Source organism: Coffea arabica, chromosome 6e (assembly GCF_036785885.1).
Source record: "Coffea arabica cultivar ET-39 chromosome 6e, Coffea Arabica ET-39 HiFi, whole genome shotgun sequence".
Classification (NCBI taxonomy): domain Eukaryota; kingdom Viridiplantae; phylum Streptophyta; class Magnoliopsida; order Gentianales; family Rubiaceae; genus Coffea; species Coffea arabica.
Window position 1 is genome coordinate 62,895,439 of NC_092321.1, and position 141,080 is coordinate 63,036,518.

The 141,080-nt window shown below is 35.9% G+C and overlaps 16 protein-coding genes and 1 non-coding gene across 22 annotated transcripts; 6 read left to right on the plus strand and 11 right to left on the minus strand.

Moving 5' to 3' along the window:
• Window positions 1–380: 380 nt before the first annotated feature.
• On the minus strand, window positions 381–6,681 carry LOC113696037 (DEAD-box ATP-dependent RNA helicase 37). 3 transcript variants are annotated; one of them, XM_027215345.2, is made up of 7 exons: window positions 6,441–6,541; window positions 5,024–5,891; window positions 4,854–4,937; window positions 3,784–4,026; window positions 3,071–3,238; window positions 2,636–2,749; window positions 381–760 (listed from the first exon to the last, which is right to left on the minus strand). In XM_027215345.2, the coding sequence occupies exons 2-7, from the start codon at window positions 5,771–5,773 to the stop codon at window positions 620–622; spliced, it is 1,500 nt and encodes a 499-aa protein (XP_027071146.1). In that variant the 5' UTR covers window positions 5,774–5,891; window positions 6,441–6,541; the 3' UTR covers window positions 381–619. The 3 variants fall into 3 exon arrangements, with proteins under 3 accessions (XP_027071146.1, XP_027071141.1, XP_027071142.1); XM_027215340.2 differs by lacking the exon at window positions 381–760 and adding an exon at window positions 909–1,805 and having other exon boundaries at window positions 6,534–6,681; XM_027215341.2 differs by lacking the exon at window positions 381–760 and adding an exon at window positions 909–1,805.
• A 1,586-nt stretch (window positions 6,682–8,267) lies between these two features.
• LOC113694884 (structural maintenance of chromosomes protein 2-1-like) lies at window positions 8,268–18,198 on the minus strand. Its single transcript, XM_072055988.1, has 21 exons — window positions 17,701–18,198; window positions 16,530–17,210; window positions 16,258–16,401; window positions 15,876–16,166; window positions 15,592–15,777; window positions 15,324–15,488; window positions 15,184–15,243; window positions 14,757–14,819; window positions 14,564–14,655; window positions 14,230–14,326; window positions 13,439–13,555; window positions 13,083–13,301; window positions 12,371–12,511; window positions 12,126–12,293; window positions 11,860–12,044; window positions 11,668–11,761; window positions 11,507–11,595; window positions 11,045–11,270; window positions 10,080–10,154; window positions 9,703–9,835; window positions 8,268–8,582 (listed from the first exon to the last, which is right to left on the minus strand). Exons 1-20 carry the CDS (start codon window positions 18,016–18,018, stop codon window positions 9,716–9,718), a joined length of 3,531 nt encoding a protein of 1,176 aa, XP_071912089.1. The 5' UTR covers window positions 18,019–18,198; the 3' UTR covers window positions 8,268–8,582; window positions 9,703–9,715.
• A 13,555-nt stretch (window positions 18,199–31,753) lies between these two features.
• LOC113694772 (lipid phosphate phosphatase delta) lies at window positions 31,754–36,845 on the plus strand. The gene is made up of 8 exons (XM_027213634.2): window positions 31,754–32,293; window positions 32,449–32,544; window positions 32,739–32,813; window positions 32,921–33,051; window positions 33,645–33,748; window positions 33,825–33,953; window positions 35,244–35,359; window positions 36,248–36,845. The coding sequence occupies exons 1-8, from the start codon at window positions 32,132–32,134 to the stop codon at window positions 36,656–36,658; spliced, it is 1,224 nt and encodes a 407-aa protein (XP_027069435.1). The 5' UTR covers window positions 31,754–32,131; the 3' UTR covers window positions 36,659–36,845.
• Window positions 36,846–39,238: 2,393 nt separating this feature from the next.
• LOC113696955 (fatty acyl-CoA reductase 2, chloroplastic-like) lies at window positions 39,239–42,001 on the minus strand. Its single transcript, XM_072056360.1, has 9 exons — window positions 41,593–42,001; window positions 41,354–41,457; window positions 41,025–41,224; window positions 40,840–40,940; window positions 40,540–40,750; window positions 40,290–40,451; window positions 40,115–40,196; window positions 39,625–40,022; window positions 39,239–39,540 (listed from the first exon to the last, which is right to left on the minus strand). The coding sequence occupies exons 1-9, from the start codon at window positions 41,999–42,001 to the stop codon at window positions 39,375–39,377; spliced, it is 1,833 nt and encodes a 610-aa protein (XP_071912461.1). The 3' UTR covers window positions 39,239–39,374.
• A 2,473-nt stretch (window positions 42,002–44,474) lies between these two features.
• Window positions 44,475–44,546, plus strand: TRNAG-UCC (transfer RNA glycine (anticodon UCC)). The gene has a single exon. It is a non-coding gene; the product is annotated as a tRNA-Gly (tRNA).
• A 150-nt stretch (window positions 44,547–44,696) lies between these two features.
• On the minus strand, window positions 44,697–48,941 carry LOC113695547 (histone-lysine N-methyltransferase ATXR4-like). 2 transcript variants are annotated; one of them, XM_027214680.2, is made up of 7 exons: window positions 48,414–48,941; window positions 47,693–47,748; window positions 47,138–47,264; window positions 46,720–46,789; window positions 46,401–46,580; window positions 45,458–45,529; window positions 44,697–45,091 (listed from the first exon to the last, which is right to left on the minus strand). In XM_027214680.2, the coding sequence occupies exons 1-7, from the start codon at window positions 48,828–48,830 to the stop codon at window positions 44,973–44,975; spliced, it is 1,041 nt and encodes a 346-aa protein (XP_027070481.1). In that variant the 5' UTR covers window positions 48,831–48,941; the 3' UTR covers window positions 44,697–44,972. The 2 variants fall into 2 exon arrangements, with proteins under 2 accessions (XP_027070481.1, XP_027070482.1); XM_027214681.2 differs by lacking the exons at window positions 47,138–47,264; window positions 47,693–47,748.
• A 1,733-nt stretch (window positions 48,942–50,674) lies between these two features.
• On the plus strand, window positions 50,675–51,897 carry LOC113694753 (putative germin-like protein 2-1). The gene is made up of 2 exons (XM_027213616.2): window positions 50,675–50,924; window positions 51,215–51,897. Exons 1-2 carry the CDS (start codon window positions 50,807–50,809, stop codon window positions 51,748–51,750), a joined length of 654 nt encoding a protein of 217 aa, XP_027069417.1. The 5' UTR covers window positions 50,675–50,806; the 3' UTR covers window positions 51,751–51,897.
• A 118-nt stretch (window positions 51,898–52,015) lies between these two features.
• Window positions 52,016–54,909, minus strand: LOC113697548 (uncharacterized). Its single transcript, XM_027217216.2, has 3 exons — window positions 54,447–54,909; window positions 53,356–53,718; window positions 52,016–52,752 (listed from the first exon to the last, which is right to left on the minus strand). Exons 1-3 carry the CDS (start codon window positions 54,654–54,656, stop codon window positions 52,225–52,227), a joined length of 1,101 nt encoding a protein of 366 aa, XP_027073017.1. The 5' UTR covers window positions 54,657–54,909; the 3' UTR covers window positions 52,016–52,224.
• Window positions 54,910–67,514: 12,605 nt separating this feature from the next.
• LOC113697312 (photosystem II 5 kDa protein, chloroplastic-like) lies at window positions 67,515–68,127 on the plus strand. The gene has a single exon (XM_027216890.2). It carries the CDS (start codon window positions 67,643–67,645, stop codon window positions 67,967–67,969), a length of 327 nt encoding a protein of 108 aa, XP_027072691.1. The 5' UTR covers window positions 67,515–67,642; the 3' UTR covers window positions 67,970–68,127.
• A 15,636-nt stretch (window positions 68,128–83,763) lies between these two features.
• On the plus strand, window positions 83,764–85,396 carry LOC113697124 (F-box/kelch-repeat protein At2g44130-like). Its single transcript, XM_027216592.2, has one exon. It carries the CDS (start codon window positions 84,025–84,027, stop codon window positions 85,054–85,056), a length of 1,032 nt encoding a protein of 343 aa, XP_027072393.1. The 5' UTR covers window positions 83,764–84,024; the 3' UTR covers window positions 85,057–85,396.
• A 6,426-nt stretch (window positions 85,397–91,822) lies between these two features.
• On the minus strand, window positions 91,823–94,965 carry LOC113696979 (serine/arginine-rich SC35-like splicing factor SCL30A). Of its 3 annotated transcripts, none has more exons than XM_027216364.2 (6): window positions 94,823–94,965; window positions 93,909–94,065; window positions 93,138–93,215; window positions 92,499–92,663; window positions 92,234–92,356; window positions 91,823–92,145 (listed from the first exon to the last, which is right to left on the minus strand). In XM_027216364.2, exons 2-6 carry the CDS (start codon window positions 94,055–94,057, stop codon window positions 92,025–92,027), a joined length of 636 nt encoding a protein of 211 aa, XP_027072165.1. In that variant the 5' UTR covers window positions 94,058–94,065; window positions 94,823–94,965; the 3' UTR covers window positions 91,823–92,024. The 3 variants fall into 3 exon arrangements, with proteins under 3 accessions (XP_027072165.1, XP_027072166.1, XP_027072167.1); XM_027216365.2 differs by lacking the exon at window positions 94,823–94,965 and adding an exon at window positions 94,658–94,792; XM_027216366.2 differs by lacking the exon at window positions 94,823–94,965 and adding an exon at window positions 94,494–94,637.
• Window positions 94,966–99,764: 4,799 nt separating this feature from the next.
• Window positions 99,765–100,502, minus strand: LOC113696956 (rust resistance kinase Lr10-like). Its single transcript, XM_027216334.1, has one exon. The coding sequence runs from the start codon at window positions 100,500–100,502 to the stop codon at window positions 99,765–99,767; it is 738 nt and encodes a 245-aa protein (XP_027072135.1).
• Window positions 100,503–104,748: 4,246 nt separating this feature from the next.
• LOC113696957 (rust resistance kinase Lr10-like) lies at window positions 104,749–109,228 on the minus strand. Its single transcript, XM_072056361.1, has 4 exons — window positions 109,162–109,228; window positions 106,255–106,287; window positions 105,577–105,928; window positions 104,749–105,475 (listed from the first exon to the last, which is right to left on the minus strand). Exons 1-4 carry the CDS (start codon window positions 109,226–109,228, stop codon window positions 104,749–104,751), a joined length of 1,179 nt encoding a protein of 392 aa, XP_071912462.1.
• A 3,593-nt stretch (window positions 109,229–112,821) lies between these two features.
• Window positions 112,822–113,367, plus strand: LOC140009999 (uncharacterized). Its single transcript, XM_072056362.1, has one exon. It carries the CDS (start codon window positions 112,822–112,824, stop codon window positions 113,365–113,367), a length of 546 nt encoding a protein of 181 aa, XP_071912463.1.
• Window positions 113,368–122,779: 9,412 nt separating this feature from the next.
• Window positions 122,780–123,569, minus strand: LOC113697383 (uncharacterized). Its single transcript, XM_072056363.1, has 4 exons — window positions 123,559–123,569; window positions 123,366–123,450; window positions 123,177–123,281; window positions 122,780–123,091 (listed from the first exon to the last, which is right to left on the minus strand). Exons 1-4 carry the CDS (start codon window positions 123,567–123,569, stop codon window positions 122,780–122,782), a joined length of 513 nt encoding a protein of 170 aa, XP_071912464.1.
• Window positions 123,570–125,987: 2,418 nt separating this feature from the next.
• On the minus strand, window positions 125,988–128,243 carry LOC113696958 (uncharacterized). The gene has a single exon (XM_027216335.1). It carries the CDS (start codon window positions 128,241–128,243, stop codon window positions 125,988–125,990), a length of 2,256 nt encoding a protein of 751 aa, XP_027072136.1.
• Window positions 128,244–130,857: 2,614 nt separating this feature from the next.
• LOC113697382 (LEAF RUST 10 DISEASE-RESISTANCE LOCUS RECEPTOR-LIKE PROTEIN KINASE-like 2.3) lies at window positions 130,858–134,815 on the minus strand. The gene is made up of 4 exons (XM_027216977.2): window positions 133,942–134,815; window positions 132,404–132,439; window positions 132,257–132,286; window positions 130,858–132,156 (listed from the first exon to the last, which is right to left on the minus strand). Exons 1-4 carry the CDS (start codon window positions 134,756–134,758, stop codon window positions 131,003–131,005), a joined length of 2,037 nt encoding a protein of 678 aa, XP_027072778.1. The 5' UTR covers window positions 134,759–134,815; the 3' UTR covers window positions 130,858–131,002.
• Window positions 134,816–141,080: the final 6,265 nt, after the last annotated feature.

The following is a 141,080-nucleotide window of genomic DNA, read 5'->3' on the forward strand; positions in this document are numbered from 1 at the left end:
AGAACTTTTATCCAAGGTTCTACCATGGTTCTGGTTCCAGTTCTGGTCCGGTTTCAAACGGTCCGGTTCTCAGTTCCAAGTGAAACCATGGCCATGCCTACTTACCACCCGTGCCGCAAGAAATCTTGGCTGATAACAGGACTGGAACCATGAGAAGTTTTCCTTTTCACCAAACTGTGGATCACAATGCAGTTGCAAAAGATTGATTTTTTTTTTTTCAGACCACGTTGGAATGTAGCAGTGATTCTGAAGAAACAAGAGAATGAGGCTTCTTTAACTTAGATTCTGAGTATTTCAATTGAACATTAACATAATTATGGGTTACCAATCATTTCGACATCCTGCAAAAACCATAATTTGTCACCAGATGCAATGCTTGGTTACTTCAAACAATAACACGAGTACCAACAAAAAATTAAAATCATTAGTCAGGCCTCCACATATGTATGACAGTTGAGGATCTCGGCTCCACATATACATATATGTATCATAAACCTAAGGTCCAAACCCTCAATCCATAACACACTTACTTTGTGAATCAACTACCGCGCTTAGAAACTCCCCTCGAACCAGAAAAAAGCCTGTGGTGCTTGCAAACTCTTTACCGCTTTCCAGTTCTCTATTCGGCAGCGACCATTCGACGCCCCTTTTTTGCGACCTGGGCTGCAAACCAGCTCAATGAGCCTACAAACCAAGCATATCCATATGCACCGAGCTTTGAGTTAGGCTTTGACCAAGCTGGATTGATTCGTTTGCAGCCCTGCTTGCGACTTAAACATGAAAGAATCACAACTTTTCCATCACCAATTTATTGGAGACAACCAACAAACACGACGATAAGCCATACCACATTTTAAAAAAGGACAAGTTCAAAAAAAATTTCCCCACATGCAGCGAGGAAAGACACATTTGAGAGAAACAGATACTGGAATTTTGGTAAACCCTCCAAACTTTTACAGGGAAAAGTGTATAAGCTACTATAACAGCTTTGGGACATGCCTGCAGCAAATTGGCATGATGATAATTTAAATTCTAGAACCATCTATCCCACATCTCGACAACCTCTCCCACATCCAGAGACCGAAAGAACAAAGCCACATAGGGAAGACAAAAAAGGCTTACATGACATGATCCTAATCATCAGCAGTCTCACTAACCTAACATAATTCTCTCTACTGATATCCATGGAGGACCACACAAGCTTTTTCAGAATAGAAACTCAAAATAAACTAAACCACATTTTTTGCATTGCAGGGCATTACAAATGGCAAATTTTGATAAAACATATGTACGGTTAGAACACATTTACACATTCCAAAACACTAATCCCAAGCACTTGTAGCTCCAGCACCGTATCCCCCACCATAATTTCCATAATTGCCATAACCACCTCCACCATAATAATCCGATCCCCCACCACTTCGATTATAAGAGGAATCCCTTCTATAGTCACGCCCACCAAACCGAGCACCGCTAGACCGCCGACCTTTACCTCCACCATATGAGGCCCGACTAGCATAGCGAGTCAACCAATCAGGTACCTCTTGGTTAGCCTCTTGCATCAGTTCAGCTAAAGACTTTGCCAACGACATATTGCTCTCATTAAAGAAAGCTGTAGCTAATCCAGTCTTACCAGCACGCCCAGTTCTCCCTATACGATGTACATAATCATCAATATCATTTGGAAGGTCAAAGTTAACTACATGAGCAACATGGGGTATATCAAGACCACGGGCTGCCACATCTGTTGCTACTAAAATTGGAGTATTCCCACTCTTAAATGATCTCAGTGCTAGCTCTCTTTCCTGAAAAAGCACCATCTTCTTATTAAATCATGCCTGATAACATTTGGAGCCCAGACAAAATAAGTCTCCATGAACTAGAAAATGACATAGCTGCTGTTTCAATTCGAAACTGATACATTGATAAATTGATAATGTTTGTTGTCAGAAGATTCCAAGGAACTAAACCATGTGGGATAGCAATTTGATAAAGCATGATAATAACTACCAAAACAAGGTGTTAAAGTTGTCATAAAATTACAAAGCACAATATCATTGGGCCATTTTTTCATCCAAAAAAAAAAAAAACACACACACCCTTGCTTCATTCTACAAAAATTGAATTTTCTTCTCTTTTATTGGTGAACTAAAACTCAAAGCTTTTGCATCGTAGAACAGCGCATGGCAAAACTACAGCACTAAGAAAGCAATTGTCATGTTGATAAGAAGATACTCAGCGAACCTAGTCAAGAACTCGAAATTTGTTTATTTCAATGGCAGAGACTGTTGAGATTCATGAGAATGAAGAAACATAGTATAATTGGAAAGCAGCAAACGAAGATATTATGAGGTAAAAGATACAGTCCCTCCATCCAAGTCTCATTGCCCTATTTGACCAAGAACTGTAATAATATAGTACATTTAATGCATCTATACCTCCAAGTAATGTCAGAGTACTCCATCTATAACTGTGATTTATGGGACAGCATTTTCACACTACCCTTAGTCTACAATGACAAAAGATAACATTTCCATATCATGAAAAAGGGTACCAGAAAAACAGAAAACGAGTGCAAGGAGTATAAATAAGTTCAACAAAAAGATTTTAATTCTGGGAACACTCTCTTGTTTACCTGTTGTGTTCTGTCACCATGGATAGTAGTTGCAGGAAAATGGTTCATGCACAACCAATGTTCCAGAGCATCAGCTCCTTTCTTTGTTTCCACAAATACTAATGTCAGGGCTTGCTACAAAATCCAAATTATGCCAAATTAAATCAAAGCCATAGAATAAATCATAACTGGTTGGCAAAATTCTAGACTGTAATGACAATTTAATAACAGCAGGAGACCCAACAGGCTGCTTGATAGCATTATTCAGCACGAGACAAAAATTCACTATTTCATTTAGTATTGCATACGGTAGCAACTTACTGAACAAGGAAGAAAGGAGGAAAATGATACCAAAAGCAGCCAACAGACAAAAAAACAATTCAGCTACATATGGAAAATACAATGGACAACCAACTAAATCTCAAATAAAAGAATATAAACAGTGCCACAAAGTACCTTGCCGTGAACACCATTTGCCCTCTGTGCATGAAGAAGATCCATAAGGTGGCTTCTCTTGTCACTCTCAGGCACAAATTCAACTCTTTGAACGATCAAATCTGTACTTGAGCCAACCCTTCCAACAGCCAGAAATATGTAGTTTGAAAGAAAATCAGATGCCAATCTCTGCACATGGGTGAGAAACCAAAAATAAGAAAAAAAATAAACTAAAAAGAAACTGTTGACCAAAATACCAAATTCAAAGGAATTGAACTCCAACAGAAAGAGGGAATTTCTATTTAAGAGACTGCATGCGAATTACTAAGCAACCCCTACAGGCCAAGAACATTACTGCTTTTGTTGGTTAGTAAACTAACACCAATGCACATAAACACCAAAAAATCTTACACCAATGAGGTACAAGCAATAAAGCTGTAAAAATTACAGATGACTCAAGTGGCTTTCCACATGAGACATAAGAAACCATTGAAAATTAGTAAAAACACCAATTCAGTGAATGAAATAGGTCTCACAGAAAATTTGATGGCCCACATGTAGCATTCCATACAACTGATCTCCCAGACAATTGATGAAATTAACAAGAAATATATGCAGTGTACAACTCATACAGCCACCTTAACCGGCACAAAATAACTTTCAAAATCAAAGAAACCGGAACAAACTTAATTAGACACATTGAGCTATGAGCAAAAGGTAACTAGCAAGAGAACCTGGATCTCTTTCGGAAAGGTAGCACTAAACAGCATTGTCTGTCTTTCACCTCTTGGAGGCATGTCCATTTGCTCCACTATCTTTCTGATTTGAGGCTCAAATCCCATATCCAGCATCCGATCTGCCTCGTCAAGAGCCAGAAACCTAATCATCTGCAATGAAACTTTTGCCCTCTCAAGCAAATCAACTAATCTTCCTGGAGTTGCCACAAGAATATCGACTCCTCTCTCAAGCTCACGCAGCTGCAAAACATAATAAACTATCAGCCCCCAGAAACACACAACTACCACAATAAAAGTAACAGGTTACACAATTGGCACTTCACAAATTGTTGAGCAATTTTAAGACTACCAACTTTAGCACATCCGCAAAATCAAGAATATCATGTGCCTGAATCTCCCTCATATCAATCACAAGATCAGAAATTTGACACCATAAATACAAACTCACTTCTATTATGTTCCTCATCTAGTTTCGTTAACAATAAGCTTAATTTAGATTCTGATCTAACGTTAAAAATCTTGAAGTGTGTTCTCATTTGCCTTTTTTGACCTTCTAATCTACCCTGTTCAAAGCTAATGATATTTGTTTCCAAAAGTTTCTACCCTTCTGTTTCTAAGAAATGGCATTGCCTATCAAAAACCCTTCAATTGTACGGAAATATAGCTCTATAAAGGCAAAAGGAAAACGAGGATTTGGCCCACGTAGATTTAATGGACAAAAACACTAGACAAAGAATAAAACAATTGGGAAACATGGCTGTAATCCTGAAACGAAAATTGAGTTACATGTGGCAAAAGACAAGTGACCCAAGATGAACATTTATTGATGACAAAAGTCTCTGACAATATTGAGGTTACATACAAGCTTATTGTGCCTCATAGAACAACAAAGCTTAATCCCAGTCTCACATATCTATAGGAAAATAATTTAATACCTACATAATTTTATACTGAATTTTATGAGTAATGCACATAAATCAACCAAAAGAAAGTGAAAAGATGCATAAAAAATTCCACAAGATGAGTACTGGTTAAATCCAAATGAGCTGTAGTAACTAATTAACTACCTGCTGATTTATTGGTGCTCCTCCATAAGCCACTACCACCTTAACACCAGTTTGATACGAAAACTTCCTAGCTTCCTCGTGTATCTGCACATTTGATAACAAAAAAGAAAATTATGCATTGCAAGATGAACAGAAAAGAGACACATCAAACAAAGATATACAGAATCCACCTGCACTGAGAGCTCTCTTGTAGGTGACAGAATGAGAGCAAGCGGAAATACTGTCCGTGTTCCACGTGGCCTTGGAGGGAAACCTCCCCTCATGATTCCACTAATTATAGGGAAGCAGAAGGCAGCTGTCTTACCAGAACCTGTTTGAGCACAAGCCATTAGATCTCGTCCTGCTAGAGAGATGGGAATGGCATGGCGCTGAACAGGAGTTGGTTTTACATACTTGCACCTCCTGATATTCAAATTGAGTGCATCCCCTAAATCTATTTCGGCAAATGTATTCACAGGAGGAGCCACGTTATCCCCGCTTGTCTCCACCGGAATGTCCTCGTAGGCATCAAAGTTAATACCAGTATTCTCCTGCTCACTGAATGTGCTCTCCGCAAGACCATCAGCATCATCGTTGCCAAAAGGATTCACCTCCCTCTCCCTACTCCAACCTCCACCTCTGCTCCCCCAACCGCCAGCCCCACGACCCCCACCACCATACCCTTGTCTTCCATAGTCAGACCTAGGGACACCATACCGCGGCCCACCAGAGGCTCCACCGTACCCAAACCTATCACTAGCTGATGGTGGGCCAGTCTGAGACGGTGCAGGAGGCTCAGCGGTCGGCTGTTTGTTCCTGAGGTGTGGCGGGACATAGGCTGACTTGGAAGTAGCGGAAGCTCCACTCGCACCACTTGTCCCAGCATTTTCCACAGAACCAGAGTTGGCATTCTCAACAGCATCTGCCCAAGAACTCCTCATTTTCCCAGAATCCTAATATCTAGCAACAAACCTCACTAACCCACAATTCCAAAAACCGAGCACGAATTGCTAATGCATCCAAAGAGCTATAGACCTAGAATTTCAACTCTTCAAAAACCTGTTATGAAGCAATAACCAATTAAAAAAATCGGGGGGAAAAAAGACCAATTTTTTGAAACAAAGAATGTAATCAGGCAAATAAAGCAATCATCTACCGCAGAAGAAAATTTATATACACCAAAAAAAATGAATCGAGACAAGAAAATTAAAGTTAAAAATGCTAAAAACAAGCTGAAAAAAATCCGCCGCCGTTTAAGGTTCAGCTACTTCTAAACAAAAATGCATTCTTTAAAGCTGAAGTACGGTAAAATGGACCTGAGAAGCAGAGATCAGAAGATGCGTAGCGAAGATGAAAGCAAAAAAATTCTGCTATCATTTGTTGGAAGGTGAGAAAACTTGAAAACCCTAAAATTAGGGGTCGAAGAAATTTTACGAAATCGGACAGAGAAAGCGGAATTAAAGGATTTGAAAAAGCTTGGACTAGAATACACCCAATACGACCACCAAATCAATCAATCCATATGATATTATTTCAAAAAAAAAAAGAGTTGGCAGTTCCTAGTACTAAAATTAGCAACCAAAGAAAACCAAAAATACTCCTACTTACTTTGCCGTAAACAAGAAGAAGAGAGGAAAGAGGAGAAGAGGAGGAAAGGAAAGAAGGAAGGAGAGGAGAAACTTGTTAGTAGTACTAACTTACCTTCGTGGTTTCAAGGAAAAGAAAAATCTCTCTGCTTTTTCAGTCTACACTTTTTATTTTTGGGATCGCAAGTAAACTACTATGTTTTGTCGTGTGTATGCGGAATATATTATGAAAAGGGATGTCTCTTCAGCAGCGTAAGTGGCCGTCTCTTTGATTCGTGTGGTATTTGACAATTAAAAATAAAATATTTGAATAAGTAATTAGCAATGAATTTTTTTAAATAAAAATAAGTTATAAGCTATTCACTTATTATTATTTAATATGAAATACTTTTAAATGTATTATCTGTTTTAGTAATTAGCGATTTAGTAACTTCAATTTAGTAATTTGATAAATTCAGATTTCACAATTTTCGTAATTCCGAATACACCATGAGTCTTTGCTCTCCCTAGATTTCTACTCTCTTCTTTCCAATTTGTGTGTGTGTGTGTGTGTTTTTTTTTCTTTTTACTGCTTTGTGATAAATAAACTTGCCAAGAAATTAGTAGTGCGTTTGGATAGGAGATTATTTAGGATAATTTTTGCAACAAAAATTTTTATAGTGAAATGTTTTTTTAATGTGACATAAGTAAAGATATATTTATGATGCAAGCAGATAAATTTGTGTAAATAATTTACTATCTAAACACGCTAACTAGTATGTTTGGATAGGAGATTATTTTGATTAAAAAAAATTATTTAAATCAATAACGTAGTTTCTTTTTTTTGGTGATACCATACATATAAAATAGAAAGAAAAAAAAAGTGATTAGAAAAAGTGTTTAAAATTTTGGAGATGATTATGAGTCGAAGACACTACTACAGTCCATGGCTTTCGTTAAAAGTGTTGAGACATGTTTGATTCATAAAGAATCTTGGCCTTAAATAAGAGTCATGACATGGATGGTTGTTAAAAATTGTGAAAGGATGTTTTCCAATTAACTAATAAACAGAACTTTTATAGAATTATATTAGTAGTATTCAGTTAAAGGTTAAATGAGGCAACGAAAATCTTTTTTTTTTTTTTTTGATAATGACAACGAAAATCTTTGACTTTTAATTTATCTACCCTTTTTTTAAAGTTTTTACCATTGGCATAGAAACCTTCCCTCTTGAGGTCAACGAGGCCTGTTTGGCATCAAATCTTTACCCTTTTATTAAGTTTTTACCATTGGCATAGAAACCTTCCCTCTTGAGGTCAACGACGCCTGTTTGCCATCAAATCTTTTTAGTCTTTTGAGCAGCCACTAACTATGCACATCTGAACTCGGATTTCACAAGTAACCACCAGCCTTTGAGCTGATGGTCACCACCAATTAACCCTTGCCTCCCACTAATTTGTCACAATTAAATGTGATCTTACTTAAAAAATTCAGGCGGGTGTGTAGTGAACCCGTCTGATCCGGTGATAATTTAATCCCCTCCAAGTTACCGCAAGATCTTTTCAAGTCCTCCCCTTCCCCAGAGTATAGAAAGCTATCGTATTGACAAACAAAAAAAGAATTCGGACTTCACTGGCTAGAATAATACCTGAGCCTTTCCTCTTTGTCCTCAAAACCATAGCATACAGAACTTAAAAAGGGTGAATTTTCAGTAGTCCCAATCACAATATGATGTGCTATCAAATGATTACCACCAAAGACTAAACTTCAACTTTAGGGAAAAAAAAATGTCAACCACCAAATCCTAGTTCTAGAGATTACAATTGAAACAGAATTAGTTGGCTACAATCAATTGGTCACAACTGATGAATTGTGCAAGATTGTGCAATTCCTGCAATTGATTGGCTCAGAATACCATATACTAAAAACAAGCACTAATAGGAAACTGGCGCAGGTTTTGCCTGGATTAAATCATCAGTAGAGGAAAAGCAAGATTGATTTGGTACAACACTACTACCTATTTACATGTACATTCAAGCTGCCGAGTCATTACACTCATTACCAGCCAATCTAATATGTACAATTACTAGAGGAAACACCAGCATCATCATTCGACAATCACAACTCCAGCACCATTCAAGACTATAGAATTTCACTCCAATTGTCTAGATTAGCTTCGAAGGCACTGTAAAGGCAACCAAAAGAAAAAAAAACTAAACATTAAGAATTTGAATTCAACAAATCTACTTCCGAATAGACTGCACAGAAACATGATGATTGTATACAAAGATAGTTAAAGGATATTTCGTTCCAGAGTTTAGATCATCGCATTCCTTTTTTTTTTTTTCCGAAACGTTAGTTTACTTGCATTGAACTATAAAGAGAATTTACAATTCGAGCAAAGGCCCGAGCATCTGTACAACACGTGTTCAATGACACGGAGGAACAAGAAATTCCTCATCCATCAAAATGCCTAAAGCATATGAGCTAACATTAGCACAAACATCCTTATCATCATAACTAACTAAGCAAAAAGAGCACATTCGAAACAATGACTTTAAACTTAAAATATCTTCAAGGATTGTTGTCATTCTGCAATCTGGGGATTTACCAATATACTGATCATCGCATTCATACCACATAAAACTGACCTTTACTTTTTGTAATTTGATCACTGTAAAGTACTTTTTGTGAATCTGATTAGTGATTCTTTACAGGATCAAATAAATCTCTATAGTCCTTGTGAACATTGGACCCAACCCCCAAAAAAAAGAAGAAATTCCAGATGTCCGTGATACCTCAACCTGACCAATTAGTGGAATAATCTAGTTGTGCAAGTGTCATAGCTTCTGCACAGAATGTGTAAATGTACAGCGTAGACTTCAAAAGATCAATTGTCAGAAGGGATATCGTTAGAGGTCACTTAGCATGTTCATTCAATATTTAAGTATGCACAATTGTTTGCAAATACCAACTTAGATCCTTCACTGAAGTACCTGAATGTCTCCAGCGGAGAAGATATTAAAATATTTTGACAAGAAAGAACTCCTTTGCTATCAAATTAATATCTTTTGGAATATCACCCACTCATCTTTTCCTATGCCATTTGTATTACAAAAAACAAGCAAAACTAGAAACTTGGAGAGATACGATCATGCTAAGGTGGATGAGGTTACATGTAGATAGACAAATATAGGAGATAATACCAATTTAATGTCTGGATTATGCATAAGACACCACAGGTAGACCAATAAAGCATAAAAGAATTTCATTCTGAGATATTATCAGTTAAAGAAAAAGCCCACCAGTTAATCAATATCACTTTCTTGGATTGGATGTCACAGTTCTTTGCACAGTTGACACGCCATCCACAAACTTTGTCCGGAAGAGAACATTGGCATTGTTGAACATGCCTTCCTTCAGAGAAACAACTATAAACTGCAAAACAACATGAAAGAAAAGTAACTAGTACCATGATGAATTAGTAAGAAGTGACAATATCAAAAGTAATTCTTTCAGCTTCCATCCAATAACAATTAAACGCCCATTGGATAATTCATCTGACTTGTCTTCCAGAATTTCAATAATGAAGACAGTCGCTTTTTGCTTCATTGTGTCCAGATAATCAATGTGAAACACTTCTCAAGAATCTAAACTTCCAATTACTAAAAAGATAATGAACCTGGGAATGGGGAAAGTGAGTTTTGATCATCCTTCCTATGTTCTGCGTGTGACTTAGATCAAGAGCAGCATCAACCTGCCAGGCAAGCCAGACAAATTTTACATCTTGTTTAACAAGCACTTACAAAACTAAAGCTGAGCTATATTTCACACAATCTTATTGAGAATAGTCCAAACAATGTCACCGCAGTTTAGGTGGCAAACTGATTATCCTGCATAAAGGAGGTAAACAAAAAAAAAAATCAAAAGACAACTAAATAGAACAAGATCAGAGATCCACCTCCAATGAACCTCCAAGTTGGAGACGACAGTAAGCCAGAAAAAGCAAAACTCCATGCAAATTGATCTTACAGTCTCCCAATAACTCCTCAATGAAAAGAGTTTGTGGAATCTATCTAACAGCCCACCCCAATTTTTATGCACAACCAATAAGAGATATGGAAGAGAAGACTGTGAACAACACAAGCATTTTAAAAAACTAATCAAAGCACAGAGTTCCTGCTGTCTGGTCTATAATACCTAAATGTATAAATATGCTATTTCCTACTGACCGATGCCAAAATACAACTGGAGAGGTAGAAGGAGCACCTACCTGTGCACGTGGATCACACTCTCTTCATGATGTTGTTCAAATAACAAGATAATGACTTCGGAGTACACTATGGATTAACTGATGTCTAATGTTCAAGTTTCTAGCGTTCAGATACTTTAATAAGTGGTACAGGGTAGCATTTGAAAGGAGTGATTGGCTTGCCAGAGTGTACAATAAGATGCTCTTGCTTTTATTCTTTATTTTTGCACAATTTATGGAATTGATAATTCCAGAGAAGAATTCAACATAACATCTGTCATAGTACAGTCTTCAAGTAATATATATGCAGTGAATTATAGCCTTCAACATAGAAATATTTCCATATATGATAGTACAAAATACCAAACTTAGGACCAAAGGAATATTTGCTTTACCTCATCCAAAATATAAAGTGGTGCAGGTTTGAAAAGAAGCAGGGCCAAAATAAGTGAAAGTGCGAGTAGAGATCTTTGTCCTCCACTGAGCTCTGACAAAGACTGTTTCCAGACACTTCCAAATGCAACTCGAACTTCCAAACCCTCCAAGAAACTGCCACCTTCAGGAGGTTCCAGTTTTGCCATTGTGCCCGGCAACAAAGTCGAAAATATAGATCCAAAATCACTAAACAAATTTGTCAAAAAGGTTGAGTTAATCACAAATCTTGCTCAATGAAAGGGCTTATGTAACATGCATTAACAGAGATTATGGAAAAATGAAGATCACTGAGGTTGCATTACCAACAGGGAAATTTGTAAATAATACAATAATATAATTAGTTGATTGAATGATATAACACAAAGGTAACACCAATTCTGTACCCCTTCCATTTTGGTAGTTCACCTCAAAGTTCAATTTACCTGTTAACTTTAGCCCAAGTGACTCCGAGTGTTTCTTTTTTCTTCTCATCAAGCTCTTCTATCACCATCTTAATCTTTGATTTATCATTCTGCAAACGAGTTCATTTCAAGTTAAAACTGTGACCATGTTGAAATATTCTGAACAGATCAAGATCACTGACCTCAATAATGTTCTTTTTAGATATCAAATCATTGTATTCGTCTTCAGCCTTCTCAAACATGGCCATAACTTTTTTATTGACCCTTTTCTCAAGGCTGCGTCAAAAGAAGAAGATAAGTGAGGTGATGTTGTCACTACTGTTAGATTCATAAACCACAAAATCTGACTGTTCAAAGACAAAATTTGAGTAAACCCTGATAATTCATCTTGAAGCTTTTGGAAATTGTCCCTCTCCTTCAGAGGATCCCGAGCCGCAAAGTCGTAATCAGTCCCACTCCTCCCAAAGAGTTGTTTCTCAGATGTGATCCATGCATTCTTCTCAATCAATTTTTCAACCTTCAAAGAACAATTCTTTTGTTCGACTTCCATGCGTTTCACCTAAACCCCAAAGAAAAGAGACCGAGCCATTAATATACAATCAGCAGAATAAGAACACAAGCTATTGAATCAAAAAATTACATCATTTTCCATCCTCTTCTTCTCAAGATTGGTGTCAGTAATTTTGCGCTTAAGTTTCTCTTGTTCCTTGAGAATGCCTGTGATTTGTGAATCACATTCCTTCATCTTCATGCGAGCTAAATTAAGCTCCAAATCAGCCTGACTATGATCTTTGTGCAAGGAAGCGACCTGTAGGATGGAGATATGATTAATTCAATACAGCAGCAAAGATACAGAAGGTAAAATTTCTAATATGCAGAATTTACCTTGTTCTTTTGAGCTTCCACTTCTAGGATGAGATTGTCTATCAGCTGCTTAAATGAAGCTAATTGACTCTCCAGCGATGATTGTTCCTTTTTAACTTCTTCCATTTCCATTACAAGCCTCTCCCTCTCATTCTCATGTCCCTAGTAATATTGGCATTAGTGTTACATGAAATGTAAAACACACAAATAACCTCTGTGTTTCTACATGCATTAGTGAATCAAATAATTGTTATACAAGCATTTTCAATTGTCTCTGGAGAATGTTATAAGGCACAAACATACATCACTTTTTTAGGTGTTAGACTCGTGTTTCTTGCACACTATGTCAGCAACTGCTTTGCTTGTTACACAAATTTCATTATGTAACAGCAGATACATTACATGACACTCATCATCCCCGTAAAAATATTAGGTTATATTTTTGAACTTCAATGATTCATCCAATGAATTTCTATCTTCTTTTTTTTTAATTTACTCATGGGAGAGGGTTGCTTCTAATAGACCAAGCAAACCGTCAAGTCAAAACAGATAAGGAGGAAGAACTCTAAGCCATTTTGTTTTGCATGCTGTCGATTGAAAATAGTAGCAATAAGGATTAAGAACTCTGATCCATTTTGTTCTGCGCATTGAAAAAACTATAGAAGCAACAGCCATCAAGAAAAGCAAACCCCTTTTAATAGTGAATCAAAAGTCGATTAACTTCAAAGACTACCTTAAGTGCATTTGAGGCTGATTGTATCTGAACTTTTATTGCCTTAATCCTTTTCTCTAAATCTTTGAGTTTTTTCTCCCTGCTACCAGCATGATCATGAATTGACTTTTCAAGAGATGAAACTTCAGCAACACAGATTCCAAAATATTGTTCCTTTTCTTTAACAGAAGATTTAGCTTCTCCAAGATCTTGCTCGATCTTCTTCACTAGTTCAGCAAGCTACATTACCAATTAATGTTGTTAGAAAGAGAAATGTTAAGAGACAATTACCTAAAAAGAAAGAGCATCATGATCAATTACTCAGAATTATAAAATAGTAAAGCAACATAAGTGAAATTGATCCGCTCCATACCAACCTTATGATGCTCGTTCTGCTCGGCCCTGCTCTGAAATAGTGAAAGATCATACGACTTGAGTTCCAACTGTGTCTTAAGGTCCTTGAACTTTCTTTGAAGAGGAAGGAGCTCATTAATCTGAATTGAACAATAAAACAGTATTATAAGAGAAGAATGACTAATAGGATCCTCTTCCATCCCCGATACTTTCACAAAAGAATAACTTATTGCCCGAACTAAAGAAGATTTAAATAATAGAAATGATTGACCATGAGGCTATTGCTGTGGTCATGCATAATGGCATCACATCTCTTGCAAGAAATAAATAACTTAGATCATCTAGCAGGGGAGGGAAAGCGTATTTTCCTGGCAGCAATAACTGAATTGGTGGCTGATGCTTTAAGGTGCATGGCCAATTAGGATTATATGAAGTTGCGAATAAGATAAGATATTGCTTAAGGGAAATAACAGAAAGTGAGAAATCACATTTAGAAGAAAAACAAATCACAAGAGCCTATAATATGTTATAATATGTTAGCCAATCATCTCCTCCCCCCCCCACCCTCTCCAAAAAAAAGAAAAGAACAAACAAGAAAGAAGAGAGAAAGAGAGAGCACGCATGAAGACAGCTAACTATCTTTATTTCAAGAGCTTTTGAAACAGTGGGCTGACTCCTAAACCTTCACTAATCTAGTACCTGAAATAGCAGAGTTAACTCATCAAATGGATTTTCTTCTTACATCCTTTGCATGTCTCTTTAAGGCCACAAGCATTCATGTGAGAGACAGACAGAAAGAGAGAGAGATGTGAACCTTGGTTTCAATTTCTGATAGGCGCTTCTGATGTAAAGCGAGCTTTGATTCAGCTTCTGCCAAAGTATGAAGCTGCCTTAACAGATCACCACCACCCCTGCAATTGTAAGTTAGGATCTCAAGATACATTCTCATCACAAACACACATCTCTATGTGTGCATATGAGTGGAGATCAGTGAGTGTGTGTGTGTGCGTGTGCACATGGTTTTTAGTCTAAAGGAGTTGATGTATCCAGGTATGCATCAAGATGACAAAATATGAGCCCTCAAGAACTTTTGATGCAATTGAATATGGATAAGTATTTGAAAACATAACAAGCCAACTATATCTTACTTTCGACTACCACCAGTCAAAAGACCACTAGGCTGAAAGATATCTCCTTCAAGAGTCACACTTGGTGTTCCAACCTCCCTGCTAAAAGCCACCTGAGAACCATTGAGTAGAGTTAATTAGGTTGAGAAAGTGAGAAACAGCAGAATCTCACGGTCAAAATATTAAAATTGTCCTGTTATGAGACCAAACTTACCTCTCGTGCAGAGTCAGTGGTTTTGCAGACAAAGATTGAACCAAACACGTATTCCATTGCACTCTGCAAGGCATCAAGTCCACTAAAGGTATTTCTAACAGACAGAGGAAAGATCCAACTTTGACAAAAGAAAGAGAAAAAGAAAAGCAGAACAAAGATAAAAGATGTGCATGTCTGTGAGCCAAATTAAAAGGTATTATCACTTTGTATATTCTCCCAAGTAAGAAATCTATTATAAGGCCTATACTAACCAAAATAAAAGTTAGTTTATTACAAATTTCTGATACGAAGGGAGAATGAATACTACAAAGGTCCAAGTATGAGGTAAAAAACAGCAACAGAACTAAAAAAAATGCAAATACAAGAAAGCTGAATAAAAAAAGAAAAAAGAAAGACTATTAAGTAAAATTAGAAGGTAGGAGCATACTTTGAGTTCTTCGTCATATCCAACCAAAGAAAGTGCTACTTCAGCATTCCCCTCGCCCACCTGTCACTGAGAACAATGATCTTCTGGCAAAGCAACAAGTGAGGAGATAAGCATATGTAGGAATTGATGACAATACTAACCAGTCTAACAGCAGCATTTCGAACTCCTGTGGGGATAGGATTACTCTGAATTTTATTCAGAGGAATGATCGTCACTCTCCTTCGGAGGCCACCACTTTGAAGGAGTTGCTTTCCAGTATTTTCAGTGTCTACTACAATATTAAACAACTTTCCACCAGCAGCAACCTGCATAAAATAATAATAGAGCTCGGCATAGGGCTTGGACAGCTCGGTCCTCCCATTATATGAAGGCACTGAGCTATAACATCTTTTCACATGAATTACCAACCTCTAGAGCAGTCATTGCAGAGCTGTCTTTCACTTTAATAAGTTTTGCAACCACACCTTTCACTCTTGCTCTATCAAAGTTCTTTACAGGATCATTGTATGTAAAGTCTACATTAGCCAATTGGGAAGAAAGAATTCGAATTTCATCCTTCAAATTCTGCACCGTCTCTAACTCGATGGCACGATCCTGGCAAAATTACACATAAGAAAAAAAAAACCTTATTGCATGAACCTTTTTGAAGGAGATGTCTATCTCAAGCTCACAGCAGAAAAAATCAAGGATACCTTTTGTAATATTTCCATTTGACCATCCTTGTATGGGAGAGCTTCTAATAACTTTTTAACATTTTCAACATCCTTTATCCGATTATTAAGCTCATTTTCAACAGCCTGAGCTTCTTCCTGCTTTGACACTAACTGCTCAGTTTTCTCTGTCAGCTCTTTCTCACAGTGACATATTTTTGTGTGCAACTGTTTCAGTTCCGTCTCTGCCTTGCCAACTGCAACTTTGGCATCGGCAAGTTGATCTTCAAGACATTTTTCCTCATTTCCACTGCTTTTACCAGCTAATATGCCCTAAATGATGATTTCAGAGTCAATTAAACAAATCAACTTCGACGCCAAAGATTCCATTCACATGTTCTACCAACATTCTCAGAACAATTACCTGGTACTCCTTGTCGTGTTCATCCAAGCTCTTAGAAAGCTCTTCAAATTTGTGCTTAAGATCAGCTGCTCCATCTTCGGCATGTTTTACAGCAGCAGCCCTCTCTTCAACAGATTGCTTCAATTCCTCAAGATTTCTCTCAACCTGATATTATCATGTGATGAATTTTATTAACTTCAAAGGAAAAATGACAAATTCCCAAACTAAAAACTTAGAAGAATGCATATGATGAAGCAAATGATCAAAGAATGGAATTGCAACTCCAAATGCACCTTTCCAGCATTCTCTTTCTCAGTCACGAGACTTTCCTCTTGATTTTTCAACACAGTAGTTTCCTTGACTAGTTCTCGAGACAGAGCATCAACTTTATCCGAAAGAAGTTTCACCTCCCCACCCATACTAGCTTCCTTTGCAGCAGTAAGTTCTGATGCTTGCTTCTCCATCTGCTGTACTTCTCCATGCATCAATTCTGTATTGTTATCAATCTCCACTATCTTAGCCTTTAGTTCTTCCACCATCTGAACCGCATTATCCCTTACATTTTCTGCTTGAACATATTCATATGCTATACAAAACCTCCTAAGTCGATCAAGTTCTGCACTTCCATTAGCCCACTGCATATACTGCATCCTCTCTTTCCTCAATTTCTCCAAAGCTGGAAGTATTTCCTGATCGAGAAGCTTGTCAATCTCATCCACCTTGCTCTGTTTTTTCTCAAGGGTTTTCAAGGCAGCCTCTTTCTTTGTTTCATACATTCTAGTCCCCGCAGCCTCCTCAAGCATGGACAATATTTCAGGAGGTTTCATATTCAGAACCTTCGTTATACGGCCTTGCATAATCAGAAAATGTGGGTTGTTGACATTCAGCTGCACTGAATGAAAAAGATTTTGCACTCGACTAGGCTGAGCAAGGTGTCCATTAATCAAATACTTGTTCCTTCCACCAACAACAATCTGAAAATACATCAAAAATCCCTCAAACTACTGAGTACTAGCTAACTAAAGTGCTTGCTGAAAAGCATATATGCAAAGTCTCAAACTCCAAAGGTTTAATTTTTTTTTTCAATTTGGTTATTTAACTAACCATTTTTGAAAGGTGAAAGCTTGAAAAGTGGGCTTTTACCTTAATTAAAGGGTCGGAAGCTACTCCAGACTGAATGACTCAATTGTTGGATCTTATGAAGCTGATAAAAGGATGTTTAGTTTATAGCTTATAACGTTTACGGTATCCCTTGATTCATACTCGCAATGGATAAACAAAAATTATACTTAGCTACTTGATTCATTAGGTGCTCATGTGAAATTATGCAGCTTTCAAACTGAAACGAGAGGTCTGATTCTCACCATCCGCATCACTAAACCATTTCTAAATTGCTTTATAAAAAAGAACAAGGGAAGAGGTTCCAGATTTCGAGTTATCATCAGTAGAAATTTAGAAGCATACCTGGCGAGTGACAGTGATTTCAGGGCAATCCTCGTAACCCAAAGGGCTGCGACTCCTGTCCGAATTATCAAACACAATTGAAACAGTGGCTTTAGTAATGCCAGCTTGGCCTTGCTTGTAGACTAGCTCCTGCAAATTGGAAGCCCTAACTTGCTGCAAATTGGTAATCCCCAGAACGAAGCAAATTGAGTCCAGAATGTTGGACTTGCCCGACCCATTTAGCCCGGTTATCGCATTGAAGAACGGGTCGAATCCCGACACAACCGTCCTCGTCGCGTAGGATTTGAACCCTTCCAAGCAGATTTCTTTGACGTACATTGCCACAAATTGAAACCCTAAGCAAGAATTTGAGGGCTATTTTAAGAGTGAAATTTGCTCTAATCTTGGAAGGAAATGTATGTTTGCGGGATTCAAAGATTGAAACCCTACTAGAGATTTGGGGGAGTGTGAAGTAGAGCAACGGACAAAATCAAAATGAATGGAGAGATTTGTGAAGTAGAAAGTGGAAGAAGCAAAGACGCGGGAAAGTATTTCACGGACAATTTCAAATGGGTACCATTTCTTTTTCTTTTCCTTTTTTTTAATTTTAATTCTAAAACGAATTAAAGGAAAATCGTTCAAAACGTCCCTCACATTTTGCACAATAATTTTTTTCATCCTTCGCTTTTAAAAGTATAATTTTACGTCCCTTACAAATTCACATTGGTCAAATTTGGTCCCTACTTAGGTTTCCGACTAATTTTTTGCCGGAATTCACCACATGCCTTGCACGTGATCATATTTTAAAGGCAAATTTATCAAATCAAATTTTATATAATTCGATTCATAATCCCTCACATTTCATAAAAAAAAAATTTTCCTTCCTTACATTTCACAAAATGAATTTTTTCATCCTTCACATTTTTCAAAATGAATTTTTTCATCTTTTATTGATCATGTGTGTGAATAATTTTTTCTAAATTCATGTATATATTTATTTGATTTCACCTGAACAGTACGAATAGCATGTGAAATCAAATAGAGATATATTACACACTATTCGTATTGTTCAAGTGAAATCAAATAGATATATACGTGGGTTTAAAAAAATTGTTAGTTTTTCATTTATATTCATTTTCTTTTACTCGAATATTGAAAATAAAGAAGACATTTAATACTAAATATTATCGAGTGTTTATATCGAATTAAATTTGGATAGAAAAAGTAAACAAAAGAAAAGTATGACAAAAAGAAATAAGTGATTGGCACTTTCAAATTTTAACACAATCACAAGGCAAGTAATTCAACTATTGGTCTTAAAAGTGTCGAGTAGAAATTTCAGATTTAAACTGAAATTTGTTAGCACAATTATATAATTCGAGTTAGGATCCATTAATTAGATGACCTTATTATACAACTCAATAAATAAATTATTACCAAAAGAGAAATGTCACAAATATTGAATAGGTTCAAATGGTAAAATAATATAAATATATACATGGGTTTCAAACAAAATTATTAGTTTTAAACACCTATATATATCTATTGAATAGCATGTGTATAACTACGATTAGCATATTTAGATGAAATCCAATAGAGATAAATTACATGTTATTCATACTGTTCATGTAAAATCAAATAGACATATACGTGGGTTTATAGAAAAAAAGATATTTGTACACATGATCAATGAGGGATGAAAAAATTCATTTTGAAAAATATGAGTAATGAAAAATTTCGTTTTTTCAAATGTGAGGAACGAAACAACTCATTTTGTAAAATGTTAGGGACGAAAAAATTCATTTTGTGAAATGTGAGGAATTATGAATCAGATTATGTAAAAATTTGATTTGACAATTTTGCCCTTAAAAAATTATCACATGCAAGTCATGTGATGGATTCCGGCCAAAAACTAGTCGGAAATCTAGGTAGGGATCAAATTTGGTCAATGTGAATTTGTAAGGGACGTAAAATTACACTTTTAAAAATAGAGGACGAAAAAAGTCATCTTGTAAAATATAAGAGACGTTTTCAACGATTTTTTCAAAATTAAAATCATTAAATTGGAGTTGAATTGGTTGACTTTTGAACCAAAATCTTCTCCAATTCACGTATTGGGGTTGAGTTTAAAAATATAGTCGCACGCACAACCAATGGCAATTTAGAGAAAAATACTTTCAAAGAACAAAAAGAGTTTTGATGACTGCTACTGCTAAAAAAGAGTAATACGAACCTTAAGGAATAATGCCATGCGTCAAACTGAACTTGATTGTAGAAATAACTATGGTAAACAAAAAGGGATAATATCAGAAACCACCCTTGAGGTTTCTTTTAATAGCACTTAGCACCCTTAAAATTTTTAAAATATCACTTACGTCCCTTGATAATTACAAAATAATTATGTTAACCCTCATTTCATACATAACACACATATTAACTAAATGGAGCTCAAAAAATTAAATAAAAAGAAACAAAAGTCACTTTTTTCTCTTCCAATTTTTGTGATTTTCTATCTTATCTATTTTTTGGATGACTATGCGATTTTTTGTAAATTATCGTAAAGTGAATTTTGTTTATCTTTTTTTTTGAGTGATTGTATTAGAGTATGGTATCATTTCTTTGGTTATTTTGATTTGAGTTTTATAATGATTTAGTACAACTTAAAGGATTTGTCATGGGTTGAGAAGAGGTTGGAAAAAAATAAAATTCATAAAAAATTGATTTTTGATCATATAAAGTTGAATTGGTGCTAATGTATTTCTTAACAAGTATCTTTTTTGTTTTTCAAATTTATATTTTTAGAGTTATGGCTTTGTGATGGTGGTTTTTAATAGAGTAAACTAGGGATGTAATCGAGCCAAGTCAAGCTCGAGTATTGCTATACTCGAGCTCAACTCGACTCATATATACCTACTCGAGCTCAACCGAGTACAAAAAATCGATACTCGAAACTTGACTCGAGAAACTCGCTTTAAGCTCGAGACTCGACTCGATAAGGCTTGACCTTTAGTCAAGCCTTATCAAGTCGAGCCTAATCAAATTTTTTGACACGCTTTCGTCTTTTCTTCCCTTTTTTAGACATTTTTTCTTTTTAGGTCTTTTTACAATTATGTTATTACTTTTTTGCCATTATTAAATTTTATTATAAAGAACAGTTTATTGTAAATTCCGTAAAACTTATACCCATAATAGTCATTTTATAATTATAATACATATATATTATTTAAATTATAAATATATTATTTAAATACCCCCGGCTTGACAAGTAGCTCGACAAGCCTCGAGCCTCAAAATATTGGCTCGAAACTCGACTCGAATGACAATCGAGTAGCTCGAACTCGGTCAACCCGAGTTCAAGCCAAGTCGTTGACCGAGCTACTCGATTATGACTCGGCTCGCGTACATCCCTAGAGTAAACAAAGTGGTTTAGAAGTATTTTTGTTTAACAAAAGGAGCAAAAGGGTAGTTTAGGGTTTTTAAAGATTTTGTCATACACAAAGCAAAAGCATGGGAGATAAGTGATATTTTTAAAAGTTTAGAGGTACTAAGTGATATCAAAAGAAATCTCAGGGGAGTTTTCGGATATTATCCCAATAAAAAATGTTGGATTGCAATTGGCATTTAAATTAGGAATAATGCCATGCTATCATTTTTTTTTTTTTTGTCAATAGTCATTTATCTACCCTACACCTATTTCTAATCTATTATAAGGGGAGGGCCCAGTGGAAAATGAACCATCATTAGATCAGACGAGTGCACTACATACCCGTATGGATTTAAACCATCCAAGTGGCAAGCTACATATCGTGGCAAGTAATGAGAGGTAAGATTTGAACATTTAACCTTTCACCCTGCCAAACCTTACCGACTTTGGTGGTGGCTAAAGTCTAAAACTACTATTGGTTCGTTTAAATGCTATCATGGGTTCAAGCTAAAGTGGCACTAGTAAGTCCTTTATTGAGTGGCTAGACAATGAATAGTTTAGACATTTCATAAGATATCAAATATTTTTTAATTAGTATGAAAAGTACCAACAACTTGTTACTCTAAAGTCCAAAACTTACACCCTTGTTTTGAGTTTTCAATTTTTCAATTTTTTCATCATGTGATATTGTGAAAGGTAAAATGTGTGTCAACCTTAAGTTGAGGCACTCGTACGTACGTATGTGTACGTGTGTATCTATATATAGGCAACAAGATTTAAAGATTTTGAAATAATACATAATTACAAAATAGTTTTTTGTTAAATATATAAGCATAATTCTAAACTATTTTTACATATTAATCATACTTATACACTTTTTTCAACTATATCCTGTCATCTCCGTTATTAATACCACCATTTCTCCTTCTACCATAACCATTGTTGCTGTTTGATAACAATTTTTGACTCACAAAAGCAGAAATAATTAACATAAGATTTTTGCCCTACATCTTTCAATCTAAAAATTGACAAAAGATTTTTAAGAAAACAAATAAATGAGAAACATTAGACTTCTCTGACATTGGACCACCTGGTTATAAAGCTTTTTTCCTCACTTTAGATAAGATACATCCTACTTGCCCTACAGAAATCCTAAAACAGCATCCACTGACATAGCTAGCTAAACAATTTTCCTCAGGCACATATTATGTTCTTTGAGATCATGAGAACACTAAAATGTAGTTGAACTGGAAAATTTTAAATGATTTTTGGGAGAAAAGCAATAAAAGTAGAAGAAATTGGAGACCTACAATGATAATCTCTGCCAAGATATAGAGACCAGCAGCACAATTGGCCTGCACGGGGTACTCATGAAGAACTATAAGAAATTGGAGAAAAGCAATAAAAGTAGAAGAAATTGGAGACCTACAATGACAATCTCTATCAAGATAAAGAAAAACAATAAAAGTAGAAGAAATTGGAGACCTACCATGATAGTCTCTGCCAAGATATAGAGACCAGCAGCACAATTGGCCTGCACGGGGTGCTCATGAAAAACTATAAAAAAATTGGAGAAAAGCAATAAAATGTCAGGCCCTTGGCAATGTGATAGTAGAAGGATTGTGACCAGCAGGCGTGGGAAGGTTTGAATGTAGAAGAAGAGAAATGGGAGGGAAAGAGGGAAAGAGAGAGAATTTGGGAGAAATAAATGTGATTAATCTTTTCCGTCCCCAAATCTATTACATCGCCTGGATTTATACACCTCCAATGATCAGATAGAATCTTATTGGCAAGAATGTCCGTGCAACTAACTATTCTTTCAGCAAAAATCAGTTATAACTAACTTTTAACAAATTTGGCTCCATATGAGAAATTACACTAATGCCCTCCAAACTTCCGATCCAATTGCAATTAAGTCCCTGTGCCTGACATAAAAGTAGAAGAAATTGGAGACCTACAATGACAATCTCTGCCAAGATATAGAGACCAGCAGCACAATTGGCCTGCACGGGGGTGCTCATGAAGAACTATAAGCTCCAACGTTGCAGAACCAACATAAATCAATATAGAATCAAGCATGACAATAAAATCCTTAGCAGTAGCAAAAAACCTCAGAAAACGCATCACACAAAGTATGCAGCATGATAAAAAGGTAACAGTCCACTCATATTCACAAGCAACAACAATGCGACCATATAGCCAGGTACCTTGCCTAACATGCTAACCTCTTTTGACACAACCAACCAGTGAAATGTATAAACTGGTCACTCCACATGGCAATCAAAACCAGGAACATTACAAATGACACAAAGACTGCTAGCACAAGCAACATGATCAGTGGATCAAGGCGAAATACCACTAGAAATGGCCAAATGCAAACTGAGTGGTATCTATGTAAGTTGGATCTGTGTTTGTGGAATTGGTTATTAGAATGATTGAAAAATTGGATTTTGATCAACTCATTATAGATGGTAAGAGCTTTAAAGTAATTTATCAGATAATTCTTAGAATCACATCAGATTGTTTTTGCTTTGAGTTTTCATTTTTTGCTAGTTTATTCATTGTGCAATTATTTATTATACTGACAATAAGATTTGATTTTGATAAGACTATTTGATGATTCTAATAACTTAAAAGCAAATGATAAATGTAGACAGTAGAATCATTTATACTTTCTGGTTTGGGGTTTCATTTCAACGATTTTGAAATGAAAGACAATGTCGTCTTGAACGATTTTCCCTATGCCATGGTTGGAGGAATTTTTTGCCCTCTTCAACTGGAATCAAAGGGTAAAGTTAATTTAATTGCAATAAAAGACAATGTCGTCTTTGCTCCTCTCTCTTCTATGTTTCTCGTTGTGTCGTCCTAAGTTCTTATCCTCTTTTATTCCATCCCTATCTCAAAAAAAGCTAATTAGAGAATAAAAATGAGATGTTTTTCACTAAATTTATCATCAAATTCCTTGATAATGCCTCAATTAGGACTTGGTCTCAACTATTTCTATATTTCTGCTTCTTTTAGGTTATTTTGTAATAAAACCTTGTTTGGTTTTTTTTTTTTTTTTTTTTGTAACGTCTTCTTTTTATGTTATTTCTAAAGTTATACTTCTATTCCAACGTCTTGAAAAGCCACAAAAAATTGTAACAAAAGAACCGCGATAGTTATTTTTTGTAATCCACTTTTTCTCGAGTTAAAATAACTAAAATAGAGTAGCCATAATCAATTAAGAACACCCCCAATAACTTTTAATTCAAAGAATATGGACAAAAAATTTAATTTTTTTTTTAAAAAGAAAGAAAAACAAAAAGTGCAAACCCTCACTAGCTTTAAAATCGTGACTAGTGGTACATCATATAAGAAACACTACTATTGTCTGCTCATCTTTTTTTGTTAATTGTCACAATCTACTCTACTCTTACTCATACTCTAATATATTCTAAGCTGAGGTCCAACTGGGCCAATAAGCAATCGGCAGAAACTAAACAACTATTTGATCATACAAGTGGATTTGGGGAAGACACCTAATGACAAAGCGATGGAAGGCGAGATCTGAATCATTAACCTTCTAATCCCACCAAGATTTTAAATCATTGGTTGTTATATGCTAATCACCTGACCGCGATTTGTATTGTATTGCTGTCGGTTGTAAATTGACTTCAATCGTCCTTGGAATAAAAGTAGGTAGCTGTCATTTGCATGCTACATCATCAAGATGGTATTTGTTCTGGTTGTGATCGATCAAATGACGCCATAAACTGTAAAATGATACTTGAATGAAAGCATCTACTTGACATGATCAATTGAAGATCATATCAAATTAGATGTGCAATACATTGGAGTTAGTCGAATTATGTCGGGCTGATTTTTCTCATAGTTGATCAGACAACAGCTGATGGTTGTTTGTCAAAACACCACGCAACTTCCAGGAATAACCTTGAACAGGAAACACGTCTTTCAATTGTTTCCTGAATAGATAATCACCTTTCATTTCAGGTCAATACCCATCTGCAGAACAACCTAGCGGTGACTACAGCTAGATGAAAACCACGTGCAGAAGAAGTCAAGAGAACATTCATGCAGGGGAAGCAAAATTTTGTGAGCAAATGGGCAAATTCGTATGGTCAGACAAAAGCTCCTACAGTATTGTTTTTCCCTTTCTCTTGGAGGAAAGAATTCTGTCTTCATATAAATTAGTTATATTTTGGGATGCTTTTAAAAAAAATTTCTTAGAGTGGTGGTAGGTGATCAAGGTTTTTTTTTTTTTTTTTAAATTAAAAGATACCTCGCTAAAATTTTAAATTCTAAAAATACGGTAATATACATCCTAAAAAACATTCTCGAAAACTCTCTCAAAAACACCGTGGTAGCGGGTGGAAGAAGAAAATGTTTTAAGATTTGGTAATTTTTTGTTTTTTTTTTATTTTTGTAAGCCATATTCTAAATTGTGTGTGTTTTTGAGTTATTGCAGTAGATTCTAAAAACAAAAATAGTTTTGAAAAACAAAGTACTAATTCATACAGACCCTCTATTTTGCAGTCATTGTGATATATAGAAGGTTTGTGAGCAAATGGGCAAATTCTTATGGTTCTGGGCTCTGAAGGAAAAAAAAGTAAGAAAATAAATGTTTATTTATAAAGTAAATCTTATATACGCTGACAGTATATAGCCTTACCACGATTAGATGCATGGTACATGAGCAAAATTTGCGATTTAAATTTAAATTCAGATGAGTTGCCATAAATGCAATGGTAATGATGTATACATTGTCAATAAATATTAAAAAAAATTAATCCTTGTTTATACTTGTGCAAAAATAATACTTCAGAATTAAGTTAAAACCTATTTAATGTGCAAATGGGTAACTCTTCAGGTATTAATCAAATAATGAGTTTCAACTAACTTTTATTAAGCTCTATAGTTTATAGTATGTTTATTATTATCCTTTTTTTCTAAGAAAAAGATGCAGTTCTCTAGTTAGTGTGTATATTGCAGCTAAAGATATTTATTATATCCAACAAACTAATTATTTGGATTGGTATTATTTGTAAAAGATTGTTTATTTGCATCACAAACATGTTTTTAAATTGACATTTTTTTCAATTATTTTTTATCTCACATACCTTATATTATAAACAGTATTATAATAATTATTTCAAATAATCTCCTATCTAAACACACACTGCTGAAGATCCCTTCAAGTCAATCGACGTTTCCTATAAAATAAAACTTAAATTATACAAAAACTAAATGCTCAGCAACTCCTAAACATTTGTACCAAACTCTTAAATTTAAATATTGAATGTATTAAATATTAAAAGAAAATTGGTCATTTCATTCAAACTTGTTTATCAGACTCTGATATTATGAATTATTTTCTTGAACATTTTGAAAGAAAAATGAATTATAGTGGAAATACTTGTTGATTTTGAGCATTCTCATGTACCAAACTTAGGGTAAGAATCGCATATATGCATATGCAATTAAGCTCCTTTTGAAGTTTTGTGCCTGTGGAAATTGGAAAATCAGCCAACTCCTCTTGTTTTCGTGATTCTATTTTTTGTCTCTTTGATGGAATCCCATGGTCAACTTTGTACAGCTCCTTTTTTTTTTTTAAACCAATATTCTAATGCTTTTGCAACTTGAAAAGGATTAAGGAGATCCCGAACCAAATCACACACAATTAATAACTGATCGATAGACTAAACAACCCCTTGCTTGAATCGTTTACCCCTAATTATGGATTAATTATCATCAAATGTCCAATCATCAGGCACTTGCCCAAATGAAGTGGAAACTATGGGATCGGCAGTTTACGAGCTTTTCACAGGTAACCAGAAAATGAAAAACACAAATCCGTTTATTTTTCTTCAAAGGGCATAGCAATCCCTTTTTTTTTCATAACGTAAAGATAATTCATCATAAATATATTTTATCACTAACATAAAGTAAGACAATTACTCCACATATATTCTGTTGTTATTAATCCAATATTAGGTAACATTTATAATTGGAAAACTTAATTCAAGAAGCTAGAAGCTTAATTAGTTATTCCCCAAAGCTATATATAATAGTATAAATCATATTAAACTCTGCCACATCTCTACCTGGAGAGGTGACCTATTCACCGGGTCACCGGTTTAACCACAAGTTGCATAATAGTTGTATTATATAATATAATAATATATTTTAAATTATAAAAATATCGACATTTTTTAAATTGATGCTTCAATTGATGGTAAGTGTGTAAACGAGTCTAATTAAGGCGAACACCCCTAGTATTTAAACTTGTTTGATTATTTTAACGAGTCCAAAATTTTGTTCAATAGTGGCTTGTTTATTTTGTCGAATTAAGTTTGAACAAGTTTTTTTTTTTTTTTTTAATCAAATTTGAATGTTATCGAATATAAAACATTGGGGTTAATTCCACTTTGTCCCCCTAAACTTTGGACGATTACCCACTTCAGTCTCTAAACTTCAAAATGGGACATTTAAGTCCCTAAACTTATACATACCTCCCAATTAAGGAAAATTGTTGACAGAATCCTGAATGCCGTTGGTGGTCGAAGTGTCCCATTTTATAAATTTAGGGATTTAAGTGTCTCATTTTATAAGTTTAGGGATTTAAGTGTTCCAATTTATAGGTTTTAGGGACTTAAGTGTCCCATTTTGAAGTTTAGGGAGTGAAGTGAGTAATCATCCAAAGTTTGGGGGGACAAAGTGGAATTAATCCTAAAATATTGTTCAACCTTGATTTGACTAGTTGACTAACTAAAATCGAGTCATAATTGACAGTTTAATTGATGACTGTTTATCGATTTATTGATTGAACTGTCGAGTCGTTTGACTGATCAACAGATTTATTGTTTAACCGATCTAATCAATGACTCAATCCAATCCTGTGATCAATTCATGAGTTGATGAATTTGACCACGGAGTCGGGCCGGATTCCATAACCACGGCTTAAATAAGAAACTAAGCGTGCATTTAGGTATAATCGTTGAATTCACCGATCTGATGATCTGACTACAATACTAGGCGAAGTGCCACTTACCTGCCTGAGGTGGCTGCTCATGAAGATGATTCTTGTTGCAATTCTTTTGGTTTCTCAGTTTGAGTCCTCTATTATAGGCCTTGACCCCTGAGCAGCGACAACCTTTTATCATTTTTTATTTTCTAAAGCTAAACATTTTCGCTTTCATTCTTCTTTGGGCATCTTTGGTTTCAATTTTTTATTTCCCTTGCTTTTTTAAAGGTACAATATAATGACATGATACTGTACTAATAAAGAATAGTGTTCAAATTTTCAAAGTTGATCGTCACAAATTAAACCCTGCATGTGAAAACCATTAACTTAGGCCCTATTTGGTACTTGAGTTTTTTGCCAAGTTTATCTGCTACAAGTTTTTTAAAACTTTAGCTACAGTAAACTCAAAAAACTTTTTAAAGTTTTTAAACTATACACTTCAAAATATTCAAAAATTTATATACTTCAAAATTTTTTAAAAAATTTATACAGTGAGTTACAATAAAGTTTTAGACAAACATTCAAAAAACTCGCTTGCCAAACGGGGCCTTAGTTGGCTGATAAACTGCAAGGCATGACAAAAACCTCTCCTCACTTTTATTAAATCATTCAAGCTTTTGTTAGTTTTCATTATTTTATACTAATACAACTTGTGCAGTCGCCAAAAAAGGCATTTATGGGAACAACTTTTCATATCTTTCCTCAAAATACTTTTTTCTGATTTGAATTGATTTTGTTACCAAACACTCAATCTCAAGGGATGTCAGTGTAATTTTACAAATCTCAAAAAATGTCCATGAAATAGATAAAAAAACTCAAGAGAGGTTTCTAAAATGATCCCTTTGCTTTAAAGTTAATTCCGACATATTTCAAAGTAAAGTTTTATTTAAATCTAATAAAAGACAACTCGTTTTTTTCCTCTCTATCTTCCTAAGTTCTCATCCTCTCTCATGTTTTTTCATGCAAACAAATGTGATAAGAAGTTGAAGCAGAAATTTTTTTTCCTTCTTCAAAAGTCACAAACTAATAAATAATATTAATTAATTAGGAAGAAATCAACATGCACCGAGCAGCCAGTGCTAAATCATGTGCCATAGCTACCTGATTCCCGTACAAGCAAGCAGCTGTAGATGTGGTTGGAGTTATTTGGTAAGCCAACGTCTTTGTGGTTGGAGTTGGCGTACATCCCGTACAAGCAGCTGTAGATGTAGAAATTGAGGCACTACTGTTGTGTTTGATAAAATCAGAGTTTGGAATCTAAAATTTGAATTCATTAAATTATTAAATTATTAAGTATTAAATCTAATATATTTAGATGTATATCATATTAAGTGAAATAGCTTATCACTTAATTTTGGGAGCAAATTTTGCCTAATAAATTTAGTACCACTTAATTAATTTAGATGTTCAATTTTTAGTTGTTAAACGGTTTGAATATATTAAAATTTAAATTCATTAAATTTAAGTGCTGAACTGAGTTATCAAAAATGTTATTAATGTTCAAGAACAGCAGAGAAACCACATCCAAAGTTAGTACCAATCACCTTCGTTTGTTTGGACTTCGAGCTAATATCAGAAACCTCTCCTGTGGTTTCTCTTGATATCACCTAATACTCCTAAAGATTTTAAAAATATCGCTTACCTCTCTTACTTTTGTTATTTGTGTAACAAAAATTTCAAAAATTCTAAACTACCCTTTTGCTTATTTTGTTGAATAAAAATACTCATAAACCATTTTGTTTACTCAAAAAAAAAAATCATCACCTGAAAAATAATTTCTAATAGTACCACCACACCACGAGGTTATAATCCATAAAAATATAAATGTGAAAAATAAAAAAGATATTTGTAAAGAAATAAATTAGCACTAATTGAATCCTATTACATCATCAAGAAGAAATATGGAGCATTTGTTTCACTTGCTGATGGATCAAATGACGCCATAAACTATGTAAGATACTAAGTTGAAAGAAAGCATCCAATTGATAATGACGCCAAATTAGATCTGCATTACATTGGACTTAGTCAATTATGTAGGGCTGGTTTTTCTCAGAATTTATAAGACAACAACAATTCTCAACTTCCAGAAATGGCCGTAAGTCGCGGATACGAAAACACGCCTTTGAAATGAATCGTTTCCTGAATCGATAATCACCTTTCCATTATTTCAGGGTCAATATCCATCTGCCGGAGGACCTAATAGTGACCACCGCTGGACGAAAACCAGGCGCAAAAATTAGAATAAGTTGAGAATATTCGTGAGCGGATCGAACGTGTTTGGATTGGAAATTATTTGAAATAATTTTTTATAAAAAAATATTTTAATATTTTTTAATACAATGTATATGAGATTAAAAAAATAGATAAAACATACGTTTATGATACAATTAAATAAAATTATTTTTCTTTTTTTCTTGGAGAAAATAATTCTATTTCCAGTCTTCAATTTTCATATGTAGAAGTTTTGTGAGCAAATGGGCAGTTCTTCCGGTTATGGGTTCTGAAGACAAAAAGGAAGCAAATAATAGTGCAGACTTGAGTTAAAAACTGTTTAATGTGCCAATGGGTATCTCTTCGGGTAATTAATCAAATAATAAGAGCAAAACTGCATAATAGCTGTATTATATAATATAATAATATATTTTAAATTATAAAAATAATGACATTTTTTAAGTTGATGCTTCGACCGACGGTTAGTGTATAAATGTGTTTAATCAAGGCGAATACCCTAGTATTTAAACTTGTTTGATTATTTTAACGAGTTCGAAATTTTATTCAATACTGGCTTGTTTATTCTGTCGAATTGAGTTTGAACAAATTTTTTTCTATCGAATATAAAACAATGTTCAAACTTAATTTGACTAGTTGACGAACTAAAATTGAACGAATGTTCACCAACCAAACTTGATTTGAATATTGAGTAGTTTGGTTAATGCTTTAGTGCTAATTGACAGTTTAATTGATAACTATTTATCGATTCATTGATTGAACTGTCGAGTCGTTAACTGATCAACAAATTTATTGTTTAATCAATCTAATCAGTGATCCAATCCAACCCTATGGCCGGTTCACGAGTCGATCGATTTGACGGCGGAGTCAGGCCGGACTTCATAACTATGGCATAAATAAGAAACTAGGAGCTCCTAATACCACAAAAAACAAAAAACAAAAAAACAAGAAACAAACAAGACGTACAGGTGTATCACATGCAATGTTAATGATCCAGGCCCCGCTGCGTCCTACCCTCACTAACCATCTAACGTAAAATAGAGGTGGAAGTAAAAACAATTCGTAAACGAAAAATATCACCCTGAATTTTCTTTTGTTGCATTAATGCAAAATGTTATAAAAAAAATGACCCTAATATTCAACTGCCTTCTGTATTTTGGATTTGGATTTGGATTTGGATTTTTGGAACTAGAATGCATGTTTTAGAAATCAAGTTCTCAAGAAGATTCATTATTGTTTTTATTTTGTACCCTCAGAGCAACTGATAAACACGTAAACTAGAGTAGAGGAGCCCATAATCAAATTCAAACAAAAATGGATAAAGAGTAATTTGGATTTCGAAGTTAAGAAAAGGAATAAAGAAAAGACAAGAGGCATGGAAGGTTCCGTTCTTTCATGTGTAAGCCTGTAAGGTCCTCTGCCTGACTTTTCTCCGCCAGCCAAATCCGACAGGGATTCATCAGAAATTCAGGACAAATAAATTAATGACTTTCTTACGGTCAATTGCCACAAATTAGTGTATGCAATATAAGGTGCCAAAAAAATTTTTTTTTTTTAAAAATTTGCGAAGGCATATATCTTCTATTCTTCGGTGAGTCCGAGTTGAGGTCCAAGTCCAAACCAAACCACATAGTTGTGGGTCTTTCCAATCTCCACCTCTCTTTCTGTCTTCTTTCTCTGAGAAAAAAGAGAGAGATCAAAGAGAGCGAGGGACTCTAGGGACAAAGAAGGGGGCTTTGCCTTTTTGGGGAGGAAGAAGAACTGAACCAATTAACATGGAAAGCATAAGTGGATGGCAAGTTCGTTTGTTAGGTGGAATTGCTTCATGGGTCGTTTTTTCTTCAATGCTAAACGTGACCGGCAAAATTAGATCTTTGACTCAACCTTGGGTTTCTCATCAAGTCATCTCCGGCACTCCCATTAGTCTCAAGATCCAGGTTTGCTTACCTCTGCAACCACCTCTCTCCGCCGGCCCCCCACCCCAAAAAAAAAAAGGCAAAAAAATCCGTTTTTTATGCATTATTGTTGTCTGGAAATATGCATTTTTGTTTAAAATTTTATGGGTTCTGATTATTTTGATTCTTTTTGGCAGAAATATCAGCATGGATTTTTGGATGGTTTGTTTACTGCGCTATCTTGTGTTGTTTCTGTGCCTTTCTACACTGCTTTTCTTCCCTTGCTTTTCTGGGTAAGCAGGTTTTTGATTTTATCTCTTTTCCTATGAAATTATACTGATTTTTATGCTTTTTGAGTACAAAGATCAGATTTTGTTTCCCTGTTGATTATAGCTTGGTTTTGTTAGTAGTTTGTATGGTAAGCGATATAGATGCATTCTCGAAATTTCGTTGGAATGAATGAGTTATGTTCATTGTCCTGTTGTAGAGTGGGCATTGCAAATTGGCTAGGCAGATGACTCTTTTGATGGCCTTCTGTGATTATATAGGGAATTGTATAAAGGTAATTGCTTTATATGTTGAATCATTCGTGCCATTCTGTTTTCTTCTGCAGCTTTTAGTCTTGATTCTGATTTGGCTGTGTATGTTTGTGATGGTTATGAATAACAGGATGTCGTTGCAGCTCCTAGGCCCAGTTCACCACCTGTAAGGAGAGTAACTGCCACAGAGGATGAGAAAGAAAATGCTATGGAATATGGATTGCCTTCTTCACATACTCTTAACACTGTCTGCTTGTCTGGGTATGAAGATTTCTGCATATCGTTTGCCACATTAGAGGATTATATTGTCTATATCGGTCATGAAACTGGCTAAAGAAGCTAAGTTGATTCTTTAAAAGAAGTACTGGCACTTTGTCTTGCTTCCTATCCTTGTGACAATTCCATGGAATTGATTAAACAACTACCTGAGTGCCATAACTACATCAACATTGTTATTGACTATACAGAACTGTTAAGTTTTCTAGTTGAAAAATGCTATGAATCTCTCTCTCTCTCTCTCTCAAGCAAGTCAAACCAGTAGGGCATGGTCTGTCAGTTAAGTCAAAAGGACACTCACTTGAAATCTATCCTAATAGTTTTACTAGTTACCAGAAGTTACGCATATCTTAATTAGCAATCTGCAGCTATAATGTTTACATAAGTCATATCTCACCAGTTGTTTCATATGTTATCCATGTAATCTGTTAAATAATTGATAATGGACAATGTAGTGCGGCTCGTATTAGTATTAGGATGTCTAGTGAGATGGTTAGCTTCATGTTTAATATTATGCTGCATTATTTAGTTTGTTGTTTTTATCTTTTTAATAGCTTTTTTTTTTTTTGATAAATCAGGTATCTTTTGCACTATGTCTTATCCTATGCTGAAATTAGTGATATCTGCACACAATTAGTTGGATTAGCCACCATCTGCTTGGTTGTTGGTCTCATTGGTCTGGGTAAGCTTCAATAGTTTCAGAAGTTATGTAATTGATATTAATTCTTACTTTATGTAACCTAAGGACACTGTTGTAGGAAGGATTTACCTTGGCATGCACAGCTTGATCGATGTCATTGGTGGTCTAATAATTGGCATGGGAGTCCTGGCAATATGGTTATCCATTCATGAATATATAGATGCTTTTGTAGTTTCAGAACAGAATGGTCAGTTACTCATCCCTTTTACTGATTTCAGAATTTTAAGGAAATATCTAAATATCTGTTTGGAAATCTCTGTCATTGTGAGTATTGTTAGCAAAACAATTTAAAGAATAACTAAAAAGGGTAAGCATTCCTGTACCTGGAGTTCATGTGTTTGATTTAAATTGATTAAATTGCTCCTGACTATGAATTATGGGGTTAGCAGAAGCAAAGTCGGATAATGGCTTTGCAAAGTTAGCAGTAAATTGAGACAGTGACATGAGACAAAAATGTAAAATAAATTGGTAATGGCCTAAGAATGGTGAACCTGATTGGGAACAATGAGAGCTTCTGAAAAAGGCTGGGCCTTGGCCTGATAAGCCAATCCCTTGCTTGAGATACTACCAGAGTAATGAGGTTAAGAATGATCTGCATTTATAAATTGGAAGTAAAAATAGCCTTAGCTATCCAGAATGATAAAGAAACTGCAACTGGATCTCAAAAAAAAAATGAAATTGTTATAGCATCTTGGATCAGACAGAAGTAGTTAAAGCATCATGGACATGCTAGCAAGTATAATTAAATTTTGGCCTTCCACAACAACAGAAGTCCTTGTTAAGCTTCTTTGATTTGATATTATAGATTAGAGGAAGAGGCTTATATTAGCTTTTAAACTGGCACAAAAGTTTAATCTGTATTCCTTTCTGTCTATTCCTTTTACTATGTTGAGGATCTTTTATTTAGATCATTTCTGGTTTGATGCCGATTTCTTGCAAAATGGGTTGGTTTGGATGGATCTAGACTTTGCATTGCACAGTACGTTGATACTGTTTGTGGTGCCAAGAAACCGTGTATTTTTAACTTATATTTGCAATTTTTTTGGTGAACTTTCTCTTAAATCTTCCAAAAATTTGTATGATTTCCAATTAGCCAAGATTACAACTAGTAGGCTGAAATTTTTTATAATTCATTAAATTGAAAAAGCAGTTGAAGAATAGAGAACTAATATTCATTCCTTGAACATCTCAGTAGCACTATGAGATAATGAAAGACATAGAAGAGGATGCCAAAATCTATTCTTTTTGGTGTCCATGGGCTTGAAATTAGGTATTGCGAGATTTGGGTTATCATCAAATTCTTCAATGTAGGATGTGGGAAATGATAAAAATGATATGACACACAAATAAAAGAAGGTGCATATTCAATCTGTGTTCAATGTTATTCACTGGTACTTGAAGGGCTCTGATTTTGATTCTTCAGTCTTACCTTTTATTGAATTCTTTTAGCTTGTGATAGTTTTGAATTTTGTTTCAGTTTCAACCTTCTGGACTGTCCTTAGCTTGTTGTTGCTGTTTGCTTACCCAACACCAGAGTTTGCAACTCCAAGTTTTGAGTATCACACAGCCTTCAATGGTGTTGCACTCGGAATAGTAAGGACTGCATATCTCATCAACTATTTGCTGCTTGTGAAATGTGAATCTGAAACTTTATTCTCTATTATGGTGTTAAACTTTGTCTTGCCAAAATAGGGAATCCAAGATTGTTTCCAAAATGTTTTTATGAAATTCCAGAAGAAACATAAACACTGACGATGAAAAAGGCAAATGCTGAGAAACTTGATGTGCTATTTTTTGTACTTTTTGGGTCGAGGGTAATTCCCAGTAAAATATATTGCTTCACGGGCATATCTCATGCAAGACTTTAATTCTTGTTTTTTGCCCTGAACGCTTATTTTTTTTATTGAGAATTTCGAGAGTTTCTGCCTCATCCAAATTTTATGTCAGAGATGCTTTTTCCCTTACACTATCCAATTTATGCTTTTGTCGTCCCCTCCCTTTACGCAGACATACACAAATGATAAAAAAAAAAGAAAAAAAGAAAGTCCTTGTGCAGTTGGAGATTGCTTATGAGATGTTAGTACCAATTAAAACTTGTACAGAGAAATTTTAGAGTTCCCCCCCGAAATGTTGGTTATGAGATTTGATGATCATTTAATCTATTACAGTTGGACTTTTTACTGGATACCTCCTGCAATAGGTCCCACAGTTTCCTGAGCCACCTCACTATCTGGGAGTGTAATACTTAAAAAGGAATGTAAAAGGGCTATTAACTGATCTATATGGTGGCCCAGATATAAAGTTTTTGTTCTTTTGAAATGCTTTTTTTTTAAAAAAATTATTTTCCATTATTGATTTTTTGCATTTTGTTTCCTAATATATGGTTTTTTCTTGAAATTTTTTCCAGTATTGGTTTTTCCATTATTAACTGATCCATTACTGTCTTGAGTTTTTAAAATTTAATATGATGCTACCATCCAGGTAATCGGGATCCAGCAGACTTATCATCATTTTCACCACGAAGATGTTCCACGCCTCTTTACATCTGATTTAGCTATTCTAGCATTTCTGGGTAGAGCTTTGGTTGGAATTCCCACTATACTGCTTGTAAAGTTTTGCAGTAAGGCTCTTGCCAAGTGGATTCTTCCCATAGTGGCTAATATCTTGGGCATCCCAGTTAAATCGACAAGCTACATCCCAACACTAAGTGTTTCTGCCATGAGTAAAAAGTCAGATGGGACAAGACAAGCAGGTTATCTACAGAAATTGTTCTTTTTCTCCCACCAGGAGACATTTGATGTTGACACTGGTATAAGGCTTCTTCAATATACTGGCCTTGCATGGTCTGTGGTGGATCTTGTTCCATATGTTTTCTTCCGTCTTGGCTTGTGACCACCATTCTTGTAGAATAGAAAGCCCCCTCATCTGTTTCCTCATTTTCTTGAGGCCCTTTTTGGGTATGATCAGGAATGTGTTTTTGTGTTTATATCATAGCCATCTGATATATTCATTGAACACTTTGTACAGTTTATGAATCCGTAATATGGAAAGGAGTACCTGCAGTTTTGCTACTGTTAAAGACTGAGGTTTTGTTTGATAAAAAACGTTAAAGCATTTATTTTGGAGTCAGTGGCTTCTTTGTAATGCTAACAATTAAAGGACTGATTCAGGCCAAGATTGTTAATTCATTAGTATTTACTTCGAAGTTGTGCGAATTGCATAAAGATTTTGAGCATTCTTGCTTGGTACAATTGCTTCCATTTCCATGTTGGATTCAGCCTTCTTTTTATTGGTATAACATTGGATAATTCAGCATTTTTAACCTTTAAGAATGCTGGAGAATCTTTAGCAGAGAATGGTGAAATGAAAACTTGTCAGCTTTCAGCATTTTAACCATACTCAGATCGCTTTTGACTTCGGGGAGTTAAAGCTGGCTTCTTGTAATCATGGTTACCTTCAGTTTCCGCTTTTCATCATCTTCAAGAAAGTTTGAGCACCTATTCTTTTCAGCTTTGATTGGGATTCGTCATTGGTCCTCTGCAAATTCACTGTTTGCCAGTTGATTCGGAGACGGGGCACCATGAAGGAGCAACTAGTACATCTTCAAGCTATAGTAGCGATTTCCAAAGAGAGCCATGGCAGAGCTCTGCCGAGCCTGCAGGGTCAACGATGAAACAACTGATCGCCTGAATCTCACTCCTCTTTTCATGTATTCCTCCTCGCCGGTTTTAATTGAATTCCTTCAACGGTCAATTCACTGGTAAATCCTGCTGCTATTAATCAACAAGTTAAATTGACCTTCATACAAATGCCCGCATTTCAGTAACAACTAACATGGAAATTGCTGTTATTTGATTATGTTCAGATGTCCAAAATAATGTTATATTTTTGGTTGCTGCAGATGTTTGTTGAAATGCCTGAAAGTAGATTCTAATAGGAGGCTGTTCCTATTTTCTGATCATATAATTTGGAATTTAGACCTGTTAAGCATGAAGGAAACAAGAAAACGTTTAAAAATGCTACATTGGGTGTAAAAGTTGGAGCTCTTCATTGACTAAGTCCAGTGTCCATCACCATCAACTGGGATGAGGATGAGTGAAGGTGAGAAGATTGTATTCGGATCTCACCCATTGTCAGGTTTTCAGAAGATGTAAAGGCTCAGCACAGAAGTTTGTTTAACGAGAGATTTTGCTCTTTCATGTTTTTTAAGATGCAAAACTAAAACAGATATTGTTCATTTATGTGAGAAAGGGGAAGTGTAGAAGGAAACACATGCGCAGATTTTTTTTAAGCAAAACTATTTGTGTAGAGGAGCAGCAAAATATGTTGAGGGTGTAAAAGAATCTACTAGGGCCGCGGGGTGGGGGGGGGTTTCGTTTTGATTTTCCTACCTTTTTGGTGTACAAAATGGTTAGTCCTTTTGTCTCCACTAGCCAAAGAAAAGACAGCTTTTGGATAGATTGTAGCCATGAGTAGTAGTTTTAGTGTTCTTATTTGCCTTAGGTCTAAAGAAATGGTTGTTGGCATTAGAGAGAATTTAGTTCTTTCCAATTACAATTCTGTGGCACATTTCTGTTAAGATTTTATCTCACATACATTGAAATGTTGCATAAGAAGGTGATGCAGGTTTTTGATGGTTGCAGTAACACGGGCTGACAATCATGGTTTATGAGGGGACCTGTTAGTTCAGAGTTGCAGATGTTAGTCTGGAAGCCCATATAGTTGCTGAAAGGAAGGTACTCTCTCGTGGCTCAATTAATACGCAGTAGAGCCTTCTTTAATTAGCAAATATTGGAGTTTATGCATTCCTCTTGCCTCCTAGCCCACTCAAATGTTTATGGAACTTCTGAAACATTTTCTTTTTTCCCTTCTCGCAATTGGAAGATTTAATATGGTTCTGCATCTTGCTTGCTTTCATTGGAATACGGTTTAATGTGCTACAACTGCAGAAATCATTGCATCCCAGCTTTCTGCATCACTTGAAAGCTGAGTCATGCCATCTTTTGTTGAACTTCAATGGCATATTTGTTTGTCCTTTAAGCACCTTCTCAACACGAATATGAGCGTTCTTATGTGTGCACTTTCACCAGTTAGATGTGTTTTTAGCTGTCCGTGATGATATTGGCAGCAATGCTATCTATGCCTGCATGGAAGCCTGTTGAAATTGGGAGTATTACATCGCCACCACGAGCCTCTGAATCTGGTTGTTCGTATTGTGTTGCATTTTCCCGAGTCTTGGGTAGAAAGGCCATTTTATTGTTTATCTGAAAACCATGCTCATTTGGGTCCTCCCATTGCAGATTATTTTTACCGACATGTAAGATCCTTGGAAGCACCTAACTGTGCTGACACTTGCCCCTGTATGTTTCTCAGGTATGCCTTTCTTTTGGGTCATAAACTTGGAATGTTAATCAATAAAATTTGAATTCAGCATCAGGTTTTCTAAATTCATTGCATTTTGAACAAAACCAATCACTAGAAAGCAGACTAACCTTTTTATTTCATTGCCTCCTTGAAGGAAAGTTACAACAGAGTAAAGGAAAAAGGAGAACGTCAATTACATATAGACTATAACTATCAAACCCATATGGATAGGAGCTGGAACAACTTAGCTGCGTCCCAGTCTACCCTTCATGACATGCCTTCTTAAACCTGGAATATGGATATTTGAGATGTAATCTTTCCAGTCTATGTTCTCCACATCAAATCCAAACTTCCTTCTTTCTTCTTTAGACATATACCCCATCAACAAGTGCGTGTTACTGTTGTCAAACCTGGCATTTTTTTTTTTGTTTTGCTGTTAATCTCAAAGCTAAGTCACACATATAGTTGCATAACTGTAAGTTGGAAAAAATTACCTTCCGCCGTAGAAAGTGTATGGCTCATACAGATTGGCCAAGTATTCTGCTTGCTCCACTGATTTTCTGCAGATGCTTTCGAGCTTTCCGGACATCTTTCCACCTGGGTGAGGGCTAGCTGCTAGACCACTTCTGCTGATTGCATCTCTCCTAAGGTGAGTGGAAAAATCTTCCATAGACCTGAATAGCTCCATTTTCGGGACACGAATTGGTTTCCCTTTCGAATCAAAGCATGGGGAGGAATTGAAATGCTCGTAAAGCAATGTTGCAAGATCCTTGAAAACTAGAGGGTTGACCACAGATGAAGCAATCTGATAGATATTACTTCCTGATTTTCCAGCTTCCCCGTGCTTTGCCATGGCTGCTAAAATGGCGTTAACGACCATATCTGCTGGAACCTAGATAAAAGCCCTTTGTCATGACAAATGATGTTGAAACATAGCTAATCAATTAGGCTTACAAGTTCTGGATTTGCAAACAGTCTACTCACAACATCAAGGACACCATTGGGGTCTGCCAGAAACCCCGAAAGCTGCCCTTTTCCATAGTACAGGAGAACAGGATCCATCATCCTGAATGGACAGTTCTAGTTTAATCTTGAGTGTCGCATAAATTTTTCCATCCATTTGAAATTTTAGGTTATTCAGTGACATATAGTATCAAACCTGCTTCCTTCAATCCATCCTGGAAATGGTTCCCTGTAAGTGCTCTCGATAACACTCGGTCGAATGATCACAACTGGAATGTCACCTCTTAAACTATCAATCATCATTTCTCCCATAGCTTTTGTGAACACGTACGTGTCTTGCCATCCAAATTTGTTTGCCCTGAAAATTGTAACGAAGATTGATACATATTTCAGCTTGTTCTTTAACCTAATCAGACGCAATCTGGTGAAGTTTTTTCGTTGATTACCTCTCTAGACCAAGACTCTTCATCCTTTGAGCCAAAACGCTATCATCAATAGCTTGTTTTGATTCTATAACTAACTTTATCTCATCTTCAACATTCAAGGTGGGGAGGAATATGCAGTCTGCTCCAAAGAGGAGACTCTCTCTTGCTATACTCTCACCAGCAGAAAATGGCTTCTCCATAACTGTTCCTTGTCGCCGCCCATTAACGTAAGCTGCAGGCAAGAAGAGCAAGAGTTTAAATTGACATTGCCTAGGATTAGGAAAGAGTACGTACTTGATTGCATGGCCTTTCCCTACTTGCCTGTAGACACTTGCAAGAAGAGCTGAATTCTGTGGCATTGTTTGGCAAAGCTCATCAACCGGCTCGGTCCGCCAGTGTTTATATCGAGGGCAACATCATACCTTCAGTGTCGTGAACCTCCAAATGTCAATATTGATCATGATCTATGTTTCAAACTCTGGTCCAAAATGTAAAGTTCATCTCACCTTTCATCAAAAGTTGTATTAGCTGCAGAATTGACAATTATATCAACCTCTTTGGCCAGCATATGGGTTGTATCTTCATCTAACCCAAGATTAGCTTCGCAGACATTTCCAATTACGGGAACTATCTTGCTCAGCATAAACGCCTGGTAGGATTTCCCGTAAGTTTGCCTGAGACACTCGAAAAGTTCCGCCTCGATAATCTATGTATTGATGCAACCATAGTTTAGAAGCACAGACCAACAATTGTGATGTGAGAATTAGGAGAAGGGAAACTTAATTTAGTAACGAAGTGAGCAAAATATGATCAAATCAAAATGATTACGACCCACTTCATTTTTCACTCTCTCGATGGCAACCTCCTTGTTCTTTGCCTTGATCAAGATGTATATCTTGTGGACATCTGGTGCTGTCCTTAGTATCTTTTCTACAAGAACTGCAATTTTTTGAAGGAGAACCAAGAAACAGATGCTGGTTGGTTGGTTAGTGATACAACTATGTGAAATTACGTAAAGCCACAGTCGTCGACCAACTAAGGAAGACATGAATCAATTCACATGCATATATATACCTTTTCCTAGAAATCCAGTAGCTCCAGTAACAAGGAACGTTTTCCCTCCGAGAAAGTTGGTGATCCCAATTCCATCTGCAGGCCTTTCCACGAGGGAGGTTGAAGTTCCATGACTATAAGGAACCAAATCCTTCACCTCAATCTCCGTCTGAGTGCTACCATTTGGAGCAAAACTCAAGCTGGTTTCCATGAGAGCTGCCCCTTGATCTGCATTCATCAAAGTTGACGACCTTTCTGTGATCAACGACGACGATCCACTGGACTTGATGGCTTTTTTGCCACTTTGGCAACACACATTCACTTTCTTTTTCACCTTCAACGAGCAACCTCCGCCGAGCTTATTATTTGACAACCTCACGGTATTGTTTGATGTAATATTGAAGGCGGAACTCAGAGATGAAGCCTCCATTATTAGTTCAAAGGTGATGAAAAGATCAAAAGAAAATTGTTAATGAGTATGGAGATTGAGGTGCAATGTTGGTTTACAACTCCCTTTTCGTTTCCACAAAAGAAAAGAATAGTACCAGTCAACAAACTAGCTTCTACAAGATAATGGCTCGGTTTGTACTTTGTAGTAATTTATAAGATGGGATAAAAAGAGTGAGAGAACATCGATGATGAACAAAGATGGTTGAGAGAAGTTTTCTAGGCGAGAGAGGAGATAGGAGTTAGAATCTTAGAGAATACAGACTGAATTGGCTATCTTTTAGCCACCCTAGCTAGCTACTTCACACTCGACACTTGTTACAGATGGCTCAGAGATCGGCAACTTTTTCTGGCCTTTTCCTATTTGGTTCCTCATCAAATTTAGAGAACTCTGGAAAATGCAAGACACAAAGGGTGTGAGAACAACCGTAGTGATCGGAGAATGGAAGCGTGATTTGGTTGAGGTAGGGATGGGGGATTCAATGCATGCAAACTGCCCCCAACTTTTTGTAACATCTAATATGGAGCCCCTCATCAATTGGTTTTCTGGAATTTGATTAAAATGACAAGATAATTGGGCAAAAATGTCATCCATTGTCTTCGTTTTCCTAAACTGTAAACTTCGAAAATTTTAGCTGTTGTGCCTACTTTTGCATTGTAACTAGGTCACCTCTAATATTCACCTACAATAATATCACAACCATTCGTTTCCTACCCAAGCTTATGTAGTGAATGAGTTGCATAAATTTCTGGATATAGGTCATACTCACATCAAAGCAACTAGTTATCAATGGATTTTAGACCGAGAGGAGATGGGAATTATAAACTTGAGAGAAACCACATAATGGCTTTCTTTTTGCCACTGTATTCGCACGTTATCAATGGCCAAGACGGGGGAATTTATCCTCCTTCAACATATGTTTAAAAAATGTGGAACGACGAAAGTGAGAAAAAGGGTATGACAGAGCGAGAAGAGTAGTAATCAAGGGTCATAAAATCAATGTTATCTACACTATATATTATTAAAGTATCTTGAATGGTTTACCGATGAGAGTTTCTTACTTTTTTTGATTTACCTAATATGTCCAAATTTATAGAAATGTTAGTTTGAGGGTAAAATTGAGTATTATGGACAATTAAGACAATACCGAAGTTTACAATTTGGCTAAAATTTAAACTTTATTAATCTCCTCCTCCTTGTATTTCTATTTTTAATTTGTACATAATTCTTACTCTTACGCTCGATAAGTAGTCTCTTAATTTATACTAACTTATAAGACGTCTTTTACTTTGTATGTTTATATGTTTTTCAAGAAGCACTCTAGGTCCATTTTCCAACTTAGAATGTTAGTTATGATGCTTATGCAATTAGTTAGTAGATTAGTACTACCAATGATCAATCAGCGTATAAATGGCCATATGATATGGATTTTCTATTATCTCACTGCATTAGTACTATCCTTAAATGGATAGTAACTTATATATTGCATGAATTGCCAAACCTATGTATGGTTTCAATCAATTTTGTTTTGACACAATTATAGCTAACTAATTCCTATCTTTAAATAGAGTGTCCCGCCTAAATCTCATTAGTCAATAAATGTAATTAAAATTACAAACATATACGACTACTTTTTTTTTTTTGCTGACGGAGTGGGTGTCTGGGTCAATCCTTGCGGGGCCCGACTAATCCCATTCCGGCCCGGGAGGAGAGGCCCCATCCCCCCGAACACGATAACCACGGAACTCGGACCATTGCGGGCACTGGACACCAGATCCTAAGGAGGCTTGCTGAGACCAACCGAGTTACCCATGAGGGGCAGACAATTTGGTGGGAGGCAATGGTTGAACCCCTGACCTCCCACCCCACCAGGAGAGGCGGTGGCCACTGAGTCTCTTTTTTTTTTTTTTTTGAAAGATTAATTTGCTACCCGTCAATTCTTTTGATTATTTAATTCCACTTTGCTGCGACGCAATTGTGATTCAAGTAAATATGAATATATTATGAGAGATAAAGTCAATACATTTCTTTAAAAGCATGACTGCTGACTTATAAAGAATTACTTGATTTGTTTAATTCCCAATCAGAAAAATTTATACATCTTATGGTGTAGATGATAATCATTTTATTCCCTTTTCCGATGAGCGAAATGATCCGTCATTCAACAAATATGATGTATTCGACCAAAAAAGAAAAAAGGTATAAAGATATAGTAACAACAATATATGTCAAACATGGGTTTTTTTTTTTTGCCTTTATTTACTTTGATTGAGAATAATTTAAATATGGAAAAATTATTTTCTTCTGACGTCATTATAGCTTTTATAGCTTTCAAGTTCCAAATATTGCAGATTGAAGGAAGAAAATTTTCTTTCAGATTTTGAATATAAGATCAACATAGGGCATATTAACGGCTGATATTATTTAAGCAATGTAGCAAAATGTTAACGCAAGAGCGTTTGTAGTCCAACGGTTAGGATAATTGCCTTCCAAGCAATAGACCCGGGTTCGACTCCCGGCAAACGCATCGTTTTTGTTTAATTTTTTTGGCAACATTAGCTCACTTTTCCTTGAATTCAGCAACACCAATACCGATTATTTTCCATTAAAAACAAAAAATGTACATCTTGCTTGACACTGCTATTCAAAATGCAAATCCAATTTATTTTGTTGGAAATTATAACTGAACCCGGCTTTAGTTTATTTCTTTATTTCAATTGAAGTCATTTCTCAATTATCATACTTGTATCACAATTATGTAAACAGAGTAATGCTTTTAAGCTACAAACATGAAAATTTATTGGGCTTGAGATGTAGAGATGCTGCACTCAAATAACTCCCAACTAATACAGCATTTTGGACCGCTAAGGCACTGAGCTTGACACTCAGTTTCCTTTTGCTTACAGCTTCATACTTGGTCACAACAAAGAAGAAAAAAGGAAACCATAAAGGCCTAGTGGTGGGAGGAGCATCGAAGACAGTTGCACTGGAAACCAAATCCTTTAGAGAGGATAGTTTGCCGAGCTTCATAATCCATACTAGCATCGATATAGCAGATCCTCAACTCTTCCCCTACAACATCAGGAAAGGAGAAAAAATAAAAAGGATGAATACCACATTGCCTTGGTCCCAACCAAGTTAACAATGGAAAACGTTGCAGAGCAGACCAGAAATTCCGAGAAAAGAAATAAGAAAAAAATGTTCAATCACGCTGCACAATGGCTGCTGAAAAACATCAAACAAGCGGCGATGTTGGATTTGTCTATGATGTAATACTAATGCTGGGAAGTGGCAGTTTTATCCATGCCAGAAGGCTTTTCGGCTTAGGGAGGGAGGTGGGCAAAAACTTAAAGATGGCCTTGTCTAATTGTGTTTGCACTCGGTTGCTAGTTGCTCTATATGTTATAGGAGCCAACTAAGCTTGAAATGAAAACAGACCTGCTTCAATGTCACAGAGAGCCTTCACTCGCGCATCCACATTTTCTGGCCAAAGGATATGGGCATTGGGATCTGTAATGAAAATCATCAAGTCAACCATTTGATAATCAATTACAATTAGTTGTTTTCCTCTTCCTATTGCAAGAAGATAACATGGGAATGCCATTCACTTGACATAATTTTGTCTGTGTTATATGTCATTGTCCCCAGATTGCTATTAGAAATGCTCCATAAGTTATCATTACCAACCAACAGATTACAAATCCAACTGGTCATAAAATTTCAGCAAAAAAAAGTCAAAGAGTCAGGTATAAAATACTCTTCCAATAAACTCAAGCCCTATGGGGATGAGGGTTTTGTGCAGTTAAACTTTATTCGTAAATGAACAAAGAGGCTAATTTTCACGTGTGAAAAAACACAAACCTGCCAGGTCAGAAAGGAGCACGCTCACATATTATCAAGGCTACCCTCTTTTTTTGGCCAGAAAAGAATTGCAAACAAAATGCATATATCTTGAATAACCAATACTTTTTCGTGCAAAATGAAACCAGCGAGTCGCGACCCCATTTCGAGAAATTGAGCCAACATAGAAAGTGATTACTGTTCTGCATTTAGATGTGCAGGTACAATGATCACATGACAATAACCATGAAGTTCTTTGGAAATGGGACTGATTAAAATCAAAAAATTTGAGCTTAATATTGAATGTCTTAGGTGCTTGATTTAGACTGCATGAGACCGACTGCATGACTATCACAGGAGATTGATCTGAAATGCTTTGGAAACAGAATTCAAGAGAACCATAAAAAACCTTTTAGAGTTGCACCAAATTCTGCTAAAATTTGGGAGACTTTCATTGCTAAGCCGAACAGAGAGGTCAAGAAAACATTTCTTTGAGATTTGGAAAAGGTAAGAAGTTAATTGAAGAAGAAAGAGATCTCACCACAGTCATGATTATAAAAGGATGGAAGCATATAAATGGCATTGCCTACAGCTCCTTCTGCTTCCACTGAAGCTGCTGCTGAAGAAAGAAGATCTTCATATGATTCACAGGCCAATTCAACTCTAAAAGCATTGATGCGTATACGTGCCAATACACCAGTATACCATTGTTTGGTCAGAACTATAAAGTCAAAGATATATGGCCTTTTGGACCAAAGGATGCGGGACACTACATTTCAAGTAAGAAAAAGAATAGCGAAGCATCAATAAACACAAGCCCTGCCAGAAAACATTAGCTCTTTTCTGCCACAGAAGGATACAAGCCAGCTGCTGAGTGTTTATATCTGCATCTTGGAAAGTGTTTCTAAGCAAGCAGAATTCCTTTTCCACCTGTAAACACGTGGCAGCAGAGTTTAATTTATTACTTCCAAATTCCAGCCAGATATTTTTTTTTTAACTTAAAGGAGATTTCTAGGAAGGACAATGCGGTACACTTATTTGAAAAGATACAATCCCACTATGTAATCTTTACACTTGGAGTTTAGGTTTCCAATGATCAGCATCCCCAAGAGACTTTGATGAATAAGCAGTTAAAGTTATTTTGCAAAGGCATTAAGACTGGAACAGATAGATTCTTAGTCAACCTGTAATCATTGAACATCTTAATGCTGGAGTAGACCTTTATATTAAGTAGCAGAAAATGCAGAAGGAATTTGAAGAAGTGCAAGATAAGGTTACCAGAGAAATCATTTCAGAAGATAAACTAGCTGGCTGAAGAATGTCAAGACTACTTGCAGATGAAGATCCAGATATAACAAGGCAAGCAAACCGCTTCACTAGCAAAGGATATTTAAGACCATGCATCCTTGAAGAAAAGACAAACAAACAGAATGAGATACATTAAGCTCAGGCCATTTAAACAAGCTTTCTGATTGCAGAACAGACTAATAGCCTTTTCAGAAGAAAACACAATACACACATACGGTGACTCTTTAGTGCATATGTGCCTAATGAAAAAGCATGTGATTGTTAAAGTGGCCAAATGAAGCCAAAAGGTAGAAATCATGGTACCAGGAAGCAAATTTTTAACTTCTGAAGATGTTTGTTTATCCTTGTCACATAAAGGCATCATACAATATGACAAAATTTTCAATGCTACAGTCTGACAAGTGCTAGTATCAACAAAAAAGTGGACTAAAAATTTTGAAAAAATAAAAAAAGAGGTCACACTTGACTCATGAAAGTCTAGGTCCAGAATACAGACGAAAAAAGGTGTAATTACAAAATTCATACCAGCAATAATCATTAAAGGTTGACCAATCTGCTCTCCTCTCAATCTCGTGAAAAACCTAAAAGAAAGATGTTTAAAAATGGAAAATGTAAGTCAACAAACTCAAGGTCGAAGATGAAAAAGAATTGAGCTAAAAAATTTAGATAAAATCGTAAGAGCATGCATAAGATACATCTTAAGCTTAGCTTGGAACTAAGTCTGCTAATACAAGTAAAAAACAAGTCAGCAAAAACTGAGCATCAGTAATATATCAATGCACACATATCTGGATCATGCAGCTAAAATCGAGAAAGACTTAATAAGATGCTGTCAACTTGGCCCATCAACTAGTCACTTCTCCAAGTCATGCAGCTCTCTTCTTTTTCTTTAAAAGTTAACTCTGTGAATTGATTAATTACTTCATTTATGAGGTGTAAGGCGAAGACGTCATATGAATTAAAGAGGAAGAGAAAAGGCAAAGATCAAATATGACCCCTTTCTCTGACATTAATCCGAATTTCCCTCTAAATATATCACGCATCAGAAGATGACCCATTTCGTCGGGAACAAAATATCAAACACCTAGTGAACAGTCCATTTGCCAAAACGCTTCTGCTAAAGTTGCGGCTCATCATATCAAACGGTCACAAAAAAACCCATAATCAAAACATGCGTGCACATTCAAAGTCAAATTGAAGCAATGGAATTACGTGTTAAAATCGTATTACTACAGCAACAGCCCACCTGCGATTGGTTTTGGCACTCTTGGCTGCAAAACTGGACATCGTTACTTTGGAAAAGGGGTCGTTGATCGGGGAGAAGCTTTCTAAGGCAGAAATAGCAGACGCTGTGGAGAGAAGACAGAGAAGGATGACAAACAATGGGCTTGGCGGTGTGAATGAGCTCACCGGCAGCGATTCTTCGAGTGGCAAACACGCCTCTGCCGGCAGAGTCGGTGAATCCGACTTGAATAGGAGGGGGTGCAGAAGGACGACCCGGCTGCGAACTGTCGTTGTCAGCAGCACCGGTTCCGGCGGTGGGAGTGGTGGTTGTGAAGGAAGAGGAGAAGGTGAGGAGAAATGGCGGTGTTTTGCAGTCGTTTTTCAGACGGGGGAGGAAGATTTTGAAGCGGGAAGCCCAACGGCTACCTCCCCGCAACATTTTTTGGCGGTAAAATCCGATTCAGTGACGAATTCCTTCTGGGACGCATTTGACGAATTCCTTTAGGGCCGGATTGATGGGCCACTCTCTATGTCGGTAGCCACTCATTTGACCCAATTGAGTTTGGGTCTCTGGCTCTAAAATTCTAAATCCTTCGAAATTTTGACCAATAAATCAAGTAAATCTTTTATGCATTCGACTCATAATGTCTAGATATATGAAATATACATAAAATTTGATTTTTAAAATTTTCAAAAGTTTCCACTCGAATTTGTTGTTTTACAACGGCAACAATCTACTCTACTTCTAAAGTAACCTCTACTATAGAGGAGTGAAGCTCAAAGGTGCTTGTATGGAGGTTGAAAGGTGAACCACCAAACCAGACAAGCGCACTTGAATTTGTTTAAATCCTATTTAGCATGCGAGTTTGGTAAATGCGTACAACTATATGTTTTTGAACATTGGCTAGCTTAATTACGATTAGGTTTGTTGTATACACAAAATCGTACTAGTTATGATGGCATACCCTATCCCACATCATTTGTGGAGGGTGTGTGTATGTAGTATTTAAGTTCCATGGGGGTATCAAAAGTTGACGTCTTTTGGTATTCCTACGTGGGGTTAATTTAAGTGTTACTTGCATAAATTCTTGACAAAAAAAAAATGATGGCATACCCTATGTTTTTTGTTATGTGACAAAATTAAATTATTTACTATTGAAACTAATTTATGATGATTCAAAATTTTTATTTGTAAAAAAACTATTTCACCAAAATTAAGTTCACAAAACCAAATCATGGCCTTCTGTTTTTAACTTATTTCCTTTCCTATAATGTCAAGTTATAAGTGGACTAGGTGTTGGCACTCTTTTTTGGGCAGTGATTTTTTTTTTTTTTAAGTGAGAGATCTTCTATTTGGAACCTTTAGGGATTCTATGGTAAGAAGTAGCCAATTATACGCAGACAATTCAACACAACTGTCTAGTTTTAGTCATCAAGCCACTACCCATAGACAGTTATATGTTTGTTTGTTTGTTTTTGGCCGGAGGACAAGTTAATCAACTGGATTTCATTTTCTTTCTAGTTTGCACGTCAACATGTATACTTCACCAATTGCAACTTTGAGGAAAAGGGATATCCCATCTAAGGATCAAAATCTTGTTAATTAATGTTTCAGCTAATGAGCTTTTCATAGTAAATCTTTAGTGATGCATTTATAACCAGCCTAGTCTTTTTAGATCTTAATTTAACAGTTTCGTCTTTTTTTTTTCTTTTTTTAAACAGTCGATAATAGTGTACTCTACATCTACTCCTACTCTAACCTATTCTAGGGGATGACCCAACAGGACCTATAGGAGGCCGACGGGAACTAAACCACTATCGAATCAGACGGATGCACTACACATCCGTTTGGATTTGTGAAGAGCCACATACTGTGGCAATTGGTGGGAGGCCAACAAGCCTTAATGGCTTGATGGTGGCCATCGGTCCAAACGCTGGTAGTTTTAATTTAACAGCTTAGTTAACACTGCTTGAAATTTGTCATCGGTGTCTAGTTATTTTGTAGTATTTGCACTTGGCGAGTTTCCTCTGTCCAAGGCCAAAACTGAAAATAATCCAGACTGCAGCTATATGCTGAACTTGTCATGTTTACCTGTGAAAGTGGACGGCAAACCAGTTCCTCAAAAGACAATCTTTCATTGTATATACGACTAGTTTTGAAAGAGATTGTGTTGATTTGGTCATGGAAAGCTCCAAATCAATTTGTGATTGAATGGAAACTTTCTGGCAAGAGCCTGCCGCTCTGCTTGATTAATTGGTGGATATTCATCAAGATTGGTTCAAGATCAATAATTGCTATAAATAGGCAGTAAAGTGGCTATGCTTAAGCATGACTCAAAAACACTTCTTCCCTGACTAGCTCTCAAAGCAGCACAATTTTCCTCCAATTTGATTAAATTTTCAAGCCTGTTTGCAATGGCGAAAACCTGCATCGTTTTCATCACTCTGATGGCTCTCAGTTTCTCCCTCCTTGCTTCGGCATTTGATGAGCAACCACTGCAAGATTTTTGCGTCGCGAAAGCCACTAGCCCAGGTACCTACAATATTACACTTCATATAAATATGATCCTCCACGCATTGGCACATTTGATCCAGGAATTAAGTAGCAGTTTAATTACACATAATACTTCCCTTTGAGGTTTTAACACCTTTTCCATCTTATAATAGCCAGGCGCAGCGTTAATTAGGGGTGTAAACCAGCTTTTATCAAACCGAGTTCGACTCGAGTATCGAGTAGCTTAGTTCGTCTTTCAGCGCTAGCGTTAATTGATATATTCAGTTCGACTGACCTGACTTTTACGTAACTTTCTACAACACTTGCAGTGGATGTGAATGGCAAGACTTGCAAGGAAGCCAGCAGCGTTACCGTAAACGATTTCGTGTTCGCTGGTTTGCACCTCGCCGGCAACACCACAAATCCTGCAGGCTTCAGCGCTACCCAAGTATTTGCTGCTGAGCTGCCAGGGCTGAACACCCTGGGCATCTCCATGCTACGCTTTGATTTTGCGCCATGGGGGGTGAACGCCCCTCACGTTCACCCCAGAGCCACTGAAATGATCACTGTTCTTGACGGAGCTCTCGAAGTCGGCTTCATAACTTCAGCTCCTGATAACAAGCTTTTCGTCAAGGTCCTTCGAAAGGGCGACGCCTTCGTCTTTCCTGTGGGACTTGTCCACTACCAGCGAAATGTCGGCTATGGAAATGCTGTCGCCATTGTTGCACTCAACGGCCAAAATCCTGGTCTGGTATCTGTTCCAAGCACCGTCTTCGGATCAAACCCAGCCATCCCTTCTGACGCTCTGGCCAAATCATTCCAGATTGACGAGAGCACTGTGGAAGTGATTCGATCCAAGTTCTAGGCTAGCCGAAGTGGGAGTCATGAACTGTGACCAATTATGCAATTCCTTCATACTATGAATTGGAGTTCAATTTCAAGATTTATTAAAGGGGCTTATAATTGAATTCATAGAGGGAATACTACTAGTTTTTTTTGAAGATTTATGCAAGACTTTGTTGTCCTGATAATGCATGAACGGTTGTCAGCAGTGAAATTATTCCCCCCAAGAGAAAATCTAAAATTTTCTTGAAAAAAAAATTACCATAAAGATCAGGAGGACAAGGTAATGGGAAAAAGTAGACTTACACATATATCAAGCACTTAATTGAGTACAATCATTTGTATACACAAAAGAGAGGGTCGGCCTCGGCTTCTGATCCTCATAGTATTCTTGGTCAATAATGTTAAAACACTAGCATTCAAGGAAAAATCAGTTAATTAAGCACCACAATCGAAGTTACAAAAAATGATCTTCAATCTCGTCCATCGACAGTCTTCATTGATGCAATGGTGATATCCAGTCAAGGTTTTCCTCTGGATAGTCTTTCTGCAGTTCTTTTGGAGAAATGAAGCAGTCCATAGAAAGGCCGGGGACATTGAAAGCAATATCATCAATCGTCCATGTTTCTTCCATTCTCGTGAAGGAAGGGCCAAACTTCAGATTGTCTCCAAACCTTGTGATGATTACAGTAGATTGACCTGAATGCGCAATCTTAACTCCCTCGACGCTCCGATAATCTTCCATTTTGGTAGCCATTGTGGTTTCCCAATACGAGGGGAGTGAGCCAGGTGACTGTATTCTGGTCAAGTACGAGTCCTCTAAATAGATGAGCAAGCCACTTCTCTGGCTGAAGTAACCAAAGACTGCATGCTTGATCATCTCTGCTGTGTTATCGCTGCGCTCGACTAGGTCCGTATGGTTGGCAGACAGTTTTAGCACAAAGCAATCAACTCCAAATATTTGCTTTTCTCCCATGTACTCCGCTTGCGAGAAGATGGTAGATATAGCCACAGGGTCTAGTCCCTGAATAGCCAGTTGATGTTAATTCTTATTTTTCACATGAAAAAACCACCCATATTGTATCACAGACACAAAGAGCTTAATTCCAGCCTGAGTATTCTGACTCTTGGCAATTGAAACTGTTAGGAGATTGAAGAATTTCCACTTTTTTCTGAACAGCAAATATTTTTTCTGGGCTTGGGATAGTAATTATCTCAGGATTAGAAATGGAGTTCATTATCTACTAGTTGTATATATTATCCAAAAGTGCGAGTGTGACTACTTACACGAAGGATCAAGAACATGTACTAAAAAGTCACATAAAGGCAAAGCAAAAACCCATGCTGATGTTGGGCTCCCATGCCTTCCACTAATAAGAAGGGAATATTCCACATCAAAGTAAGTGCTTTAGATGGTGTTACGTTAGCAAAAATAGCAAACTGGGGGACAAGGCAACATGGAACCTCTAGCTACCAAGTGACATTGGAGAAATATCCATAATCTTAGTACAGATGAAATACACAGGACAAAGAATAGGAAAGGCAAAGATCAAAGATGATAAAAACGAATAACTGATCAGTCCTTTTCATTAATGCAAAGAATTCAGGGTGAGGGGGCATTTCTTGCCTGGAAAGATCGGCGAAGAGGACGGGCGCCACCCTTAGCAGCGTGGACACCTAGCCAAGGGGTGTGGCGCCAGGCCAAATGGCCATCGCTACCAGCTACAACTTTGTGACCCGCAACAGCTAGCTCAATTAGCCACTTATTAGGCAGCATTTGCCACATAACAAAGCAACCTTTTTGTAAAGCAGCATTGGATACATTTGCAGCTGAGGCAGAGGCAGCCAAGCCCCCTCCTAGCTGATCATGGTCCACCATTGCCATTGCAACTTTTCCCGTGGCATAAATATTCTTCACCATCCCTTCTAGCTTTCGGCAGCCGGTTGCTGCCGTAAAATGATGGATTATGTATTGGGCTGATGAGGACACCTAACAAAAACATTTTGAGAAGGCATTTAAGTTTCGTTCTTGAACGAGGGAGGAATAAATGTCTCTCTAGCCACTTGAATCAGACAGCCATATATAAATTAATAATCAGCAAATGAACTCATGGCAATCCCTTCCACAGCCTTAAAATGGCATCTTTCTGATTTATACCATGTGCTATGCCTCTTTAAGAAAAAAATAAAGAAATCCACTTAATTTTTGTTTGATAAAAATAATGATGGGGAGTGGGAGTCTACTGATCTGTAAATGGCTGTTAACAACAGTTTGGATGGGTAGTCAGTACAACAAAGGTCAAACGTTCACATGGTGACTTCCATGTTATGTAAACACTGGATTGCCATCAATTATGAAGAGGAACAAAGGATAAACAATTGACTAATTAAGTTAAAGAAAAACAACAACATAAGACCGACATTTACATAAACTACTTGCGTAATTTTAGTCATCAAGCTCTTTAAATTATGTAGTACTAACGTTGTGGCCAAACAAATAAAATACAAACGATATGCACAAACATTAGGACATTAAACTATTACATGATGGTTAATTAAAACTCCATCGTTACGTGCAGCAAGAAGAAGTAAAGCTAAATGGAAAATGAAAACTCTAAGCACCCGGGTTCGATGGCATCATGATCATGTAGCAATGGAACAGAACGCAAAGGGACAAAAATTTCAGAGGGTGATTAAGAAAGGAAAAGAGAAACTCACTTCAGTGATGGGGTGTTTGGGATGAACAGCCAGGGGAAAAAGAGGGCATCCAAGAACACTTAAGAGGAGTCTGAGGTCTGATTTCCTGTTGAAAAGCTGCAGAGAAAAGTGGTCTCTCAACCATTTTCTCCACGTCTGGGCTTTACTAGAGCAGTTCTTGGAGTCTTCTTCATTTACAGGTTCTTCTGATAACGGTGCAAGACGGCTCATCTCTCTAGCTAGCTAGCTAGCTTTTCTCTCGATGGTATGTATGGTGCAGCTAGCTAAATCTTCCTCAGCTAGATAGTATTAGCTTCCTAGCTCCTGCTGCAGCTTTTCCTTTCTGTTTTCGCTTTCTAGGACGGGAACAATGGCTGCAGACAAGAAGTTGAGAATAAAAATAAGGAAAGACAGAAGACAGAAAACAGAAAAGGACTAGTGGGAAACTGCTGAAGCAAAAGAAACTGTTTGAAAATGAGTAGAGAAGGGAGGAGGAAGAGCACTTTGATTGAGCCACTTTTAGGACATCTGAGGAGATAGAAAGGAGGGAACATCTGGGGCAGCTGCCTCATTACGCACCTGCAATTCCTGCGCGTGATCATCACTTCTCTCTTACACATCTTAACTAAGACTTAAGAAACATTTTTCATCAAACTCAAGTAACAACAATCTTTACATTAAATATTCCACAAGTACGTGAATGTTTTTCTTCTGCAACTGTAATGGTGTGGGTCAAAGGCGAAAAGAAAGTCCTATGCCGCAATAGTAACCTTTCTTGATTAAATAGTTTATCCAATCATTATCTAAATTACAACATTACAAGCGAATAACATAACACCCTAACACATTACCGTAACACATTTCTGAGATGTGATGTATATAAGATCAAAAAGACGTGTTTATAATGTAACAAATTTTCTCTTTTTTTTTTTAAGGAAAAAGAAACAATCCAAACAAAGCCAATAGACTTTTAGTCTAGTGACAAAGGTGAATAAGATTTGGATGACCATAATGCCTGTCTCCAGAATCCAGATTTTAGGAAAGGGGGCTAAGATTTGTTGGGATCTTCTTAAACACATATTCTTACCATCAAGATGTGTTTGTATATTATTGAATGGGGCTAAGATTTGTTGGGATCTTCTTGAATATATATTCTTACCATCAAGATTTGTTTGTATATTATGGAGCCAAAAATACAGATACTACGTGTATCTGTACATATAGATTTGCATATGCTGCAGTTTTTATCTTATTCACAAATATGTCGTATTTAGGCATAATGTAAGTAGTGTACCAGCGTATATGTGTCTTTGGTATTGTCATTTCCTTATCATTATGACAAATAAAATAATTAGTACAAGAGAACGAGGATAAAAACAAAAAACAAAAAAGAAAAATATTATTTACAGTCCATTTTTTGTTATGTGTGCTTCCATCATTCGTTTTTATCATATAATCTAATAAATGAAAACTGTACTATCAAGATTATATCAAGATGACAGTGAAAGTGTGATTAACAAAAATAGAAGTGCAAAAAACGTTTCCCTGAAAACAGATTTCTATGCAACCCAAAGCATATGGGGCATACTAATAGAGACATGTATCTGAGTATGTCTGATTGTGTATGATGCTGTTATTTTATTAGATTACTTGGCCATGAAGCTGCTTTGAAATGTATGGGGGAAGAATGTCCGAATTGAATATATGAATATTCAGGAAAAGATTCATTATTTAGGATCTGTATGCATTTAACTTGCAACATTTCATAGACTGGACCACCAGTTTGAGCATCATCACGAAGCACTCGTAACGGGCAAAAATTGTACTATAATTTGTGTATTAAGGTGCATGCGAGACCCTAATTATTGAACTTTGATCCATGTGAAGATGATAATGCCTCCACCATGTATAATGCATCAAGCAGTAATGTTTATTGCCGGTAGGGCTCTCCTCTCAAGAGTGATGTGTCTTAATGGCTGTAATCTTTATATTCTCTAACACTAAAAAGTTTTTATATGGATTTTTACCTGTAAAAATGCCAATACTTCGATGTATTTTGTAATTGGACATGTCGAAGATACTAGGGCAGCAAATAAGTCGAGTTTAACAGAATAGCTCACGAGCTTGCTCGATCAAATATCGAGTTTGAACTCGTATTGATCGAGTTCGAGCTCAAGTTCCAGCAGCTTGAGCTACTTGTTGAGTCGAGTTTGAAATTAATAAATTTGATTAGACTCGATTAAGCTTGATTGATTTCGAAATAAACTAGATTAGACTTATAAGCATGATCTCTAGTAATGCAAAATAAAATCGAACTTGACTTTCAAGAATTCAATGAGTTCAAACTCGAGCTCGAGTCTAAATTTTTTAATTAAAGTCGAGTTCGAGTAGTGCACTATTCGAATTCGACTCGACTCGATTACACCCATGGTCAAGATACTATTTGAAATGAAAATGATGAATACGGAGCTAAAATTGAAAGGGTAATTTTAAGTTCAAAGAAGCAGGAGTTAACAAGTCGCGGGATATGATCAAGCAGAATCTGAGGTCAATTCAAGCATGAAGCTGAGTATGACTAAGGCAAGTGATGACGGACGCCAGACTTGGAGGAGCCGAACAACAATCTCCCCGTTTGGATTGTGATTTTACTCAGAAAAATTGTTACGTTTTTCGTGAACACATTCGCCTATCATCTTTTTACCTCACATATATCAAATCGCTACAGTAATTTTTTTACAAAAAAATCCAGAAAAATGCAATCCAAACGGACAGAGAAAATAATGAACTTCAACAACTTTGTGTAATCATAACCTAAATCCTTTATCTTGATGGTGGCTTGGGTATTCGTATTCAAAATGAACTTTTCAAAAAAAAAAAAATTTATAAACTCAAATAAAGAAGAATTGTTTAATCCTTCGACTCTTAATTTGATTTGATATATACAATTATGCTAGATGGTCCACCTTGACCCGGCTTTTTTCCTCTAAAAAATGTGCAGCTTTCGCTTTTAAGCAATGTTTTTAAACTCGGACCGGTCAGTGAACCGGAGAGGTGGCCGGTTCGCGGTTCGACCGGTCCGACCGGTCCAACCGGCCGGTTCAAAGGTTCACTGTTTTTTTTTTTTTTTTTATTTAGTGTTAAGTACTAAGCAGGTTTCATTCTACACTTGAACTTTACCAACATAACTTAATTTAAGTTATGATAATAATAAATTTTCTAAAAGTTATACAAAAAATATGGAATGATAAATATAATTAAAATATCATAATTCACCACAAGTTTTCATAAATTCATTATAAACATAAATAGATACATCCAAATGTGCACCAATTATCACAAATAAAAACACAAAAAATAAATAAATTAAATATTGAAATTCTTTTACAACCCTTAAAAAAATCCATAAAAGAGTTCAAGTTAAGACAAACTATTTGAATAGCAAACTTTTATCAGTGGCATGATAAGCAACCACACCACCTTCACAATTTCATCAACTTAAGCTGAAAAAGTTAAAATTTTATTATAAAAATATAAATCTAATTGCTCAAACTAAAAAAACTAAAAATTTTTGAAAAACAAATATACAGTTAAACACATAAAAAATTAATTGCTACTAAACATTACTAATTAACATGTTATATTAAATTCAATGATCCTATACCATTAATTATTTTAAATTCAATTATCAATAGCTTCGATTATGTGCCAACTACCATATTTTTGACCAACCCAATGTTATTATTTGTAATTCCTACCCAATTCTTACACGGATGTGCACTACTTTTGCAAAAATTTCATCCTTAATTAATCGAATAAAAATAAAACAAAAATGAGGGAAACATATGAAAATTGAGGGGAAAAAGAAGAAAATGCAAAAAATCAACTAAAGATAATAATATAGAAAAAAACCTTGAAAAGAAAAAAATTAAACTTACTAAAATGTTGGAAAACAAGAAAAGTTGAAATTTTTAACTTGTTTACAATCTGCTAAAGATAATAACATGATAATAATGGTGAAGACTTGAAAAAATCTTGTTGTGGATATTTGGGTTAAAAATGGTTAAGAAGAAAAAATTGAAAAAAAAAATAAGAGAAGAACTTGATGTTTTAATATATTTTTTAGTCAAGTAGAATTTTCAACAAACTTAAGTACAGTCTAGCGGTAAGATTGTCATATTTAAATTTGAAGACCCAGGTTCGAATCTTAGCTACACCATTCTTGATATTTTGTTGAAGAATTTAAAAAACCGCCGGTTCACGGTTCTTAACGGTTCGCACGGTTTGTCCGGTTCGTCCGGGTTTCAACGGTTCTCCATGAACTTCCGGCTTTAACATTAGACCGGACCGGTGACATGGCCGGTTCGCGGTCCAACCGGTCGAACCGGCCGGTCCGGTCCGGTTCTGAAAACATTGCTTTTAAGGATAAGTGGAAAACCAGAATTTTACAGGTCAGCTACATACTAAAGTACAGCGGGGCGGGATGAGGGGCAAGGCCGGTCATCAGAAGGGCCGCTTCTGAGTTGTTCACGGCCAGATTTTGACTAAAAAAAAATGTGTAGTTCATATCACTTTTTGTACCTCGATTTTCACAATATGTGTGGAACCCATAAAATTTTGTACTAAAGTTATACATTGTGCAAATAAAGTTACAACGTATGTAAATAAAGTTACACGGTGTGTAAAATACACAAAACCGTCAGAAACGATTGCACCTGCCCCTTGTCCCTGCAGGGCCTTTGTATAGTACTAATAGCTTAGTTGTGCTACTTTAAACTCGTGGCTGGCATCCGCTGTCAAAACACAAGGGTTAAAATGATTATTATGTGTTCACTTACCCTTTAAGTATTTGTTAGTAGAATGAGAAGTAGTTTTTGTTTGTTTTACTCCATTTTTTGGCATGTTCATCTGAGAGGTAGCTATTTTAGGGTACTGTGCCGATAAGATTAAATTCACGGCTAGACATAGAGTAAGAATTATCATCAGATCTTAAATTATTTTAAAAGTTTAAATTACTAAATACTGTGGCAATATGCAAGTAAATTAAAATCATGAGTAAGTACTACTATATTCGAAAGGGACTATAGCGTTTTTGTAGTAGAAAAGTTTTCTTCAAAGCTGTTAATGATACCATTGAAAATCTCGAAATAATTAGGCTTTAGAAGTGATTAATGAGTGCTTACACTATCTGCCTATGTAAAGTAGAATGATTTGTGGATAAACTGTAAAGTTGGTTGGACTTTTGAGAAAACTATCTAAAACCTTTTCTTATTATTACAGGTGAAGTTAAAGGAGGGAGATCGTACTTGAGAATCTGCAGGGATATTTGCAATAGGTGAACATTGAGTTGTCAATGTACGTGGCCATAGTACTTTGACAACGATATATTACGTATTTATTTTTATTGAAAATTGGGATAATTTCAGAAACCTTCCCTGAGGCATCTGATAGTTTCACTGCCCACCCCCAAACTTCTAAAAATAATCACTAACCTTCCTTAAAATCGATTTTCTTGTAACAATTTAGCTCAGTTCAAAAAAAAAAAAAAAGTAACAATAAAAAAATAATTTCAGGTGCGAGAAGATTTATTTATGTTAAAAGTGCCCCTCAATGGTAATTTTGATTCATGCTAAAAACAATTCAGACTCTTATAATCTGAGAATCAAAAACACTTATTTGACTGTCCAACGATCAATTTAATTTGAGGGTATAATATCTAATAGTGATCGTAAAATTGTCCTATTATTTCGATGAAAACACCTGAAAATCTAGATATGCGACGTATATGCACAACTAAATTTCCATTATCTTGCCAAATAACATATCATACATTTATGCATCTTCATATGAAAAATTTTGTATGCTGACACTAGAAATAAAGATTTACTCCTTTAATTGGTTAGTGTGACTTGAAAGTAAGATATACTAGTACTGACTAACTTGATATACAATTTCTCAAAAACAAAAAAAAAAAAAAACTTTATACACAAAACAGATCGAAATCTTTCTTGGAAATCTTTTCATGTTAGTTGAAACACTAATGTCCCATTTGATTGTTATTTTTTGAAATTTTTATAAAAAAAAGTATATACTGTAACGATTTGATATACGTGACGGCGTAAAAAGATGATTGATAAATATAGTCACGGAAAGTTAAATATTAACTTGCTAGATTCATAAAAGTTGTAAATGGAAACTCTGCTGTTGTCTTGTGGTATGAGTATTACTATAGGCTACTCCAGTGTACAAAAGGGCGCGTGGGTACTGTATTGGAGTAGCTAGTTGGTCAGGACAATGGATTTAGTTGGGAAAATAGAAGAAGGATCTTTCAAGGGAGGCAAGGCCGGCAAAGTGTCATCCTCAGCAATTCCTCTCTCTGTCCCTCTCTGTAATTATGGCCTTTCTGGTAGTTCGGTACGCAAATGCAAAATTTCTGTTCAGTGCATTTGATTTCTATCCAGAAACTCCGGCGAAAGGCATCGGTGAAACTTGTAATTCTACCAATACTGAAAACGAGACTTAAATTGTTCCATCTGTTTAGGTTGCCATCTTTTATGTCATGACAGCTTCAGAATGGTTATAAAAATGAAACCAGTTGTCATTACTCTGCTGCATTTTAAATGTGCAAAGAAGCCAAAAGGTTAATCTCTTCCCCACATTTCTGCATTGAATGGTACTGTTTGTGTTTCTACATACTTAATATTCTTGAAAAAACACTACAAATACATACTGTAACAGTACATAAATTTATTAGGATGAGATAAGACAAGACAAGACAAACGAAACATCACCACCAATCAATTTCTCTAGCTGTGATTCATTGGACGGTTGGTGGGCTGGACTTAAATTCTATGTAAATCGTCATCTATGCCATTTTTATCTACTGTTGGTTAGTAGCCATTGACTGCGAACAATAAAAGACGCTGCAGCGTAGTTATTAAATCGGACTCAATGATTCGACCGGTCAATCCTGTGAACAAATCATCTAGTCGGTTGGGTTAGTATGTTATTTTACCTTTAGTGTAAATGGTTGGTTTTAAATTCGAAACGTCTCACTTACACTCCTTTCTTCCGTACCGTCCAATCGATCCCTCTTTTCTCTAGTTAGGTTAGTAGTTAAATAGGATACAGGAGAAACTCGTTAACCCATCAATGATTTGTCAGCTTAATCGATGAATCTCAAAAAGCTGACGATTCAACCAATAATTCAATATTTTTGTTATTTTTAATTATTCAAACATATTAATTTACTATATGATCTAATCTCCGATTTAATCGATAAGCTTGTTCTTGAACCACTAACCTATTAAACTGGTGACCTTACCAAGTTGAGGTCTGGACCGGGTTTAATAATTATATCTTGCAGGCATTACGAGAACTAATAAGGTGTTTATAAATAGGTGAAAATGAGTTTTACCACGTGATATTATATTGTTGGCAAGGTTTTATTAGCTCAAGATACCCCTACTTTTGTAAATAAATATATTGATAAAATTTTTTTTTTTTTTTTTTTGTAACTCGTTTAGAGTGAAATGAAATGCGGAATATATTCCTTCATTTAACGACAAAAGCTAGCATCCCAAAATGGCCCGCATTTTGTTTGTACATTTGCGTGCATTGGTCTTGGTCATTGACCCAAACAATATCTTTCATGTCGGCCTAGTCCACAGATCATTTTGTCCAGGTTAAATAATTGCGTTGGAAATGGGGCTGACCTCAAGGAACCTTATCCAATCTGAGGCCCAGTGTAAGGAAAAAACTCATATTAGTTGAATTTGCCCAACACAAAAATTCACACATTTTGTTTTAAAAAACTTTATCACGGTTCAAAAAAGAAAAATGATTCCCATTCAATCATACTATCTAGTGGTCATGATTACAGTAAAATTGCAAGAGTTTACGCCAAATTCAATAAAAATTACACAAATCAGTTTGAACTGAATAGAACTTAACTCGCGAGGTTCCGAGTATCAAAATATTTGGGTGTGCCTCATGTATAAACTAACCAAATATTTGGGCTTGTTAAAGTGCAGTAACAGGCTGGACTGATGTGGCATGCTAGGAAAACAAGGATGTGGATATTAATTTGTAGACCAATTAAAGAATGTGCACAGGTCACCTAAAAGTGGACCTCGTTTGGGTTTGGAATGAGTGACTGATAGCGATTCCTCCTTACTTCTCAAGGCCCAAACAAGGCTGAAAAAAGCTACAGTGCTATTTTAACTTGTGGGGCTCTGTGCCGCAAATGCATTTTTTTTTATTTGATAAAGACATTACAGACTTATAAAAGGGAAAATTATTTAAAAATAGAAAATAAAGACTAAACTCTAGCAAGAGAGCACAATAGAATTTAGTAACGATTATTTTTCATAGAACTGCATAAAGCAGTATTGGAAAGGAAAATTTCTTAATTTTGGAATCAAGATTTACATGTAAAATTCCTAAATTCTTAGTATTAGAGTTTGGAAGATTTGAATAAGAATTGAATAATATAAATTATGGAATCTTCAAAAAAAAAATCACAATAGATTGATAATGGTAAAAAAATAAAGTATGCTAAAAATATGTTATGTTTTTTGAATTATTTCTTTGGTCCATTATTTCACATGATTAATAAGAAATTTTCATCATTTGTAATAAAAAAACAACAACTCTCAAGCAATGTTTGGGTTAATAGAAAGGGTAGGATTTTAATGAAAAAACAAATAAATCAAAGTGGAGCAAATTGTTTCTAATAATCTTGTTGGATTATGTATACAAAGAAAGAAAAGAAACACCAAATATTTTAGAAAAGATAGGAAAGAATAGATTATGTGTAGTTATATTTTATCCATAACTTAATAAAATCTAATTGTAAACGTATTTTAACACTTTGCTCTCTTTTTTATCTTCATATTCATCTTGTTATTCTTACGAAAAATTTATAAAATAATAATATCCCTATAGGAATTTTAATCTCTTCTGGGAATAAGAAATTACAAGAACTACTAAAATATAGAAGAAGAATGTTAAAAATGTTAACAATTATCATTATAAAATTCAGTATTCAAGATTTTCAAACTTTTTTATATTCCAAATTATGGTTAATTTAGTACAATTGATTCAATTGTTTCTCTCCATATAACTACATAATATTTCCTAAGTTGTAAGGATAATAAAGTCATTGACCTCCAAGCATTGGCCCCAAATGGCAAATAGGGGAGATAAGTGTTATTTTTAAAATGGGATAATTTGAGAAACTCCCTTGAGGTTTCCGACAATTTCACTCAACTCCGCCAAGGTTTCAATAATTACATAGACCTCTCTTGATCCAATCAAATGATTAAAATGTCTTCCGCTTAATTGTTAACTCATAAAGGGACATTTACATCAAAAAAATACTTCTTATTATTCTATTTGCTATTTTCTAATTTTAAAGAACAATTTCCATTAATTTTCTAATTTTCATCTCTTCTTCCCTCCTTCCATCTCCCTTTCATACTCTTCTCTCTTTTTCTCCTACAACCACTTCTCCCTCTCACCAAATACCGCACTCCATTGTTACCAATTACATCACTATTAATTTTTTACCGTCTCCAAAATTTATCTATATTTTTTTGTCTTCATGTCTCTTTCTTACTATAAAACTTTTAGATCTTTTTTTTTCAATAGTTTTACTTGTTACAAAGGTTAGCCAATTGAAGTTACCAAATTAACAAGATACAGATTGTAGATTTTATTGTCAAACTAAGGGAAGATGAAAAAGGTGGCAGTGATATAGAGAAAAAAATGAAATTGAGAGTTGGAAGATAAAGAAGTGACTATTATGTTTGTTAAGCAAAAAAGTCTAGCAATTAAAAAAAACTCATTGGTTCTCTCTTTTATTTACCTATTGATTGTGGTTTTATTATTAACGTAGAATTTTGTCTCTATTTCTAAGAGTGCTAAAGCAATGATGAATTATGTTCTTAGGGACATGGTGGCATTTTTTGGTTTAGTATTGGTAGTGGTGGTAATGTGTCCATTAGGCAAGAATTAGCAAGTAATGAATTTTATGACGAGTTGGAGTCACTGGATTCTATTTGTTTTAGTGAGTATGCCAAGCACAAAAAGCTAAAAATTAAAATCTTATTTTGTTTTGTCTTCTTCTCTAAAAGAAGTGTATTTTAGGATATTTGTGAAAAATTATAGGTTATTGGGTCTATATTGTTACATAAACCTTAAAAGCGAGGGAGGTAATAAGTGTAATTTTTAAAGCTTGAAGGGAGTTCTCTACAATTGTTAAAATCTCAAGGGAGGTTTCTGAAATCATCCCTTTTAAAATCTTAAAGAAATGGACACTTGTAAAATGCACACTAATACTATATAAAAAATTTACTATTTGTTTAATCTCTATTTAATTTGAAAGACGAAGGATGAAGTTGATGGAGTAAATACAATAATAGCCACTGAAGTGGATCTAACAAGCATCTAGATTGAAAAGAAAGCTTACTAGTAAGACATACTATATTATATTATGTTATGTCGAGGCAAAGATATATGTCCAACGTTTTATCTCATCTTATTTGAAGTACGTACAAGTCTCTTTCTTGCAAAACCCCTCCTCTCATCACTCTCTTTTTTGTCTCAAATTGTTTCTAGAAGCATTTATGAAAAGTGCACTCAATCTACCGTTAGGTATCCTACGTTTTGTTTAAAATGATGCACTAACACTTTGGCAGTACTGCTGACAAAAGGCACATAACAAAGCATACGTTAAATAGATTTGATTACATCATCTGAGTACACCAAATCTTGGGAAAAAAAGAATTGATCCAATTTGATAATCTTTTGCGTGAATGAATTAAACTAGAACCCATATGATATGGGTCGGCTTAACAAAATAAAGACAGGTGCTCCTGCAGGGACCCAAACAAAAGCAGTCACTATTTACTACTGGATGTATGCTACTACCTGTGGAATATTATATGGGCACTATCAAACAAAATATTAGCATCTAGAGAAGAAATAAAACATTTATAACTTTGCATTTCCCCTTGTTTCTTCCCCAGAAATGGCTTGGTGTGGAACAAATTGGGGGCCATTATAGGCAACCTACTGGATTACATGTGAGGTAAAGCCAAATAAACTCACAAACTAAAAGTTAAAAGGTTCCAATTTGGGACCTTATGATTTACTAGCACATTAATGAAACTTTAACCAACCGTAGTCGGGGCTGTTGGTCAGGAGTTTCATACTTTGCTTGGTAAATTAGGGTTCGTCTGATAGATTAGGATTCGAACTTATCTGCAAGATGTGGGACTAGGGAGGAGTTAGGGGAAGGGGGAAGGTAAATGAAAAGGAAACAAACAAGCCAGATTGATGAAATTAGGGAAATTATAACAATAGTGAATAGGCCAACTTATTATAAGAGTACATTGTACTATTTAAATTATGTGCATTAATTCTCCAGAAGCTCGTCAGACTTCCTACATTTGGCCAATATGTATTTCGGAAGTATTTGTCTTGTGCTATCAATACTTGTTTTCTTTATTCTCCTAACAGGTTCTTTCTTGAAGGGGCAAGCATCTCTCTCAGCTTAAAGTAAATGTCACAAACTCTCGTGTTTTCCTAATGGCAAACATGATTTAATGGATGTCCTGAGACCATTTATGTGTTACGTAACTATATAAATAAATCCTACTATGAACTTAGACACATTTAAATCGCAACAGATTTTCTGTTCCATATCCTGTGCCACTCTCTGTCCCACTTTTTATTATATTGCTATTTCTCCTACATAAATATCATGTTTTAATTCTTTTTTGTTTCCTTAACATTCAATAGCTGCTATTAGCTAAGTAATACACAAAATTTAACAAACTCAAAAAATCAAAATGCATAAAAAATGAGATTTTTTATGAATTTTCTACTATATTTTTTAATTTTCTATTATATATTAACTTTTTGAACATGTTGTATTTATTTTTTATTTAAATAATAGTTATTGAATGTTAAGGAAACAAAAAAGAACTAAAACATGATATTTATGTAGGAGAAATAGTAATATAATACAAAGTGGGATAGAGAGTGGCACAGGGTATAGGACAGAAGATCCGTTGCGCATTTTTTAAATTGCCTACTTGGCGTCTTCTTCTCAAGTCTTGTGATAAATGCATAACTGTATCCAACCAACAGAAAGTGGGTTTTGCCAAGATGACACTAAAGAAGGTATATAGGAATTGGCTATTTGAATTAATTAGCTGTTCTAAGACTAGCAAAAAATGGTCCAGTTTCTGGGATTTATTTCTATTTCCCCACTAGATTATCAACGTCCATGCTTTTATCTTTTGTGAAAATTAAGCATCAAACATGGACGTTAATGTAAATCAAGTAAAACACAACAACGTAACAGCCATAAGGACGACTTTCAATACTGTTGTTAAGGAAATCATGTCGTAACCTTGGGCATCATAAGAAGGAATTTCTTTCAAAATTTTTCTTAAAGAAAGAATATAGAAATTGCTCTACGATCATGGTTATGATGGTAGAGTGCAATTAATGTCGAAAATTTGTTTGATTTAAATTGTAGATGGAAATATGTTATGACTGTGAGACAGACACAGTTAATTTTAAATGAGTATCAAAATGTGTTAGTACAGTTATGTTATGAGTAAATCTTATACACACTAACGGTGTATACACTATCACGGTTGGATATACGACATAAATACAATATTTGAGTTTCAAATTCAAATTCGAATTATGTGTCATACATCTAATGGTGAAAGTGTATACTATGTCAGTGTATAGAAGATTAATCCTTACGTCGTTCTTTTAGTACTTTGCATTTATTGTGTCAGTATCTACGTCTATATAAGATGTGCTTTAAATAACCTTAAATATTTAGCATTATTTAAAATCATTAATTTAGCACTAAAAAATAAGACAGGAAAAAGAAAAGAAAAACACAAATTCCAGGAGCTAGATTGTGCACAGACTCACCCTCCTAAGATTGTGGCCCACTAGGAAACTTCAAGACCACCAATATGCTAGCCAAGATTAGGGACGTGCACATGGCACAAAACCACTGGTCACAACTCTAATTTGGGATAAGGAAACGGATGACATTTTGATTTTGTATGAAATGAACCCCTTCCGTTTATGTCACACATAATTTTAAGTTTTGTACGCCAATCACCACTCCACCCCAGTTGAAAGTCTGTGTGCTGATCGAGTTCTTGAGATCAAGAGGTGAGAAAATGGCTTCCATGACCATGACAGCCTCATTCCTCGGTGGCTCAGCCATCACCAAGCCACTTCCCACCGCTGCGGCCGGTCGCCGGGGAGCCCTAGTGGTCAAGGCTTCAAAGGTGTCTGAGGGTGAGAAGATGGTGATGAACAACAAGGAAGAAGGCAGCAACGGAAGGAGGGATTTGGTGTTTGCTGTTGCGGCTGCTGCTGCATGCACCCTTGCTAAAGCTGCCATGGCCGATGGGATAGAGCCAAAGCGTGGAAGTCTTGAAGCCAAGAAGAAATATGCACCTATTTGTGTCACAATGCCTACTGCCAGAATCTGCCACAAATGAGAAACTTCTTGATTCTAGCAATATATATATATATATGTATATATATTTCTTGATGCTTATTTGTTGATTTGGAAGTATCAGAGAGGAATGTAAAACCTTATCCTTCTCATAATGCTAATTAACGCTTCTCAATTCTAGAGAAATATTTTGGATTCTCATTGATCCCTCGATTTCTTTAATTTTCAGCCATGCCTTTGTGACAAATTTTGTCAAATATATATATACGTGATTCTCTTCGTTTATCCTCGACGAATTCAACATCCAAGACACCATGTCTAATTACCAGGATTTTGAACGAATTGGTGCTTCTTTCCTACAATTACTTGAAAGAAAAATTGTATTGTCTTGTTGGTCTCATTCTTTAGGGAGTGATGTGTTATGTGAGCAGGACGAATTTAGCCTCGAACCCTGCTCTCCAAAAATTGAGCAATTTCAATTGTCTGAAGCTGCGGAACATGTACAATCGTTTGGCAAATTCCCCTGGGGCTTGTGGCTGCAATAGAACATGAGTTCTTCCTCGTTTATTTACTACATGAATGATCCTGTAATAGTGCAGCTGGAATGGTTGAAGAAGAGCCTTGAATGCAATGGATGATTAGGCCCCGCTTGCTTCCTATTATGTTTTTTTGGTTCTGATTATTTTTAACAATCACTTATAGGGTAATTTTTTTTTTCCGGGTCTGGAGGCTAATCTCCCCAAGTTGGGCAGAGTTTCGCCCCAAATATACCCAACAACGGTAGCACGTGAGGTCGAACCTGAGATCTTGCTGTAACTACAGACGATCAGTCCCAACCGAGCTATCCACGGGGCACTTATAGGGTAATTGGTTAGTGGAAATAACTTATATGGTTGATTATTCAAAAAAAGAAAAAAAGCAATTACGTTTTCAAACGCATTATTTCCAAAATGTAAACCTTGTTCTCCTTTTAATGCTAATAAATGCCTCACATTTCTAGAGAAATACATTTGAAACCTAAGAAGATTGACGTTACTGGATTGGATTCTCGATCATGTACTGCTCCTTCTTAGCCATGCCTTTGTGATAAAATTTGTCAGATATACGTGATGGTGGATCCACCAATTATTTGTGTTCTTAACTAGTGGTGCAGCTGGAAATGGAATAGGTGAGGAGCCTTGAATATGTATCTCCATTGATACTTGGTTAATTTCACTTTGTACCCTTTAACTGGATTCAAATTCTCACTTTGGTTCTTAAACTTAAAAGTGGGACACTTTAGTCTCCAAGTTACAAATTTGTCATACTTTAGTCCCTATAGTATAAAAATTGTCCATTTTAGTTCCTAACTTGTAAAATGTGTTTCCATTTAGTCCCTAAAGTATACCCACTTAGGCAAAGATCTGTCTCACTTCCTTAATGATGTTATTTAAGTGAGACAAATTTTATAGTTCAAGAACCAAAGAATCTTCTCATTTTAAAGTTGAAGGACCAAAGTGGAAATTTGAGTAAAGTTGAAGGGTGCAAAATGAAATTAACCCTTGATAATTAGGCCCAGTCTGGTTCCCATTATAGTGTGATTAATTTCACAATCAATTGTAGAATAATCAGTTATGGGATAATCAATCAGTGGGCAAAACTATATTTTTTGACTTTGAATTCAAAAAAAAAAAAAAACTTACACACTAGTTTCAAAATGTCAATCGAATTGACAGATTATAACAATAATACAGGTGCCATACTAGATGCTTCTCTTTCATAAATTACCTAGAAAACCTAAAACAGGAATGAGAAAGAGTAGAGGGTTTTCTATTAGATCAAAATCATTTCGTAATCAAAGTTATGGTCGGTGTGATGGAATGGAAAATAAATTGAATATCATCGGAGCATTTTATAAGGGAAGGAATAGGTTGAGACGTATATCTTTTGCGGAAAATTTTGAAAATCCCATGACAGTTTGTGTTCCTGTAACATTTTCCATATGTAGCGTAAAAAGTTTTCAGCATATATTCCGAATTAAGCTAGCAATAATCAAACCAGAAAAGAAAAACTGGAAATTGATTATCCTCTATATATATGGATTAATCTTTTCTTCATTGTCAGTGTATACACTGACGAGATTGAATGAATGTCACATTAAATGAATTTGAATTTAAACATCAAATTTTGTATATGTGACATGCATTTTAATCCGCTAATGTATACACTATCAGTATATGAGATAAATCAAAATGGTTTTAATGTGGCGGTGGCCCAGATTTGTAGCTGTAATGAGTCCTCAAACTCCTCTCGGTTCTTAATTAACCTCCCTTTTCCCCTAAATCCCATTTTGTGAATTTGATGTTCGGGATGATAAGAATGCCGGTAGCAAATGTTTAGAAAAATTGATGGAGTTAGGATCAAGGACTTGGGAGACAACAACGATGAACAGGGTGACCAGCTATAGAGAAAACAGGGTGACACATATAGGGTTTTTCTAATTGGTGTTCACTGAACATTCGTTAACATGCATGAAATTCACCTAACCTGCCGTGCATATATACATATTAACAATTATTACCATCCATTATATTTATATATATTTTTTATTTAATCTTATACAATGTCTGTTCTTGTATTTATTTACTTTTCTTAATTAATTTTACATTTCAAAAATATAATACCTGAAATATATTTTAATGAGTGTTCAATGAGCACCCCATATCTCTTCAATAAGACTTTCCCAATATCTGACTATAACCTTCCCCTAGTAGCACAGTCGTTAGTTTCTTCTTGCCTTGAAAAATTTCCATTAACTCGGGCAAATTATAAGGAAATCAGCATTTGTACGTAGCATGTCCAGCATATGCTACTCATAGACAAATACTAACTTGCAAAAGATTTCTTGCTTCTTCTGCATCACACACAAAAGCACTCATAGTTGAGTATAGCAACCGCCAATGCCAACAAGCCGAGACCTGCAAACAAGAAAAAAGAATCAATAAAATCGCAGAAGTTCCATATATAACTCTTAATCAGGTCATTATCAGAATATGAGACCTGCATAAACAACCATTTGGCAAAGTACAAATTGGTATTATATTAGCTATTATTGATAGGGACAATGGATAGAGTTGTGTGGCTTAAAAAAAATAATGATAACTCTATTTATTGTCATACCATCTTCATTATTGGGCGGCATATATACATAACACAATCGTGTACATTAATTTCAAGTAGGGATGTACGTGAGCCGAACTACTCGTGAGTAGTTTGGTCAATGGCTTGGCTTGAACTCGGTCAAACCGAGTTCGAGCCGAGTCTCGAACTATTCAAGTACACATTCGAGTCGAGTTCGAGTTAGAATTTTGCAGCTCGTGACTCGACGAGTAGCTCGTTGAGCAGTATAATTTAAACAATATATATGTATTATAATTATAAAATGACTGTTATGGGTATAATTTATACTAAATTTACAAGTAATGTGTCGAGTGAAAAAGCTTGATTACTCGACTCGATAAGGCTTGACTAAAGATTTCCTTATCGAGTTGAGTCTTGAGCCTTATCGAGTTGAGTCTTGAGCTTTTAAAGATTTCCTCGAGTCAAGCTCGAGTTTGAGATTTTTCGACTCAATCGAGCTCGAGCCGAGTTCGATCCAAGTTATTTATAGGTCGAGTCGAGCTCGAGTATAGCAATACTCGAGCTCGACTCGGCTCGATTACATACCTAATTTCAAGTCATGAGCTATTTGTCATATAAGAGAGTGTTGACAATATTAAACCAAGCTAGTTAACATTTGATGTGGTTAATTAAGTGTGTTAATTAAATACGGGTTTAGTGTTATTTGTGGTATAGGAATTATTTTCACAGTGAATTCGGTCATTATATTTAGTCCGCATAGAGAGGGACATTTTGTGCTAATAGAGAGGGACATTTTGTATTATCTTCCAACTTATTATAAAACATAATCATGCTGGTGATCATGATCGATCCCTAAAAAACTATAGGAAGATGGAGAGCTAAATTATATGTTTAAGTTAATCACCCATCAACAACGAAAACGTGTTCTATTCTATTGTTTTTAGTGTCCTCATGTATTGTTTTTTTGCCCTAATGGAGATTATGTTCCATGGAACGCAAATTAAGGCAATTACACCCGGACCAATTACAATTCCAGTCATCAACTTTGATGCCATTCTTTTGTAGTATTTGTTTCCCTCTTAATTTCAAGGATTTGTAGTATAAATATAAATAAATGTGTTTTGTCTTTTCTTTTTAATTTGTAAATGTGAAAGCGTTTATTTTAGAGCGAATATTTTACAGAATGCAAGTAGTATCTGTATATATATATATATATATATATATATATATGTTTTGTCTTTGTAATTAATTCCAAGAGGGTGGGTCTTTCTAGATAGAGTACTTGTCCTTCTATAATATGACAATTCGTTTAATATTTGTGAGTACATATCACATATTAAGGTTTGCATAAAGGGTAGTTGCCTTTTCCTTTTTTTTTTTTCGAGGGAAAAATGGTTTGCATAAAGGGTAGTTTTTTAAGAGGTGCTTTTGTCCAAGTATAAAGTTCCATCAACAATCTCATGGACTAGTAGAATAATATGCGGATATCATCCTTCAAATATGCTACTTGTAATGATATTCATTTATTGGGGCAATTGCTGCATGGTGCAATTCATGGTCCAAATATGTTTGTTTTGAATTTAGACAGATAAGATTGATTATAGGACAAAACTTTCAATAAGTGACGAAAATTGGTTATTAATTTTATACATCATTACCTTATTGCCTACCTAGCTCCATTGTGTTAAATGAAAAGTAACCTGACTATTTTAAAAGCCCCACTGCCAAGAAACTATTCTTGGCATCCTAACCATTGTGAAATCCATATTGTGAGTTGTAGTAGGAGTATAACACTGATTAAAATTGTATTAGACCAAAGATTATATATATATATATATATATATATATATTCAATGACGGAGCCAAGGGAAGTTGAGGGGGTCATGGTCCCCCATAAGTTTTGAAAATTTTAATTCATAATGTGTAAATATACGTGCAAAACAAAGTTGGCCCCCCCTCTAAGTTTTACAATTTTAGTTTATATTATGAGAGTTTATATATAAACAAACATATATATATATATATGAAATAGCTACCTATGAATTAATTTTTTTCTTCAAAAAAATTTATTTATTTTTTTATTGTGCTAGTTATTAACTTTCAAAAAATTAAACATATAATTTGATGATCCATAGTAAATGGACCCAATTTGATATATTATAATAAAAGACCCAATTCATAATTATCAATGGGCTAAAACAAAAATAATTATTTTATTGGCTCATATACAAATATACAATTTAGTTCAATTACTTAACTGTGTACATAAAAAAAGGAAATTGTTAAAAAATTTAACACTAATTCAATCATGGACGAATTTAGTTCTAAGAAAGAACATAAAGTTCAATTTACTTTTAAGAAAAAAGATTGAAATTTCAAGGTATGTTAACATAACTTTTATCTTTTTTCAATTGAAAATAGTTATATTTATATTGCATAGTTATATATATATTGCATAGGTGACATATCGGAGCATTTACTCATAACATACAACTTGGGTGGTTTATGATATTATAAGATATTTAATCAAATGTTATTTCTTGTTTTAATTTATGTTAAGACTATACTGCATATTTATAAAATAGACATACTTTTATAATTAAAGTTAATATTTGATATTTTTATATGTCATATATTTAAATAAATAAAAATTATTTTAAACATAATATATTAAGATAATTTTGTAACAAAAAATTTTTAAAATTTTGACCCTCCAGAAAAAAAATTTTTTGGCTCCATCAATGTGTGTGCGTGTATCGGTGCAGCTAAGCACGATTAACTAGGGAGAAGAATCTTGACAGGCTTAAAGTAAAGGGCGGCGGCCGATCATCCTTTGCCTTAAATTAATTTGGAGCCAAAGATTTAGACGCAAGAAGAGAAGTTCATAATGAGAAAGACACAAAACGGTGGTGTGTTTTGTCGGGAAGCGGCGTAGTTGCAGCAGTTACCAGTACTAAACCATTGCTGCCAGCGGAACTAGAACGCCAAAATGCTACCAGTTCCGCCGACGTCCAGAAACAAAACTTTGCTGTTAAAGTGTGTGTCACATGTTGTACAGGTATCGTTTTACTCATTGGTACAGCAAATAGGCGGTTCAGCAAGTCGGGACAAATCTCCGGGCGGCGGAAAACTACAAAACCACTGACGATTAAGCCATATAAGTCAACTCTCCCACCCTTTTTTTTCCTAAGCGGAATATTACACACACCCAAACAATGAGAGATACGCAGCAAGCATCAGTAAATCGGTCCGAAAGTATCCTGAGGGGACTCATAAGGAATACCCACCCTGCTGCACTTTGTTTCTGGTTTTTGGAGGGACATGTGGGACCCTGAATATATATATATATATATAGTATACAGTATAAATAGAGCTGTTAAATGAACCGAAGTATTCGGTAGCTCGGTTCGTTTCGATTCGTTCGTGTTCGTGAAAGGCTCGTTCGAAATTTTAAACGAATTGAGTTCGAACGAACTTTTTGTTCGATTAATAATCGAGCGAACACGAGCATGTTCGCAAGTTTTAACGAACGTTCGCGAACATGGATATAATTATCATTTGACAAATTTTAGGGTTAATTTTATGGCTAGACTTTTATATTTGGAGGACAAATTGTTTTGTTTTATTTGTTATTTTTATGTTAATGTTAGTTATATAGTTAATGAGTAATAGAATTTAGTCACTTAGTATTTTAATTGTTTTTTAGAATGATTAATGATTTGCATGACATATTTAAGGCTTAAAATAATTTGGATTCGAGCATTTCGAGCATGTTCGCGAACGACTCGTTTATGTTAAACGAACCGAATACGAACACAGGTTTGGAGTTCGAAAATTAACGAACGAGCACGAATGTGCAGTTGCTAGTACAAATATTCTTTAATGGTGTAACAGCTCTTGAACACGATGAAATTTACTACAAACTGCAAATACATTAGTTGCATCACAATTTTATGACGTTTTCTTGAATGTGCAGGTTCGAATTTTGGATTTGTTGGCAAATTTCAGCCCTTTATCATATCCTCCAACAACTTTGGAGGCACGAGATGCTTTCACTTTTTTGTGCCCGAAAGTGAATTTCCTTGAAGTTTTCAGGTCTATAAAACGTAACGATTAGCATAGTATTTTAAGGGTGTACAGATCACAGGCGGACAAAACGAAAGGCCCTTGAGTTTGAAAAACTTTAATAATAATTCCTCTTAACCTTCGTAAATTAATGATGTGCATCGTGGAGACAAATGAAGAGTTCGTGGTCACATCGGTGCAAGAGGATATTCCGATATCCAACTGGCGGGACCTTAATCAAAGTTGATCTTAGCTATCACAAATATTTTAATATTAAAGATTCCTTACTAGCTAATCTAGTTGTAAATGGTCGACAAACTTTCTTACTTTTTTTTTTTTGGGGCTTGAGAGGCCAGGCTAGATTCGTTTTGGGAAGAGTATCATGATGAGGGGATATGTTAAAGTTTGAAGGTAATTTCGTCTGTGAACTATAAGAAACTCTCTAGAAGCTTTTAGACAGTATTTTCTATGATGTGGGATAGCTTAAGAAAGATCAATATTCTCACATTTAATAATTTGATATACTTATTGGCTACAGGCATCTCAAAGCTATTTTTTTTTAACTGGAACTTAATTATTTTAAATTGAATTTATTGGACGCTCGTTAGTATCGCCTGATTTATACTCAATTTTTATTTAAATGTACGTACAAGTTTAGGGTTATTGGTCCACCCTCATCTAGACATACATTTTCCTGATCTAATTAATTCACTTTTTTGACAAAAGTAACACTTGATGTCTCTGGCACGACTGTTTATTGAATGCCTGTCATATAAGCTGTTGGCATGCCTTGAATCAGGTCTTCGACCTATGGCGATTCGACTATGTTTCGTTTCGCTGAGCTTACGGTATATATTAGTTACCGTGTCTGTTTTTATTTTGGGTCTTGGTTTTGGATCTATTTTTGGGTCCAGTCCGTTTGGTTGTTTGGTTGTATATATATATATACCTTATATTCATTCTATAAAGATATACTGATTCGTTCCAAACCCTAATAAAATCTGATTTCCCCCAAAATTGTTCTAGTATTCTTGATTGTTCTCTTGTTTTGTTGCATCTTTTATATCGTAAGCTCCATTCAAATATGGGCATTTGTGCATCTAAATTTTGTAGGGAGTTTGATTCTTGGAGGTCTTGAAGTTTAAATAAATGTTCCTATCACTGGTATAGGTCTAGTCCTTGTCATTTTGTTTTTCTAAAATCGGGGTACAAATCACTTACTCACCTTAAGAATCTCTTGACTAATGGAAGTGGTATGCTTCTACAGTTGTTGATGCATTATACTCCATCAGATGGTGAATATATGACACCAGCAATATGGATTTCAACTGTATTAGGACGCTATTGTCAACAAGACCGTCAGATCAATGTATTGAAAGCCAAAGGGGTATCATCATAAGGTTTAGTGGTATTAAAAAAAAGGTCCACAGACATTAAGATCAAAATCATTTTTTCAAGAATGTAATGTAAGGGAGGGTGAAAACAATCTCCCTGGCTTTTAGGATATGGTCTGCAATTTGACTAATAATGGAGTTCATCTAAAAGCATATGCCTGACAGGACAAAATATTGGATAAACTAGACTTACGATTGAAACATACTGTCGTTTTTCCATGCCAATGGCTGAAAAGTGAAAAGGACTAGCTTAAGGTCCAAATGAAAATGCAATTTTCTTTCGAATTGGTTGAGAGTGTTTTTAGAAGTTTGTAGAGCACTGAAACATCTGTGCTGATTACATACTATTGTTAGTGTATGGTCAATTTTCTGAAGCGGAAAATTTCTAGATGAATCTATTTGAAGCTGACAAGTGCTACAAGGAATAATATCAATATGCTACTGTAAATGGTATAAGAATGACTCTTATACTAGAACATCTCTAGAACCAGTGCTACATTCTAACCATATCAGTCACATATTTCTGAATCTAATTAAAACACTTGACCATGAATTTCAGGGAACGCTACTGTGACACTTTCTGAAAAGAATAATTTGAACGGCTGCTACAAGCAATTCTTTTATTTGTATTACGCATCCAAAATGGTCAACATCCAAGAATACCCCAATAAGGTAAACACAAAAAAAAAAAAAAAAGAGATAGAAAATAGACAGCTACTCTTGGATGCATGGAATTCTTAATCTGGAGCAATAACATCAACATGTGCTCTTGTCTTTCTTTCTTTTTTTTCTTTTTTTTTTTCAATCGTTACTTGTGTATCCCACATCTACGCTAACCTATTTTAATAGGGAGGAGGAGGGTTCAACTAGGTTTATTGAAGAATCGATGGGTACTGAACCATCATCGAATTAGACGAGTGCATTATGCATCCGTATGGATTTAAGTCACTTAAAGTGGCAACTCACATGTAGTATCAAGTGATAGAAGGCAAGATTTAAACCCTTAACTTTTCATCCCACCAATCCTTAATAATATGTGCTGTTGTCGATGGTATCATTCGTATAATTAAGTTCACAGCTATAAGAATTGAATGACTATTATGTATTGTTACATCACTTTGATTTAACTTTTCGTCGCACCAATCCTTAATAATATGTGCTGTTGTCGATGGTATCATTCGTATTATTAAGTTCAGAGCTGTAAGAATTGAATTACTATGTATTGTTACATCACTTTGAAATCCTGCCGCCCACCTACGCACTCGTCTGTAGGTGGTTACAAGTGAGAGATTAATATCTACTTTCATAAGCTATTCTAGTAGGATTTTCGTTTAGTTTTAATTATACTATTTTATTAGTAGGAGGTTTTATTTTTTTTCCTCAAATCTAAGAGTTTTTTCATAGTTATAAATTTAATTCGGAATTTATTAGCCCTTCTCATCACATCTCTCAACTAATATCAGTTTTGAACTTCTACCAATTGGATAGCAAGTCTAAGGAAATATACATGCACATATATTTATGCTGCATCTCGTTCAATTTGTCAGATTTAATGGTTTATGATTCACAGTATAATCTTTTTAATTTTGTAGTTCTGTTAAATTTAAAGAGTTTCTATATTAGATATATGTGTGTCATGTTTTATGTATTTTCTACCGTTTTTGCAGATTTCTCTATCAAGGAAATCATGCTGGACGATTTTCAACAAGTTTATTAATAATACTGACTTCTGTTTCATCACAAAACAAAGATTAAGTTTCTTACTGAACATGACAACAAAAAACAAAGTAGTTTTTCCAGTTTTGTATCAATTGAACCGGTCAAACTCGAACAATAATTAGCTCAATTGGTCAAAATCCATGGAAAACCAGTTTTTTTTTTAAATCGGTTCTTACTAAATATTTTAAATTTTTTTTAAAAAAATCTCAATGTTGTCCAATTTATTTAATATTAAGATAGGGTGAAGTGAAAGCTCATTGGCTCCCGTAAACAATGTGCCAAATTTAGCGGATGCATGGAGTGGTAAGCAAAAACCATATCCAGGATTGAAGGGTTTAAATCAATACAGTGCCGTTCAAAGCTGGCGGAGCAATTTGGGCGGTTGTTGTCCCCTTCAGCTACAGGCTTGAAGAACTTCCCACTACCGAAAAGGCAGAAATTGAAAAACAAGCCAACAGCGATGCCCAATGGCCAAGTTGGCTTCATGCCAATATTGAACATTATTATAATAATAAATAAACAGGGTAGTACGTCTACGTGACCCTTAAACTATTATGAAATTGAACTTTTAACCCTACAACTACTATTAATTAGACAGTTTTAATCCTTCGATTAATCAAAACGCATACTTATAACTCTTCTGTCAATTTAAGCTGTTATGTCCAACAGAAACAGTAACAAAAGTGGCAAGAACCACCTCCACCATTTTGTTGCAGTACTCAATGACTCACACAGTCGTTGAAAGGATTATAAGTATACGACTATTATGAAATTAAACTTTTATCCCCACAACTACTATTAATTAGACAGTTTCAATCCTTCAATTGATTTAAAACGTGTATTTATAACTCTTCCGTCAGTTTGAGTCATTATGTCTAACAGAAACAGCATCAAAAGCGTCAAGAACCACCTCCATTGTTCCGTTACACTCAACGACTTGCTTGCATCCATAAAAGAATTACAACTATACGCACTACTATGAAATTGAACTTTTAATCTTACAACTACTGTTAAATAGACAGTTTTAACCCTTCAACTAATTAAAACGTATATTTATATCTCTTGTGTCAATTTGAGTCGTTACATCCAACAGAAATAGCATCGATGAAAGGATTACAAGTGTACGTTTTAATCAGTTAAAGGGGGACTAAAACTATTCACTTAACAGTTGCACGTTGAAAAGTTTAAATTTTATATTTAATAGTTTGAGAGCCAGCCAAAGGGACATTTTGCCCTCAATAATAGTACGTATCATATCATCTTCTTTGGAGACAATTATTTTATCCTCTCTTTCTTTCTTTTTGGGTTGGCGTTACGTTGGTCCAGTTTTGCGGCCATGGTTGTGATGTTATTAAAAAAGGGGGACAAAAATGATTCATTCCCAGTCATCAGTTCACCCTCGCTGCTGCAAAGTTTATCTAGTATTCATCCAGCCACGTGGCAGCCCACGGCTTCGTCTGATGAATCTATGATCTGTTTATGAGTCCCACGGGCTCCAACCCGGCCCTACCATAGCCCAACCTTATCTTTTCCACCTTCATATTTCATAACAGGCAGGAGTCGAGTCGAGTCAAGTCAAGCCACGCCCCTTTCCGTCTCCCCTGTCTCGTCGTTACCCTCTTTATGCTCTAGAAGCCTATGTTTTCAGAACCGGACCGGATAGCGACTCGGCCGAGGTCAGGGGTCAGGGGTCAATGGGTTCGACCGGGGGTCGATAGGGGTCGAACCGGATGACGTCATAAATAAAAATTATTTTAAAATTAAAATGTTATATATATAATATCTAATAATATATTGATATTAATAAAGGCATATTCATATATATTTGATGTTTCAAATATATTTAACAAGAAAATACAAAGAAATTAGAACAATCAAGTAGCAATTTATATTATTTAATAAATATTAACAAGTTTAGAATTAAAATTATGAATTTAATTGAAAAATAACATCAAATTTTAGGACAATATTTATAAAGTATCAAATATTTGAGGTATATCAATAAGTTTTAACAATTTAGGGGGTCAAAACATAATATTAAAAAGTTTGAATTTTTTTTTTAAAAAAATACTGTTGAACCGGAAAAACCGGTTTTTTCCCGGTCAAACCCGGTCAAACCCGGTTTTTGACCGGCTTTGACCGGGTTTTAAATTTCCGGTTTTCTAATGTGACTCGGACCGGCTACCTGGCCGGTTCCCGGTTCAACCGGTTCGACCGGCCGGTCCGGTCCGAGTTTGAAAACAGAGCTAGAAGCCTGGTTCTAGATATCTTCCAATATTGCTGTTCCTGTGTGCGACACCCTCACGGCAACAATCGTGGAACCTCATTTCTCAATCAGTCATACACTAGGATTTGGATTGTGAATGTGATTTGATCAAAATCAAATCATGATTAAGGTGGGAAAAAAAATAAAAACCTTAATTTCACAAGAGTGGAAACTAAAAATCTTGTTTGGATTGCTTTTCTTTAAAATTTTTTTTTTTGTTCGTGATATTTGTTTCTGTACATTTCTCAATCGCCGTGGTAGTAATTTTTTTTTCCCTTCTAAAAACTCTTCGAAAAAGATGCAATCTAGACAACTTTCATTTTTCTTTGGAAACAATTGCTACATTTTGGATAATTTGGTTCTTATTTAGAATAAATCTTATATACACTGATAGTGCATGCACTATCACTGTTGGATCCATGGCACATGTGCAAAAATTAAATTTCAAATTCAAATTTTGCATGGTTGTCATTCATCCAACGCTGACAGTATATACGCTGTCGGTGTAGGAAAGATTAATCCTTTTATTTGTCCTCCAAATTGATAAATTAAGGCGCAACCAAAAGAACAAAACGTAGAACTCTTAATATTTTGTGCCTGCTATACAAGTCACTTAGTGTAAGATTTTGCTTTGATTAAATGGCGTAGCATGAGGATCAAAATAATTGTTCTAGGACTCTAATGTGAGTAAGGTCCCCATGGTTACAAGTTCAACCTAATTGGTGAACCATGTCCATGTGGGTGTTGGGCGAAAATTTCCGTGTGAATCTCGTTTGATTGTACAGTTACAAAAACATGGGAGCTTTAAGGATTATGAAAGAAACCAGACGACAGCAGGGGAACTTTCGTCCTACGCAACCAGCACAGTTGATTGATGGATAATTACATAGAAAAGTCGAAGTGGGAAGAGAAAATGGCAGATTGAGACAACGGAGTTTACAGTAACTGTATAGATGAGGACGAGGGATGGCACCTTGTTTTTAAGTGCGCATGAATAAAAATATAGAACGAAGGAGCTTATGCTTGTCGGTTGCTCCATAATGTAAGCCATCGGCTATGCAGGAATGGCTCGTGAGTATTCCGTCCAAAATGGGATCAGGCCAGGATTTTTTCTGGATGGCGGCCAGGATGTTGAAACAGGTTGAGTTCCCATTTCTCAACCATGCACAGTAAATGAAGTTTACCGACTCAACTTGAGCTTTGGAATGATAGAATATCATCGCGCCAACATGAGTTGATTCAGTCAACAAGGACGTGTCATTTTTTTTTTTTTAAAAGATTATGTGTTCGAATTTCTTTGTTGATGTGATGACTGTATTAATGATGGATGATTTATAAGATTCCTTCCTTATATGCTACCTATGATGGTACCTAGAGCATGTATTGATCGGTGATCGAAATCGAATTTTCCCGAACTTTTATTTACCAAACAAAAAATGTTGGACTGCTAAATTACCATTGGGTAGTAATTAGAGTATGGTAGTAGGAGAATTTCTTGAAATATTACTTATTTCAAAAAAAGATAGAAAAGTAGTGTTGCTTTAAGATTTGTACTAAACTTAGGGTTGCCGCATTTGGCCGTGAAATATTCATTTATTTTGCTCCTCAAAGTGGACCAAACGGAATTTTTTTTCAATAGAAAAATGGTTCACCGCATGTGACAGAGCATGCAACGAACGAAAAATTTTGATCGCCGCACCCAGTTGGGTGCGGAGGCTACTTTTTTTTTTAATTTAAAATAAAATTCTCTTTTTTTTTAAACTAAACCCTAAACCCTAATTTTTCAACCCAAAACCCTAATTTGTCTGGAATGTATTATGCTTTAAAACAAAAAATATGTTAAAAATCCGTTAGTTTTTTCATCATAATCGGTGATCAACCATTGATGAATGGCTAGAAGCGAGGTTTAGATTTCATTTTAAAATACAAAAATTAATTTAAATTGAAAAATGCCGAAGTCGTATCCTATTTTAAAAATTTTTTATTTTACGAATAATTTAAGGCACTATAAATAATGTAACATCTAACCCTAAATGTCTAATATAGCTAAATAAGAAGTATTGTCATGGTTTAAAGCGCGAGACAATGCTGGGGACGACAAACTCCATATGGGCAGGATTTCTTTTTTGATGGGCAAGATTTCTTTGAGAAAATCTGTGGATGGGGAGGGAAGAAATTGGGGATATGGGTCGAAGTAGAGAAATGGAAGTACATAAATGGAGTTGTGTGGGGATGAAATGGCTGCATTTGATGAAAAATTCGCCTTGATCTGCGACTAATCGAACGGATGACAATAAAAAAAAGTGCTGATGGAGTGTATTGACCGTTGATCAATTGTGATCAATAACTATAGGACTTCGCCGTATCTGTTTAAGGATGCGACTATTGCCAGACGCCATAAATTCCACACTCTTAATAACGGTGCTCCAAATCTGCCGCTTTGATCATATTCTTTAAAAAGAAAATTTTCTAAAATTTGCTTTGGTCTTACATTTTTTTTTAAAAAAAACCTAATATAAATTGAATTCTGTTTAATTGTGTTTGGATTGCATTTTCCATGATTTTTCATGGAAAAATTACTGTAGCGATTTGATGTATGTGAGGGAAAAAGGTAATAGGGAAATGTGATCATGAAAAACGACGTAGTTGTGTTTGGATTGCATTTTCCGTCATTTTTCATGGAAAAAATATTGTAGCGATTTGATATATGTGAGGGAAAAAGGTGATAGAGAAATGTGATCACGGAAAAAGATAATATTTTTCGACGAAAAATCGCAATCCAAACAAGGCCGTCAACTCAATTGCAACGACCCTTGTTTGGAAGTCAAGTTTGTCTGCTACAAATTTTTTAAAAATTTTAGCTACAGTAACCTCAAAAAACTTTTCAAAATTTTTAAACTATAAATTTCAAAATATTCAAAAAAACACATACTTTTTAAAAAAATTTTTACAGTAAATTACAGTAAAATTTTAGAGAAACAACTAAAAAATTAACCTTCCAAACGGGGCTCGAAACACCAAATTTGTGATGATTTGTCTTATCGGCAATATTTCAAGAAATTGGCCCATGGTAGTAATATTATTGAAGGGGATAAGGATGCCAGCATAAAAATTCTCTTTATCTTCGACATAAGATAGGGAGTCATTCACAAATATTAATCCTCTATCCAGTTCCAGGTCCATCAGATCAGAGACTGAATGATTGTGATTATAACAGAAACCGATACTTGCCACGTGGAACGAACCGGTCGACTTGATCCCTTGATATATCATCGTGTGTGATTCTACCGTTTTCTGTTCTGTTGCTAGTACCAGTACACCTCTCCCATTTGGCCACTGCCCAGTAGAGGCAGTCCTATAAATATCCCTCTGCAAACCGCCGTCCCACAATTTCTCAATTCCATTCTTCTGAATCTTCTCTCCCCTTCTCCTAAAGCAAAGAAGCAGATTGATTCTTTTCCTTAATTGCCGCTGTACCTCAATCTTTAATCTCCCTGATAGTAGTAGAAGTAGTAGTGGGAGAAATTACTTGTAATGGGTTCCCGAGAGTTTGTCGAGTTGATCCCGGGTCTGCCGGAAGAAATCGGTCTGGAGTGCTTGACTCGCTTGCACTACTCAGCTCACGGGGTCGCCTCCCGAGTCTGCAAGCGCTGGCTTCATCTGCTCCAGAGCAGGGATTTCTACTATCACCGCAGAAAAGCCGGGCAGACCCACAAAGCTGCCTGCTTCGTTCAGGCCCTTCCTGTTCCCTCGGAGTCCAAGCCGCTGGGCCCCCCGAGTTACGGGATCTCCGTTTTCGACTCGGTCACCGGGACCTGGGACCGAGTCGACCCGGTTCCCAGGTACCCTGCTGGGCTGCCCTTCTTCTGCCAGATTACCAGCACCGAGGGGAAGCTCTTCGTCACGGGCGGGTGGGACCCGTCGACCTGGGACCCGGTCAGGGACGTGTTCCAGTACGAGTTCACGACTCGGAGTTGGACTCAGTGCGCTGACATGCCCTCCACCCGATCGTTCTTCGCGGTTGGCGCGGTGGAGGGGCGAATCTTCGTCGCCGGAGGCCACGACGAGAGCAAGAACGCGCTGAGCTCGGCGTGGGTGTACGACATCAACGGGAATGAGTGGAGCGAGCTGGGGCGGATGAGCGAGGAGCGAGACGAGTGCGAGGGGACGATCATCGGGTCGGAGTTCTGGGTGGTGAGCGGGTACGATACGGAGACGCAGGGCGGGTTCAAGAGCAGCGCCGAGTGGTACGAGCTGGGAACGGGTGAGTGGAAGCGAGTGGAGGACGGGTGGAGGGTGACCCAATGTCCGAGGTCGTGCGTCAGGGTGGGAGGCGAGGGGGAATTGACAAGCTGGGCCGAGTGCGACTCGGCGGTGCGAGTCGGTGCATGTGGAGTTGACCTGGGGGATAATGCCCTGGTCACGGGCTCACCTTATCAGGGTGCGCCCCATGGATTCTTCCTGGCAGAGAAGAGCAGAGGAGGGCAAAATGGCAAATTCACCAAGCTGGACGTCCCTGACGAGTTTTCTGGATTTGTTCAATCCGGTTGCTACGTGGAGATTTGATTTGAGTCTCTCTTTTTCTTTTTCTTTTTTCCCCCATTTTCTGGGGGCTCTTTTTTTTTTTTTTTAAATATCGGGATTTTTTTCTTTTTTTTTTCTTTTTTTTTTTAAAGAAAAAAAGCCGGTATGACAGATGCAAACTAATATAAATAGTAGTAGTAGTATTAGTGAAGTAATTAGTGGGGAGTAAAATTTCTACGTTGGTAGCTAGTAAAATGACAAAGGGTAGGAGGAGCAAGAGTGATGAGTGATGGGGATGAAAAAAAAGGTTTGTGAAGTAATTTGGCCTTTGTATGATATTATATTATAAGCCCTCAATTTTAATGCAATTGAATTGATGATACTTTCTTCTGTTTCTTTGCCTTTTTTGGGTGCTTGCCTTGTCCTCCTCATCTCTTGAATTTTCTTTGAAACCTTTTTGGCATTTGCACAACACATACATGTAGATCACTTTTACAGATTCTGATTTAAATCTCCTTTTTTATTTTTTGGAGAATTGGCGAGCTATATATAATAAAATAAAAATTTACACGTTAACTGTTAATTTTTTCCTCTTATTTTTCTCTACAATTCTAAGAAGATCAGGGGAAAATTTGATTCAAAAATAACTTTATTAATCAGGGCCTAGTCATAAAGTTAGCAGCTTGATTAGAAAAAAAAAAAAGAATTTAGAGAGGAACATTATGTTTTACTGCTTAATCAGGGCCTAAATTTTGGTAGTCTTTAAGACTTGGTAGGGTGGAAAGTTAAAAGTTGAAACTTGTCTCCCACCACTTGTCACTTCTAAGTGGTTTAAATTTATGCGGATGTGTAGTACATTCGTTTAATTTGATAGTTTTCGTATACTTAATAGATCCGGTTGAACTCTCTCCCTAAAATAGGTTGGAGTAGGTGTAGGTGTAAAGTAGATAAGTGACGATTAAAAAAAAATTAGAACCTAAATTATTTAGGTGGCAGAAAAAAATATGGAAGAGAAATATTATTGAATCCTTAGGCATTAAAGTCATTATTTTTCTTATCATTTTTATGTTTTTAACATCATTTTCCATCCCTTTTCACGTTCCCATATTGTCGAGAATTCTAAGAATCCTCAATTATTTATGTTTCGTTTGACAAATAGATATATTACATATGAGTGCACCTTCGTTACACTTAATTTTGTTGCATTTTTATGACGGCTTTGCCATGCTAGAAATGCAGGCCACACAGTAGCATGCTTTTTTGTGATTAAAACTACACAGTAGCCATTCGAGGGAGTTGGATACTTTTGCTGCGTTTCGTACTTAAAAAGGAGCAATATTTAGGCCCCACGCTATATTCGCACTTTTATGCTGGTACGGATAACCGACGGCATGGATCAAAGCCCATGTCCAATCCCTAGAATAGAATAAGGCTCACACTTAGGCACGATTAACTGACGGCTGCAATTAAACCTGTCGCACATTATTTCCCACAATAATAGATTGCTGTAAAAAGTGCAATTCGTGTAAATCATGGTCCTAATCACAACTGGTTTTAGATGATTTAGTTACTAGGTGAAACTTAAAAGTGTATAGGCGCCTATGTAGGTTAGGAAAATTTAAAGGGTGTGTGACAGTGTGCACAGTTTTGATCTAGAGATCGGAACCACTCCGTTTAGCCCTTCTTGGCTCAATTAGCTCCTCTTTTAGATAGGTTAAGAGTGCGAGTGGGAGTAGGATTAGTATAAAAGCCGCTGATTGACAAAAAGAAAAAAAAAAGTAAATCATGGTCCCCTGAATCATAATGTAGTATGAAAAATAAGTAGTAGATCGTTGAAATTAGAATTTTCCGGTTAGCAGTTTAGATGATCAACTCGAAACTTACAAATTGTGTACAATGGATAAAGGCTAATATCCCATTTGTACAGGGATAAGTTGGGGCCCTTTTCTCTCCCTTCTAATGTTTTTTTTTTTTTATTATAAAATTTATGAAGGATCTCCCTTCTAATGTTGTAGCCCAATTTTTGTTATAAGGATCTTACCAAATTAAATAAAGGGTTAAAAACAAAAAAGCCCCCTGTGATAAATCTAATACACAGAAAAGCCCCCCATGGTTTCAGAATATACAACACGACCTCTCATGCTTTGAACTAAATTGTAAAGGTGACGGAATCCGTTAAACTTAACGGAAATGACATATTGGAACCTAAAAATTTTTTTTTATATCTAATTTTTATCAAATATACCTATTCTACCCCTTAACTCTCAATTCTCTCTACTTAGAAAATAAAATAAATGATTTTTTGAGCTGTTTTTTTGTTGAATTATATCAGGGTATTTTGGTCATTTTGACCATTTCCGTTAAGTTTAACGGATTCCGTCACCTTTACAATTTAGTTCAAAGTATGAGGGGTCGTGTTGTATATTTTGAAACCATGGGGGGCTTTTCTGTGTATTAGATTTATCACAGGGGGTTTTTTTGTTTTTTACCCTTAAATAAATACACAAGGAGGGTTTTGTTCAAATCAGCAAGGTTGTTACATGAGCCTGCAAATATGTTCAAGTCACGCAATCAGTGCTCCGATTTAGCATTGGTGAGATGCATCTGTAAGTAACAACATATGTTTAGTCTTACGATTTTACTCGTTAACACATCTGATGTTTATAAAAACTATCATATATATATATATATATATATATACATACTAACAATTATTATCTTTTTTTATATTTATATACTTTCTCTATTTAAACTTACATATCTTCTTTTATATTTATTTATTTTTTTAATTAATCTTATATTTATAAAAATATGATACTTAAAATATATCTTAACGACTGTCCTGCGAGCGCATGATAGACAAACCGTTAGTCTTACGGTAGGCAAAACTATTGCAGCCGCATTTTAACACAGAGGGACTTGGGAGCACATGCTCTGTAGGAGTAGTAGCTCCGTAAGGTACAAGAAAGAACATTCTCTTGGCTGCTGCCTGTGGGATTGCTTTCATCACTCAAAACAGGCAGCAAATTTGGGTATTATCCGCAATCAGTGCCCTTCTAATCCAACTCTCCTTCTAGGAGAATTAATGCTGCAGAGTCTAATAAGGGACAGTCCGATCCAAGTGGAGACAACTATTCCTAATTTTAACAAGGGACCGATACTTACACGCATCCGATAATTAGATACGGGCCAAACTTGTGAGATATTTTGCGGTAGAGGCCAGCAAAATTCTGCAGGAAAGTATGCCGAGAAATGATACCAATCATCCCTTATATTACGCATTTGTAGTATAGTCTTGTTTTTTATTTTTCGTCAGTCTCAAATTATAGTTCACTTTACAGTTGAACAATGTAGTTATCTTTTAATTTCTCTAAAATACTCTTATTCAATGTAGGTTATTATTAGTGTAAATTACCTTATTTAATATAGATTATTAACCTACCCCATTTAATACATTTAGATTTTCCAAAACATATTATTGATATATGAAAAGCCAGCTTTGTTATTCTTTCAAGCCAAAATGTAAAATAATGTAAAATGAGGATTGATTCTTTCTTGATCATTAATTCAAGTTTCTATGAATAATTCATATAAAGTTGTACTCTATTTAATGTAAGGGTATTTTAGAAAAATAGCAATATAAATTTATCGGTCCAACAAAGTTAAATACTTTTTCTTAAATTGTGTAAAAAAAAAAAAAACTAGAACTATCAAAATGGGGACGGAGGAAATATTTTTTAAGTTTTTTTTTGTACTTCCTCATCAATGAGAAACGTACTATTTTGGTCCCACGACATATTTCTAATTACATTTCGGCCAGAAAAAAATGCATCTCACCATTTATGCTAGTACAAGTTTGTTGATATATCCATGAATCCATCTACTAAAGAGCAGAAATGAGAGGTGGGGAGCTGTTTATAAATGTGGAATAAACACAAATTCTCTTACTGTGTTGCGTTGGTCTTGACTCTTGACTAAGTTAATGGAGACTTTGGAAAATGCCCAAATCAGAGTTTCTTTTGAAACAAGACAATCGATCAGGCAGTTGAATTGAAGTTCAACTCAAGGGTGGGATTTACTCGACTGTTGAAGAACTTGATTGCTCAAAATTTGTCTTTGACCCGTTATACACGTCACAGATCAATTTCTGACAGTATTGAATGAAAGATAATTATGTAAAATTTGAATTTAAAATTTAATTTTTACACACATGTCATGATCAAACAGCGATAGTGTATATACAGTCAATATATATATATTAATATATATATATATGCAAGTCCTGTCATTGTTTGTATTCAACTCGTTAATTTGTTTCAGCTCTTCAAGTCATTCAATCGTATAATTGACCTGAAGAAGTCCGCCTGGCGTTCTTGAATTCATCTTGGAATTCTCATGTCAGATTTTGCACGTCTTGACCACCTTTTTTTTTTTTTTTTTTTTTTTTAACAGTCTGATAGAGGCAATTGTACGCCTCAACAAGTTTTCTGCAACGCCAATACTGATAAACTGATGATGCTATATATAGTAGTGGCCAATATGTTCTTTAGAATCCAGGCATAATAATTAAAAAGTTTTTAATGGTTGAATGGATCAAAAGGGTCACCATTCCTTCCAATTATCAATAAAACCAGGTCAATGACGACTATCCAAGTAGAGAAGATTGGACCCAATCCTTCCCCCTTAGCCTTAAAAAATTCCGAAGCAGATCGATCAATTTCTAATTTCAATAATGATTTTCCTCCCAAGGCAAATGAGGAGAAAAAGACTCCATTTCTTTCAAAGATTTTTAATATAATTAAACACAAAAATAGTACATGCAGACAAGAAAGCCATCCCATCTCCTTCGAAGGGCAAATAGTAGTATGACATGCACCGGACCTGCACGCAGATAAAGACATCGTACAATCCACTCAGATTGAACCCACCAATCACAAAATGAGTGGTTCTTACTAGATTTCAGATTCCCTTTTTTCTCTTTTGTTTTTTTCGTCGGGTGCTTGCAGCAATTTGAAGTGGGGTGGGATGATTTTTTTTTTCTTCAAAAAAATATGTAAATAAATAAAGCGATTGTCATTTAAACTAATATTTTTGGTCTATTGGATGCCAAGATGCCACACACATTGTCCTGAGGATGTGCAATTGCACTCCCTCAACTTTGCAAAATTAAAAGAATATTTTTACAAATTTTTATGTTTCTATTATAGCTGCACCCCCTCAACTTTAGAATAGCTCTGTAATAAGTAAAAAAAAAAAAAAATCATTTTCTTTTTAATATCTCTCTTACAGTACAGAGTACAGACGTTTTGAAACTATTAAAAACACAAAATTGATTATTATTTGACTCCTTGTTCCCTCTCCCTGAGTCCCACATCGTCTTGTGAGGGCGTGAGTGTCTAGGATTTAAGTTCCATAAGTGTTGCCAGAAGTCAGCAATTGCCTTTTGGTTGAACTTGTGGGATTAGCTTAGGTCTTAGGAATTGATATTCTGACAAAAAGAAACAAAGACCCGAGGTGAGGTTAAAAACAGAGTGAGTGTGTGCTAGTTAGTGCTTAGTAGAAGCTCCTTGTTCCCTCTCCCTGAGTCCCACATCGTCTTGTGAGGGTGCGAGTGTCTAGGATTAAGTGTTGCCAGAAGTCAACAATTGTCTTTTGGTTGAGCTTGTGGGATTAGCTTAGGTCTTAAGAATTAATATTCTGACAAAAAAAAAATTATTATTTGACTAAAGAATAGTTTTGATACTTCCAAAACACAAAATCTCAATAATAAGTGTCTTGAGTCCATGTATATCTACCCAGAACTCACGCAGAGACGACAATCAAACCAGAAAAATTTAAGAGGATGCACACCAGGCCACCATCATCTTCTTTATCTTAGTCCTTGAGTGGGTGGGAAGTGAAAGCTTTCAATAATGACATTGGCTCGAGACTGATAAAAACCGGCTAGGGATGTCTTTCTTCTTTCTACACTGTTGATGTCGGAAAACTTTACAAAAAGTTAAATAGTATATATCATAACACACATTCACTACACGTACACAATCCATTTCATATTTTATGGACGCGTCACGTCGAATGGTTGTCTTGACCAGCTACTACTGTTTACCCCCACAACATCCCGGCGTTACCCATCACTCTGCAGCTGGGATCGCGAAACAACTGTAAATTATTCTCCCAAGCACTCGTTCTCTCGAATTCTGCCTGAATCAGAATTACCGGATTAAATTACCATACGCACGTTAGAAGCTTATGGTGCCGGCGCCTTACCTTCCTTCCTATTCTTATGGTGTAGCAACAGAATAAGCTCCTGAATTGCCCGTGACTCCGGTGAATCAAACCCATTGCCTAACCACTGAATATACCAGGTCTTTACTCCGGTACTAACCGAGCATGGCCACCAAAGGAGGGACTTGGTTCCTCCCTGTGCGCAGGTCAGAGGGTTGAACCCCTGACTGACTTCTCCAAAATTTCTTGGAACATAGCCTGAAGTTATTTAGCTCCCTTTGAGCCTCTCAATAGATTCAATAGGTCCATCTACCCCCCCCCCCCCCCCCAAAAGTATAGGACTCTGATGTTACACAAAATTCGCCATCCCAATAAAAATAAAAAATAAAAACTCCGGTACTGCACTTTAAAGTACTAGTCTGAAAACAAATCCATTAGAAAGGGATGCAAGGCCTCATGCCTGTTGTCCTCTCCTTCAGGGAGGAGAGGGTCCAAGGGGAACGAAATTCCTCAAAACAGCCTCAAAAGATAAGGTAAGTAAAACTAGGCAGAAATAAGTTCGAAACATAAAACAAGAACTGAGTGGGGGAAAAAAACCATCAATTCAGCTTTCTAACCTGCAGGAACTTAAATAAAATACATCATGTGCTAAAGTGTATAAATGAACAAGCCTTCACTATTAACATAGCTGAAGAGAACAGACTCAATAATAATCCAGGAGTACAACATCCCATAAACCTGCCTTCCGGTGATCAAGCCCCCCTCATCTCAATTCACCAACCCAATTACATCGAGTAACCTTCAGAATCCAGGCTCCGGCTCCGATTCCAACTCCGGCTCCTTGAGCCATAAGGAGACCTTGAGTAAGACCTTTTCCTGTACCTCCGATCTCGAGGAGAAATGGACCTGTATTAGAAATTTTACGTCTCAGTATCGTACAACATCGTCATGCTTATTGATCCTGGTTTAGCCAACTTACAAGGAAACTCCCTACCTCGAATAATACCTTCGTCGAGGAGATGGTGAATAATAATCAGGAGTACGGGAATACGTCCGAGAAGAAAATGGTGATCGAGAATAACGAGGTGGTGACCGCCTCCTATCATAAGACCGACCCCTGAAACATGATTCACCACAGACAGACATTACTTTCAAAGGATCAGGAAATCAATGAAATACATCAAACCTGTACGTTCACAATGAACATAGCCTCCCTCAGCATTTGTGTATTCTTGGGCAATCATATTTACAAGATTCACCTGTAACGTTCTCTAGCCCTCATTTCTGATGGTTTTTTCCGGTTTTCCTCAGCAAACACAACAGTTAGCTCACGCCCACGAAGAACCTGGCCATCCATCTGATATTTGGCTTCAGCTGCATCAGCAGGGTCTACATATTGCACAAAACCAAAACCCCTTGGCTCCCTGCATGTTTGTGTGTCAGAGATGTGCGAAAACAAGAAGTTAACATTAATCGTTAGATTAAAATATATATTTTTGTACCAAAAACAAAACAAATTTCCATCCAGATTCATAATTATAAGAAAACACAAGTTATTTTGCTGGAACTCACCCAGCAAGAATTCAAACAAAGCAATTACATGGCTGCTAACCTCCAAGATTCAAGACTTGAACTTCTTCATAGTTTGTATTCAAACCCAACTTCCTTCATCTTCATGTATTAAGATCATCTTGAACAGAACTCTAATTACTTCATGTCTTCACCACTTTAAAAAGAAAAACCAAATTCCCTTGAAGCAATTGTCCACAAAAAAGAAAGGGCACACACCAGATGGGAAAAAGTACTTTTTCGCTATTATAATATATTCAAATACGTCAAAATTCTTATGTTCAATTCCTCTAAATAGAGTAGCTTTTGATAACTAATGCGATTCTTACCCTGTATAGTAATCACGAGGCAGATAAACGTCCTTCAAGGGACCAAATTCCCCAAATGGCCCACGAAGATCTTCAGGCCTGCAAGCACCAAAGTCTTTAGCTTTTGGAAAACAAAAGAACATTAATTTAAAGCACTAGTGCTCAGTTCACACTCCACTGAGTGTATTTAGAAGTAGGGTAGTGGGTGAGCAGTTAATATACAGAAACACCATTAAAACTATTTCTTTCAACCGTTGCTGTGAAGGAAATATCATTTTTGTACAAGGGTTAGCAATGGAAAATCATCAAATATGACTTCCTTGTGGTCCATATATGAAGAAATCAGCTCACAAAAACATAACAGCGTGACATACTTTCCAACCCATCTCTAAGAACAAATAAGTTCCACATGTTCAATCCTGTAACTAATCAAATTTTACCCAACATCTAGTAAATCTTTCACAAAGAACAGACATGGGATGCCCGCCTTCTGATTGTTAGCATCCTTAGGCCTATCTCTCCAGAAGAAGCCCAACTCTAGTCTTGTCATGAAACGACTTGAGCTAGCTTAATACTACTTTTTCCAACCAAATTCTTAAGACAAAAACAAAATGCCAACCCAAATTTGTTTTCAAATTGTTCTAAATTACTTTCTCCACTCTCGTCATCTATGAAAAACACATGAAATTAGAACAGAGCAGCACTATTATAACCAAAACTACTTTTTTCAACCAAGGTTTTCCAATCCATCTCAATTTTAGACAGTATTCCAATGACACACAATGAACATACCTACAGTCACGGCGAAGATTACGGACCAAGAGACTAGTAGGAAGATCTCTCCCACGACCTCCATAGCGACCTCTTGGGCTAGGGCTCCGATATCTCCTGCTGTAACCCCTTGGAGGGGAAGGACTGTAACTATAACTTCTACCCCTCATTTGTCAACCTGTTTTTCAATCAAGATGGGAAACATCAGTTAACACAAGCACAGTTTCACCAGTAAACAAAAGCAAAAACTTAACTAACCACACGACCATACAATTTAAAGTCTGGGTACAAAGAACTTGCATATCATGCACACAAGAACCCGCAGAGACACACATACACAACACAAAAAAAGTATGATAATCTACAAAGTAGATGAACTAAAATCATATGAGCCCTATATGATTTTCTCTTCTATTCACCATAACCTACTAGATACCATATATAAACTCAAAGAAAATGACATAAAAATGCAAAAGTTACCAGTTTTGTTGTCTTCTAGTTGCACAAAACAAACAACAGAAAAACACAACTAATAAAACATGTAGTTCCCTGAAAGAGGAAAAAAAGGCACCAAAATTATGATTGTCTGGCCGCAATTTTATTTACCTTTCACAGTTTAAGCTACAGGAATTATGAAGCCTCAATTATCATCCAAAGAATAGGAATAAACGATCTTACGAATTGTCTTAACCATCTTAATAAAGATTAACAGAATTTCAGTGGATAAAATAAAAAACAAGACAAAACAAATGAAGAATTCAAATAGCAACCTCAGCAATCTGACATAGAAAAATTAAAAAAAGAAGAAGAAGAAGAAGAAGAAGAAGCCAACAATCAGTCGGAAATCAAATCAATCAGCGGAATAAAACAAGAGCATGGATAAATGAAATCGAGGAAGAAATAGAGGATGAATATGAAAAGATCAGACGAATTACCGTCACGATCAGCCGAGATTAATCGAATTTCTGGACTACTATTCCCAATTTTATTTATTTTTTTTCTGTCCGAACTCTGAAGAAAGCTATGGTAGATGGGGGACAGGTGGGTCGGTTTTTGTGTGGTTGGAGTTTCTCGAGAAGCTTCTACAGATAGTAGCGTTGTTAATGGGCCAGATTTCTGTATATGTTTGGACTGGGCCCAGTTATTCGACTAGGTCCTTCCGAATAGGGCTGTCAACGGGCCGGAATTCATTATTCCGGACCCGGACCCGAATTACTATGCCGGATCCGGATCCGACCCGTTTACGCGACGGTCTTTTATTCTATGTTCCGGATCCGGATCCGGCGGGTCCCGGATCCGGATCCGGGTCTACCCGAACAAATTTACCAAAATTTATAATTTCTAATAAAAATGAGAAAAAAATATATTTGTAAACTAATTTCTAACTAATGCAAAGAAAAAACCAAATAAGAAAAGAAATCAAATTAACTTTATTAAAATATATCACCCTAATCAAATTATATTGATAAATATATATTTTTTAAATTATTAATTCATTTATATCCGGATCCGGGTCTAATACGGGTCGGAATATTATATTCCGTATCCGACCCGTTTTTTGTTTGACAAAACGGATCCGGATCCGGATCCGGGAAACGGAATTAAATCCCTACCCATACCCGCAATAATTTCACGGATCCGGGTCTAGACCCGACCCGTTGACAGGCCTACTTCCGAAGATGCTAGGCGCTAGCCGCTGGTGTTGTACTAGTTATTATTTAAAGGGTTAAGAACTTAACATATATTTCAATTTCAAATGTCATATTTTTTTAAAATATATTAGTATTTAAAAAAAGTAAATAAATACAAAAAAATGATAGGTAAGGTTGAATATAAAAAGTATGTAAATATAAAAAAAATAATAATTGTAATATATGTATATATATATATGGCAGATTAGATGAATTATATATATATATATTAATGAGTGTCCAATCTGCACTTGTTAAAAAAATCCTTTTTATCTATACGGAGAAAACTGCTCTTCCATCAAACCTGAAAACTCATTAGAAGAAAAAGAATAAAAAATGGAAATCTGGAGATTGATCATAGTGGCCATTAGCTTTTCTTCTCTACTAAGCCCTGCAATCTTTGCGGACAACGTCTCAATTGCACCAGCAGCAGTACCACCTGTCGATGTCTGTGCAGTGAAAAGATGTAGCCCCTACGGTCCGGTCGTAAGATTCCCATTTCTGCTACGAGGAAAGCAGCCTGAAGAGTGTGGTTACAATAATCCACGCTACAATCTTTATTGTGACAACGGGAACCATACCTTACTTGAGTTTCCTGTTGGATCCTTAATCCAACATTGGACTTATATGTGAATAATTATGTATTGTAAACTGTCAATTAAGGTTAAACCCAATTAAAGTGATCAAATATAATTTGGGTTTAATGTATCTAATAGGATGTGGGCCCTTTAATGTGTAGAAACTTATAGGCTCCTATTTCAATGATGGGCTGAAATAGGGCTCCAAAAGGTAACAGGAATGTTGCCTATAAATAGGGTTATGGTCCCCAGGTCACAGTGATCGTTTTAGTTGTCGTATTCCCTAATACCACAAAATAGCTCTTCCCTGATATCCCATCGTCAGGAGAGATACCAGAGAGAAACTAAAGGCCTCTCTCAAAGGATCGGTGAATACCTGTTGACCTGGAAGGCCACCCCAAAATTCCTAGGGATTCAAGTGTCAAATCTATCAATATGGATTCAGGTACGCTTCCGCTATTTTACAGTTAATTTATTTCTTAATAATCGCCATACAGATCTTGAGTTTAAAGGTGATGGTTTTCACCAGTGGTTAGATTTAGATAACCACCCTAACAAGTGGTATCAGAGCCCATATGGTTGATTATTAGGAAATAATTTTGTTTTAGTAATTCATAATTGTATTACTATTGGTTTGGTTTTCATGGCTACTGGCTGCGGTCTCTGATGCTAGTAAATACATTATTGTTACGTGTTCAAATCTTCGGTTGCTAGCTGATTCATTGTTTGATTATACATGAATATGATTTTGGTCGCTTTTGCCGCACAAAGAGAATTCAGTTTTGACTCTGTGGTTCTGGTCTCGGTCACGATGCCATGCTTGTACGTGATCCAGTATAAAAAAAAAAGGAATCCGTGGGTTCTGCTCCCATGTTGGATGAGTCTTCATACGGTTTTTTATGTTCATGAGTGCTTGCGTAATCAATAAGCATGAACTGCTAGTCTGATGCAATTTATGTGCTGTTGTCTTCGGTCAAATTCATGGTTAGAACTGTGATGCTTTTGGTCTTCGGTCAAATTCTCCCAACAACTCAATATGCTTTTGAGACATAAGTCTTCATACGGTTTTCAAGTTATGTTTACTTAAAACATGAATCAAGTGATGATTATGTGGGACCTACAAGATACTTGCTTTCTGGCTTCGGGAAGCAGTTCGTCCTCTTCCCCACTGTTAATAATTAAATTGATAAAGTATGATGCAATTCAGTAGTTGATTCATGTGCTCAATCTTAAATGGTCGAGAGTCTCTTAAGTAAATTATTGATATGGTGATTTGTGTCTTAAATCTTGGGTACACAACTTGCCATGTTTTACCGTGATTAGTATTTTATTTTGGCTTGCTTCCTTGATTCAGAGAATTTGCATATATGTATATGTTAAGTAAATTAAGGTTTCTTTAATTAAAGTGCACCCTAATAAAGTTAAATATGATATTTAAGCCCTATAAAATCCATATGTATGGCCCATTAAATGTGTAATTTTTATAAAGTACTTATGGATTTCAAGAAAATTTTGGACTTGGATGTTAATTTTGGGTCAAATTATGGATATGGACCTTTGGTCCAATAAGTCATGATTTAATTTAATTAATTTGACCATGTTTGACCACGTTTTGACCAAAGTTGACTTTGATCAAAATTTTTGTTTAATTTGTATACTTTTAAATTTGAATATTGGTATGATTATATATATATTTTGGAATAAATTAATTAAAATAATATGCCACCAAAGTGACCTCTATTATGAAAATTAATTTATTTTAGAATATAACTAGTTGAGTACTTGTAATTTTATGAATATTGATCGACCCAAAGGAAGGTCCATATTTAATAAAATTACATGTGCACTTGTGGTAATAAATACGTGATAATTATTTGAATTTTACATGTGATTTATAAATTAACCCAAAGGAAAATTTATTTTTCGACATGTTATTATTATTAGTATTTATTACTGCACCAAGATATCACTTCGAAGTTAATATTTTTTGTCCAAAGACAAAATATTAATGGAATATCGGTATCTTGAGATGAGACTACAATTTTTTGAATTTATTATTGTTTTGATTTATGTGAACTTGTTTTAATTATATTATGTTTTCTGTTCAGTTGCAAATGATCTTACAAATATTACTTCCAACATCAATAATATTCCTATGCTGAATGGTACAAATTTCAAGTCCTGGAAAGAAAATCTCTTGATAGTACTTGGAGTAATGGATCTCGACCTTGCGTTAAGGATTGATTCTCCCCCACCTCTTACAGACCAGAGTACCTCTGATGAAAAGAAAAATAATGAGAGGTGGGAGAAATCAAATCGCTTGTGTTTGATGATCATTAAAAAGGCCGTTTCAGAAGCATTCAGAGGAACAATGTCAGAAACAACTGTAACCGCTAAAGAGTTCCTTCAGGACATTGAAAAAAGGTTTGTCAAGAATGAAAAGGCTGAAATTAGTACGCTCTTGACACGCCTAGTTTCAATGAAATATAGTGGTAAAGGCAATATCAGATAGTACATCATGGAAATGTCTCATCTTGCTTCGAAATTAAATGCACTTAAGTTGAAACTCTCTGAAGAGTTACTAGTGCATTTGATTATAATATCTCTTCCTACACAGTTTAGCCAGTTTAAGGTGAGTTACAACTGTCAAAAGGAGATTTGGTCTCTAAATGAACTCATCTCACACTGTGTAGAGGAAGAGGAAAGGTTGAAGCAAAACCATAGCTTAAATAACTGAACCATAAGAAAGAAGGAACCAGAAGAAACACTACTCCGTCTTCATGATTATTTGATTCGTCTTTGAGTTAGACCATTGGGCATTCAACTCCAATTATCCAGGCAGGCAGCATCTAGGAAATGTCTTATTGGGCCCATTGATAAAAAGGAAAGACACAGTTTAAAGAAACCTACAATTTGGCCAGTAACACCAACAAGGCTATATAAGACCATACTGCTCATTGTCTGCTCATATATATATTACACATTGGAGCTCAGTGGATACAAATGAGTTTACATATGATGCATCTCTGAAGGTGCTAACTTTCAGTTTTACTGGGGTACCAAATGAGTTTTCAATTTGCCTTTTCAACTGGTACTAGGTGGCAGATTTAAGAGTTTGAAAAACAAATCTGAAATACAAAGCTTCCACTAAAAGTTAGGAGTACTTCTTAGTCATCCATCTGCTCTATTTCTAAAGCAATAGAGCTACACAGCGTTGCTGTTGACTCATCAGAAGAGCTAATATTACTGCTTCCTTGCATGGATATGGGTGAATCCGGAGGGTAAAACAACGGTCTGTGGGGCAACTTTAGGCCACTAAGATCACCTTCAAGCATTTCTAAGACTTCTCGCATTGAAGGACGATCCTTAGGTGTCATTTGTGTGCACCATAATGCAATCAAAATCAATCTTCTACTAATTGATTTTTCTTCTTCAGTTGCATGATCTCGAATTTCCAATTCCTCCCCTCGATCAAATTTATTGTATATCCAGGACGGGAAGTATATATGACTTGAATGTTCTACATGTCCATTACCATTTCTTCTCCTTCCTGCCATCTCCATTAGCAACATTCCATAGCTGCAAACGTCTGCCTTGTCTGAGACTCTTCAAATATTTTTGTAGAACAATTCCGGAGCCATGTAACCTAATGTTCCTCTGACAACTGTAAGACTTGAAACACTCTTTTGCATCGAGTAAAGTTTTGCGAGTCCAAAGTCTGCAACTTTTGGAACAAAATTCTCATCAAGTAAGATGTTATGCGGCTTAATATCAAAATGCAGAATTTGCATATTGCACCCCTGATGCAAGTATTCAATCCCACGAGCAACTCCTTTTGCAATCTCACAAGTTTGCTTCCAACTCAATGGATGACCATTTTGACTATTTGAGAAAATTAACTTATCCAGAGAGCCATTCGGCATGTAATCATATACTAGGGCATGTTTCGAGGGAGCAACACAAAATCCTACCAACCGAACCACGTTCACATGGTGAATTTGTCCAATAGTTGTGACTTCATTAATGAATTCTTGCCCATCAGCTTTTGATTTGTTCAGCATCTTGACAGCAACTACATCTCCACTCCGCATTTTTCCTTTGTAAACCAAACCATAGCCTCCTTCACCTAATTTCTCCTTAAAGTTGTTGGTCATTGCCCTTATGTGTTTGTATGAATACCTAATGGGTATGAGGCCGTTGTTTGTTTGTAGGAAATCTTCTATTGTATCATACCTCGATAAATGCCTCCGATGACACCTATAAAGGAGAAAAGCACACAAGAGGGCAATGCCAATGACACTTTTTGCTGCAATGAGCAGAACTGAAATAGAAGAAGAAAGCAACATTTATCAGTGATTTACTCTGTATCATACACCCAATAGTGAGATATCAACTATAAATCAAATGCCTTACCAAAAAATTTGACAGCAAAACCCACGCTAGCTGCTTATTACAAAAATTCAAAGGATTATTAAGGAAAAATTGAAACGGAAAGGATGAGACTGACTGAAAAAATCATTTCTCACTTCCAAACTTGACATGATTGTAGAGTGGTGCTACCAGAAGACCTGCATTGTCCAGGAACAAAGATCAAGATTAATGTCCAACTGCATGCTTGAAATTCAACTTTTAAATTATGGTTCGAAGACTCGGCCGAGACCGAGACGTCTCGGCCGAGTCGTCTCCGTCTCGGCTTAGCCCGAGACGAGACCGCGACGAAACATTTCTGAGATACGTGACAGGCCGAGACATCACCGTGAAGGGTTGAAACGGTCGAGTCACACCGAGTCATCCCGAGTCAACTGGAATTTTTATTATTTTTACTAATTTTTAATTATTTTTAATTATCATATTTTTACAATTTTTAGAATATTAAATATTTCAAAAATTCACGTCTCGTCGAGACCGTGACCGATATGCCGAGATCGATGTGGAACGGTCCAAGCCGCGACCGGGACCGCGACTTTGAACCATGCTTTTAATAGAGCTTCAAATGCTTGAAGAAAAAATTCAATGCACATTAATCAATTGTACAAGTATCAAATCGAGAGGAGAATCTTAGAGATCCAAAATTTACACCTTCACAATCTAAATCAACACAGTCAATGCATTTATCAAGTGCACTATGACAGTAAGACTTGGATAAAGTGAGAAAGCTAGAGAAGTTTGGATTTGGATTTTGAGATCAACAGCAGAACTACAATACTCAGCCTACAAATATACCACTCCATTTCTTAACTTAAAATCTTTCAAGATACGGTAACTTGTCATTAAATTCCCAAAAACATAGTTTCATTCAGTAGAATTTAATACTTTCTAAGAGATCATCGTAACCAATTATCAATCGCCGAAATGGGCAACCTTCAGCCTTTTTTTTTCTTTTTTGAGGGAACCCAATCTAAACTTGACTGCTTGTGTCATTTTTCTTATTTCCAGTCTATTCTTTTTGTTGAAATACACACCATTGTCAATTGAAACAATTCAGATCGCAGGTCCAACTTTGGACTTTTCTTACTTGTAAGGCACTCTAATCTAGAATTTAGCACTGAAGTCGTTGCTATTATTATTATTATTATTATTATTATTATTATTGACATAATCAAGTTGTTATTCTTTGTTATTTTTTTGGGTCAACTCCTTTTGTTGTTATTTTTTTATTTTAAAAAAAAAGAAAATTGTCCCCCTATTACCTCCATTTGTTTTGTTAGGTAAGGTATTCATTTTATTGATATAGCAAAAACAGAGCTTATTATGAGAAGTAGCAAAAGGCCAAACCAGCAACACCGTCCAAAGTACACTAATTACAAACAACACCCGTCCAACAGCCGCCCAAGGTCACCAACTAAACAAGCAGAATACTCATGGTAAGAATGTAAGATCAAAATTCCATGCTATACTTTGTTAGTTTAATCTTCTTCCAAGAAGCTACCACTGCTCTAACCTCAGTGCTGATGGGCTGCAACATGATAGGAGTAGCTTTTCTTCCTTAGTGAAAATTCTCTTGTATTTCTCTTCCCATATATGATAGGCACAAAATGCAAGAGACGACCTGACTATTTAATCAAGAAAATTTTTCTAACACAATAATAAAATCTGAGCCAAGACGGTTTAATATTCAAAGCATATGCTCCTCTGTATGGCAAATTCGAACTCTGCACACTTCTCTCCAAATATTTGCAGCATAAGTGTAATACTCATGACCACGTTAACTTTATTTCATGGGTTAATTAGTGAAGGTTATATAATCTTGGAGGTTTATGTGATTAAGTTTAGAAGTTGGGGGACTAATTAATAATTTGAGCAAGTTTTTATATTGGAAGAATTTTGAGTTGGACCTCACTTTACTCTTTCGAACCCTTCCTACTATTTCTCTCCAAAATATCTCTTTAGCCCTTCTCCTGATCAAGGTGAAAGCTTCGCAAATCAAAGAGTTAAAACAAATGAGATGCTTGGTTTTTTTTTTTTTTTTTTAAGTGTAAGTTAGGTGTAAGTGTTAGTCCTCCCTAATACCATCCAATCCATCTCTCCTCTCAAGTAGTTGGATTTTCATTTTTAACTTCTTTAATAGGCCTTTTGCCTATTTGTCATTTTGTTGGCTAATTTAGTGGAACTATGTGGTGATTTTAGAAATTTTGCGAGGAAATGGTCAGTTGATGAAATACTATGATTTTTGTCTAAGCTTATTTTATACTTGGCCTCTTAATCAAAAGTGAGAAGGGAAAACGAACGAAAATCTTGAAGTTTGGATGAATTCTTATCAGTAGTTTGAGATGGTGGCTTTAAATTATTGAATATGCAAGTCCTAGAGTCTGGAGCTCGGTGCTGGGCTCAATCCAGTGTCAGGCCGGTTCGTTCCTAATTCCCATTTCTTCATTTCCCTGTTTTTGGTCCGAAAATATTTCTTGTGCTCTTGTTAGTAATTGAAATGTTGATAATTTGCTCCATTATTAAGAATTAGAAATTAAATTAGGCTCTCGCTTTCATGGGTACTGATTCATTTTCACTAAGATAAGTAGTTTTAGTACTCTCTAATGAATAAAACAGTTTTGAATGCCTATGTTAATATGAAATTCAGCACGAATAGAGATACTTATAATTCCTTTGACTCATGAACTAATATGATAAGAATGTATATAAGTATTTATGGAATCTGGATGCCACATCTGTTTCGCACTTTGAGCTCGTGATTTCTTGTTGACTGTCATTAAAACTAATTAGTTCTATATTTTTGTCTGTCTGACCTACCTAGCGGGACAATGGTGCCTTCAAGCCAAGAAGTGCTTGCCTAGCTGCAAGGTAGCAAAATGTCACAATCAAAAGGTACTTAGTGAGGGCAACAACTGCTTAATGTCCTTTGTTCCTAAGACATTTGTTTTAGGAGTACTCCTACACCCTTTCATTTGCAAGCCTAATATGTCATCTCTTTCTCTAAGATCAAAACTTTTAAAAATGTTGTATTCGTGCAACACATATCAAGAAAGCTTGTCAGAACAACTGAAGTTTAGATCCTTTTAGAACAGTTTATCATTACAACACAAGTAGCTTCCTATCCCCAACAACTCCAGTTTCTTCTCTAAAGCTTAGGCACAATGACTGACTTTTTGTAATCAAATCATATGAACACTGAGACAATAATAGTAGCAATCAATAACAGTTAACCTATCCATAATTCAAAAGAAGGTGCCAATGGTTGTTACTTAGGCCCTGTTTGATAATCTCATTCAGTACTGAAATTTAATGGATTCAGATCTTAACATGTTCAAACGCGTTTAATAACAAAAAATTGAACATTTGAATTAATTAAATGACACTGAATTTTCTAAGCAAAATTTGCTCCTAAAATTAAGTGATAAGTTATTCACTTATCACTGAATATGATAATACTCAAATGTACTAGATTTAATACTTAACAATTTAATAATTTAATAAATTCAAATTTTAGTTTTCAGACTTCAATTTTATCAAACGCACCCTTAATGTCGTAATGCTTCTTAAGAACTTGAATTCTTCAACACAAGACAAAACCTCAACTTAAATAACTGAACCATAAAGAGGGAACACTAGTTCTCTTTCTTCGTAAGTATTTGAAAAGTATATCAGCTAGACCGTGGAGTATTCGCCTTCAATTACTCAGGCAGGCGGTATCCAGGAAATGTCATATTCTGCACGTTGATGAAAAGGAACTGACATGTTTCAAAGGAAAAATCCAAGGATAAAGAAAAAGGCCTATAGGCTACGTTAAACTAACAATTTGACTAGTAACAGCAACACTACTAGAAAAGATTGATCTTATGAATTTGGAGGAAATATTTAGATATACTCCCCGCTGTTTTAGATAACATAATAGTTTAAGAAAAAAAAATATGTATTGGAGCTCAATTGTAGAAATTATTAAGTTAAACTCAAAGATTGATACCGGTATTACTATTATATATGAAGCTTATATCAAGGTGCTACCCTTCAGTTTATTGATACCAAACTGATATTTCAGTTTGCCATGTTATCTGGTACTAGGTGGCATATTTAAGAGTTTGAAAGACAAATCCAAATCCACTAGACAAAGATTTCACTGAAAGCACGAGTTCTACTTAGTTATCCATCTGCTCTATTTCTATAGCAATCCATCTGCTCTATTTCTATAGCAACAAAGCTACACAGGGGCGCCGTTGACTCGTCAGAAGAACAACTATTACTGCTTCTTTGCATGGATATGGGTGAATCTGGAGGGTAAAACGACGGTTTAGGAGGCAACTTTAGGTCACTAGCATCACCTTCAAGCATATCTAAGACTTCTCTCATTGAAGGACGATCTTCAGGTGTCATTTGTATGCACCACAATGCAATCAAAATCAATTTTCGTGTCATTGTCTTTTCTTCTTCAGTTGCATGATCTCCGATTTCCATTTCCTCCACTTGATCGAATTTGTCATATATCCATGAAAGGAAGTATATTTGACTTGAATGCTCAGCGTGCGCATCCACATTTCTCCTCCTTCCTGCCATCTCCATTAGTAACATTCCATAGCTGTAAACAGCTGTCTTGTGTGAGACTCTTCCAATTCTTTTGTAGAACAACTCCGGGGCCATGTAACCTAATGTTCCTCTCACAGCAGTAAGAGTTGCAATACTCTTTTTCATCGGGTAAAGTTTTGCAAGTCCAAAGTCTGAAACTTTTGGAACAAAGTTCTCATCGAGTAAGACGTTATGCGGTTTAATATCAAAATGCAGAATTTGCATATCACACCCCTGATGCAAGTATTCAATGCCACGAGCAATCCCGTTTGCAATCTCACAAACTTGTTTCCAACTCAATGGAGAACTATTTTGACAGTTTGAGAAAATTAACTTATCTAGAGAGTCATTTGGCATGTAATCATACACTAGAGCATGTTTTGAGGCACTAACACAAATCCCACTAACCGAACCACGTTCACATGGTGTATTCTTCCAATAGTTTCAACTTCATTGATGAACTCTTGCCCATTAGCTTTTGACTTGTTCAACATTTTGACAGCAACAGCATCTCCACTGCGCAATTTGCCTTTGTAAACCATACCATAGCCTCCTTCACCTAGTTTTTCTTTAAAATTTTTCGTCATTGTCCTAATTTCTCTATATGAGTACCTGATGGGCATGAGTCTGCTGTTTGTTTGTAGGAAATCTTCTATTGTATCATACCTTGATAAATGCCTCCGATGCCACCTATAAAGCAGGAAAGCTGACAAGATCAAGATGGCAATGCCAAGGACAATTTTTGCTTTAATGGGTAGAACTGAAATCGAAGAAAAGAACAATTATATTTAGCAATGATTGATTTCTAGTATATATATATATATATGTATTATATTTAGCAATAATTGATTTCTAGTATATATATATAGCAATGATTGATTTCTAGTATATATATGTATATATACGGCCAATGGATAGAGTTATCAACTATAAATCAGATGCCTTACCGAAAAATTTGACAGCAAAACCCACGCCAGCTGCTTATGAAAGAAAAAAGATTATAATCGAAATACTGAATTAGAAAGAATCTGACTGATTAAAGAATGGTTTTTTTTTTTTGCATATTAAAGAAATAAGTTTACTCACTTCCGAATGTGTCAACGCCGTGGAGGATTGGACCTACATCGCCCAAGGAGAAAAGACAAAGTCAATGTCCAATTGGATGCTTGAAAATGAACTTTTATTAATTACTATTAATTCGCCCTCATGTGTTCAAATCACTACGAGAACAAATTCAAATGAGACCCAGAGTGCATTGAATATATGCTGATCTGATAAAGCCAAATGATTATCCTCGATTATCATGTCTAAACTAGATAGAAGGTCTATTCTTCTTTGTCAGCCCCAATTGATAGTAACACGAAAATCAAGTCTAGTAAATGAAAAAAAAAAAAAAACTCTAGACCTAGATGTGGTCTTTCACGATTCACATTAACCATCCATTCTAGAAATTTTTTCCCTCTTTCCTTGAGGGAGTCCAATCTAGGCTTTTTGTTGTTTTCTCTTTCATTTTTAGGCTTCAGTACCGACCAAAGTCGTTTTTGACAAATTTTTTTCTTCAGTACCTACCAAAATCACTTTAGAAATGAAGTCCTTGCTCTAAATATATATGTTTTTCCTAGGAACTGTTTGCTACATAAAAACTGTTTTTCCTTTTGCCTGTTCCCTCCTAAATTTCTAAGATTAAAAAATTAAGAAACTTTAAAATTCATAAAATTATTTCACTTGGATGGATACACCCTGGGCTTTCGTTTAACATTTTGAAAACTACATTACCAGGGTAATTATGTTTTAGACTTTTAGATAACTTGATAACAATTTTTAATAAAAGGATGAAGTCATAAACATAATTCATTAATTTAATGAAGTCATAATTTAAGTACAAAATCAATACCTTAAGAAGTTTAGTTTACTGGTTAGTGTTTTTCATACATAGAAAAATCGTACTTTAATGAGTTATAAAGAGTTAGTGGTTTCCTTTATATTGTTTATTGATTTCTTGCAATTCAAAATTATGTAAATATTATTATTGTCCCATGTTGGGGTTGAACCTGAAAAAAAAAAAACAAAATCAATCTCGCTGAGTAAGATGAATCTCCAATAAAAACTAAGAGAATTGTCTTGAATTAAGAACATCAAAATTTTTGAGGTAGGAGTAATAGCACATAACTTCCCCGAATCTACTTTTTAGTCAATATTAGAGCAGGCATAACGACACAGTTATCCGAAAGAAAAGCTTGAAGTTTTGTAGTAGCACAAAATTTCTGTAATCTGCTGCTTAACAATTGCAAGTTCTTGAATCAATTTTAAGCCCATATCAGAGTAACCACAACAATGTAACTATAAGGAAGACTGAACCAATCCATATTCTTGTTTTGAATGCACTAGAAGAACCTTAATATATTTGTGTCCGATTGAAAAGTTTTCTGGTGCCTTCACTACAAATCATTAGGGTGATGCATGAGGAGAGGAAAACAATGTGAACATTAATGTATAATTTTTTTTTGAAAAAAAAGTAATGACGAATGATGTATATGATAAAAGAAAGTATGAAATATTTGTGAAAAGTGCTAATTAGCTCAAATATCAAGATCAGCTTTTGGAGAAGTTTTTCTTGGGGAAATTTTGGAAAGGGGAACAGGAAAATTTTAAATTCATGAGAAGGGAATAAGTTTTAGGAAATTTGTAAATGGGTTATTGATTACTATTCTTATATTATGCAAAAAAATTAATGCTGCTGGAAAATCATGAATGTGTACATATGTTATATGCTCACAATTTCAGTATACACACGTACATAAATATCGATTTAAATATACGCTATATATATATATATATATAAAAGAGATGTACATATATATTCATTAAGCATACATTTTTATTCATTAAGATGCAAATTACTCTTTAATAAAATGCACACAGTTATAAGGGTGAATTGGACATCTAATATTAAATTTATTTGCTATTATAATTCACGAATACTAACCCCCATCTTAATTACAAATTCAGGAAAATTACGCTCTTATGACTTCACTACACTAGGGATTCGATTCTCCACCTTCAGTGAGTGCCCGTAGAATCCAACTCGTACTCGAGAGTGAAGGTTTAATCCAGAACTTTTCTAGTTCAACTCTTACTCAGGGGTGAAAACCTAATTTAGAACTTTTCTAGACACCACATACAAGAGTCCAACATGCAATCTCCGATTGGCACTAACAACCCGTTTACCAACTACCCCAAACTCATAGGTTTCTCTCTTTCATAATTAACGAATTCTGAATGCAAACCTTTGCATGTCCAATCTAGACCGCTTTCTTTCCTTCAGGAAAACTCTTTTATTTTTTTTTCCTTTTCCTTTCGAGGTAGACCTATGTAGAATTTAAAGGTCGTTGGTCTTTGTACTAAAGTCATCGTTGTTTTGCTTGTTAGCCCCAGTCGATGGTACACGATACTCTAAGAGCAGTTTGCAAGCTAGAACTCTTTGTTTCTTTTGCCTCTTTCCCTTTTAAATTTTTAAGAGTAAAAGATTAAGAAACTTTCAACTTAATAAACTTACTTCGTATGATAACAAGGGTGATTATAGGCATCGTTGTTTTAATAAACTTAAAGTAATTGAAGTTTTTTCCATTTTTTACGGCATAAAAGTTTGTGTTATTGTGTTAATTTCTTTCACTTAACACTTTACCTTTCAAGGAACCCAATTACCTCTATACTGGTTTGAATAATTCTTATATACAATGTCAAATGAAAATCAGAGATTGGAAAACATAATACACAAGTGGTACATATCAAATGCAGAATGTGTGCCTTCTCAAAAGTTCCATTTCATTATTACAACTTCAATTAAGATTGATCAATCATCCTGCTCTATTTCTAGAGCTGTAGATTCACAAAAAGGTTCAGTTGAATCATCGGAAGAATAGCAACTTCTTCTTTGCACCTGGAAAGGTGAATCGAAAGGATAAAATACTGGCTTGGGAGGCAGTTGGAAACCTGCATCAAGATCACCTTCTAGCGTTGCAAAAACTTCTCTCATTGATGAATGATCAGCAGATGTCATTTGTATTGATGTCCAGTTTTACTTCTGTTGTATTCATTCCACTATTGTAGCATTTGATTATAATAATGTACGGATATAAAAAGGTAAACAATATTTTGTAACCAAAGGCAAAGTGATGCAGTAGCAAAAGCATAAAATTGAACTTGATTACACGAATAGCCCTCATGAGAGAGAACCAATGATCGATACACGATCAAACCCAAAATAAACAAGATTCAATAAGAATCTAAACCTAGGACGCATCCAAAAGGGACAAGATATAAAGTCCGAATAACATAACAAGTGTTAAAATTGATAAATATTGTCAAAAGTCTGATTACGACAGTACTACGGATATGCCTGTTTATATACTATAGACTTGTAACCTATAGAAAATAAAAATAAAACAATAGAAAATGTCCTAATTAAGAATCCTAAATGATTATCAACGAATACGTACAATGGGTTCCTAAAACCAGGGTTTCTCATTCCATGTCACAAAGGATGGAAAAGGTCAAATGAATTGCCGTATAACTGTTGATAGAAGTGTGGATGTTGAGCAAAATTTCATTGTCATCTACATATGTCACATAGTAAATATGTCAAATTAGCGTTTTGATACGTCATGCTCAGCCTTAATTAGTCAAGTCGTTCTTCCTTATATCAAATTTGGGGTCAGGGGGTTATATGTAATTTTACCAACTTTTTATTCTTGTTACACACCACCTAAGTGGAAAACTTTCTAATAGTCTATTGTGATAGTTCCATTGTAAATTCTCATGTTGTATTTTTAGCATAACAAATGATGCACTTCAATTAACTACTTCTCTCCTCTAGTGAGAGCAACTTTCTCTCTCTAACCTGAGAGTTCTCTCTTCCCGCGTGGAAGTTAAAACTTTCCCAAATTTCAAAAACATAATAATATCTATAGTTCACCGATCACTCTAGGTTTTCAAATTGGTATGAAGGTTTGTGCAATCAAAATCATATATCAGAATATGCCTTGCATTATGAGGAATATAAGCTGTCCAGTTGAATCTGGATTGAGCTAGGTGAGTTCGGAGGTTTTGTCCAGTTCGTCCTAGCTCGATCTAGCTCGTTAGAATGAGTGCCTGCCTTAATATAGTAGTTGCAGTTGCGTCGTTGTTATGGATGCAGCTGGAGCTTTCTCGTTAGTTCCGTGTTTGTTTAGTCTCTCCTTGGTTTCTGGTAATCTTTCTTTTAGTTCATTTTCGGCTTTGTTTCTAATCTGTTTGTTGCGATCTTTGATCCTGCCTTTGTTCGTGTTGTTGTTGTCTGTTGTCCTTCTTGTTCTGTTGAGGTTCGCTTGATTTCGTTTCTGCTTCGTTGCTTCTTTTGAGGCTTGTTTTTGTTCTCTTGTGATCTATGTTCGATTGAATCGTAACTCGGTTGCGTTGATTTGCATCGAGTGGTTCTAGTTTCTGTCCTGTTTTCTGTGGCAGGTCTGGTTTAGTAACTGGTAGTGATTCTGTGGGAATCTGGGATTGGAACAAATGGCTGAGGAATTGGAAGAGGTGATGCGGAAGTTTGTATTGTCTGATAGGGAAGTTGGAGGGATTCAGATAGAAGGTGAGGATGTTTTTCAGAGTCTGGAAGAATGTAATCGAAATATTATTGGCAAGGTTTTTGGGGACAAGGTGGCCAATATAGCTGGAATTAGAAGTTTTGCTAGTAATATGTGGATTTTTGCGAAAAATGTGAAGGTGGTGGAAATTGGAATTAATCAGTTTCAGTTCATATTTGACAATATGCAGGATAGGGAGAAGGTATTGGGGGGGCAGACCATGGATTTATGATAACCAACCTCTGATATTAGTGCCGTGGAAGGAAGGCATAGAACATAGGGAAGAAGTTTTTACTAAAACATGGATATGGCTGCAAATGTGGAACCTACCTATGCATTGGATCTCTAAGGAGGCGGGAAAGAAGATTGGTAGTGTCTGCGGAATGGTACAGGAAGTCATAGTTCCAAATGGGGGGGGAAAGAAGGAAAACATATCAAGGCTTTGGTAGAAATTGATTTGACCCTTCTCCTGCTAAGGGGAACTACAGTTAAAATAAATGGTGTGGGGAGGTGGATCGAGTTTAAATATGAAAAGTGCCCAGACTTCTGCTATTGCTGTGGGCGTATGGGACACAATGAGAGGAACTGCAAGGATAAAGGAATATATCTGCACAAGGAATCCTAGTATGGAATTTGGTTGAAGGCCAGTGGGCCTAAGAGTCCTCATAAAAGGCAGTCGACATCAGAACGGGCAGCAAGAATGAGAGAGGAGGAGAGGTCTGATCAGTCTGAAAACAGGGGACAGAGACAGTATTTGTTAACTTGGGGGCATGTGGGGGTAGGCGATAGGAAGGAGGGGATGGAAGAGGGGGGTGATCTCATGGCAGGGGCGAAGGATATATCTGGGGATGAGAAGGGAGAAGTGGGGAATTTAGGGCAGACAGAGAGAAAGATGGAAAGGGGTGGGGGCATAAGAGGTAGATCAGAGCAGCAGAGAAAAGGGGATAGGGCAATAGAGGGGGGAGGGAAACAAGGGAGGGAAGAAGAGGGGTATGAAGTGACGGGGGCCAATTTGAGGGGGGCAATGGTATGGGAAGATACTGAAGAGGAGCAGGATATAATGTGGATTGATGGATGTCTGGAAAAGGAGATATCACACAGAAGGGAAGGACACCAGGAAAGCTCAGAAACTGAGGGTATTTTAATTGGAGTCAGCCAAGGGAAGGAAAATAAAGTGGGCAAGTATAAAGGGAACAGGGCGTGAAAAAGATTGGTACAGGAGATGGGGAGGAGGAAGCCTCTCATTGATGGTAATGGGATCACAGAAATGGAAATGGATAAGGGGAAAAGGAAAAATGTGGAAAAGGAAGGTAAGTGTAGGGAAGATAGCAAGAGTGACCATAAGAAATTAAGGAAACTGGTAGTAGAGGGTCAGGGGAAGGAGCCAGTAAAGGGGGGGGGAGCCCAACCTGAATGGGGCTCCACAGTGTCCATGAGAGTTATGGTGTGGAATTGTCGAGGTGCGGGAAGACCCTTGACAGTTTCCCAAATGGATGAGGTAAATAGACTCCACTTCCCAGAAATATAGTTCTTAGCAGAAACTAAAAATAAGAAATGTTACATGAACAAGTTGAAGATGAAATTAAAGTTTGATAACTTGTTTGTTGTGGATCCAATAGGAAGGTCAGGGGGCTTGGCTGTAATGTGGAAAAAGGACGTCCAGGTTAAAAGAGTACTATACACGAATTTTACTATAGAGTTATGCATTGAGGACCCGAGTAAAAAGATCTCCTGGTGGTTGGTGTGCATATATGCCAGTACAGATGATGTGACTAGGGGGCAGCAGTGGCAGATTATTAGGCATAGGAGGAGCTTATGGGGTAATAGATGGTTGTTGGTGGGGGATATGAATGATATAGTGAGTAATGGGGAGAAATGGGGAGGAATACAGAGATCTGAAAGGAGTTTTAAACAATTTTGAGATTTTATTAGTATAAACGAACTGATAGCTATTGGATTCGAAGGTAAGCCGTGGACTTGGAGCAATAATTGGGATAATAAGGGAGAAGTGAGAGAGAGGCTGGATAGAATGCTGGGTAGTAGGGCATGGAGGAGGAAGTTTGAGAAAGCAAAATGCTATCATATCCACAATGAAGCTTTTGATCACTGTATGCTCCTATTACACACTGAACCAAATGATAGGAAGAGGAAACGAAGATTCTGTTTTGATAGGAGATGGTTACAGTATAAGGAGGTGCATGGGGTGGTTGAGAGGGCGTGGGGTAAGGAGCAGTTGGGTTCGAGGTTGTTTCAGGTTAAAAACAGAATTAAGGAATGTAGGATGGCATTGTTGAGCTGGAACAAGAGCCTGAAGAGCAATGCTAGGTGTGATATTGATAGGATTAAGAAAGAAATCCAAGAGGTGCGAGGGAGAAGTACTCCAGATAGGCGACAAAGAATGTGGGAATTAAAGAGGAGGCTAGCTGATGCATACAAGAAAGAAGAATTATTTTGGGGGCAAAAAGCTAGAGTGAACTGGCTGCGAGAAGGGGATAAGAACTCTAGTTATTTTCATGCTGTTGTGGCTGGGAGAAGGAAGAGGAATACTATTACAACACTGCAGAAGGAGGGATGAGAGTGGTGTAAAGATGAGGAGGAAGTGGTGGGGGAGATCAATGGATACTTTGACAGGCTCTTCACATCTTCCAATCCTGAGGAATTTGCACCAATCCTTCAGTGTATCCCACAGGTCATTACTGATCAAATGAATTCAGTACTGACTAGGCCTATAACAGAATGGGAGATCAAAAAAGCAGTCTTCTCTTTACATCCTAACAAAGCTCCAGGTCCGGATGGTATGAGTCCAGTTTTTTTTCAAAAATTTTGGAATATTGTTAAGCTAGATTTGATTGTTGCTATTTCTAGTTTTTTCCATTCTGGTAATCTGCTCAAAGCTATAAACGAAACATGTAGTACTCTGATCCCTAAAACAGATTCCCCTACTTCAGTTTCTCAGTTCAGGCCTATCAGCTTGTGTAATGTGATATATAGAATCATCTTTAAAATCCTAGTTAATAGGGTAAAACCTTTCCTGCCATGTTGTGTTAGTGCTAATCAATCAGCTTTTATTCCTGGAAGGCATATTACTGATAATATTATGATTGCACATGAGCTTATCCACTGTTTGAATAATAGGAGGGAAGGCACGAATGCTTTTATGGCTATTAAGCTAGATATGACTAAAACCTACGATAGGGTAGAATGGGGATTCCTGGGAAAGATTATGTCGCAGATGGGGTTTTGTTCTGTTTGGATTAATTGGATTGCAAAGTGTGTGTCTTCTGTGACATATAGTTTTAATATCAATGGGGAGAAAAAGGGTCTTGTCAGACCTTCTAGAGGCCTTAGGCAAGGGGACCCACTGTCTCCTTTCTTGTTCCTACTGGTTTCAGAGGGGCTTTCTAGACTGCTTAATACAGCCATGAGGGAACACAGGATCTCAGGTTTGAAAATTGCTGCAGCAAGCCCTGCTCTCTCACACCTTTTGTTTGCAGATGATACTTTAATTTTCTGCAGGGCAACTCTAGAGGAAGCTGGTAGAGTGAGGCAGCTGTTGGAGACGTATGGGAAAGCATCTGGACAATCTATCAACATGGAGAAGTCCTCTGTGCTGTTCAGTAAGAATACTGAGGAAAGTGGTATTGAGGGGATCTTGCAGGAATTGGGAGGAATGAAGCATGCAAGACAGAGTAGATACTTAGGGCTCCCCGTATTAATTGGGAGGTCTAAGGTACATGTGTTTAGTTATATAAGGGACAAGGTAAACAACAGGATAAAGGGATGGAAGGAAAAGATGCTAAGCCAGGCAGGTAAGGAGGTGTTGCTAAAGGCAGTGGCCATGGCAATGCCAAACTATGCTATGAACTGTTGCAAGCTACCTGTGGGACTATGTAAAGATATATGTAGGGACATGGCTAAGTTCTGGTGGGGAAGCAAAGAAGATGAGAAACGAGTACATTGGATGGGATGGAGGAAGTTAACTCAGGTTAAGGGGAAGGGAGGCCTGGGGTTCAGGGATTTGCATGATTTTAACAAAGCAATGTTAGCAAAACAGTTGTGGAGGATCATAACCAAACCAAATTTATTGGTTAGTAAGGTACTGAGAGGGAAGTACTTTAAGGGGGAGTCAATATGGAAGATGAAGTCTAGGAATTCTGATTCATGGATGTGGAGGAGTGTGGTGGGTGCGAGGGAGGTGCTGGAAACAGGAGCTAGGAAACGAGTAGGAGATGGAGGTACTATCAATATATGGAAGGACAGGTGGTTGCTAGGTAAGGACCATGGTAAGATAACAACCACAAGGCCTCCGGAATGTCAAATGCAGATGGTACAGGAGTTGATACAGGATGAAAAATGGAATAGAGCTCCAGTAGAGAGAACCTTTAAGGAGGCAGATTGTCAAAGGATCCTGGCTATTCCACTGAGCTTATATGGAGGGAAGGATAAACTTATATGGCCTCACAATAAGAATGGGGAGTACACGGTCAGGTCAGGATATGTGGTGGCTAAGGAACTGCAACAAGGGAAGATAGAAGTAGGCGTACAGGGGGGGAGTAGTAGGAACGAACAAGGAACTGAGGTATGGAAGATCCTATGGGGTTTTAATATGAAACATAAACTAAAGCATTTTATATGGAAAGCGCTGCACAATATATTGCCAGTAAATGAGGTGATACAGAAAAGGATTGGAAGAGGATCAGAAGTGTGTGCCTGCTGTGGGGAGCAACCTGAAACACTGGAGCATATGTTTTTCTTTTGCAAACATGCAGAGTTTATCTGGAAAGCATCACCAATACAGTGGGATGGTTTGCTAGAATTCAGAAAGAGTTTTTGGCTATGGTGGAATAGTTTAATGGAGGCAAAGGCAAGGAATGAGGGAGAGGAACACATTTGCCTCACAGTGAACTTACTTTGGCAAATCTGGAAATCTCGAAATAGGCTTCAGTTCAATAGTGAGGTAGGATGTCCAGGAAGAGTGGGGGAGAAGGCAGTCCAGGAGTGGAATGAATATGAGGCAGCCCAGCGTGGGGAGAGAAGGGAGGTGTTGGGGGAAAAAATAAGCAGAGAGTCCCAATGGAATGGCTACCACCAGCAGAGGGGTTTGTTAAGCTGAATGTGGATGCAGCTATGAGCACAGCAAAGGGGATAATAGGGTGGGGTGTGGTTGCAAGACAGGTGGATGGGGGAGTGCTGAAAGTGTGGGTTGGTAGGGACGAGAGGCATACTGAAGCAGTGGTGGAAGAAGCTACTGTCATTAGAACAGCACTTGTTAAAGCTGGAAGGATGGGATGGAGGAAGGTTGAGGTACAATCGGATTGCAAGGGAGTTGTGGAAAGTATCAAGACAGGTTGCAGAAAGAACCCGAAAGTGGGGGCAATTGTAGAAGATATTCTTAGATTGAGGGACATGTTTCAGCAGTGTTACTTTTCTTTTGTTAAAAGGGAAGGGAACTGTGTAAGTCATAATCTGGCGAAATTTGCCATGCAAATGACAAGTGACATAGAGTGGGAAGATTCTTTCCCAGTTTGGTTAGTAAACTTAGCCAACAAAGATGTAAGAGCAGTTGCTCATTCAATGTAACTTTGACTACTAATGAAAGCTGTTATCGTTTGGAAAAAAAAAAAATGATGCACTTCAATTCTCCACATCTTATACTTGCAAAAAATATGTTCTTTAGAGTCACCCTAAATCTTATTCCCATTTAACAAAGAATATGTCTGCAAAATCACGCATCATGAACATCACTCCTTAATGGTCAATATGCATCAACCTATATCATAAAAAGACATGAAAAGTTATTATAGTTGCTCACTTTTTTGCCATGTGGACGTGCTAGCTAAGATTTCTTTAAATACATGAATTTCGATTCATTAAACTCAAATATCCTCTTTTACTCTTCCAAAAAACAAAGCAACATGATTTTTTTCTTTTTGTTGCTTGGATCGAAATTTCAGGGCTCTAATAATTAAAACTATTAAATTAATATAGCTGTTCTGAAAGCTTATACACCGCATCATGAACATCACTCCTTAATGGTCAGTCCACACTAAAAGCCATTTCAAACTTGTGATTGCCCAATTTTCTGTGATGGGACGGAAACATGCAGCTAGGGCCTACCTAGCAATTCTGCTCCACAAAAACATAGTACTAGCAGAAAAGAACTCGATATCTTATCTTGTTTTTATTCTTAGTTCCTACAATTCTATTCTATTCTCCCAGGCATCACTGAATCTTCTCTTGTTTATCTTAGTAGATACGTCGATGTTGCTCATGCTCTCCAGCTATCTAAAGGCTCCATTTATAGCGTTTTTGGATGTGCCCTTACTAAGGTCACCTGTCGTGGAAGCCTATATGTACTCTTCCGGTGTGACAATCAAGAAAGAAGCTAGAAGGAGCTAGCTTACTATTTAAGATAATGTGCTCAACCCTACCATTGATGCTCACAATATTGCAGTGCGATCAACTAAGTCAATTACTGCTACTTCAAAATATTGCTGTACCAGATGTGTGGTACATCAACAAAACTATTGTATGTAGCAAATGTTGCCGACAAAATTAACCGAGCTGAACCCGGACAACAAAAAGTAAATTAAGGCAAGGGAGACTTTTTGAGTACGACATTTTACAATTGGTCCCAAATTAAACTATTGAGAATTCGGAGGCAACTAAACTATCTTTTAAAATGTTTCAGGAAATCCTGAGACAGGAAATGCAGGCAAGGGAGACTAACACTACCAAAATCTGCACTTGTAACATATTAATGACCGCTGAGTAATTGATTATGTGTGCAGATACTAAAATCCGCAGGTCTGTTTTTGAGCGAAGTCTTGTGACCTTGTACTTGGACGGTTTAGTTCATGATCAGCAGCATGTGGTCCTGAAGAGACAAAGACTCGTGGGGTGGACTTCACCAATTGGCATGTTATAGTCAATTACATTTATTGAATCTCTGCTGTTACAGGAGGAGCCACGTACTTTAATTAGCTGCTCAACATGGCCCAGATTGATACATGCAAAACCTTTTTCGTGGAAAAAAAAGGGCTAAGGATTAACCAAAGCAATTTGGCACCATAATAAGAACTCACATTAACACGGTTCATCAAAGTTGTGCTTATCTTGAAACCAACGGTGCAATTTCTTGAAATTTTATGACATGACCATGACTGTGATGTTAATGATAAAATAAGTTGAAGAAAATGCAAAAGGGAAAAACATAAACAACAGACTTCTGAAACTAATTGATTCCCGCCAATGTTGAATTGCCTGTCTTACGCATGGTCAATGCGCTAAGTTCAGGGCAAGTATATCTATATTAAAAATTTTATGAATACAAACTCCAAACTTTTCCATGAACCATAAATACAATGTAATTCTGTATTGTGTCCACCGTCTGTAAATGGTTTGAGAAATCTGTTACTATAGTCCCATGATCCCTAAAAAGACAAGTCCCAGCTCTGGGGCCAAATCTCCTTAATTAGCCCTTGGACTTTAGCTTTGAAGAAGCCGGTTAATAAAAATTGGCTGTCATCAACCTTTCTAAATCAATTCCAATTACCAAGTCAAATCCTCCCCTAACCAGTCGTAGTTATAAATTTAAAAGAAAAAATGTCTAATCAACAGAAACTGTTATGAGTGTTTACTTCCAAATGCTAACTCGATAATAACCAGAAACTACTGTTGCACTAGTTACTTTGTGATGTATTATTTTATTCTTGAGGAAATGAAGAAAGTGCAGAAAAAAAAACTCATCAAAGTAGAATATGAACTTAGGTCAGTCAATGGTCGACTGTTGCAATTCACACAAGACTAGCTCACCCTTTTTTTTCTCCTTACCCCACCATTACAAGCCATTCTCAAAGCAATTTCCTGACAGATTCAAAACACAACTTATGCAAAACACAGTCAGGCGTAGACTTGACTCCAAACCATTTATCTATACAGAGAAAACTTCTCTTTCCATCAAACCTAAATTACAGTGATACAATCTCCAATTTCCTTGTCCTCTCCTTGGTTGAACTTTCCTCTCTGGGCTGTTGATAACATTTATTATTCATAATTATCACAGGAAGATTTAAAGTGAAGGAGAGAGGTTCCTTCATAAAGTGATCCTTCTATGATTATTGATGTCTGGGTCCATGATTGATGATCAGTTGACTTGGAAAATTTTTTTTTGAGTGTTGACTTGGAAATCCATTTTAAATCAACTTTTAGACTACCAACAAGCAGACTTTTCTTGTTGGGCTCCATTGATGGTAGTTTTGATCGGTAAATGCATTTAAGCTTAAGAAAATTAAAATAACATTTGCTACATTGAGCAGAAAAATCCAACAGAAATTCTTACAGCACAAATTATCATAAAAGGAGGTCAAGTGAAAACTTTTTGGACGTACTGGCTTATTGCTCATATTTAGAAAATATTAGAAATAGTTTTACAGAATATTGGAAGCTACTGTCCACGATATATCACAATTTCCATCCTTAGTTTAGCATGAGAATAAACTTTTCTCATCAGCATATCACAAGCAACTCCTAGCTTAGATTGTGGCACCATCCAGGGTACTTCAACAATCATATGATGCTAGAAAAGTTTTCTTAGTGAAGCATTAATTGGATAAATAGCTCTTGGTGAATTGCTACAAGAAGTGAAGATATTGGGCTAAAAATACTGCATAGATTCGCTTTATAGAAAAAAAATTCATCCTTTTTTAGTTTAAAAACAACTATGATGTTAATTGTAAATCTAAAACAACAATTGAAATATAAGAGTATCCAATCATCCATACTGAAAATTTAACTCTTCTACAAATCTATACATTGACAATTGCCCTCCTAACCACAGGTTCTAACTCCACCACTAAGTGTAAGAATGATTTATGAATGGGGACTTTTAACCCCAAAAAAACCAAAAAGCAAAAAGAAAAAGAGAAAAGACTAAGGTAAAGTAAGTTTACAAATGTACGCGTAAGTTATGGGGTGTATCCAAAGCCACAACATTAGTGGCGATCTAGTTCTTGGTTAGTGGAGGCTTGGTGAAATTGCATGTCTAGATATGGAATTTCAAAACATATTTTTTTCAACACTAAGAAAAAATATCGATCTCACTGATTAAGATGAATTGCCAATAAAGTTGGAGAAAATTGACTCAAGAGCCTCTAGCCATTAAGCTTAACTTTTCAAAGGTGTCATGGCCCGTACGTTTTGTGGTCTACTGTTCAACTTTAATCAAGATCAGAGTAGGAACAATGATGCAATTATTGGGAAAACAAGCTTAACTTTTCAGAATAGGAGCAATAGTGCATACCTTCAATAGTCTACTATTCAATAATTTGGAGTTCATGAATTAGCTATCTTTTTTTTTTTGGCACGACAGATTGTATATTATACTTATTCCTACTCTTTTATAGGGGGAAATGGTGGGATCAAATGGTCCAATAAAGAATTCGGAGGGGACTAAACTACCACCGAATCAAACGAATATCTCTACATCCGTTGGTGAAATTTTCAGAAAATCTTGAAGAAGAATGTAAGTTAAGAGATTTGATCCTTTGACCTGCATCAAGGAGAGCTCTAAAGGTAGGTGGTTCATGAATCAGCTAACTCTTACAAATGAAGAATATGTTATCCGCTGCCAAGTTCAAGAGTCTGACAAGTACGTTAATACTTTTCTTACTATGTGTACGTTGTTGTTCTCATCCTTTTTTGTGTTATTGTTGAATTATTTGTAAAGATGTTCAAATGCACTTCGCTTGTATCCATCCCAGTGGATTTCGATTGTAATCATATATACAACCATGAAAAAAAAAAGAGTAAATGATATGCGGTAACCAAAGGCAAAGGAGGGAAAGTTGGGAGCAATTGTCGTATAGGTGTTGACCAAAGTGTATCTTGAGCAAAATTTCATTGAAATCACATTGTAAATATCAAATTTCAAGATTTAATTAGTCAAGTCATTCTTTTTGTACTATCGATTTTTGGGTCCACGAATTGAAGTTGTCGATGGAATTTTTGACTAATAAAGCCGTAGAATTCAGGGAACCAGACTTTTTTTTTTTTTTTTTAGATTTGGGCTCTAATGATAGAAACTGGTTAACCAATGCATTAAAAACTAAATGCTTACCACTCAGGTCTAACAAGGAAAGAAAAAAACACAGATCCATCCACCTGGATGTGGCCTTTCATAATCCAGCGTGTTGATGAAAGGGAAAGACACGTTTGGAAGGAAAAATCCAAGGACAAAGAAAAAAGGCTACAAGGCTATGTTAAACTAACGATTTAACAAGTAACAGCAGCACTACTGGAAAAAATCAATCTTATGAATTTGCAGGAAATATTTAGATATACTGCTCGTTTTAGATAACATAATACTTTAAGAAAAAAAATATGTACTGGAGCACAATTGTAGAAATTGTTAAGGTAAACACAAAGATTGATGCTGGTATTTCTACTATATATCACTACAAGAAAATTGCGTTTCTGTGACAGGCGAAAGTTGTCACTAAAAATTCAGAAGTCGTCACAAAAAATGTCAGTGACGACTTTTACTGCTGTCACAGAGCTGTCACTAGTTCTATGTCACAAAAGGGGGTCCATGTGACGACTGTTGAAAGTCGTCACAAACGATTTTGCTTTTGTGATGACTCTTGTCGTCACTCATTGTTGTACATTGTGTGACGACTTTTATTGTCACTAAACTGGCTAAATTCTTGTCATAGTCAACCCTTGGAGTTGTCACATTATGCTTCCGTTCAGTGACGACTTTTGTTGTCATTGTTTTCCATCCATAAAAAGTGACGACTTTCTGGTGTCACTAGTGAAACTTGTTGGCAGTGACAACTTTTTATTGTCATTTATTTTTTTTGTAAAAAGCAATAATCTAATGTTAATTACGCAACATAGCTGCCAACAATCACAAAACGTTCATTGAGTAGCAAGGAAAAAAAAGAAGCCAACATACGAAAAGAAAGCCAACATTCATTTCCAATAGAAGATCAACCCAAATACATATATATATAAATGTTGCCTCAAATGAGTCATAAACCATGCACCATCCAAAATAAGCCATTCGTTACAATACTAGTGATTTCCCATCCATAATAGAGAGTAGTAAAGTTCTATACAAAAATATGAGCACGATTCCCATCTACAACAAAACATGAGCACGATAGGCCTTGTAGTCTTCAAATCAAAAACCATCTTCACAGCAATGACTGGCTTCTTCTTCTTGAGAATCGTGTTAGAACCTACACGTTACCAAAATTGAAGCAATGAGCACTGGTGTTAAAACTGGAACTACACTTCTAGATAGGCACCATATTATAAAAACTAATGTCACTCTAATTTGAAATTATAGCAATCTAAGTAAATTGCTTAACACAAAAATAAAGTGAAATTATAGCAAATAAGACATTGAATGTATATTCTGTGAAATATAGAATAACAATACAAACACAATAAATATCTGCATGTTCACAAATATATATGCAATAACAATAACAATAACAACAATAAAATCCTAAAATCATTGAGAGCCTAGATGATCGTGAACCACACAGTATATCAAGAAAAAAAAAACACACACACACACACAATCACAGGTGCCTCTTTTTCCTTAGCACAAAAAAAAAATTGTGATACAGAAAAATTTAGATGAGTTCGACAAAGAAAAAAGTGGAATACATCCCAACGTTCAAACACCTTTGCTTTAAAAACACTAAAGTTTTGGTTGCAACATCCAGCACCTCAATGGCTGTAATTAAACATGAACAAGATTTCAAGCACCTAAATCAGCCTCAAGCAACTCAATTGCATTAAACAGGAATCAGATTTGGTGGAACCAGATTTCAAGTGCCATCAAGCAACTAAATTGACATCAAGCAACCCAATTGTATTAAAAATGAATCTCTATTTTGTAGAACCAGAATTCAAGTGCCTCAATTGTGAAGGATATGAAGAGCAAATAATTTATTTATACCTGACACAGAAGTTGCTTATTTTCGCAAGTCTTTCAGCTGGTTAGCTAACTCATCATACAGGCTTCTTGTTTCTGTTTGTTGCTGTTGCAAGGTCTTAATCAACTCTTGCTGAGCATTGAATTGTTGAGTTACTTCTGCAGCTCGTTTTTCTGCTTCATCTGCTCTTTTTCGGCTGTCCTCAATCTCATGCCTCCAGCGTTCTACCTCAGCAGCTTGCTTCTTGGTTGCACTACGACTGCGGATGTGTCCAGGTATGTAACCAAGTTCATGCTCGCATATTTCCTTGCTAGTCATTGAAGTTGTAGCCTGCAATTCCCTCATTTTGTCCTAGGCAAGTAAAAAATATGATCATTATGTAGCTGGAATGGATGTCAATAATTTAAAAATCCATTATCCAAGTGAAACAGCTCACCAAGGTCTCTTTTGCTTTGTCATTTACCAGCCCCCCTGACTTCTTTGACTTTCGACTTAACTCAAACATGTCTATCTCTGAAAGCTTGACATCTTCTTTCCTTTTCTGTCCAAATTTTCAATTTTTTCATTTTCAGTCATATGACAAAAAGGATGTACATGTACAACTGTTGGCTGGGTTTCAGATTACCTTTTCCTCAACAACTCTTGCAAGCGATTTTGTGCCAACAGTAGTGTGGCAGTCATTTTTGGCACGATTTTGCTTGTTACGTTCACTAATTTTCTGCCACAAATTAGTGAAAATTTTAACTGACAAAGATTAGCAAATTTGTGAAGTGAAATCTGAAATTTAATAAAAGGATAGGTTATTTTGACAAGCTAACCTTAAATTCATCATTTTCAAAGTAGCTGACCAGCCACTTCCAATCTTCTTCACTCACACCTTCAGGAACTTGCCTCAATGCTTTTTGCCTTGATTCAAAACTCTGGAAATACTTGTGAAACCGATATCGATGGTTTCGATATTGTGTGTTTAACTGCCTATTAATAGCAGTTTTTGAGGTGATGTGCTCTGGAAATCGAAAGTCATCCTACAATAACAGTGCAATCTACTTAAAACCAAGCAAATCTAAAGCAGTAAAATCTCTCATACTTTCTGGATGAAATTAGAGTATTAGCAGGTCAACAAATACCGTAACCGTGTTGTATATGCCTTCTCGGTCACCGGGATTGAGATGGGACCACTTTGGAACATTAAGCCTAGCAGCCTTCCTAACAACACAACCCCCTTCTGTGATGAAGTATTGAGAATCCTTCCCAACAATCCGCCGAATACAATCATCAATTTCAATGGTGAGCGTCTCATTAGCCTCCCTTTTTTTTTGATAATGATAGATTTCGTGTACGTCCTCTTCTTCTTGTTGACAGCAGCATAGCTATTAACAAATATCAGTCCAAACATTACTTTGACCACATTAACAAAGTCAGTCATGAAATAGAAACTTGGTTTTTAATTTCAGCCATGAAAATGAAGTCTAACTTACCATTTTCTTGCTCATCCGAAACTGGATTTGTCTCATTTTCTCCGGATGCACGAGACTCAGATGTCTGAGGGTGTATCATCCTACTCTCACTAGCAATTTCTCTAGGTGAAGAAGTTGGAGTGACATATATTGCATCCTCTGAGGATACACTCTTGGATGCACTTCTTGGTTGATTGCTTCCAACTGAATTAGGTATTGCAGGCTGTTGTGCACCTTGAGCTTTTCTCTGCAGCATTTGGCCTCGCTTTCCTGGTCTAGCCATCTAAAAGTAACAAGAAGTTAGTGTTACAGCATAGTATAATTTAGGAATAAAAACTAGTTAGCCGGAGTTAAAGATCAATTTCACCTATTCCGAATCGATGTCATTATCACTAAGAATCTCCTATTCGTCTTCCTCATTGTTAGACTCATGTTCATTCACTTCATTATCATCATTAATGAAATCTTCAAAGGTGCCATTTGAACTATTTTTTGACTTCTCAGCATGTACAATGGATGAAGGTACAGCCTTCGGTATCTCATTGTCTTCTCTTGAAAGTAATGGTGGATTGTCGAGGTCTATTATAATAGTGAAATCCCCAGTTGCTTCTTCTTGATATATTTCCTCAACCATTGGTTCTTTTTCTAAATCTTCAGGAACATCATACAAGTGCCTTGGACTGAACCTCTCGACGACAAACCAGTTTTTGCCTAGTTTCAAGTCTTCAAGATAAAAGACTTGTTGGACATGTTAAGGGAGGACATATGGTTGGTCTTCATACCATTTTCTGGACGAATTGACACTTGTGATACCCCATTCTTTGTCCACTTGCATCCCAGCACTATCATCGGTCTTCCACCAGTCACACTTGAATACTATAACCTTTTTTTTCCCGAGCCAGTATCTTACTTCAATAATTTGTTGTATCACACCATAAAAATCGATCATATTGTTACCATGCTCACCTCTAACTACAATACCACTGTTTTGAGTCTTTCTTTGCCTTTCCCGATTTTCCGTGTGAAACCTATACCCATTAACCATGCAGCCCGTATACATGCAAACTCGGTTGTCTAGCCCAAATGCTAATGCTCGAAGCTCACCATTGGAAGCCTCGCTGCCATACATAACCTAGTAAGGACAATTTCACCTAAATCAGTAATTTATTGTATTAGAGATAAAAAAAAGTAGGCTGTCCAAATGACACTACAAACATGCACGCTGTTTAACCCATTTTGCAAATTCTCTATCGTGCCTTTGGTCCACATTTTCAGCACTCTTTGCCTCCAACTCCATTTTATGCGCACTATAGACAAAAACAATCACCTTGTATAAATTTGCCTTTGAACATATCAAAATATAGAACAAAGGTACAAGCTTTAATTAACATTAAAAGCTTACTTTATATAGTCCTTAAGCTCATCAAAATTGTTCAATATAAATGTATGAATTTTTTCCAGCTCTAAGTCAAGGAAATTGCCCCTTTTGGGCCCTCCAAATGGACGACCAAGGCATGAAAAAATGGACAATTCACCAGTATTATATCCCCTATCATTGTTTCGTTCAGGCTTGTTGAATATCGTATCAATATTGTCTAGGTACATAGAGCAGAATGTCAAGCATTCTTTATCTATGTACCGCTCAGCAATGCATCCCGCTGGCCGGGCCTTATTCCCAACATAACTTTTCAGCACTGTCATATGTCTTTCTCAAAGGAAAATAAAAGAAATTAGAAGATTGCAGTGGTCTTTAATAAAAAAAAAACTTATAAGGCTATATGTACAACTCTCTACCTCTCAAATGGGAACATCCAACGATATTGAGCTGGACCGCCAAGGATAGCTTCAGCAGGCAAGTGAACCATCAAGTGCATCATTATATCGAAGAAAGCTGGAGGGAACAACCTCTCTAATTTACATAAGATGACTGCAATTTTTTGGCCTAACTCCTCCAGAACCTCTCTATGTAATGTTCTAGCACATAATTTTTTGAAGAATTCACTTAACTCGAATAGCACTTGCCGAACTTCTTTTGTTAAACTTCCACGAATTGCAAGTGGGAGTAGCCTTTGTATAAAAATGTGGAAGTCATGACTTTTCATTCCAGAAATTTGAAACTGGCCATTCTTTATACATCGGCAAATGTTTGAGGCAAACCCATCTGGATATTTGACAGAATTCAAGAACTCACATACTTTTTTTTTCTCCTCCTTGGTTAGGCTATAACAGGCATGTGGCATGATATAAGAGTCGCCATTTGGAATCAAGTGTAGCTCTTTTTTCAAACCCAAATCCTTCAAATCTTGACGACACAACCAGTGGTCTTTGGTTTTGTTTTCAATATCCATAATTGTGGCAATGACAGCCTCTGAGACATTTTTTGACACATGCATTAAATCCAAATTATGCCTAAGAAGGAGGTCTGCCCAATATGGTAACTCAAAGAAACAACTTTTCTTTGTCCAGTTCAAACCACTCTCAGAACGCTTGCGTTTCTTTGCATTGGATTGCGCCTTGGTCTTCCCAAAATTTACCTTCATATTTTGTACCTGATCCAAAATTTTATTTCCAGATAAAGGTGCAACAGGATTCCTAAAGTCCACATTGCCATCGAAAGGTTTTTTTTCTCGCCGCCAAGAATGGTCAATGGGTAAGAAGCGGCGATGACCTGTGTAACACAACTTTTTTTGGTGTGATAAATGTACGCAAGTTGTCTCAACCATGCAAATAGGACATGCTTGATACCCTTTCGTACTCCATCCGGACAGCATTGCATAAGCTGGAAAATCATTTATAGTCCATAGTAAAGCTGCCCGGAGGTCAAATTTCTTACCACTATATGCATCATATGTTTCAACACCAAGCCACATTTCATTCAGTTCATCTATTAGAGGCTCCATGTAAACATCAATCTCATTTCCTGGGGATTTAGGCCCAGGAATTAGCATTGATAGGAAAAAGAAAGGATCTCTCATACACTTCCAAGGGGGCAGATTGTATGGCATTAGATAAATAGGCCAGATGCTATAAGCACTACTCATGGTCCCAAAAGGATTGAAACCATCAGTTGCAAGACCTAACCTCACATTTCTAGGATCAACGGCGAAGTCCGGATGCAACCTATCAAAATGTTTCCATACTTCACTGTCTGCTGGATACCGCATGATGTTATCATCATGCACACACTTTTCTTTATGCCATCTCATATCTGAAGCTATTTCTTTGTGGGTATATAATCGTTGCAACCTAGGCTTCAAAGGAAAGTAACGCAAAACTTTGCGTGGAACTCTTGAACCTGCCATCTTGTAGCGAGGTTCTTTACAATTTAGATTTGGACAAGTGTCAAAATTTTCATTTTCCTTGCGGAAGAGAACACAATCATTGACACAAGCATGGATTTTTTCAGATTTAAAACCTAAGTCTCGAATGAGCTTCTTAGCATCAGCAAAAGACTTGGGAACTGTGGCTTCAGGAGGTAGTGCATGTTTAAAAATTTCCAGCAATGCATTGAAGGACTTTATAGTCCACCCGCTCATTGTTTTCAAATGGAGCAAAGTGACTACAAAGGATAGCTTTGAGTAAAAATGATTCCCTGGATACAGCTCATTTTTTGTATCTTCTAACAATTTAAGAAAGTTATCTGTGTCACTATGATTCGCATTTAGACTATCATCCGTTGATTCTTCCCTACCAGCCCAATTGTCCCCCCATTGTGCTGTCCCAATGTCATGCAACATGTCATTTAAATCTTCAGTATCACTATCCTCCTCTCCATCCCCATGTTTAGTACTATCCCCACAATTTTGGTGTCGAAATTGTTCCCCATGGTGTATCCATCTTGTGTAGCTTTTACGAATGCCTTGAGTCAATAAATGATCCTCCACAACTGTTTTAGTTTGGTTACAAAAATTATTGCATTGTGTACATGGGCATGGGATTTTCTGATTTTCAACTTTTTGAGAATATGCAAACTTGAGGAAATTTTTGACTCCGAGTTCATAAGCCTTGTCCTTCCTATTGCTAATCTTCATCCAAGTTTTATCCATGTCCTAGATATAGACACATTAGCCTTTAGTACAAAATACTTTTCTAATATCAAACTAAAGAGAATAATTTGTTAACTAGCCTTTTCAAAAATTAAGGCTACAAGTCATATGAAAAGCAGCCATAAAAGTAATATAAAAATTCATATGAAAAGCCATGAAATCAATATCATATGAAAAGCCATGCAATCAATATCATATATCAAGAAAAGTAATATGTAAAGCAGCCACGAAATGAACATGAAATTAACCATGAAAGCAGTTTCCTAAAATCCAAAAAAGCCATATGTAAAGCAGCCATGAAATTAACCATGAAATCAATAGAAATTAAAGAGGAGAGACTTCAACAAATGCACTAGCAATCAACAAATGTTAATACCAACTGATGGTTAATACCAACAAATGCACTAGCAATCAACAAACAAATGTTAAAGAGGAGAGACTTCTAAAGCTCAGACTTTAAAACAAACAGAACAGAACAAAAAATACGCTTGTTAATACCAACCCAAAAAAAAAGAACAAAAACAGGGGAAAATTAAAAGAAGAACAAAGTCACAAACGATGTTAAAGCCAGATACCTCTACGATGTTATGGAACAAAGTCAATAAAAGAAGAACCGTACACAGAAATTTCTCAAGATACAAACTGAAAATGCAACATTTCAGAAGCCCAAATTGCCTCGGATAATGGCAAGGAAATGAAGCCTTTCGGGGGCAGGACAGAAGCCATTGGATAATGAGCTAACAAAAACAGGGGAAAATTAAAATGTAGGTTCGAAAATGGCAAGGAAATGAAGAACAAAGAACAAACTTCAGTTGAACTTACCTGAGAAATGTATAGCTTTCCCCAATTGCCTCGGATTTGCTGGTGCTAAAGAGCTCGACGCGGTTGCGGGTCAATAGAGGGGAGAAAGGGCTATCGTCAGTGGTGAAGGAAATGCTGAAGAATAAATTATGGTGCTGGATAGCTCGGACTTCAGCGGCTGATGGTGGTGGATAGCGGCGGACTTCAGGAATTAACGGTGGTGAGCGGCATTTCGACACGGTTGCGGGTCAATGGAGGGGAGAAAGGGTCATCGTCAGTGGTGAAGGAAAGGCTGAAGAATAAAGCTCAAGTTGCTGGGTAGCGGCGAACTTCAGCGGCTGATGGTGGTGGATAGCGACGGACTTCAGCGGCTAACGGTGGCGAGCGGCATTTCTAATCTACGGGAAGGAAGGGTTAGTTCACCATAGGAAGGAAAGACTGAAAATGAAATTTGTCTAAGTATTGGAAGAGAGAAGCGGCGAGACTTTTGTTTGTCTATGAACAACCAAAAACGACGTCGTTTTATAGAGATTTCAGCCACCCGCCTCGCTCCTCTTTCAGATTTCAGATTGGCGCTCTTTTTTTTTTGGCATCTAAGAACGTCTTTGAGATTCCAGGATTCACGCCTTTAGCTTCATACATCTTTTTTCTTTTTTTTTTTCCTGGTCAAATTTTTTTTTTCAGGTTTCTTTTTTCATACTTAATCTCTTTTTTTTTTCCTTAATCTCATCTATAAATATCAAATAAATTATTTGATATTGGTTTCTTTTTTGTGCATGTATATATATGTATGCTTGTTTGTGTCTATATACATCTTTTTGGATTTGGACAACTCAATATACAAATTATTTAAGAAATTACCTTACAATAAAACTTACACAATAAAACATGTTTCAAAAATTTAACATGCATAGAATTGCTTATATACAGTATAGCACTTCTTACTCATGCTTATCCTACTCTTTGTCTATTACTTAGTTTTTATAATAAATTAAAAGAAACATGTAATCAAATATTCTGTTAAATGTGTTACAACTCTCAATCTTATTGCACAACAGATATTTTACTGAATAATTTTAATTTCGTATATACCCATTCCATATGAAAATAATTATTACTTATGATGTATTACACGTTATACTAATCTTTCACAGTGCTAACATTAGACTACAAATTATATTTAATTACACTTTTTCAAATTATTTCAGTTATTGATTTTTGGGGGTTGTTATAAGTAATAATAAACAATTCATGAAAATTTTTTTATGCTCAGACATGTCTATTATGTCAACTTAGCAAAAATTACAAATATCTAAAAATAGTTTGTTATTATATCATTTGCATTTTGTTAATACATAATGAATAGGGGCTAAATTATAAAATTAGGGTGTCATATCTTCGGTGCTTTTGCTAATATAAAAGAATTGGGGGGTAAAAAATAAAATTAGGGTGTCATAGTAGAATTACTGAAAGTTGATGAAAATACTGTAGTATACAGTGATGCAAAAAGTTGTCACAAAATTGGAATCGGGTAGACTTTCAATGACAACAAGTTATGTTGTCACTGTAGAGAGAGCGTTTGTGACGACTTTACTTGAGTTGTCATAAAATCATTTCCCGCGGCATCAAATGAGATGCGCGCCAACTATTTCGTGACGAGTTGAGAATGACAACTTCCAATGTTGTCACTGATTATGCTTGTGCTGTACTCATCTGTGATGACACCTAATGTCATCACTGAATTAGGTTATCTGTGACAAGATTTTTGTTGTCACATAAATTTTTGTCACTGAAAAATATATTTCTTGTAGTGTATGAAGCATATATCAAGGTGCTACCCTTCAGTTTTATTGATACCAAACTGATATTTCAGTTTGCCATGTTATCTGGTAGTAGGTGGCATATTTAAGAGTTTGAAAGACAAATCTACTAGACAAAGCTTTCACTGAAAGTACTACTTAGTCATCCATTTGCTCTATTTCTAAAGCAACAGAGCTACACAGGGGCACCGTTGACTCACCAGAAGAACAACTATTACTGCTTCTTTGCATGGATATGGGTGAATCTGGAGGGTAAAACAACGGTTTAGGGGGCAATTTTAGGCCCCTAGCATCACCTTCAAGCATTTCTAGAACTTCTCTCATTGAAGGACGATCCTCAGGTGTCATCTGTATGCACCACAATGCAATCAAAATCAATTTTCTTGCAATCGCCTTTTCTTCTTCAGTTGCATGATCTCCGATTTCCATTTCCTCCACCTGATCGAATTTGTCATGTATCCATGAAGGGAAGTATATTTGACTTGAATGCTCGGCATGCACATCCACATTTCTCCTCCTCCCAGCCATCTCCATCAGTAACATTCCATAGCTGTAAACGTCTGTCTTATGCGAGACTCTTCCAATCTTTTTGTAGAACAACTCCGGGGCCATGTAACCTAAAGTTCCTCTCGCAGCAGTAAGAGTTGCAATACTCCTTTGCATCGGGTAAAGTTTTGCAAGTCCAAAGTCCGAAACTTTTGGAACAAAGTTCTCATCAAGTAAGACGTTATGTGGTTTAATATCAAAATGTAGAATTTGCATATCACACCCCTGATGCAAGTATTCAATGCCACGAGCAACCCCCTTTGCAATCTCACAAACTTGTTTCCAACTCAATGGAGGACTATTTTGACAGTTTGAGAAAATTAACTTATCCAGAGAGCCATTAGGCATGTAATCATACACTAGAGCATGTTTTGAGGCAGTAACACAAAATCCCACTAACCGAACCACGTTCACATGGTGTATTCTTCCAATAGTCGCAACTTCATTGATGAATTCTTGGCCATTAGCTTTTGATTTGTTCAGCATCTTGACAGCAACTGCACCTCCACTGCGCAATTTGCCTTTGTAAACCAAACCATAGCCTCCTTCACCTAATTTCTCCTCAAAATTTTTTGTCATTGTCTTTATTTCTTTGTATGAGTACCTAATGGGCATGAGGCTGTTGTTTGCTTGTAGGAAATCTTCGATTGTATCATACCTCGATAAATGCCTCTGACGATACCGATAAAGGAGGAAAGCAAACAAGAGGATAATGCCAATGACTTTTATTGCTGCATTTAGGTAAACTGAAATAGAAAAACAAAACAATAAGTTTTAGCAATGATTGACTGACTTCTAGTATTTTCCAAATGGACAGAGTTGTTAACTACAAATCAGATGCCTTACCCAAAGCTGGGACACCAATAAACCGGCAAGCTGCTCATACAAGAAAACTCATAGGATTATGATGGAAATACTGAAATATGAAGAGTCTGCCTGATTAAAGAATGATTTTTTTTTTTGTGTGTATATCAAAGAAATAAGTTTACTCACATCGAATTGCGTCGCTGATTCGCCCTTGTGGGAGCCCTATATCGCCCAAGGACAAAAATCAAAGTCAATGTCCAATTGGATGCTCAAATGTTTATAAGTTTCAAACTGCAGAATAAATTCAAAGTATGTATGTTTTGCATGGTTCAAAGTGAGAATTCAATAATTCATGTGTTTGTTGGGATCACACAACAACTAAACTTTCTTAAAAAAAAAAAAAAAAAAAACAAAAATATATGAGAATGTAGTCAGCAATGTTCCTGTACTTTTGTTTGCTTACAAAGATTTCCAACAGTAGGTTTCTGGTATTCTAATTGTATGAAATCGAGAGTTAAATTCATTAATTCTTTTAATCTTAAAAAAAGGGCAAGCGGCCGGACAAGTTAATGTGTAACTTTGAAACTAGATGTTTATTAGCAATACGGTACGGTAGTGTGTTGCTTCCTTTCTCTTCCCCTACAAAACTACTCCACCTAACTTGAAGAATACGATTTCAAACATTATTATCAAGATCACAAATCTACTGTCAGATCTACTGTCACAAACCTTACACAAAAATACTTCATCTGCCACAAAAACACTCAACCGGTTTGCAAATTCTGAACTCCCGTCGGGGAAGTATAGGTACAATATTATATGTATGGTTGTATGAAGCTACAAAATTAGCATCTTATACTCGCACGACTAACACTACTATGTTTTCATATATCTTATACATGTATGGTTGTATGTTTCCAGGGCCAACTCAATAGACCAAAAAAAAAAAAAAAGAAGTCACGTCATCAGTTTCTAAATTAGAAGATGACCTAGGGAAAATTGGGGCAGGTGTAGTTGTTGTATACTATTATTGTATTTTTTTTTTTTTGCATAATTTGTTATACATTTATATTCTCTTATTATATACATGAATTTTGCATTTAATTATTTGCTATGGATTGTGGACACCAAATATTGTAAAAAATATAACAATTTATCTCTATATGTACTAATCGCTATAAAAAATTATTGTTTCGAAAAAAAAGGTACTAATCGCTATAAAGAGTGCAATAACGAGACACAATCATACCAAACAAAAACCACATTTGCAGACACAATCATTCCACTCCTCCATCTTTCTTTTTCTCTTTTGGGGAAAATGAGTTCGAGCAAAGACTGAGATAGGTTAAATCACACTTTCACATTACTCTAGGTCCACCTCCAATGCATTAATGAGTTATCCTTTGAAAATTAAAAATTATATTTTGCAGCACTCTCTTAATCAGTTATCCATACCTCCAATGATTTTGAAATAAACAGTTGTATTCATTAACAATATTTTGGTTGTTCTATTAAGAAAAATAAAAAAGTTGAACAGCAGTAACACCAAAATTAGCCTCCAAACATACCACTGCATATCATAAAATCTTTCAAGATACAATAACTTATCACTAATTTCCCAAAAAACATAATAGTTTCAAGCAGTAGTATTGAATACTTTTTAAAGATCATCATAAGCTATCATCAATCACCATATTAATAAATCATCAAATCAGTGTACTTACAAGGAAAATGTCTTCTGCTCCGCCACTCTCTTAACCACCGGAGGTCAAGGCCATTGGACAGAAGATTGTGGATGTCTTGAAACGAAATATCTCCTGTTGTTACATTAGGGAGACACCGCAGGTCTACCGGAGCTGTCTTATAGACAGTGCACGACTCTTCAATATCAGATGCCACCACATTTTTGCCCACCACAACATAGCTGTAATAATTGGACGGAGCTTTCATTTTTGAAAACTGATTTGCAGTGATATTACAGGAAGCAGTGTCTACATAAAGAGGTGTATATTTCGATTTCACGGGATTCTGACAGCTGACAAAGACCAACGAACCAGCATCGGGATCAATATACATTATGGTAGAAGCCCCAACTTGCTTTTGGTAGAAGTCGTCGTTTGGCTTGAATGAGTAAACTGGCAGAGTAGAACAGTTGTTCTTTTGCACCCCAGGATCAAAGAGACGAAGTGTTTGTTGCTCATAATCAATACTGTTTAGCTCCACAGAAAAGTTATACTGTTGTTTCTCCAGATGGTTACCACCAATTACGGGTAGAACGGTGCGATTATTTTCACAAGAGAATTCAATAGGGCATAGATTTGGATGATCACCTCTAAACTGAAATGGGCACTGTAAATTGATGTCATTACCCACGCAAGTGGATGGGCTATGGTCGCAGCTTGTGTGTTTTGAATTGAAGGTACGATAAACATATCTGTGACCATCCCTCATAAGCATATAATCATAATCATATGGGATCTGCAAAAAGAAGTCAATCAGGATTAGAGACAACAAAACTACCAAACACTGAAATTGGAGCATGCTTGTTAAACATTGACTGAATGAATTACACCAAAAAAAAGGATGAAGAAGCCAGATATATATATAGGAAACAGAGAAGGGGCTCTTTAGTTGGTAAAGAGAACAGGACCTAAGGTCTCCAACATGTATGTATGTAAGCCAAAATTAATTTATGAATTATCTCTTTCAGATAGCCTTATTACTAAAGAGTTACCTCAAGCAGGAAGATTCTAAGAGCCCTCCGTGATCATTATGCCAACCCTGATAGTTGAAATTGACAGTCAATTACAACAAAATCACATTTTGTGGGAAAAACACTCTAGTAGACTAAACTTAGATCCTTGCACATGACAATTAAGGGTTATTTTCGATTGATTATTTTTCTTGATTATACATTCTAAAATTTGGATGATTAACTTTTTTATATTCTTGCTTCTACATCTAAACTTTAGATTTTTTCAATAGTCAAAGAAATTAAAATTATGAATCTACTGAAGAGTAGATTTACCTGATTCTCATTATCCTCACCAATCACTTTAATTAAATTTTGCAAAATTTCATAGCAAATGAGAACAAGCCTAATTTCAAATTAGCTGGTTTTTATATCTCAAGTTCTAGTTTTAGTAAAGTTGTACTTTCTTCCATTAGTTTTGGGAGTTGGGATGTTTTGTTTAATAAACCAGCCAAATTCCATAAACCATTCTATTTTTTTGGCATTGGGCTGCGATGGGGGAAGCTGCTAACCGAATGCATTAGAAGTTAAACGACGAACTATTCTCACAGTACAAGTTCAATTTGTCCCACATTGGAAAATCAAAAAAATTCCAACCATTTTATTATGCTTAACTTCTAAATTAAAAACCCTAAACAATTATCAACGAATACGTATGATGGGTTCCTAAACCCTGGTTTTCTCGTTCCGTATCACAAAAGATGTCAAAGTTCGACTGCATTGTCGAATAGGTTTTGATAGAAGTGTAGATATTGAGCAAGTTTTCATTGTCATCTACAAACATCACATAGTAAATATGTCAAATTAGCATTTTGATACGGGCATTAATTATTCAAGTTGTTCTTTCTTCTATCAATTTAGGGGTCCAACTATAGGGGGCAGAAACATGCAGCTAGGGCCTACTTAGGAATTCTGCTCCACAAAAACATAGTACTAGCGGAAGACAACTCAATATCTTATCTTGTTTTTATTCTTACTTCCTACAATTCTATTCTTCTCTTTTCTTCGTTCTTTTCCACACGGAGATGGCCAACCAAATTGAATGTAGACATGGAATCTTTTTTGATTTATTGATGGAAGGAAATTCTTATTAGACAATTTCAGTCAGCTTTTGTAGTATTTTCATTTCTAGGCAATTTCATACTGGGCTCCATATCCATTGATATTTACGACGAAGATGCATTTATTTTATTGTACAGGAAAATTCTATTGAGTGATGGAAAATGTAGCTAAAATGTATTTGTAGCTAATACTCTAACCATTCTTTACCAGTAAAACCAACAGGTGGAATGATCAGATGGCTTTAGAAGAAGACTTTAGATATATTAAACAAGTGCTAATATAGTAAATATTGGTGTACAACATTACAAGTTACAGATAACTTATTAGCAATTATCACTTTGTAACTCGTTGTGGCTTCTAATTTTCAACAGAAAAAAAATCAACTGCATAATTATGAAGAGGTTGACATGATAAAATTAACTAATTGATTAAAAAATCAACTGCATTAGTGTATTTCTTGGCTACAGAGTTGCACAGTTGTTCTGTTGACTCTTCAGAGCATTTCGAAAATTTCTGTCATTGAAGGACGGTCATTTGGGGTCATTTGGACGCACCACATTGCTTTCAAAACTAATTTCCTCGCAATTCCATTTTCTTCTTCAGTCATACAATCTCCAATTTCCTTGTCCTCTCCTTGGTTGAACTTTCCTCTCTGGGCTGTTGATAACATTTATTATTCATAATTATCACAGGAAGATTTTAAGTGAAGGAGAGAGGTTCCTTCATAAAGTGATCCTTCTATGATTATTGATGTCTGGGTCCATGATTGATGATCAGTTGACTTGGAAAATTTTTTTTTGAGTGTTGACTTGGAAATCCATTTTAAATCAACTTTTAGACTACCAACAAGCAGACTTTTCTTGTTGGGCTCCATTGATGGTAGTTTTGATCGGTAAATGCATTTAAGCTTAAGAAAATTAAAATAACATTTGCTACATTGAGCAGAAAAATCCAACAGAAATTCTTACAGCACAAATTATCATAAAAGGAGGTCAAGTGAAAACTTTTTGGACGTACTGGCTTATTGCTCATATTTAGAAAATATTAGAAATAGTTTTACAGAATATTGGAAGCTACTGTCCACGATATATCACAATTTCCATTCATAGTTTAGCATGAGAATAAACTTTTCTCATCAGCATATCACAAGCAACTCCTAGCTTAGATTGTGGCACCATCCAACAATCATATGATGCTAGAAAAGTTTTCTTAGTGAAGCATTAATTGGATAAATAGCTCTTGGTGAATTGCTACAAGAAGTGAAGATATTGGACTGGAACTTCAAATGATTCACCGTAAATATTAATAATAATGGTAACAACAACAATAATAAAAATAATACACTGCCAAGTCAAGTACTAATATAACCCAAAAAAAAAAAGAGATACCGACAAAATTATCCGAGCTCCATTCCAAAATTAGACCGCCAAGTCAAAAAGAAAAAAAAAATGGAAAAGAATATGATCACGGGTTCATTTTTCCAGTGACGATCGCCCGGTATGTAGCAAATGTTACCGACAAAATTATCAGAGCTGAACCCGGACAACAAAAAGTAAATTAAGCCAACTAAGGGAGACTTTTTGAGTACGACATTTTACAATTGGTCCCAAACTATGGGGAGGGGGATAAGAATGAACCCAACTAAGCTATTGAGAATTCAAGGGAGCTAAACTATCTTTTGAAATGTTTCAGGAAATCTTGAGACAGGAAATGCAGGCAAGGGAGACTAACACTACCAAAATCTGCACTTGTAACATATTAATGACCGCTGAGTAATTGATTAAGTGTGCAGATACTAAAATCCGCAGGTCTGTTTTTGAGCGAAGTCTTGTGACCTTGTACTTGGACGGTTTAGTTCATTATCAGCAGCATGTGGTCCTAAAGACACGAAGACTCGTGGGGTGGACTTCACCAATTGGCATGTTATAGTCAATTACATTTGTTGAATCTCTGCTGTTGCAGAAGGAGCCACATACTTTAATTAGCTGCTCAACATTTTTCTTAGTGGCTAAAAAAAACATTTTGGCAGCAAAGCAAGAAGCCACATTAACACGGTTCATCAAAGTTGTGCTTATCTTGAAACCAACGGTGCAATATCTTGAATCTATAAGGATAAAATTTTATGATATGACCGTGACAGTGATGTTAATTAGGGCATTGTTCTGGTAGTAAAATAAGTTGTGTCGAGTCTCATGGTTGTGTGCTTAGTTAATCAACATATATATTAATGTACAGCCATCATTTGATGATTAATTATAATTTTCTTCTTTAATCTGATACTTTAACCTAGGAACCTCGGTATCCAAACATTGAGCAAGCAGGAAAACTTGCCACTGAACTCATTAAACATAAACTAATTGATTCCGACAAGGGCAAATAAAACATTTTTGCATAAGTTGAATTGCCTGTCTTACGAATGGCCAATGTGCTAAGTTCAGGGCAAGCATACCTAGATTACAATTTACAAGTGGCTGAAATTAACATATTTACAGTGAATTTAGTCAATTGCTATACCAACAGACAGTGGCTTCGTAGAGTTCTCAGATCAACTTAATTTGCCATTCGTGAATCATAAACACAAACTCCCTTTTTTTTTTAGTGCAACAATTTTCCAATTGGTCCTATAATTAGAGGAAGGAAGGGGGATAGGGATGGACCCAATTAAATTATTAAAAATTCGAAAGGAACTAAACTACTTCCCAAAATGTTCCACTAAATTATGTACGAAAAATGTGGACGAAAGGTTTCAAACTTCTTACCTACACTCTGGGAGTTGTCCCTCCCTGGTGGCCAACGAACTTAGTTGGTTAGTCTCCCCTTTTTAGGGATAATTTCACTAGCCTCCCTTGAAATTTGTAAAATTATACAAACCTCCCTTGAGATTAAACTTTTGATAACAAAATTAGTCCAATTAGAAAAAAATAACATTAAAAAGGTACTTTAAGGAGAGAGATGAAACTTTAATTTCATAAATACCCCTGTGCATGTATATAAGTTGTATTAATAAAAGTTAGAAACAATTAATATACACATTTTAACACTTAAAAAATTCATATTTAAATATGCAATTTTACCACTCAAATTTTTTTAAAAATTTGCCTTTTTTCTCTCTTTTCCTCCATTAGGTATATCAATTGATGTTATTTTATTAATAAAAGTCATCGTTCACTATTAAAGAAATTTTCAACAGTTATTTTCATTAATTAGTACTCTAATTACTTGATTATTAGATATTAGTAAAGAAGAACGAAGGGAAATAAAAGGCAAATTTGAAAATTTTTCTGTTCAAAATTACAAGAGTTATAGTAAACATCATGTCAAAAGAAATGACTAATCTGTTTTATTGAATCTTGTGATTATTAGTGTAGTTTTGTTACTTATTTGCGTTATCTAATTTATTAAATGAGAACTTTTTGAGTGATGAAATGTGTGTATTAATTATTTCTAAATTTTAATTATTTTTATTCTTGTATAAATACAACTTATATAAATGCATAAGGGGTATTTATGAAATAAAAGTTTCATTTCTCTCCTTAAAGTACCTTCTTAATGTTACTTTTTCTAATTGGACTAATTTTGTTATCAAAACATTAACTTCAGGGGAGATTTGTGCAATTTTGCAAACTTCAGGGAGGCTAGTGAAATTATTAAAAATCTCAGGGGAGGTTTCTGAAATTATCCCCCTTTTTTTAATAACATATAGATAGTCTGATTTTACTAAATAAGCTCTAGGTAATTTTTAAAGTACGGTGGTTCCAGCCGGTGTTGAGTACAATATTTTAATAATTGTAAGTTAGGTAAATTTTAGATATATTAACGAGTGCCCAATGATCACCCTTCAGAAAAATCCTTATTTAATAACGAGTCTCCTTTTTTTTTTTTTGGAGTATAACATTTTTACAACTGGCCAATGTTGGATTGCAAGTTACGTGTTATATAAGTATGTGATATTTTCTCGGATCTTGTTATGCTTTTCTAGATTCTAACCGACCAATAAAATGGCGATTTGAAATGCAGAAAATGATGCATAATTCCACATATAATAGAACAAGGTGCATGGGTAGTTCCAAAAAAAATAGATTAGTAATTTTTGAATTGTTCAATAAATCAGTATTAGCTAGCAGGGAAAATTTTATGTCGGTTCGGAACAACTAATAGATGCCTAATAGCTGTTCATGAATCAATGAAAGAGTTTCTGAATCAACTACTAGGCATGTTTAGTAGTTACTCCGGATCGACATAAAGCTTCTCAGGCTAGGCTAGCAATGTATATTAATTCGTCTTTGAGTTTTATACGTCTCTAACACTAGTCACAGAAACAGAATTCCGTTTTAGGCTTTCATATAGATTGTAGTAATTAAATCTGTATCTAATCAATTATGGAAACTCAAAAAATCAAATTTTCCAGGGTCAAAATCAAGTCGTAATATGATTCTCATGCCGACAAATGACCATCACATGCGAAGTGGGTAATTTCCCTCGAGTACGGATCGCCGTCTGCTCCGACCATTGCATAGTGACTCTTGAGTGTTGCCCAAAGTTGATTGGTTTTCTGCAATGAATTGAAACCTACCCACGTTTTTGTTGATGCACATTGGATTTCACGGGGCGTGAGCACGATGCTTTGATCATGACTAGATCATCATTTCACAGTTGATTATTACTCCCACCGCCTTAGGAAGTGTAATGTTAACATCAACATCGTCGGTTGGGAAAAATGATAATGCTCAAGAGCTTCATAGCTGAAGGAACAATTAATGCAAATTTCAGGGCTAGTGTATGTATATGAGATGTCTGAAAATGGGTCTAATTCGACGAGTTTGGATGGGTTATAAATTACTTATAGGTATAACTGATTCAACTGATTCATATCCATTTAATAAATGAGTCTAAATGATGAGTATGAGTATATTCAATTACCAATTTATGACCCGTTTGAAATTTTAATTGATCTTTTTCTGTTCTTTTCAGATGTTATTTGACAAAAAAAAAAAATGACATTTTATTTTTACTGAATCGATAGAAAATTCTCAATTATACGTACTTATC

What these genes read in the sequence shown, in the direction of transcription:
- LOC113696037 (XM_027215340.2), bottom strand. Translation starts at nt 5,773, where the DNA reads ATGAGGAGTTCTTGGGCAGATGCTGTTGAGAATGCCAACTCTGGTTCT. An exon ending in GAGCACCAATAAATCAGCAG is followed by an intron (nt 4,027 to 4,853) that starts GTAGTTAATTAG and finishes TATGTTTTGCAG; the next exon opens with CTGCGTGAGCTTGAGAGAGG. An exon ending in CCTTTCCGAAAGAGATCCAG is followed by an intron (nt 3,239 to 3,783) that starts GTTCTCTTGCTA and finishes ACCCATGTGCAG; the next exon opens with AGATTGGCATCTGATTTTCT.
- LOC113696956 (XM_027216334.1), bottom strand. Translation starts at nt 100,502, where the DNA reads ATGTTGCTTTCTTCTTCTATTTCAGTTCTGCTCATTGCAGCAAAAAGT.
- LOC113696958 (XM_027216335.1), bottom strand. Translation starts at nt 128,243, where the DNA reads ATGGATAAAACTTGGATGAAGATTAGCAATAGGAAGGACAAGGCTTAT.
- LOC113694772 (XM_027213634.2), top strand. Translation starts at nt 32,132, where the DNA reads ATGGAAAGCATAAGTGGATGGCAAGTTCGTTTGTTAGGTGGAATTGCT. An exon ending in TTCTTCCCTTGCTTTTCTGG is followed by an intron (nt 32,545 to 32,738) that starts GTAAGCAGGTTT and finishes GTCCTGTTGTAG; the next exon opens with AGTGGGCATTGCAAATTGGC. An exon ending in TGTAGTTTCAGAACAGAATG is followed by an intron (nt 33,954 to 35,243) that starts GTCAGTTACTCA and finishes ATTTTGTTTCAG; the next exon opens with TTTCAACCTTCTGGACTGTC.
- LOC113697312 (XM_027216890.2), top strand. Translation starts at nt 67,643, where the DNA reads ATGGCTTCCATGACCATGACAGCCTCATTCCTCGGTGGCTCAGCCATC.
- LOC113697124 (XM_027216592.2), top strand. Translation starts at nt 84,025, where the DNA reads ATGGGTTCCCGAGAGTTTGTCGAGTTGATCCCGGGTCTGCCGGAAGAA.
- LOC113697382 (XM_027216977.2), bottom strand. Translation starts at nt 134,758, where the DNA reads ATGCTCCAATTTCAGTGTTTGGTAGTTTTGTTGTCTCTAATCCTGATT. An exon ending in AATCAGCGACGCAATTCGAT is followed by an intron (nt 132,287 to 132,403) that starts GTGAGTAAACTT and finishes TTGTATGAGCAG; the next exon opens with CTTGCCGGTTTATTGGTGTC. An exon ending in TATTGGTGTCCCAGCTTTGG is followed by an intron (nt 132,157 to 132,256) that starts GTAAGGCATCTG and finishes TTTCTATTTCAG; the next exon opens with TTTACCTAAATGCAGCAATA.
- LOC113696955 (XM_072056360.1), bottom strand. Translation starts at nt 42,001, where the DNA reads ATGGAGGCTTCATCTCTGAGTTCCGCCTTCAATATTACATCAAACAAT. An exon ending in GGATGGATTGAAGGAAGCAG is followed by an intron (nt 40,197 to 40,289) that starts GTTTGATACTAT and finishes CTGTCCATTCAG; the next exon opens with GATGATGGATCCTGTTCTCC. An exon ending in CCAATGGTGTCCTTGATGTT is followed by an intron (nt 40,023 to 40,114) that starts GTGAGTAGACTG and finishes GCTTTTATCTAG; the next exon opens with GTTCCAGCAGATATGGTCGT.
- LOC113696979 (XM_027216364.2), bottom strand. Translation starts at nt 94,057, where the DNA reads ATGAGGGGTAGAAGTTATAGTTACAGTCCTTCCCCTCCAAGGGGTTAC. An exon ending in AATCTTCGCCGTGACTGTAG is followed by an intron (nt 93,216 to 93,908) that starts GTATGTTCATTG and finishes TGGTGCTTGCAG; the next exon opens with GCCTGAAGATCTTCGTGGGC. An exon ending in CCTCGTGATTACTATACAGG is followed by an intron (nt 92,664 to 93,137) that starts GTAAGAATCGCA and finishes ACAAACATGCAG; the next exon opens with GGAGCCAAGGGGTTTTGGTT.
- LOC113694753 (XM_027213616.2), top strand. Translation starts at nt 50,807, where the DNA reads ATGGCGAAAACCTGCATCGTTTTCATCACTCTGATGGCTCTCAGTTTC. An exon ending in CGCGAAAGCCACTAGCCCAG is followed by an intron (nt 50,925 to 51,214) that starts GTACCTACAATA and finishes CAACACTTGCAG; the next exon opens with TGGATGTGAATGGCAAGACT.
- LOC113696957 (XM_072056361.1), bottom strand. Translation starts at nt 109,228, where the DNA reads ATGACATCTGCTGATCATTCATCAATGAGAGAAGTTTTTGCAACGCTA. An exon ending in AGAAGGTGATCTTGATGCAG is followed by an intron (nt 106,288 to 109,161) that starts GTTTCCAACTGC and finishes TGGGCGATGTAG; the next exon opens with GTCCAATCCTCCACGGCGTT. An exon ending in CGGCGTTGACACATTCGGAA is followed by an intron (nt 105,929 to 106,254) that starts GTGAGTAAACTT and finishes CTTCGATTTCAG; the next exon opens with TTCTACCCATTAAAGCAAAA.
- LOC113697383 (XM_072056363.1), bottom strand. An exon ending in CAAGAGTTGTTGAGGAAAAG is followed by an intron (nt 123,282 to 123,365) that starts GTAATCTGAAAC and finishes AAATTTGGACAG; the next exon opens with AAAAGGAAAGAAGATGTCAA. An exon ending in ACAAAGCAAAAGAGACCTTG is followed by an intron (nt 123,092 to 123,176) that starts GTGAGCTGTTTC and finishes TTACTTGCCTAG; the next exon opens with GACAAAATGAGGGAATTGCA.
- LOC113697548 (XM_027217216.2), bottom strand. Translation starts at nt 54,656, where the DNA reads ATGAGCCGTCTTGCACCGTTATCAGAAGAACCTGTAAATGAAGAAGAC. An exon ending in CCAAACACCCCATCACTGAA is followed by an intron (nt 53,719 to 54,446) that starts GTGAGTTTCTCT and finishes TGTTTTTGTTAG; the next exon opens with GTGTCCTCATCAGCCCAATA. An exon ending in CTCTTCGCCGATCTTTCCAG is followed by an intron (nt 52,753 to 53,355) that starts GCAAGAAATGCC and finishes CTGGCTATTCAG; the next exon opens with GGACTAGACCCTGTGGCTAT.
- LOC140009999 (XM_072056362.1), top strand. Translation starts at nt 112,822, where the DNA reads ATGCTGGGTAGTAGGGCATGGAGGAGGAAGTTTGAGAAAGCAAAATGC.
- LOC113694884 (XM_072055988.1), bottom strand. Translation starts at nt 18,018, where the DNA reads ATGTACGTCAAAGAAATCTGCTTGGAAGGGTTCAAATCCTACGCGACG. An exon ending in CTGCAATGACTGCTCTAGAG is followed by an intron (nt 15,489 to 15,591) that starts GTTGGTAATTCA and finishes TATTTTATGCAG; the next exon opens with GTTGCTGCTGGTGGAAAGTT. An exon ending in GATATGACGAAGAACTCAAA is followed by an intron (nt 14,820 to 15,183) that starts GTATGCTCCTAC and finishes GATGCCTTGCAG; the next exon opens with AGTGCAATGGAATACGTGTT.
- LOC113695547 (XM_027214680.2), bottom strand. Translation starts at nt 48,830, where the DNA reads ATGTTGCGGGGAGGTAGCCGTTGGGCTTCCCGCTTCAAAATCTTCCTC. An exon ending in ACCTTTAATGATTATTGCTG is followed by an intron (nt 47,265 to 47,692) that starts GTATGAATTTTG and finishes CTTTTCTTCAAG; the next exon opens with GATGCATGGTCTTAAATATC. An exon ending in AAACACTCAGCAGCTGGCTT is followed by an intron (nt 46,581 to 46,719) that starts GTATCCTTCTGT and finishes TTGACTTTATAG; the next exon opens with TTCTGACCAAACAATGGTAT.